Here is a 141,714-nt window from a genome sequence, read left to right as displayed (position 1 = left end):
CGTTTTGAATGGGAACGTCTATAACCTGAATCTTATGCCTGTACAACCTTTGTATTTTGGAAGCAGAGGATTTCTTTTCTAGTTTTACAGATGGAGAGAATTTTGCCCCAGGAGGGATCCTGTCCAGGGTCTCACCCATACCTGAGACTCTGCAGATATGATTAAGGATCTCGAGGTGGGGAGATTATTCCAGATTATCCTTACAAGAGGGACACAGGAGGAGTCAAATTAGAGGAAAAGGTGATGTGATGACAGAAGCAGAAATTGGAGTGATGCACTTTGAAGATGGAGAAAGGGGCCACAAGCCAAGGAATACAGGTGGTCATTAGAACCTGAAAAATGCAAGAATCGGATTCTCCCTCAGAGCCTCCAAAACGGAATGCATTCCTGTTGACACCTTGCCTTTAGCCCAGTGAAACTGATTTCAGACTTCTGACCTCCAGGACTGTAAGAGAAGAAATTTGTGCTGTTTAAGACATTACATTTGTGGTAATTTGTTACATCAGTAATAGGAAACTAATGCACCAACACAATTTTGAAGAATAAAGAAGGACTTGTTTTTTAAGATACCATGACTTATTATAAAGCTATAGTAATTAAAGAAGGAGGATTAAACAATGGAAGAGGAGCCTATAAATACATCCACTTACAAATGGGACTTAGCATATGGCAGAAATCAGCCTTTATGGAGCAAGCTATTTAATAAGGAAATGGTGTTAGGTCAACTAGCTATTCAGATAGAAAAGGTAAAGTGAGATCCCTACCCCATGCCAAACAGAAACATAAATTTCAAATGATTTAAAGCCCTAAATATGAAAGAACAAAATTTGAAATTTTTAGAAGAAAATGTTTATTCATGACATTGGGTAAAGGTTTTCAAAACAACATACAAAAGCTCAAATCGTAAAATGAAAGATTAATAGTTAAGAACACACCTGTGTTGAGCATATACTATGCATTGAGCGCTAGCCCCTTCATATTGCCACCAGAGCCACCCATCTGACCAGATCGCGCTCCTGATTCAAGCCTCTGCTGGTCCTCCGGTGCCTTCTGAGCACAGTGGCACCCAGTTCACCACCTGTCGTGCAGGTCCCCACCCTGCAGCAAAGGTTCCTACCACTCCCCTGAATGCATCACATTGCACACAGCCCTGTTGCTTTTCGGCATTCTCTAAACGTGACATCCTCCTCCGTGCCTCTGAGCCTTTGTGCATCCTCTTCCTTCCGCCTGGAGTGCATTCTCTTTTATCACCCCCTAGGAAACTCCTATGCATCCTTCAACATCCAGCTCAAGTCTCATGCCCCCAGTGAAGCGTTCTCAGCTTGCTGAGGGACGATTACTGGTATGACAACACTGTCACCAGCACTTACCTCCATCTATACTGAGTCCGTGCTCCTCCTACCACTATTAGGGAGGTCCCTGCGTAACACTGGAATTGAGTGTTGGCTCTGGAGACGGACAGTCCTGGGGAGGAATCCCAGATCTGCCATTTATTTGCTTAAACTTTCCGAGCCTTGGTTTCTGTAGAATGGGGCAGTGAGACTGACCTCTCCGTGTACGTGATGTACTCGCGCCTTAGGCTGGGCTGATCCAAAGCGGGCTCTAAAACTAGGACGTGAGGTGCAGGTGGTTCCCGTGAGCCATGACCCAGGGAGCTTTTGCAGGGGAGTCAGGAAGTGAGAGCGAGAGATTGTCACCAAGGAAGGCATCATCCAGAAAGTTAACTGGTGTGGGTGACGGGACCCAGCCTGCTGGGGAGTGTGGGAACAGTGCATGACAAGCCTTAGATTCACCCCACCAGGAGGCAGGAGATGGCTTTGCCAATCATCGATTGAGAACAACTTCCAGGGGAGTGCTAACTGCCAGGCACTCTGGCTTGCCCCACACTTGTGACCCGGGGAAATGTGTCAGGTGGGGACTTCCAGACTATCAGGTTGGCGTGCACAGAGAGTGGGTAAACGGATGAGGCACTGATGGTACCTGCCACAACTTCTACACTGTGTGCTCTGTAACTATGTGTTGCCCACCTGTTTTCTCATGTGATTCCCACAACAGTCCTGGAAAGGGCATTCTGCCCATTTTACAGATGAGGAAATGGAGGTCCAGGGAAGTTCTCGGCAGTTTTTATTTGTTGAATAAGCCAATCAATGAACAAGCAAATAAACAGATCTCTCTGAAGTCACAGACTAAGTCAATCTATAAGAAGAGAACCTGAAGAGCTAACACCTATCCTTCTCAAACCCTTCCAAAATACAGCAGAGGAACACTCCCAAAATCTTTCTATGAGGCCACCATCACCCTGATACCAAAACCAGACAAAGATGTCACAAAGGAAGAAAACTACAGGCCAATATCACTGATGAACATAGATGCAAAAATCCTCAACAAAATACTAGCAAACAGAATCCAACAGCACATTAAAAGGATCATACAGCATGATCAAGTGGGGTTTATTCCAGGAATGCAAGGATTCTTCAATATATGCAAATCAATCAACGTGATACACTATATTAACAAATTGAAGAAGAAAAACCATATGATCATCTCAATAGATGCAGAGAAAGCTTTTGACAAAATTCAACACCCATTTATGATAAAAACCCTGCAGAAAGTAGGCATAGAGGGAACTTTCCTCAACATAATAAAGGCCATATATGACAAACCCACAGCCAACATCATCCTCAATGGTGAAAAACTGAAACCATTCCCACTAAGATCAGGAACAAGACAAGGTTGCCCACTCTCACCACTCTTATTCAACATAATTTTGGAAGTTTCAGCCACAGCAGTCAGAGAAGAAAAAGAAATAAAAGGATACAAATTGAAAAAGAAGAAGTAAAGCTGTCATTGTTTGCAGATGACATGATACTACACATAGAGAATCCTAAAGACGCTACCAGAAAACTACTAGAGCTAATCAATGAATTTGGTAAAGTAGCAGGATACAAAATTAATGCACAGAAATCTCTGGCATTCTTATACACTAGTGATGAAAAATCTGAAAATGAAATTAAGAAAACACTCCCATTTACCATTGCAACAAAAAGAATAAAATATCTAGGAATAAACTTACCTAAGGAGACAAAAGAACTGTATGCAGAAAAGTATAAGATACTGATGAAAGAAATTAAAGATGATACAAATAGATGGAGAGATATACCATGTTCTTGGATTGGAAGAATCAACATTGTGAAAATGACTATACTACCCAAAGCAATCTACAGATTCAATGCAATCCCTGTCAAGCTAGCAATGGCATTTTTCACAGAACTAGAACAAAAAATTTCACAATTTGTATGGAAACACAAAAGACCCCGAATAGCCAAAGCAATCTTGAGAACGAAAAACAGAGCTGGAGGAATCAGACTCCCTGACTTCAGACTATACTACAAAGCTACAGTAATCAAGACAGTATGGCACTGGCACAAAAACAGAAATATAGATCAATGGAACAGGATAGAAAGCCCAGAGATAAACCCATGCACAGATGGTCACCTTATCTTTGATAAAGGAGGCAAGAATATACAGTGGAGAAAAGACAGCCTCTTCAATAAGTGGTGCTGGAAAAACTGGACAGGTACATGTAATAGTATGAAATTAGAACAATCCCTAACACCATACACAAAAATAAACTCAAAATGGATTAAAGACCTAAATGTAAGGACAGACACTATCAAACTCTTAGAGGAAAACAGAGGCAGAACACTCTATGACATAAATCACAGCAAGATCCTTTTTGACCCACCTCCTAGAGAAATGGAAATAAAAACAAAAATTTAAAAATGGGATCTAATGAAACTTAAAAGCTTCTGCACAGCAAAGGAAACCATAAACAAGACGAAAAGACAACCCTCAGAATGGGAGAAAATATTTGCAAATGAAGCAACTGACAAAGGATTAATCTCCAAAATTTACAAGCAGCTCATGCAGCTCAATAACAAAAAAACAAACAACCCAATCCAAAAATGGGCAGAAGATCTAAATAGATATTTCTCCAAAGAAGATATACAGGTTGCCAACAAACACATGAAAGAATGCTCAACATTATTAATCATTAGAGAAATGCAAATCAAAACTACAATGAGATATCATCTCACACCGGTCAGAATGGCCATCATCAAAAAATCTAGAAACAATAAATGCTGGAGAGGGTGTGGAGAAAAGGGAACCCTCTTGCACTGTTGGTGGGAATGTAAATTGATACAGTCACTATGGAGAACAGTATGGAGGTTGCTTAAAAAACTACAAATAGAACTACCATATGACCCAGCAATCCCACTACTGGGCATATACCCTGAGAAAACCATAATTCAAAAAGAGTCATGTACCAAAATGTCAATGCAGCTCTATTTACAATAGCCAGGACATGGAAGCAACCTAAGTGTCCATCAACAGATGAATGGATAAAGAAGATGTGGCACATATATACAATGGAATATTACTCAGCCATAAAAAGAAACAAAATTGAGTTATTTGTAGTTAGGTGGATGGACCTAGAGTCTGTCATACAGAGTGAAGTAAGTCAGAAAGAGTAAAACAAATACTGTATGCTAACACATGTATATGGAATCTAAGAAAAAAAAAAGGTCATGAAGGACCTAGGGGTAAGATGGGAATAAAGACACAGACCTACTAGAGCATGGACTTGAGGATATAGGGTGGGGGAAGGGTAAGCTGTGACAAAGTGAGACAGTGGCCTGGACATACACTACCAAATGTAAAATAGATAGCTAGTGGGAAGTAGCCGCATAGCACAGGGAGATCAGCTCGGTGTTTGTAACCACCTAGAGGGGTGGGATAGGGAGGGTGAGAGGGAGGGAGATGCAAGAGGGAAGAGATATGGGAACATATGTATATGTATAACTGATTCACTGTTATAAAGCAGAAACTAACACACCATTGTAAAGCAATTATACTCCAATAAAGATGTTTTAAAAAAAAAGAAGAGAACCCAAGAGCACCTGATTCCTAGATGTGGCTTTTGCTTTCCCCTTTTCTGCCCAGATGCCTCTCCACAGGGCCTGTGCTGTGACTCAAATCTCCCTCCCCAAGCAGTGACTGAGCAGGTGGTGACCCTATCTCAGGCTCAGATGAGGAAAGCCCAGGGATGTCAGGAATGTCAGGTTCTGGTCCTTTTTGTACCCTCAGCCTCAGAATGACTTTGGACAGATCCCGGCTCTCTCTGGGCTTCATTTCTTCATCTGTTGGATGGTGTGTGTCTGTGTGTGTGTGTGTGTGTGTGTGTGTGTGTGTGTGTGTGTGTAAGATCAGTCAAGTGCCTCAAGTTGTTGGAAAAGGGGGAGGCTTTGGGCTAGACTGCCCAGACTTGCTAAGGCTGACATGGGGGATGGAGGGGACTGATTTGTCCCCTCTGTCCAGCACTCTACTTGGCAGGGCTGGGGTTCAGTGGTTAGAGCACCTGATGATTTGTCCCTGCCTGGCTCTGAGGTCAGACTTTGGCCCAGTGCAGCTCAGTTGGCAGCCTTTCTTCCACAGACCTACACTCCCAGCTCTGGCCATGACCGAACCCTGACCTTGGCCCATCTGGTCTTTGACCTTGGTGATGAATGGAGTCCTGACTTGAACACAGACTGACGCTGTCCCTGTCACAGTCTGACCCCTGAGCCAAACCGTATACTGACTCTTGACCTGGCCACAGACTGACTTTTGATCTCAGCCACAGACTGACCCCAGCTATAGACTGACCCCTGATCCAACCACAAACCTCAGACCCAGGCTGAACTCTGATCCCAACCACAGACTGACCTCGGGTTTCTGGGCAGTGGCTGGTCAGGCTAAGATTAGTCACTGATATTCCTCAGCTACCCTCCCTGCCAAGTGGGTTTGAGGTACAACCGCATTCAAGTAGGAGAGCCTCTCCTTGGGATGGAGAAACAATGGAAAGGGTGGCAGGGAGGCGGGGCCTGTCTGACCCTGAGTCCCACTATGGCTGATCATGGCCACCAACTCCAGCTCTGCATCCATCAGGCTGGGATCCAGCTCCTACCCTTGGTTGATTAGCCCCTCCAGAGCCTGCATCCTGCCCTTGTTCTTTGGGGGCTGTGATCTCTGGGGGTGCTGGATGTGATGTATCCCTTTAGACACTAGAGACACTCTAAAGAGCCTTGGTATGGGAGGCAGAAGACAGGGTTTGGATCCCAGCTCTGGCACTGACTCACTATGCGATGTTGGGCATGACCTCCCTGGCCTCAGTTGCTCCGTCCTGCCTCTTCTCTACCAGACTTGGAAAGTGTTCCCTAACCATGAAACGGGAACAGTGGTGGTTTATAACTCAAGGTTGATTGAGATGAATCAACGAGACAGTTGCCTCAGAGCCTTGGCACTCTGTTCCCTCTGCCTGGACACCCTTCCCTCAGACACCCCCGTGGCTCACTTCCTCCTCTCCTTCAGCTTTCTGCTCGAATGTCATCTTGGGGGATTCCACCTCCCTCCCAAAATGCTCTCTATCCTTATTCCCTACTTAATTTTTCTCCAGAAGTTATCACCACTTGCCACACTATATATTTTAATTATATATATATTGTAATGATTTATAATATATCTTTCTCCCTTGTCTGGAATACAAGTTTCACAAGGGCAGGAATTTCTCTATGCTTTGTTCACTGTTGTGATCCTGGTACCTTAAACATAGAAGCATGGAAGATGTTTGATCAATATTTAAGTAATGAATGAATGAATAACTGGCTCATGGCAAGCACTTAAACCACAGCACCCAGCACTAAATACTTAACTGACGATATTTTCTGTCATGGTGATTTTCATCATTATCGATGGGTGATGTAGCCATAAGGAACTGGGTCTGGCCTTTGGGATGGCGGACCTCGCCTCCTCACAGGAGTCTTCCAAGACCACTCCAGTCCAAGCTGACCGCACTTGCTCAGAGCTGCCGCGGTTATCACGTGGGGGAAGTTGAATAAGCCCTAGACTTGGAAACTGCCAGTTTAGGCTTCACTTCCCAGCTCCTCTATTCCTGGCTGTGTGGCTTCATACACAATTGTGTCCTGTCTCTGAGCCTCAGTTTCCTAACAGTCAATGGGAGACTATGAGTAGCTACCCTATGGGATGACGTGGGCCTCTAAGGGATGGGGCATCCACGGTGCTGGGTGCCCAGGTGGCCATGGCTGTGATCCCTGGGACTCAGGCACACATGCTCTCTGCTCTGTTCCATGGGCCATCCTGCCTCATTTGTTGGACTGTAAGTCCCTGAAGGGACTAGACCCTGATCCTCTTGGTCTCTTGTCTTCCCAACAGCCTGAGGCCAGGCCGAGGGCCAGTAAGGTGGAGATGCATCCTATTGGCTGATGGATTGACAAAATCCTGACTGTGCTTCTGGGTACATGACAGTTACAGCCACCAGGGGGCGGCCTGGCTATGTGCACAAAGAGCTGCCCCTGGTTGGTAACTTTTAACATCTGCTATTCTCCTGACAGACAAGGGGAGGCCTGGTCCATACCCCAACCTGTCAGTTATTTCTATCATTCTAGTGGAGAAAGAGCCAGGAGACCTGGATTTCAAGGTCTGCTGCTCACATGCTGTGTGATCTTGGGCAAGAAGCTCTCCCTCTCTGGACCTCAGTTTCCTCAGCTGTCAAATTAAGAACACCAGCCGTGGCATCCTATCATGTTGTGGGACCCAGGGTTTGTCTCAACTTGTTTTTAAGCAGTAAGTGTGTTCCTGCCGGCCACAAAGTATTTCTTCCTTTTCCTCCTAATTCCTTCTTCCTGACACCTGGAAGAGGGTCTTGCCTTATTGTACATGCTGCCCTCTGTTTGCTGGAAAAAGAACTACAGCTTCAGGGACAGCCCTCAAGCGTGGTTCAGAGGAGGAAGAAGCAGAAGCTGGGGAAGGCTTGGGAGGCAAGTACTGTCAATTGACTCACTTAGCCAACATTTACTGAGCTCCTTCTGTATGCCTGGCCTAGTGTCAGGCCCTGAGAACACAGCAATGAAAACAATATGGCCCATGCCTTCAAAGAGATCACAGTCATTTGCAGGGGTTGCACATCCGGGGTTTTCTTTGGCCTGCTCTGTACTTCTCTGATCTGATACAGTAGTGTAGTGGCTAAGAGCATGAACTCTGGTGTGTGAGGATGCTTGGATTCAAATCTTGGCCTTGCCATTTACTAGGTGTCTGACCTTGGACTTCTTCAGTGCCTTTGTTTCCCCAGCTATAAGATAGGGATAATAATACTACCCACCTCATAGGGTTACTGAAAGGGTTGAAGTAATTCATACATCTAAAGTACTCAGAGCAGTGCCCAGTCAGTTCTGGATAGGTGTCAGCTACAATAATAATGAAAACATATTTGTGGAAAGATGAAAGGAACAACATGGATATATTTCCAATCTTGATTGGATAAGAGCTTGCCTGTACAGCCTGTCTCTAAGGGGGTCTTATATGAGGGTCAGGTCAGTTGAGCTCATTTTGCAATGGGTATCTTCAATTCAGAATGGCCCCACCCTTGTTTTCATCCCACCCTTGGGCTGGCCCCGCATGGCTCTAGATGAGGCCTGAGCTGGGCATCCCAACTGCCATCAACAGAGGCAGGGTGATGGTGGAAACAAGGTGACCGGCCCGGCCTGTAAGGCAGATCCCGTGCTGGTGGTGATGCTGATAGCAGCGCTGTTAATAATACTGATGACGGTGCTGACGGCGGTGGTGCTGATGATGGTCTGATGGTGGTGCTGCTGGTGATATTGGTGGTGCTGCTGCTGGTGGTGGTGCTGGCAGGAGCTCTGGGGCTTGGCACAGGGAACCTGACCTAACTTTCCTCTCTCTCAATCTCCTCAAGCCTCAGCCACCCTCAAAGTCCTGGGACAAGGGGACGGGATACAGATTCCCTCTGAACTTCCTAGGAACTATTTTTGAGTCAGGAAAAGGAGGTCATAATCGAAGCACTAAGTACCCCACCTCATCCTGCTTATAAAGGCTGTGAGACACTTCATGTCTCTCTGCTTCAGTTTCTTCTTCTGTGAAATGGGAAAGGGTAGAAAGCACATTGGTCCTGACCTTTAAAATTTTGCTTTGAAAATTTAATGAAATCTGGACCACCCCCCTCAGGAAATGCAGACACATACACAACCACACACACACGCAACCAAAGCTCCACACACACGTACACACAACCACACACACGCATACACACACAACCGCCCACATAACCACAAGTCTCTGTGTGATCTGGGGGTTTCCAGCTCTTCTCAGGTCCGTGGACCCCAGTTCTGTCCCCTGGATAGGCTAATCTCTAACCCCTCTGCCAGCCCCGTCATCCAGGACTCCCTGGTCTGAGGCCCTCTCTCCTGAAGTCCAAGCCGGGCCTGGGTGGCCTGTGCTAGGTGGCACCAGGGGGCTGCCCGTGTCTGATCCAGGCTGCCCATTCCTCTGGCCCCCACCACAGAATCTGCTTGGGCTCAGGGTCCTAGGAGGGCCCTACAGGAAAGGAGGAGTTGGTGGGTAGAAGCCACAAGCTAAGGGGTGGGTGTTGGTGGTAACAGCATCTCTGGCTACTGATGTGGACAAAGTGAGTTCACACCTGGCCCCTCCCGGAGCATGGCCTCCAGTGACTCAGTGGAATCAGGGAAAGAGATTAGCTACCTATACCCAAGTGAGGGGAGAAAAGCGAAAGGAGTCCTCTCCCCAGGCAGCTTCCTGGGGCCCAGACCGCACTCCCTGTACATGGAGCCTCGAGCAGGGGCCAGCAAAAAGCAGGAAACATGAGATCTGGGTTCCAGTCTGATTCCACCTTAGTTAAAAAGCTGTTCACGGTCACAGGGCATTACATTTTGCAAAGCATCCCCACGTGCATCATTATAGGTAAGCCCCACCAGAACCCTGGGAAGTAAGGCTAGTTCTGTCACTGCAGAAAACGGCTCAGAAAGGCTGATTGACTTGACCAAGGTCCCACCGCAAGGAAGGGGCTGAGTGAAGCCTTGGACCTAGTCCTGGCTCCCAATCCAGTGCTCTTTCCAAAACCTCAGAAACCCCTGCTACTCCCTGGCTGTGGGAAGAGGATCAATCCCCTTCCCTCTCCAGACTCAGCTTCCTCATCCGTGAAAAGATATTGGACCAGAGGAGCCCTGGGGGACTTTCCAGCCCTGACCTTTTAGGACTGTCCATGTTTATTCTCCGAGGCAGCAGGTGGGGGATTATCACCCCATTTCACAGATGGGGAACAGGTCCAGACAGGGAAGCAACTTGGCCAAGGCCTCAGCGCAAGGAAGTGGCAGAGCTGGGACGAGAAGCCAGGTCTGCAGACCCCCAGCCACAGAGTCAGTGGCCCCAGGCTGAGCTGGGTTTCTAAGAATCAAGCCGGCTCCCAGAACAGACCAGAAAACAGGGACTTTTGGGCCCAGCTGTTTCCCAAGTGTGAGCTCAGGGAGGACCGGCTTGGGGTGGAGGGTGGGAAGGGGTGACCACTTCCTGCTTGGGCTGGTGCGGTCCCCGTGGGGTGGTCATCAGAGGCCGACCACTTCCCGGTCTGGGCCGCCTTCCCCTTTCTGAGCCTGGGAGGGGACGGGCGGCCTAGTGAGGTGCCCCTCGCGTGCTGCGGCCTGGACGGCGTCTGGCCTCTTTTCATTTCCCCTGTTCACCGCGTCCCTCTCCACAGCCACCAACGGTCGGAAGTTGCGCAGGGCTGCCCGCCCGGTCCCCTGTCCACAGCTGAGCACCTCCCGGCCCTGCTGTGTGCTGGGCCCTCGGGGGAGCTGCCTACGGAGGGTCTGCCGCGAGGCCTTCTCACTCGCACTGAGGCTCAGAGAGGTTGTCGGTGGCATCCACAGTGGCCCCCAGAGGAAGTCTGAGCCAGAGGAGGCTTGGACATGGGAGGCATTGGAAGGATCCCGCCAGACACTGAGCTCTGAGGGCAGCGATGGCGGCTGCTTCTCCTCCCTGTTATATCCCAGGACGAGCCCCGCGCCTGCCCCAGAGCAGGTCCTCAGGACACACCAAAAGACAAACGCACCCTAACTGCTCCCAGCCAGCTGCACAGGTAGGCCTGAGCCCTGGGCTTGGGGACATGGACCTGAGGGAGACACGGCGCCTTACTCTTTATCCCCTGACTCTTAATACAGGAACGGTGCTCGAGATTTTTAAATACACCTCAAATCCCATGTGGGAGATCACAACACCCTTTAATCCTTCTAGCGGGGAAGCCAGAGGGTCACAGGGTCTCAGAATGTTAAAGAGGCAGCAGACTGTAGGGATGAAGGACATGGAGCCAGAGAGGCCCAGGTTCAAACGCTAGCTCTGCCAAGCCTAGGGTGGCCTCAGGGAAATGACTTCATGTACCTGTTTCCTCACCTGTAAAATAGGAACAAAACAGTTTAGACTGCCTTAACTGGCCTCCATTCAACGAATTCTCTGGATTTATAAACATTCTCCTTTCCTTTGAAAGGCAGACTAATGGGTGTCACAATGTTCCGAATGTTCCCAGGCTGGCCGGCTACTGCCCAGTGCCATCAAGGTCCTCCTGCTGGCTCGGTGAGGCCTGTCCCCGAACCTGTAGCTGCCAGTTGTAATTGCTAAACCAATGCGACATGAGTGAGAGTGGGACAGAGAGTTTGTGTGTCTCTGAAAGCTAAGAAAGGGCCTTGGAAAGATCCAAGAAAGGAGAGCTGTCCTAAAAAGAAAACAATGCTCAGTTAGGTGTGGGCAAGACAACCATAAAAGACTGGGGAAAACAAGAGTTAAAAATCCACTGGAGGGCTTCCCTGGTGGCGCAGTGGTTGAGAGTCTGCCTGCCGATGCAGGGGACACGGGTTCGTGCGCCGGTCCGGGAAGATCCCACGTGCCGCAGAGCGGCTGGGCTCATGAGCCACGGCCGCTGAGCCTGCGCGTCCGGAGCCTGTGCTCCGCAACGGGAGAGGCCACAACAGTGAGAGGCCCGCATACAGCAAAAAAAAAAAAAAAAAAAAAAAAAAAAAAATCCACTGGAAACATGTTGAATTAGGCGTAGGTTAAAACTTGGTGGGGGGTGCTTTTAAAAATCCAGAAGGATTCTGCTTACAGGTTGCTTGACAAGCATCTCTAAGTCTCCCTCCACTTGAAAGAAACCCAAATGGGGACCATCAACTCTGCTGCACAGGTTTGTTTTATGCAAGAAAAATAAGGTAGGACTTTGGCCAGAGGCCCAGGTCTCAGAGAGTCTTGGCCCTTCAGCCAAAGATCATCTAATAAATATAACTTGTACACGAGTTATGTTTGATGTAATGCCTATTTTATGTATCATAAGATGTCCCACTTTAAATATTTTTTTTCTAGTAACAGACCACTTGTTTTGCTCTCATTCGATAAGAGGTTTCTTCTATTAAAAGTACTTACCTCATGGGGCGGATGTAAGAACTGAACGAGGTAACACATGCAAAGAATTTGGTGCAATGCCTGGTACACAGCAAATGTTCTGCAAATACTAGCCATTTTAATTATCTTCAAATCCAGTCCTCCACTTGGCAGATGAGAAAACTGAGGCTCAGGAGACAAGTGACGTGCACACAGTCACAAAGTAAGAGGGCTACAGATCAAGGCCTAAAAATGGATCCTTGAATCCAAATCTGATTTCTGAATTGCGAGGGGCCTCTCCCTGGTCCGGAATTTTATAGGGGTAACGCTTCCCAGAAGAACAGTGGAATGCTGGCGGCAGGAAGGAAGATCACAGGCAGAGGGTGGGACCTTCAGCATCCCTCAGGGTCACACCCTGCCCTGGCCTTCCACCACCCACCCCACTCTGGGGGATACATGAGTTCTCCCTCTAGTTAAATTTACGTAAAACGCTAAGTTTCTCATCTCAGTGGCCCCTCTGTGTTCGCTCACAGACCTCCTGTATTTTTATCTCAAAGAGTTTCATTATGTCTTTAATTACTTGTTTCCATGAATGTGTCCTCTAGCAGCCTGGGAGTCCCCAGGGAGCAGGCACCCGGTCTGATTCATCTCTCACCCCCGAGCCCAGCCCAGTACCTGGCACCAAGTGGGCACTTCGGAGATGTTTTTTGGACAAATGAGCACCTGAACAAATGTCAAATAACGGGGCGCCCTGGATTTCTTGCTGTCTCCACGCTAGACTTAGCAGGTGGGGCTGCAGCAGACAGAGGTCTGGAAGACGCGGCACGGCGCCCTCCCGTTCCTTGTCTCCTCCTCTATCCCTCCAGCCTCCTCTTCCCAGGGAGCCCGAGAGACACAGGCAGGGCAGGGTGGCCGCTGGGAAACCCAGCCCTGGGGCGAAGCTCCTCTCTTCAGGGATGGCTGGGGTGCGGTGTGGGGCTTTGCCTCCGCTGAGTCACCTCCGTGGTGCAGGGGTGCTGACTCAGAAGGAGAGCGAGAAGGAGAACTTGGCCAGTCTTCCTGGCTTCCACCGGTCCTGGGCCAGGCCGGGCGGGAGGAGGGGAGGGGCCCGGCGCAGGGAAGATGTTAGGACGCACAGAATGGATTCAGGTCTCCTGGAGCAGCAGAGCCCCACACTAGCTGCACGGGGAACTGAAGCTTAGAAGAGGCAGCTGGGTGTGGTGGGGGAGGAGTCCATCCTGTCTTTACCTCCTCGCCTCCCTGAACCTCAGATTCTTCACCTTTAGCAAGAGGGTTAGACCCTACTCCCCTGCAGCCAACTCCCAGCTGGGTGCCAGAGCTTTTCCCCAAAGCTGCTCAGGCCTGGAAGGAAAGACACATGACCAAGAGCTGCCAGTGCTTGAGCACCTACTGTGTGCCAGGGACTGGCAGACCGTCTGTTTACAGATCTCATTTAGTCCTTATGCCAGCCCTCCAGAGCTTCATTTTGCAGATGAAGAAACTGAGGCTAACAGAGGCAATGACTTGCCCCAGCTAAAGCCCTGAGCCAAAGGGAAAGCTGCACCCAGGGTCTGCCTGCCCCAACGTCCTCCTCCTTGCCCACTAGCCCCCAGAACTATTATGTGTTCCCCCACCTCCCCACACCCCAAGATGCTCACGCTTGGGAGGCCGGCCGCTGGTCCTTGTCGCCTCTTGGGTGTGAAGCCAAATGGCCACCTCACTGGCGAGCCTGTCTGGCCATCTGCAGCCATCACAGACCACCCCTCCCCGAAATCCCCAAGCCCCAAGTTGGTTGGACAGCTCTGGCGTAGGTATCCGATTTCCCTTTTATCGTTTTTCTTCCAACATCTTGCAGCAAATTTGAAGAATACAGATTTATGCAGAAAAGAAAAAAGAAATTCATTCTTTATCCCCTCCAATACTAACATTCGGGTACATTTTATTCCAGTATCTATTTTATGCACATGTACCCACAGTTTTGTTCTTATAAAAACAGGATCGTTGGTCAACAGACATTTCCTAAACCCTCACTGAGGGCAGGGGATGTGTGGTCTTCCTGGTCCACGGGCTCCTCTTCTGGTCTTGCTACCAGGTCCTGCTGGGCCGGGCAATGCTCCTGAGGCATTGCAGGTGCAGGAGAAGGTGGGCTCTAGGAGCCTGGGGCTCTGTGGCTTAGCAGCTCTGAGCCTGAGCTTTGGAGGGGCAGATCTGGGTCACTGGCTGTGTGGCCATTGCTACGTCACTTGACATCTCTGAGGCTTGGCTTCCCCGCCTAAAAAGTGATAATCACAGCACCTGTCACGGTACAGGTTTGAGAACTAAACAGGCCAACGCATGTTTGGCACAAAGTCAGTGCTTGACGAATGTTCTGTCACATTCTCTGTAGGTGGCAGGGCCTCTGAGCCGGGGTATTTCTCTTCCTGATGTTCTCAGGTTACAAAGCTGGATCCAGGTCGTGGGAGATGCTTAATGACAGTTCAGTGATTAAAATCTTGCCTGTTCAGCTTGAGGTCAGGGCCTGGAAAACCTTTCACCGCCCTGTGGTGTTTCCAAAGAACATAGAATCTGGCCCCAGTCATCTTCCTTCCCGCGGGCTGTGAACGTGGGTGTGATTCTCAACCGAAAACCCAAAGCTGACTTCACAGCTGAAGACCACCAGCCAGCCTCCCTTTTGGTGACAACCACGACCCCTCTGAGTTTCACTCCAGCGCCCCCCACACCCCAGGGCTCAGGTGGGGCATGCTCCCATGGGAGACACGCTTGGATTCAGGTGGGCTCACAGGTGCCAGCAGCACTTGGCAGCCGGCAGGTGCTCAGTAAATGAGCGAACCAGCCAGATGAGGGGGTGGGTACTGGGAACAATCGCGGGAAAAGAAATCTTTATCTTTTCTGCCCAAATTTCAAACCCCAGTGCTCACCCCAGAGCCTAGGGGTGCGTGAAGGACCCGGCAGGCTGGTGAGGTGCAGACCTCAGAGCGCCTTCAATGACCCCTCCCTGGGCTCCGACTGCCTCATTCCTCACAGGACACCCCCCCATTCTCTCCTTTTTTAAAAGATTTTTTTGATGTGGACCATTTTTAAAGTCTTTATTGAATCTATTACGATATTGCTTCTGTTTTATGTTTGGTTCTTTTGGCAGGGAGGCATGTGGGATCCTAGCTCCCCAACCAGGGATCAAACCCACACTCCCTGCATTGGAAGGTGAAGTCAGGGAAGTCCCTTCATTCCCTCTTAAGTATCCCAGCTACCCCTTTCCTGGGAGAATTTACTAGTGCACCCCGGATATATAGGCTTTGACCCCAAAGGATGGCTGGCTAGTGAGGGACTTTTTGGCATCAAGGGAAGGTAGAGAATCTCTTGTAGGCAACCAACTGCTCCACCTACAGATAAAGCCCACCTCAGGGAAGTGTCAAAGCAACGGGTCTGCTCAGCAGTCCCCAGCGCCCCAGCTACCCAGCGTCTGGAGGCGGCTGACATGGAAGGTGCAGTAGGAATGGGGCTGGTGTCTCCGCGTGCTGAGAGCCTCTGTGTGGTCCTGGGCACGTGGCTGAGTCAAATGCCTTCAGGAGGCCCTCCCAGCCCCCCACCCAGTGATGGGCACGGCCATGAGGACTGGGGGACAGAGAGGGCAGAGGGAGTGTCCCAGATCAAGGCAGGTGGGCACCGCACAGAGAAGCAGTGGGAGGTCATCTGGACTTAGGAATGGCATTGGCATTAACCGGTTAGGAATGGCATTGGCATTAACCGGGGAACGTGGAGCCAGATGAGCGGCAATAACGACACGATGATGAGAACTGTCACAGGTCAAGGACAACAAGTGAGGAAATCTGCTCAGATTATCTTGTCTAATCTTCACAATGACCCCTCTTGTGTGGCAGGCATTAAAGACCATGGAATCTGGAGTCAAATAGTTGGAGTTCAGATCCTGGCCCACCAAGCCTCGTTCCCTCATCGCCCACAAGATTTAAAAAGAGCCCCTACCTTCTGGGTGGTTGGGCAGTGTCTGTAAGTGATCACTTGGCACCGTGGCAGAGAGGAAAAGCTCAAATCATGTGATAATTAGTACTATGGATGCAGAGACGGAGGCTCAGAGAGACCAAGTCACTTGCCCAAGACCACCCAGCTAGTAAGTGGCAGAGTCAGAATTTGATCTTAGATCTCTCTGTGACTCAAAGCCCCACTCCTCCCCAATGCCCCCTGCCTCAGTCTCTCTTGTGCCCCTTCTGTTCCTTCAGGAGAGTAAAGTACTCAAAACCACAGGTGCCCTAAAATGACATTCATTTGAGAGGACCAGAAAGGAGTGGAATTTGCTGGAAGTCACAGCGAGTCTGCGGTCTGGCCAGAACTGGACCCTCAGTTGGCAGACTCTCATGCCAGTGCCCCACACATGTCTCTGTACAGCCTGACGGTGGGGTCACCCCCTTTCCGGAACCGTGCCCGACCCCGCCCTCACCTCCCTTGGGGCACAGGAAATGATGGCTACGATCCATTCCAAACCACAGGGGAAATTTTTGTCTGCGCTGGACTAGAATCCGGCCAGAGCCCCAGGTCAGACGTTTCCAGTCATATGCAAAGGGCGGGGGGTATGTAAGCGGGGTAGGAGGGCGCGTTACACTCCCACAACTGTCTGGCCTTGGGATTTCCCTCGCCTGGTGCGGGTGGCTCTGAATCAGGAGAGCTTCCGAGCTGCGGACAGAGGCTCCTGACCTCACCTGCACAGACCATCCTGGGGTCACGCACAAGCTGGGCCTTGGTCAGCTCAGCTCCAGCCTCAGATCAGAGCCAGTGCTGGGTCGGGGACAGCAGACAGACCTCCCCTGCTGGCTCAGCCCAAACTCTCTGTGCGACCCAGGACGGGTGACTTGTCCCCACCGACCTCCAGCTCCTCGCTGTCTCAAAATCTTTCCTAAGCTCCTCTTCAGCGATTCACAGGGAACTTTCTTTCAAGCATTTCTGCCTTTCTTACAAGACCCAGCCTGCTGAACCCAGCACCAAGAGAAGAGCTGGGGGTAACTGTGGCTTTTCAGCCAAGCAGGTGCCTCTGACTTCTCATCTGTTCACTCTCTGGGCTGGCACGAGGCAGTGAGCTCTCAAAGGAGCAATCCTGGCTCTGCAGACGGCAAAGGGCTGGGAAAGAACTGCAGGTGGCTCATCCTTAGGTTGATCCAGAGGGCAGCTCTTGGCCCCGCCAAGGCCTAACAGGGCGCTGGCGCTCAGCTCTGGCCTGGTCTCTCCAGGGCTTTCCTAGGGGCTGCTTGGGTGGTAGCGGGCAGTGCCTGGGGCTGGCAGGGCTAAACCTAAGGCAGGGGTGGAATTGAAGCCAGAATCAGATCTGGCTGGAGACAGACCTGAGCAGCTCCAGACAGACCAGAGCTGACTTCCAGGGCCCTCGATAAATCCTTTTGTTTCTGGTGGTGGGGTGGGACACCAGGGCAGGGGACCACGAGTTAGGACACCTGGATTCTGGACGCTGTTCTGGCCTGACCTCCTCGGGCGGTGGGCACCGGGGATGAGTCCTTTGCCCTTGCTGGGCCTCAGCCTTCTTCTCTGTACAACGGGGAGATACCTATGATCCTGAAGACAGGCTCACAGTAAATGAGTTTTCAGTGAACCTGTGTCTTTCTGCATGAGGTGGGCTGCTGCGGCCTCAGGGAAGACGGCCCCTCCTGTGCACACAGTCTTCCGTCCATTTTCATGGTGCCTGGGCCCCCAGCACACCCCCACCCCAGTCAAGTGAAACTCCCCTCTCCCACCTTCCTGAGCTGCTGTGTGACCTTGCCTCAGTCACTCCACATCTCTGGCCTCCATTTGGGTAATGGAGCTGCAAAGTCCTCAGCAAGGAGCAGCCTGTTCTGGCCACACGCCACCCCTCCTGTGAGACCAACCAGCTAGGAGCGCCCTGGGGGATGGCGGAGGCCGAGTGCCTAGTTTCACAGATGCAGGAAACTGAGGCCCCAAGGGGGAGAGGCCGGCCATACCCACTCCTCATGCCCCATTTTGCTCCCCGTACACCCTTTCTCCCTCCCCTTCCAAGAGCATCCGAGTAATGGGGTAAATCTCACCCAAGTGGAGAGGCCTGCGGCTGGGGCTTTGGGTCCCCTCGCCCCAGCTTTCAAGTTCCCAGATGTCCCTGAGCCCCCATGTTCTCATCTGTGCTCTGGGCAGAGTGAGGGTGACGGCGGGGAGAGGGCTGACACCAATGTCCAAAATGGCCTCACTCTCTCTGGGGCCTGACCAGCGGCCCGGGCCCCTCTCCTGCCATCCTCCAGCTTCCTGGCCACGGTGTCCCTCCTATCAGCTCTGCTGGTGCCTCCACAGTCTCGCGCTGCCCCTCACAAGGCCCCCAAGGCAGCCGGGAAAGCCAGGGAAGGAGGCGGCAGAGATGGCAGGCAGTGGGCACCCAAGCCCCAAGCATCTGCAGAGGTATTCAGAGCATTTGGTGTCAAAGGGAATATTTGCGTCCGTGGTCAGCTGCACTGCTTTTGCTGGCGTGGCCCCTCCGGTCCTCTGAACCATTCCTACCTGGTGGGTGGCGGCGTGACCTCTTCCATGGTCATCTGTCCTTTCTTCCCCTGCTCCCTGCTGGCATGGCTACACCCCCTGATCACTGCGTTGCCCCTGTCGGTGTGCCTGCTATGGCGGTGGCTCCTTCCACGAGCAGAAAGAGGCCCCTTTGCTGGCACAGCTACTCCTGTGGTCAGGTAAGCTGCCCCCACCCCCACTGGCATGGCCGCTGGATCTGGGTGTGAGGCCACGGCTTTCTGCATTCATGGCAGTACTCAAAGCACCTGCCAGACATCTGCAGACAGGAACTGCTGCACCTTCAACCAGGGCAGGACAGCCTTGCCTTCAGATCCATCCCCCAGGGGGCCTCAGCTCCCCAATGCCCTGGAGACCCAAGATTGTGTGCTCCCCTCTGCCCTGGAACCTCTCTCTGTCCCCAGCGCCATCCTGTGATGAGCACCGTCCGCCCTGGCCCTGGCGATCTGTGGGCCCCCAACGACAGAGCTGAATGCCCCTCTCTCTCGGGACCTCAGCCACTGCCAGAATGGCAGGGAGTGGGGGGCACAGCACATGCTCCCCCTCTCCTACTCCCCCAAAGTTCCAGTGCCGTAAGCAAATAGCCAGGGATTCCCACATCCATGGAGGGGTAGCCACCTGCTGTCCTGGGAAAGTTGTCGCACGGCGCCTCTGGGACCCTCCTGTCAACTCTAAACCCTCAGTGAGCAGCAGGTCCCAGGGCCTGCCTTTCCCAGAGGTCACCAAAGGGAAGAAGGGAGGTTCCTGGAAAACCTTCCGGGCAAATGCTGCTCTGTGCTTCTCTCAGCCTCTGGCTGCCTTGGTGGCACTTCTTCAGTCCACAGCCTTGGAAACCTACTGTGTGCCAGGTACTGTGCTCGCCTGGGGATGCAGCCATGAGGGGCCAGACCCGTCCCTATCCCGGGGACAGTCACAGTCTGGGCAGGGACCCAGGCAGAAAACTGCACAAATCATGATTTAAGCAGTTATGATTAGTATGCAGAGAGGGGCTGTGTGCCGTGAGGGCACGTAACAGAGCCAATCCTGGAAGGTTCCAGGAGGAAGTGACCTTCCAGCTGAGGTCTCAAGCTTGAGGAGGATATGGTCAGGCAAGTGGGGGAAAAGTCAGTGCTTAGGCAGAGGAAACAGCATGTGCAAAGGCCCTGAGCAGAAGGGGCGTGCTCTTCATAGCTCCTGTAGTCCAGATCTTCATCAGCCCCCGTCTGCCAAGCTCCTGGGACAGGCTGGCGCAGTAATTAATGGCTCGGGCTCTGGTGCCACATCACATGGGTTTGAATCTCACTTTGCACTTACTGGCTGTGAGATAACGTGGAAGTAACTTGACTCCCTGTGCCTCAGTTTCCTTATCTGTAAAATGGGAATAATACTAGTAAGCACTTCCTGGAGTTGTTAGGAAAATTAAATGCGATCATTCATGTAAAATAAGCACCCAACAAACATTAGCAACTCTCGTTAATTATAAACCCCATCCATGGAGCACCTACTGTGTGTCAGGCACTGTGCTACACGTTCTGCAGTTAATTTCCCCACAGATCTGCAAGCTTGGACTCACTGACCCTTTTCAGAGATGAGAAGACTGAGGGCAGAGGACCAAGTCACTAAGGTGGAGATTGGTCGAGGTTCTGGAGGACTCAGGGGTGGCTTCTTGGAGGAGGTGGTGGCTGTGATGAGTTTTGAGGACGGCACCCTCCCAGCCAGGCAGCCCCCCCCCCCCCCCCCCGCACCCCACCACGGCAGAACGTTTCAGCCCTTGGGCTTCCTGGGTCTGGTGACAGGACAAAGGGGCCCCTCCAGGCACTTCCAAGGCCTTCCAGGAGTCCCAGCAAGGGAAGGCCCCATCGAGCCAGGTTCTCAGACCGTATAGCCTCGAGCGAGCACCAAACAAAAAGGCTTTTCTCACTCTGGATGACTCACCAGACCGAGAGAGCAGACGCCCGGTCTCTGTGTTGGAGAAGACGAAACCACACATCTAAAGAAGTTTCCCACGGCCACCACTTGCTTTAAATAGCTGCAGAGAAGTGGGGGATGGTGGGTTGGGAGGCAGGGTTCTCCCCTCCCAGGTCCTGGCTGGGGTCCCCACACCCCGCCCGCACAGGACCCTGAGCTGAAGCCCCCTTGGAGGCTGGTCATTGCTGGGAACGCAGGCCTCACGGGCACCATGGGAACCCAGCAGAGGTCCAGAGCCAGTGGTGGGCCGGGGAATAGCGGACAGACAGACAGCTGGAGAGACATCCCACCAGGCAGCAGGCGTGGGGTACAGGCCCGGGAAGGGGGAAGTTGACCTCACCCTGCACCCCGGTGCAGCCTCCAGACCCACAGCCAAGCTGCCTCGCGGGTCACCTGACTCCCCCTCGCGCTCTGGCTGCCCCGCCTGCCCGCCCGGTTCGTGACTGAGCCCTGGGCGGCGTTTCCGGAGGCAGGCCAGGAGCCGGGGCTGCTGACGCACTTGCCGCCCCCCGGCAGGGCCGGGTGAGAAGAGCTAGCCCCCCATCCCCCTTTCCCGTAAATGAGCTCCCCCACCCAGGCCTCGCAGGGATTCTAAGAAAGTGGAAGCTTCTGCACCTGCTCCTCGCCCACCATCTCGGCTTCCCCGTGGTGGGGGGAGGGGCCGGGGGTCCTCACTTCTCTCCAGCTGAGCCCTCAGGCGCAGGGGCTCCGGGGCTGGCAAAGTTTTCTCCCCTCAGGTGTGCAAGAACGCTGAGATCAGTTTAGCTCAGGGTGCCCCCATGGCTTGTGCCCATTTTTCAGAGGGTCAATGGGGGAAATCCAAAGATGCCTGGGCAATCAGTCTGGTTCCCTCCCAGGCTGGGAGTAACAGCTCCTCTCAGGGGGTGTTTGAGCAGCCCTTGGGGGCCAGTGGTGGCTCACTAAGTGTCAGCCCTTAGAGACCATCAGAGCCAAGGCCCAGAGAGGGCAGTGACCTGCTCAAGGTCACACAGCAGACCCGCGGAGCCCCAGGTGCACCCCTCCATGGGCCCACAACCCTGGGCAGCCCACCGGTATCACCATCACACGTTTATTGCGTGTCCTTCGGAGGGTCCCAGGATGAAATAAGATGACATCCTGCTAGAGTCCGAAACATAACAACTAGCAGTCACCAGGGCCCTAGGCCAGGGGTTCTCAGTGCTGGCTTCTCGGACAGAGCTCTACGCTTTGCAAAAATACAGATTCTAGGACACCAGCTCTGAGCAGATTCCCAGCAGATTGGGAACAGGCCCAGGAGTCTGCATTTTATAAGATTCCTCAGATTGATCAGATGACTGAGAGGCTCTGGGACAGACTGTGAGTGGCTCCAGGGCAGGTGCCACTCCTCCAGGAGTGTGATTTGCAAGGGCTTCTAATGGGAGGCTCACCCTGTGGCCTTCCCCTCCCACACCAACCTCAGCCTGCACACAAAGCCCAGCCCAAAGGGGCCCCAGAAATGATGCATCACTGAGGGAGGAGCTGAATGAATGATGCCCCCCACACCTCCCTGCTGCAGGGCAAGGTGGGGGCCAGTGCCTCAGCCTCAAATGTCTGCTAACTCTTGATCTGGCGCTCAAGGGGCTTGGTTTTCTCAGGCCTGGTAGCACTTGGTGGCATCTCTCTAGGTAATTTGGGAAGCAACGAGAAGCTCACCGGCTGGGCCGCCTAGTGGTTAGGGGCTGGCCGGACCCCTGGAGTGGGCTGAGGTCTGCCCCTTGTCCCACCCCTGTGCCCGGCACTATGTCCAGCCAGGGTCAGGGAGGACTCCTTGACTGACTGGGGGTCTGGGGCAGCTGGAGCCCTCGGGTGAGCAGGAGTTGCTCCCCTCTCTGATCCTATGGCCTCAAGGGCCCTGGTCCTGCACGCAGTGCCCAGCTCTGCCACCTCCTAAGGTCACCTGTCCTCTCAGAGACTGTGTCCTCTTTGTTCAATGGGCAGAATCACTTCTTCCAGCAGGTGTAGACAGCGTGGGAAGAGTGGCTGGTCCAGGCCCCAGCTGAGCTAACAGCAGCCAGGCCCCTCTGCAAGCCCAGATGCCCCCCAGATGGGGTGTGTCCCCAGAGCCTCTCTGTGTGTGTAGGTCACCGTGAGGAAGCAGAGGGCCCTGTCCCAACCTCCCCAAGGGAGGCTGCTGCTCACAAGCTCCGGGACCTTAGGCAGGCCACGCCCCCTCCAGTCGGGCAGATACCCCAACTCTAGAAGGTCGTTGTGAGGATGAAATGAACAAAATCACCGGTGTAAAGAGCAATCATTACTTCAACAAGCACTACTGATTTTTTTTTCTAAGTGTGAGTTCCAGGAGTGGGGACTATGTCTCTGTGTCCAGGACCTGACACAGTCCCTGCTGCATGGTGGATGCCCTGCCTGTGTTTCTGGAGGGAATAAAGGCTTAGAGAGAGAGCCCCCCTCTCACAGCACATGTGTATGCACACTCGGTATGCAGGTGTGAGCCAGCATGGAAGTGTGTGTCTGTGCCTGGGCCTGTCTGGGTCTAAGTTTTGCATATGGGTCTAGCGTGTGTGTATTTGCATGTATGTCTTAGGCTGTGTGCCTGGACACATGGACCTATGTGTATGAGTGTGCTCACCCCACAGGTGTTCAGGCCTTATGTGGTTAATTCTTTGTGTTCAGGCCTATATGTTAATTCTTTGTGGGGCGTGGGGTGGGAGGGTGCCCCTTGCTCTCCTGACCTCGCCCTTCCCCAGAGACTCCAAGTTATGGGCCCACCTGCGAGAGCCAGACTATGCAAAACAGAGGCCAGGCTTGGGGAAGCCCCTGGAGAGCGGCCCCTGGGGACTGGCTGGCCCTCCTCTCCTACTTAGGTTCCCCCTCCCCCCACACTCTCTCCATCCCCACCACCCTCACTACCCGCAGTAGAGCAGCCTGCCCCTTCCAGAGTCCTGTGACCCTCTGCTCCAGGCCCTTCACCCCGTCAGGAGCCGGGTGCTTAGATTTCCCTGCCCCCCTGGCCCTACCCGTCCTGCTCTCTGCCTCTGTTGACACTATGCCTGGCATCTCCTTCCTTCCTCTGCGAGGAAGGTGGCATCTCCTCTCCTTCCTCCCTTTCACTTCTGCACCTCCCTGAACTGCTTTTGCGAGCTGCACCATGCAGCAGGTACTTGGCGCTTTACCAAGAGAGAGGTCTGGCAAGCGCCCCATTTTACCAATGAGGAAATGGAAGCTCAGAGAAGTTAAGGAACTTGTCCAGGGTCACACAGCAAGTGACTGAGAGTCAGACACGAACCAGAGTCCACATCCAGATGTCTTACCCACTAGGCCACACTGCTGTCACATTTCAATTCACCTGAATGGCCAAGCCTTGCGGGGCTGACCTTGCGGACCTCCCCCCACCTCCAAAAGGGGCCTCAGGGGCCTGGGCACCATCTCATATGCCCACAGCCTAGGAGATGGAGACCCTGGACTCAGGAAAGGGCTCTTGTGCTCTCAATGGTGGAACTGTGGCCCATCCCTAGCTCTCGGTCTGAGCCACGTTTGGGCCTAGAAACTTCTGAGCCCACCCCAGTCAGGCCGACTTGAAGCACCCCAAGTCTTCCCATTGCCTGGTGGTCCCCATGGAGAGATCAGAATCCCCTTCAACAGGGTCGTTATTGTTTCCCCAGAACACGCTTCCATTTGTCGAGGGGGTGTGTATCGGGGGAGCCATGTGGCTTTGATTTAAATTTCACCCTGGAAAGACAATGGTTTGGATCAAGGGAAGAAACAGTTGGTGACAAGTCATGAAAAGAAAGAAGCGGGCGCCTTGTAGCAAAAATGAGCCCCAAACTTTCAAACCGGCGTTCCAGAGGTTTCTCAAGGCCTGCCGTCCAGCCATAACCTCCCACCCCAGCACGCTCCTGTCCCCTTCAGTAGTTGGGCGGGCAAAGCTGAGGGAGTGGAAGGTAGGGGGGTCCCACTGGTCCCCCTCCCTCCTCTTACAGAGGAGGAAACTGAGGCTCAGGGAGGTTGATGATGGATTCTGGTGGCTTCCACGGAGGGCAGAAGAAAGGTGGGGTAGGGGGAACACGAGCCTCTGCTGTTCCCACTCTGTTGGCAAGGAGCTTGCCCTCTCTAGGCCTCCATTACCCCACTGAGAAAGGGAAGAAAAGGGTGTTACAGTATCTTATCACCACTGGAGCTGAGTAAAGCCCGGGAAGCCCAGGCAAGGGTGATCTGCTTGGCTCTGACCTACTGGCCCTTTTCTCATGCCAGACTCTGCACCGAAAGCTTTCCACACATCGCCTGCATGAGTCTTCCCAACACCCGAAATCCCCATTTCACAGACGAACAGACTGAGGCTTCAAGAGGCTAAGAAACTTGCAGAGGTTCCCCAGCTAGGATGTGGTGAGTGGGTCTTGAGGCCAGGTCTGGGTGGCCCCGAGGGCTGTTTCTAACCACTGGGCTGTGAGACTGAGGCCAGGAAGGCAGAGTGGAGGGGAGTCAGCCTAGGGAAGTGAGAGTTGGGAAAAGTCTGGAAACGCCCACAGGAGCATTTCGTGTCTCCTGAATTGCCAACCGTCAGAGCTGGGAAAGCCCTCAAAGATTATCCATTCCTCCCTCGTAGGGAAGAGGGAAAACTGAAGCCAAGGAGGGTGGGACGTGTCCAGGGTCACACGGTGGGTGGTGCCAGGCCCAGTTACACCCACGTCTCCCGAGGACCAGCTGGGGGCTTTGTGGTGCATGTCCACATTGTCCTGGAGCCGCGTGGATGACCTTCACCTTCGGGGATGACAACCCTGGCCCAGCAGGCCAGCCTCAGGAAGTGAGCAGCCTGGGCTGGTCCAGAGCCCACATCTATGTCTCTGACATGGCTGTTTGGGGTCAGGACCCTGTGGCTGTGGCTATGGGTTCATCTGAGGCCAAGGTCAGGGCATGTTGTGTGGCCGGCACTGTGTGTCAGGAGTCAGAGCTTTGTCTGTGGCTGGGGTCAAGGATGAGGAGTCCAAGGCAATGAACTGACTGTGGAAGACCAAAGGACTTCAAGCCCCAAAGACCAGGGCTGCTAATGGTGGAGTTGCAGGGGCTGTGATGGGCTGGGACAGAGGTGGGAAGCTGGGCTCTGGAGTCTCTGGGGGCAGGAGATGGGGGCTCTCCACTCCATGCAGTTCCCCTTCACACCCACCACTGCCTGGCTCCAGGTGTGTGCAGATGGCAGGCACACCTGGCTACCCCACCCCCACCCTCCCCCGGACAATGCCACCCTTTCCTCTGGAGAGAAGTAGCTGGCAGTCAGGCCCCTTCCCTCTCCTGATTTGCTTCCTATCAGACCAGAAGAGCCACTGCCCCTCAGTTCTGTGGTCACCTGTGCTCAGAGCCCAATATTGCCCCCCGTGATGGGAGAAGAACCATCTGGAGGCCAGAAGGGCAGTTCAGCAGGGCTGGGTGTGGGGATGCTGAGCAATGGACTGTGGAGGGCATCGTTCCAATTCAAGACGCTTCTGATCCCTAAACCCACCCCTGCCCCTGAACTATTCCTGTTACTGGGCACTTACCACCAAGCCAAGCCATATGAGGTTGAGACAAAACCCCCCATTTTATGGGTGGGTAAGTGGAGGCTCAGACAGGTGCCTTCACTTGCTCAGGGTCACCAGCCAGCAGGGATGGGGCGGGGTTTGCCAGGCCCGCCAGCTCTGAGACTGGGCCATACCCACTCCTCACACAACCTCCTCCAGCTCCTCTGCCCATCCTGGGCCCAAGGAAAGCACTCCCGGGCTGAACAGGACAGGGCGAGGCGAGCACACCCAGCCATGGAGACGCCAGACCTGCCTTCTCAGAATTTCAGGAGAAAAGGTTTTCCCTGGTGGTGGGGAGCAAACCTCGGCTGATATGATCTGCTTATCTACCTCCCTTGGGTTTCTGTGCCCGGTGTCGCCCCACCAATGCAATGATAATAATAAGGGCCAGCACTTCTTGAGGGCTTTGTACGTACCAGGTACTGTTCAAAGTAATTTCCATGCATTCACTCATTTCATCCTTCCAACTACCCCATGAAGTAGGAACTATTATTAATCCTATTTTTAAAAATAAGCTTTAGTTTTTTAGAACAGTTTCAGATTTACAGAAAAATTGAGAAGCTAATGCAGTGTTCCCGTATACCCTACACATATATCCCGTTTCCCTGTTATTCACATCTGACATTAGTCTGGTGCCTTTGTTACAATGAATGAATTGATATTATTAACTAATGTTCATACTTTATTCAGATTTCCGTATTTTTACCTGATGTCCTTTTTCTGTTGCAGGATCCCACCCGGGAAACCACGTTACATTTAGCTGTCGTGTCTCCTTACTTAGGCTCCTCTTGGTTCTGACAGATTCTCAGGCTTGCCTTTTTTTTTTTTTTTTTTTTTTAAATGATCTTGACAGTTTCAAGAAGTGCTGGTACTGGTCAGGTATTTTGTAGAATGTCCCTCTGCTGGAATCTCTCTGATGTTTTTGTCATGATTAGACTGGAGTTATAGGATTTGGGGAGAAAGGCCATACAGGTAGAGTGCCATATCCATCACATCATATAAAGGGTACATACTATCCATATGACCTATTACTATTGTTGTTGACCTTGACCACTGGCTGAGGTAGCATTTGTCAGGTTTCTCTACTGTAAGGTTACTCTCCCCACTCTCAAACCTCTCCCTTTCCATACTGTTCTCCTTGGAAGTAAGTCATTAACCCATTCTACAGGTGCAAACACTGGGGCCCAGAGAGGTTAAGTAACTTGCCCCAGGTCACACAGCAAAGGACAGAGCCAGGATTTGAACCCTGGCAGTTTGGCTCCTTAGCCCATGCTTCCAATCATATGCCATAAACTTCCAAGAGCCTAGTGAGGCATTTATAAAAGGTCACGTGCATACCCTTTTAGCAAAGCAGGGCAGTGTGGGGCAAAGGACAGAAACTCAGGGCCACATGGGCCTAGAGTGTCAGGCTCCATCCTGCCATCGAGACTTTGAGCAAGTCACCTCACATCATGGGGCCTGACATGTAGTAGGTGGTCAACAAACAGGAGCCTTAGACTCTCAGCTCCAGGCTCCAGGTCAGGGAGATACTGCATAGCAGGGGAAGGAGAAGCCGGCCTGAGCCTCCAACCTGTGTCCCAAGGGAAGGGGCCCCCTCCAGCCTTTCCTGCATGGGGGCAGTCGGCACCGCTGACCTGGGCTTTGCCGAAAGGATCAGGGTCAGATTCCAGGTGTTGCTCTCAACCGTATCTACTCATGACTACCACATCTCTGAAGACGGAGAGAAAACAATCCCCAAGAACTGGGTAGGAAGGGACCCTACATATCACCCTCTCCCCATTTTACAGAGCAGAGAATTGAGGCTTCAGGTTAGGAAGGGACTTGGCCAGGGTTGTACAGTGAGGTGCAAGCACGTGCCTGGCCCAACAGGTGCCTCATGATAACAACGGAGCTCTGCTTGCCTGCGGGCAGCCCTACCCCTCGTCCCCTGCACGCCCAGTCTCATCTAATCCTGTCAGGGCCATACGACCGCCAGCCCCATCTCGTTGGGGGGTGTCCACTAGTGGGGGACAGTTTAAGGCTACGTTCACTCAACCAGCAAGTAAAGGAGGTGAGATTTGAGCCTGGCTGCCAGGCACCAAGCCATGTGTCCCCTCTGTGCCGCCAGCCTCACTCACAGCAGCCCAGGCCAGGGGATGCCCAGGGTGTGGCAGCCTCATGCCCAGCCCTCCTCACCCCTGCATCTTTGCGGAAGTCCGGGCCCTCTGCGTTCCACAAGGAACACTGTTCTCTTTACCCTCCAGCCTGTCTCATGAGAGGTAAGAGGAAGACAAACCCACAGACACAGGCGAAGTGACCCCACACCCGCCATCATTTCCCCTGGTGGATTTTTTCTCTGCCGCTGAATTCAGAGGAACCAGACAACCTGGAGAAGAAATTAGGCTCGGGGCGAGGCAGCTGTGGCCAGGGGTGGGTGTGGGTAGATGGGGGTGGGCAGTACATTGACCAACCAAATGCAATTAGTTCATTTAGCGTTAACCTTGAACAGTGTCAGAGTCCTGCTGGGTTGAGGGATACCAAGGCCCAGTTCTAGTGCCACTGATTTGCTGTGTGACCTTAGACAAGTGACTTGGCCTCTCTGAGGCTTTGTCGTCCCCACCTATAAAGCGAGGGGCTTGAGTTCATCAGCTCAACTCTGGCTGCACTGGGGATCTTTTAGAACATGCACTTCGTTAAGGTTCTGGGGTGGTCACCATTTAAGCCCACCCCAGGTGATTCAACCGAACAGCCAGGGTTGAGGGCCCCTCGCCAGGTCATGTGTGAGGGGCCCTCTGGCTCTGACATTCCACCAGAGCATAGGGTTTGGTGTCCAGCTCTGCCACGTACCGCTGTGTGCGCCTGGGCCTCTTCTCTGCTCTATGCCTCAGTTTCTCCATTGGGGGCTCGTCCTAGCCTTCCCTGCATGAGGTTGTTGGAAGATTAAATAACCTGGTTGTGTAAAGTTCTGCCATGTGCAGAGGAAGGACTGGGTAAACTGGTGTGGAAAGAGTAGGACGACAGTTCTGAGCAGAGGGCCTCAGCTGGCATGTGTCCCTGGGTTGCAGGGGAGGATGCAGTGGGCTTTCCCGGAATGGATGCTTTTCTACCAGTCTGCCTAAGCCCCTGCGGTCGTGTTCTTGTGTGATCCCCTGAGCCAGTGCCTCCCCGGGGTGCAGCGGAGGCCTCAGGAGGCGGTGAGCTCCCTATTGGTAAGGGTGTAAGCAGGGGCTGGAGGACCCATGGTTGACGGGGAGCAAGCTGGTTCGGGCCTATTCAAAGAGGGCTGGACAGAGCTGGGTGTCCGACCATCTCAAGAATGTCTGCTTCTCCTGTTCCAGGATCTGGGGAGTCTAGAAGCCGTTTGGCCCATCTGGGCCTCTCCCTCTTGCAGCTGCAGCCTCTGGCTCCCTACGACCTCTCCACTGCCCCCAGTGTCCCTGTGGGCCAGGTGTTCTAGCCGTGGCAGGAGGTGCCTGGTGTGAAGAGAGGATGGCGGCTGGAGGCGGGACCCGTCCGGGGCGTGCAGAGGAGGCTGCCGCTCCGGGGTCGGGGCTGGCTCTGGGGCCCCCTCAGAGCCAGCAGCCCTGGGCTCCTGCCTGAGCTCGCTGAATGCCAGAAATAGGGCTCTGGACAAATCACTGCCTTTGATAAGCCTCAGTTTCCTCACCTGCAAACTGTAGCCGATAAGTCCTAACCTGTGAAGCTGTGGCGAGGAGAAAATGAGGCCATGCTCACAGCGGACATCTTGGAGATCACAGGCGGGCGTCGGGCCCTGCATGGGGGAGCATCAGCTCAGCTCATCCTGAGTTCCGTCAGTGTGCACAGCGTCCCCGTTCACAGAAGAGAAATGAGACCTGTTTCGTTCACTGAAGGCCTGCTCTATACTTGCCCCGTTCCTGCATGCCTCCGCCCTGAGCCAAGGCTCAGAATGGTAAAGCTACTTGCTCCAAGTCCAGCAACAAGAAGCGCCAAGCCTGGATTTGAGCTCAGGACCAGCAGGCTCCCCAGCTCTGAACCCGTCGACTGAAATGTGCAGAGAGGCCCTAGCAGGGCTCCTTGCTGGAGGTGGGTGCCACACGCTGACAGCTGTCGTATTGTTGCGTGGTACCCCTGGGGTCAGGCCTGGGCTGTCAGGAAAGTGAAGGAGGTGGGGCTTCACTGCCTGTGCTGGACCAAGGCTTGTGGCAGGAGAGCTGGAAGTGTGCATCCTTGTGGCCAGAGAACATCTCAAGTCTGGTGTGGGTGACAGTGATGATATCGACATGGCCTGAGCACGTACTGTGTGCCAAGCCCTGCTCCAAGCACTTTCCACCCACTAACTCACAGCCATCCAAAAAGTAGAACCACCATGGGCCTCATTTCACAGAGAAGAAGCTGAGGCACAGAGAGGTTGAGTAAGGTGCCCAAGGTCACCGAGTTAGAAAGGAGCAGAGTTGAGGCTCAGGTCCAGACTCCATACGTGAACAGCTATGCCTTAAGACCTCAGTGTAGACACCCGTATAAATTCAAGAGGTCTCTGGATCAAGCACCCAGACTCTCCAGCCTGCCGCCTGGAATCAAATCCCAGCTCTGCCACTTACTGGCTGTGTGACCTTGGGCAACTTACTCAACCTCTCTGTGTGTTTCAGTTTCCCATCAATGAAATGTGGATGGAAACCAAGTACCCGCCTTATGGGGCTACTGTGACACTTAATTTATAAATCGGCCTGGTGCAGAGTCAGCCCCACGTAAGCTGTGATCGTTACGATTATTTCACCCATGTAGATGGTATGCACTTAGCTGTTAGCAGGGGTTACTTCTAGGAGTGGGATGGCAGCATTTCCACTTCGTACTCACCACACTTCAGTAGCATTTTACTTTTTTTTCAATGAGCATTTAACCTCTATTTTGATATACACACCTTTTTTAAATAAAGAAAAACCTCGGGCTCAGCTGAGGTGTGAGTAGGCGTCAAGAGGTCTCTTGTGGCTAGTATGTTGCTCTCTTTAGATAAAAAAAGAGGGAGCATTTGATTGTACTTCATAGAACCTGAGTCACGGCTCGTGGGTGTGCAGGAGGCCAAGGCATTCCAATCGAGTTTAACAAGAAACAGTTTCACCCCCCTGCACACTCAGGGCTGCAGAAGGACCACTGGACCGTGAGCCCAGTGACTTAGGGTTAGCCTGGCATTCCGCCACCACGTCTGATGAAACCTTTACTTATTTGCTCAGCAAATTCTCCCTAGTGCCTCCTCAGTGCCAGGTGCAGGGCCCCATGGGCTCTGAGGGTCCACTGCTCACCAGTCCTGGCATCAGTCCTGGGGGACAAAATATAGGACAAGGCGGAGGTGGTCCCCCTCCTTCTGTAACCGGCAGTCAAGCAGCGGAGGCCGGCACTATCAGATCATCCCACAAGCAAATGTCCAATGGCCACCTGATGCATGCTGGGGGAGAGGCGGGGCACAGGTGCTCTGAGAGCCTCTATCGGGGCAGGGAAGGGTCAAGGCAAGGAGAAGATAAAGGATGTATTGCAGGGAGAGAGGACAGCATAAGCGAAGACCAGGTAGTGCAAAGGATCATAGTGAGCCTAAGGGAGTGAAAGTGTGCCTGGAATGAAGGGGACAAAGCGGAGCTTGGTATGAATCTTGGTATGAATAAGAGGGAAGTCGGGGCAGGGCCGGGCCATGCGGGGGGTCATGGTGGGGATTTGGCCTTCACCCCTGAAAGCCACAAGGCCATGAAAAGAAAACCAGGGGAGAGGGGGGAAGGTCTTACCTAGTAAGATCCCTCCAAAGCCTGGGGAGAAGAGATTAGGTAGAGGGTCAGAGTGGACCCCTGCCAATCTCCAGTTCCTCTAGCTGCATAGGTATGGGCACAGAGCAGCATCAGTAAATGGCTCTTCCCCCATATCCTTCTCCATCAACTCACAGTAGCAAAATTTAGATCTCAGTCTTTTTTTATTTAATAACTTCTTTTCCTGATTATAAAATATGCACTCTATAGTGCAGAACAATGGGAAATTAGCAAATATGAAGGGCTGCCATGGGAATTAAGGGCTCAGCTTACTTCTTGAGGTTCTCATCAAATGGAAAACCAGGTCTATAGGATGTAGCTACAAGGATAAGGAAGAGTTCCTAAGCCTGTTCTAGGAACTATTCTAAGATTCCTGGGTTCCTTGATGGGTAGTGAGTTCCCCATTCCTGGTGGTATGTAAGCTGTCAGAGTTTAATCTTAAAAAAGAAGTATGACTCATTCAAATATAGATTGAACATACGTCAAAAATTTGTTTAAATCATGAATGAGAGAACCAGTAAGACGGTAATGCTGATTCCAAGGAGAACAAGAGGAACAGAGTTACAAGATATTAGAGAAAGAACATTGGAATAAAATGGCTCAGTTAAAAACAAAACTGATTAATGTCCTAAAGGGCCAAAAATCCATAACCTTTTGGGGTTTTCTACTAGAGAGAAATCTATCAGCTAACATATAACTTCTAAAGTCAGGTCTTTTGATAGCACATACCAAGTCAAATGTAAAATCCTCCAGATAATTAAATACCCTTGGTGGGCCAGTTAAACAGTGCTCCAATATGAAGTTGAAAAAACATGTTGCCCTCTCTTTGTCTATTTTCAAGTTTTGGGTAATTTTTCTCACAAAGCCGTGCAAATGGCTCCAGTGAAAGGCTGCAGGAGAGTTCTGGTGGCAAGGGGTTGGCTGGTATATTATCTTTTGTGGTATAAAATATTACCCAAAACTTAGTGGCTTAAAACAATTGGCTTTTATTATGTTGCAATTTCTATGGGCCAGGAATGGGAGAGCAGCTTAGCTGGCATTTCTGGCTCAGGGTGTCTCATGAGGTTGCAATCATATGTCAGCTTGGGCTGCACTGACCTGAAGGCTTGACTGGGGCTGCAGGATCCCCTCCCAAGGTGACTCACAACTGGCCAATAGGTGCAGGCTCTTGGCAGGGCTTGTCATGTAGGCCTCTCCATGGTTACCTGAGTACCCTCACAATGTGGCGGCCAACTTCCCTCAGTGATCCCAGAGGGTAAGACAGAAGTAGCAATGTCTTTTATGACCTAGGTTCAGAAATCATACTCCAACATTTCTCCAACAGGCTACTGGCTACACAAGTCAGCCCTGCCTGATGTGGGTGGGGACTTCACAAGGGGGTAAATACCAGAAGGTGAGGATCATTGTGGCCATCTTGGAAACTGGATCCACAGCTGGACACCCTTAGGGTCCTTTCAGCCAGAGGATGTGGTTGGTGCAGGTAGCAAGCAGAAGTTGCCTTCAGCTGTCCGACTGCCCAGGACCCTTCCTATTCAGCTCCTTAAAGCTGCTACGCAGCAAAGGTCATGGGGCAGGTGGCGCTGCATCAAAGTCTGTCATTGTAGCACCTAGTCGTGTCTTGAGAGCAAAAGTTGCTCTTCCCATCCCAGAATCTCAGCCCAGGGCCTCGCTGGGAGCTTCTCTGGGAGAGCTAGGCTGGTCAGTCAGACACACCTTGGTATGAATTAGTAGAAGGAGAAAAAGAAGGAGATTTGGGATGGGAGCTGGTGGGAAGCAGAGTCAAGGTTGTAGGGAAGGTAAGCCAGGGGCACTTGGAGGGACTCCCTGGCAGGGAGCAGCCTTTCTGGGGAGGGCCAGAAGGGACCATCTTGGGGGAAGCCTTAGAACGGGGACACCTCATGCAGCACATGGGTGTGGCCCCTGAAGGGGGTCAGGGAGGGAAGAACTTGGGATGGGAGCTGGTGCCCACTGCTCAGGGTCATCTGGGGATCAACAAGTGCCCAGGTGAGGGCATCAGGAGAGGGCAGAAGGCATGCAGGGGGAAATGGCACAGCAAAGAGAAGCTTCTGGCCCAGATGGGTGGACCCTGGCTGGCCGTTAGGATGTGATTGGCTGGCTGCCTGCCAATGTGTCTGACTGAGGGGTGGGCCACAGCCCACTAGCGACCAGCAGAGGCAGACACTGCAGCTGGGCCACGCCAGGCCCCTTGGAAGGCTCCCTTGAGGTCGTGGAGCAGGAAGGAGAATCCGTACCTTGCCCAATGGACTGGCAAGGACCCGGGCTGGAAGGAGACCTCCTGGTTAGAGGCTGCATTCTCAGGAGTCCTGCCAGGCATCAAGCCCATCAGTAGAGGCCCACCCAAAGCTTCCAGGTGAGGCAGTTGGGACGAAGAGTCCAGGGTCCAGGGTCCAGTCTGGTCTCTGTCCTCCGCAGCACCGTGCCGAGGCCTCCAGCACACTCCTTCCCCCGTCTGGTGCTCAGTTCCCTTCCGTGGGAATAGCCAGGGCACCATGATGGTGGAGCCAGCTCAGGGAGCTGTCACCAAGGCTTTGCCTCTTCCTTGGCCAGGCCTGGGGCACAACAAGACTCCCTTCTCCTTCCTCTCCTCCCAGGCCAGTCCTCACTGAAAGAGGAGATAGGCAACCAGGAGGGAGGGCAATGACCCCTGTGGACCCCATGCCCAGCTGATGCCCAGGATCTGATCTGAGGTGGGCAACTTCTGGGGGAGGTGAGGGGCAGATCCAGCTGGGATCTGAGGTCTGTGAAACTGTCCTAGAGGCCTTTATGCAAGGAGGGAGGGGAGGGAGTCTGCCAGTTTAGGGGGTAATTATTTTGCAAAACTTTACTTCGGAAAATCTTGTTTCCCCCTTCACTGAAACCATTGTTTTTCAAGGGAAATTGAATTAGAAGGTGGTGGCTGCTGGAGGGGGCTGGAGAGGGAAGAGTAAGCCGCATGTTTTTCTAACTAACTGGGCAACTGTCCTGTACCAGCAATTCCAGAAGCTCCTCATACTTTGCCTCTAGGACCACCAGGGCTGTGGCCGGGGCTGGGAGAGAGCTCCCAGCAGCTCTAGGGACAGTGGCAAGACTGGAGGTGCCCCTAAATCAGCCCCCTTCGTCTGGGCTGGGAAGACAGTAGGATGTAGCTGAGAAGGGGTGGGGGTCAAGCCCTTGGTGCTGGGACGGAAGCCTGGGAGAGGCTTTTGCAGAAAGCTGGGTGGCCTTGCGCAAAGCCTCCCTGTCTCTCTGCAGCCAGTAAGAGTAATCAGAAAGCAAGATGGGACTAAAGCTCTTCTGCAAGGTGAAAAGGGCTGCGGTCTTCATTGCAATTAGCATCACCATCATCACCTTGTTGAGAGATAGTCAACCAGTGCATCCTTTAGGCCAATTCCATGTGATCCCAGAGACTGGCTGGGGCGCTACAGAGCTGAAACTGAGCTCAAAGGGAGAAAGTGCAGGGATTGACTATTGATGCCTGCTACGGATGCAGATAGGGAAGTACTGTTGTGTGTGCCAGGTATTTACCATCTCTAAACTAGTCCAGTTCCCTCAATCTACTGATAAAGAAGCTGAGCTCTAAAGAAGAAAAGGGGCATTTCTTCCTGCTTCACAGGCTTATCACCATGTCCTCGCTCAAAACCCTTCACTGGCTCCTGCTGCTTAAAGAATAAAGTCCAAACTCTTTAGCTGGTCATTCAAGACCAACTCCAAGGACACCTTCCAAATGTCGTTTCCCTCCCTAGCAGCGTGTTCCAGCTGAGCAAGGCCACGCACGACCTCATATCCCCACCGCCAGGCCTTTGTCCCTGTGGCGCCTGTACCTGGGATGCTCTTCGCATGTCTCGCCTGCTCAGCTTCCTCTCCCACCCCAAGCCCTACAGCCCCCCACCCTCTGTTTTCCCTCCTGGTCCTGGTCAGACTTTAGATTTTACTGATATTCCCATATGTTCTCTTCCCTGCTGAGCTGTGAGCTCCTGTCACTGAGAAGGCTGGACACAGTTTTTTCCTCTCCCCTTTCCTAGCATGGGGCCAGGCACAGAGATCCTCAGCAGACACTCAGCAAGTAAGAGAAATGAATGTCCAAGTTCACAGTGGAAACAGTGGCCTCCTCGCACTGGACCCTGGGCCCCTGACTCCCTGTCCGGTGCGCCTCTGGAGCCTCAGATGTCTTTCTGGGAGTCTGGCTCTCCAACATCAGCTCTCTAGTGGCTTCCACAGGCCAGATAAGCCTCCCTTTTCTCTCTCCCTCCCTCCCTCCCGCCCACCCAACCTCCTCAGAGGTATCAGGAAGACCGCATTCAAGGCTGGCCTGATCGGGGCCAATGCCTCGTGGTGTGAACCCCCAAATGAGGAAAGCCGGGCAGCCCAGCCGTTATCTCCCCGGCTCCTGGGCTCAGCACACGTCTCTCTCCTCTGATGACCCTTTATCCCTAGGCATGAAGGAACCCCCAGTGCAGAGAAAGAGCCCTGGGTTGGAGGGTCTAAGTCACATGCTCTGACGGTGCGACCTTGGACAAGTCCCTCCCCCTCCTTGGGCCTCACCTGCGCAGGAAATCAGAGGACCCCTTCCAGCTCTAACAGGTGAGGCTCATTGGTGCCTCCCAGCAGAGCGGGGGGTGGGGTGGGGGGACTGGGACTGCGGGGGTGGAGAAGGGACCCCACTGTGCCCTGTCCTGAGCGCCTGGCCTCCTGGCCCCAGTGCTTGAGCCCTCTCCTCTGGGGCCGCATGTCTCATGCTGCCAGGGAGGCTGTCGTTCATAAGGCCAACTGTCGCAAAGGCCTTCCTGGGCCAAAGTGATGATGAACTGGAAACCAAAGACAGCTCCCGCTTCTCTATACCTTTGGCAAACTGAAATACCTCCTTTTCTGGGGGGTGGGAGCGGGTGGGGGGCAACTTTGACTAAAGACATCTAACATTGGTTTAAAAAAGAAGTTTTACATGTATAATATTTATTTATTTATTTACATTGAGAAAATACATTTCTACAAAGAAAGGGAGCCTCCAGGAGAGAGAGAGAGAAAGAGAGAAACGGGAGGGAGGGGAGGGGTATGGGGAGAGGAGCAGACTCTGATGATTCGGGCACTCCGCACACATGACAGCCACATGCAGGCATCCTGACTGGGCATTCAAGCCCTGTTCTACCTCCCACTTCTCCTCTTCGCCTTCCCCAGGCTCCAGGAAGCAGAGTCCAGCCTCCAAGCCTTGCTCCTGCAGTTTCCCCATCTGGAGTGTCCTCTCTGCTGGCTCAGCCTTGCTGTCCCTTGGGCACGCAGGACAGGGCGGTGGATTTGGTCTCTGGGCTCTGAAAAGCCTAGGTCCCAGCGCTTCTTCTGCCACCTTCCTGCAAGTTACCTCACCTCTCTGAGCCTCAATTCCCATTCTGAAAAGAGAGATAATAGTACCAGCATCTGGTGGCTCTGAGGCGATTTCAACACTCTCCAATACTTAGGATGGCATCTGGTATATATTAAGTGCTTAAGTCGTTAGCTATTAAATAACGATAAGGTCCATTAATGCCCCGCTGACAGCCTGCGGCAGGTTCTCAGCGAACGTCTCTCCCTGGTGAGGCTGTGGGTGAAGAGGGCGGTGGAGAAGCTGTGCTGCCTCTCATCAAAGCCCCCGCCTCTGCGCAGGCCTCGTCCACAGCTGATCCCAGACAGTCTTGTACTTTTTGAGTTTGGAGCCACAAGAATGTGTCCCTAATTGTTCCAGTTGCTACTGCTGCGTAACAAATATAACAAATTACCTAAAATGCAAGGGCCTAAAGCAGCAATTTTATTCTGCTCGTGATGCTGTGGTCAGGAAGGGCTGGGCCGGGCCGGGCATCTCTCGCTTGGGGTCTCTGATGCCGCTGCAGTCTGGTGCCAGCTGGGGCGGCATTCATCTGAGGGCTTGACTGGGCTGGACGTCCAAGCGGGCTGCCTCTCACAGCTGGCTGTCGACCGGAGCTCAGCTGTGCCGCGGCCGCTGGAGCACCTACGTGGGGCCTCTCCGACACGGTGGCCGCAGGGTAGTCAGATACCTTCCACGAAAGTTGGCTTCTCAAGCAACGGGGTCCCAAGAGAACCAGGCAGAAGCTGCAAGGCCTTTTACCACCTAACACTGCGGTCACATCACATCACTTTCATCATATTCTATTGATGGAAGCAGACACCGGCCTACCCAGATTCACGGGGAAGGGACATGAAGCCCACTGCTTGATGATACGAGTGTCAAAGAATTTCGGCTACTTTTTGATCTGCCACACTGATTTTTTAAATTGAATTAATTTAATTTAAAATTATATCTCCACACTAAATAAAAACCAACATCAAGTAACTGCAAAAATAAGTGTAAGGAAAGCAAAAATATTGTATTACTTTCCTGTTGCTGTTTAATAAATATATCGGCTTAACTCAACTGCAAGTTATGATCTCACGGTTCCTGTAGGTCAGGAGTCCAGGCACGGGTTAGCTGGATCCTCTGCTCAGGGTGTTGGCAGAACTAAAATCCCACTGGGGCCCAGGCTCCTCTTCCAAACACACTGGTTGTGGCGGAATTCAGTTCATCGTAGCTGTGGGGCTGTCGGCTTTCTTGCTAGCAGACAGCCCTCAGCTCCTAGAGGCTGCCCGCAGTTCCTCACTGTGTGGCCTCCCATGTGCTGTCTCCCAGGCCAGCAGAAGTCACTTCTTGGCACTTCACCTTCTTTGAAAGTTTCCTCTGATTAGGTCAGGCCCACCCAACATAAACTTCCTTTGATTAAGTCACGTTCACAGGTTCTGCTCTCACTCAAGGAGACTGGATTACACAGGGCATGTACAGGACGCTTGGGGGGCCATCTGAGAAAGCTGCCGACCACAAACGTTCGGAAACTCCAGCTGGATACTAGTCGGCTGAAGCCTCTGACTCTGAGACTCCCTGCCTAGACGGGAGTCTGGCAAGAACAAGACTGTTAAAGACGCTCCGGCACCTAACTGATGGGAATCAGAGGTATCAACATGAATAGAAAAGGGCACTCCAGGCTCACTCTGGAGTCCGTGCCCATCAACAGCCACCTAAAACACCTCAGAGACCAGACAGCCCTTGGGCCTTTCCAGCAATAACGTTCTATGACTTTGACCATCAATCTCAGCCCCGTCCTTTTTGGTCACATGGCCTTAGGCTGCTCACAGTGATCCTAGGACTTGAGAATGGGCTCTGCCAACTGTAAAGTGCTGTGCTAATACAGGGGGTTATTATTATTCGTCCTGCTTCCTGAACTAAGCCAAGCTGGGCTTTGTAACTGTTCCGGGTACTCACAGCGGCTGCGCAGAATGGAGTTTGGCTCCCAATAAATTCTCATGACATTAAGTAGCTTTCAGTGTTCCTGGTGCTGGGGGTGGCCCAGAAGGGGCCAGGCTGTGCCATCTCAGGGGTCTGATAAGAGATGGGCTCGGGAATCCTCCATAGGGATAACCATCCTAATTGCTCTCCGAGGACTGTGTTATCGATGGTGCACCAACCAGTACTGGCTATTTTCGTGGTTATTTCATATATTTTAGGGTGGAAAGTCTCTAGTCAATCAAACCTGTGATTCCACAGATAAGATTTCTCAGGATGAAGCTAAATTTAATTAAGTAAAAACAGTGAATACATTTTTTAAAACATACGAAGTAAGGAATATTATGTGCAATATGAATTTTTAGAGCAAGAAATGTCTTGAAGTTGTTACCAGAATGACTGAAGTTTGGAAAAAAAAAGCATGTTTGGGAGGACAGTTCACCACAGAGCGGGGTGTGGTTCTGTTTCTTCCTGAGTCATCAAGCCAAAAGTCAGGGAGTTTAAGTCGGGTCCCTGCCACCAAGCCAAGTTAAGATGCTCTTCTCTAACAATGGCAGAAGCAGAGAAGCAGAGAGCATATCTTTGTGGATTGAGTTGCCTGGCTGGACCTGGCAGGACGGTGGCTCTGCTGTGTTCCGTAAAGCTGACTGATGTGTAGTCTGTGGCCGTCCTAACCGGGACCAAAGTGTGACCTGGGCTGAGCCAGCTGCCCGTGGGTGCCAACTTCCTGCTAAGGAAGAACCTGAGGGGCTCTGGAGGCTCCTGAGTCTGGTTTCCGGTGGCCAGGGAGAGGACCTGGAAGGAGAGCTCACGGCAAGGGTGGAGGGGGTCCAGGGTGGGGCGGCTAGCAGACATGCCAGACAGGGAAAACCCAGGCAGGAAACATGGTCAACAGCAGGACTTCACCTCGGGGACAGAGAAACCAGCATCGGCAAAGAGTAAATAAACCCACCCTGCCCCGTCCGAGCCTGTGCAGAGAGGCTGGCCTTGTCTCCTGGTGGGCCCAGCAGTCAGCGGCCATCGTGGGGTGTAGGGAGGGAGAACCAGGGCAGATGTCCTGGATGTCCTCGGTGGCCTCTTCGAGGTGCCGGAGGACCAGCCTATAGCCCCATCCTGATCCAGGGACCACGATCCAGGAACCATCCTGATCCAGCCCCACCCTGATCCAGGCACAAGCCTATAGCCCCATCCTGAGCCGGGCCTCTGCTGGGATGCGGGAGCCTCCCTCTGTTGTTACGGAGAGCTTGGGGTGATGGGCAGGATGGAGAAGGAAAGGTTGGCAGCCTGTCCTCAGAATTGTAAGAACAGAGTGGTGACACCCACTGGGCACTGACTGCGTGCAGGCCCTTTGCAGCGTTAGCTCATTGGAGCCTCCCGACTCCCCAGGGAGGGAGACACTCTCATAGCCCATTTTACAGATATGGAAACTGAGGCCCAGAGAACTTTAAAAACTTCCCCAAGTTTACACAGCAGAGAAGTGGCCAGGCCCTTCCAATGTCACCTCTGCCCTCAAGAGCCAGAGTACATTTTTTTTTTTTTTTCAGTACGCAGGCCTCTCACTGTTGCGGCCTCTCCCGTTGCGGAGCACAGGTTCCGGACGCGCAGGCTCAGCGGCCATGGCTCACGGGCCCAGCCGCTCCGCGGCATGTGGGATCTTCCTGGACCGGGGCACGAACCCGTGTCCCCCGCATCGGCAGGCGGACTCTCAACCACTGCGCCACCAGGGAAGCCCCAAAGTGCACTTTTACATCAAGAAAACATGTCCTTCATATGAATGTAATTTACCGAGATGAGGTCACACCACATACTGCTCTGTAATCAGCCTTTTCACTCGGTGTACTGAGAACCTCTTACCACACGATGACCTCAATCCTCACATTTCTCAAGGCTGAGAGAACCCAGGTCTGGGCTGGGCCTCTGCTGTGTCCCAGTCCCGTGCTCGGTGTGACGGGGAAAGGGGTGACAGGGAGAGAAGAGTCTCCAGGACTTGCAGACGGTGGAGCCTGGTACCTGGTGAAATATCTCCAGTGGACATTTGTCCCCTCTGTGCCAGGTCCTGAGCTGGATGTGGGGCGCAGACACATACCCGACACAGCCCTGCACGGGCGGGAGCTCTCTCTAGTTGGGGTGTGAGCAGGGAATCCATTAATTCCGGGGCAATGAGTTGAGCTACCTGGAAAGAAGAAAACCCTTGACCCTCAGAACACCTGACAACTAACCTGATGCGCGGTGCTCTGTTGCAAGGGACAGACAGTGAGTTGGCGGGAAGCCCGAGGAGGGAGAGTTCTCTGTGGAGGGACCCATCCGAGAGGCTTCCTGGAGGAGCTGAGCCTGGGCACCTTGGGAGGACGGGCCGGGTACAGAGTGCGTTAATGCCGGAGCAAGTTCCCGCAGGAGGAAGGAGGCTGGTAAGCAAACTGGGACATTGGTCACCATAGGCCGGAGCTGCCTTACAGACATTCTCCGGAGCACGGGACAGCCCCTCACCGAGAGAAGCAGCTGCTCCCAAATGTCATTAGTGTCCCTGGCCTCTGCCTGCTAGTGGTGACCCTCCAGTTGTGACGACCAAAAATGTCTCTAGACATTTCCAAATGTTCCCCTGAGGGGCAAAATCCCCCAGTGCTGAGAACCATCACCCTAGAGGAAAGAGAGGCTGAGAGACAAAGACACTTATCCGAGGCCACACAGTGGTAAACAGCAAGCCTAGGGCTGTTGGAATCGCAAACATGTGGACTTTCCACTGAGCCATGTGGCTGCTCCTGGCGTGGGGAATCAGGACATCTGGACGGGGGCCTTCGTTCTGCCTCTGGTGTGCTGTGTGTCCCAGGCAAGGCTCTCCCTGACTCTGGGCCCCAATTTCCTCATCTCTAGATTTGACAGCCTCTGCGGCCCCTTGGGTTTGGATGCTGTACCTTCGGCTCAGCTGGCATGGGTGGGAAGGTGAGGTGCAGTGCAAGAGCACGGGCAGGGAAGCTGGGGGGCAGGAGTGGTTACCGGGCAGTGAGTGCCAAGCCCTGCTGTCTGGGCTTGGCCACCATCGTGTGTCTGTCTGCCCACAGGCGTATCTCATCGGGGCACAGGAGGGCTCTGAGGTGCTCGCAGTGGGTGCCTTCAAAGGAGAACAGAGCGGGCTGAGCAGAAAAGGTAAGAGAACAGGGGTCGGCGGGGTGACCCAGCCGTTCAGGAAGCCTAAGCCTGTCTTCGTAGCCATCGCCCACACTCCTTCCTTTGACTCCTGCCTGCCAGGTCTTTGTACCTAGTGCTCAGGAAATAGTTTTTTGAATGAATGAATGAATGAATTCCAGCCCAACTCCCACCACGGCTGTGCAGGATCCAGTCCCAGGCACCCCTGAGATCTCCCAGGCCTGTAGTTTAACCATCACCCCATCTTGGCTCCTACCTCCCTGCAGTCCTTCTTGGCCTCAGCCTCCCCTGCCAGGCCTGACACACACTGTGCAGGCCCCCTGTAGGGAGGGGATGCTGCCCACCATGGGGTAAATCTCCATCTCCCTGGCAGAGAGCAGCTGGCACGTGAGCTGGGGGATGCCTGGCAAGGAGGGGCTCGGAGCCCCCATGCTCCCCACCTCTCCCGCCCCCCACACTGTGGTTTGCTCACAGAGGAAGCAGCAGCTGGGCCTGAACACGAAGCCTAGAGGTGTGCTCGTTGGGCCGTGTGGAAAGTTACAGCCGACACCACTGAGGTCTTTGAAGACCAAACTGTTTGTGTTCCCCACAGCTATTTGTGGCCAAGGCGCCCACCCGCCCCCATCCCGCGCTGGCTCAGAACTGGAGACGAAGCAGAACTCACAGCACTGTGGCTGTACCCCAGCCAGATGGAACCCAGGCAAGACCAGGCCAGCCTACAACCCAGCCCACCACGCCAACCTATCCCAAGCCAGGCAAGCCAACCAACCCAATCTGTCTAAGGCAGCCCAGTTCTAGAAACCCAAGTAACCTATCCCATCCCACTAGCTCTACCCAGCTAACCTTGCCCGCACCAACCCAAAGCAATCACCCAACCAACTAACCCAACCCAAGTAATGAGCTCAACCCATGTAAACAAGCCTAATTCAGTCAGCCAGACCAACTCAAGTAGCCCTGCTCCACCCACGTAATCCATCTTACTCAACAGGTTAGCCCAACTCAGCTGACCCACCCCAAGTCAACCAACCCAACTTGCTATGGACTGAATGTTTGTGTCCCACCTGAATTCATATTTTGATGCCTAAATCCCCAATGTGGTGGTATTTGGAGGTGGGGCCTTCCAGGGATAATTAGGTCATGAAGGTGGAGCCCTTATGATGGGATTAGTGCCCTTATAAAGGGATGAGGGGAGCAGAGCTCGCTCTCTACATTGTGAGGCTATAAAGAGAAAATGGCCATCTGTAAACCAGGAAGAGGGCCTTCACCAAGAATCTAACCATGCTGGCACCTTGGTCTTGGGCTTCCAGCTTCAGACCTGTGAGAAATAAATATTTGTTGTTTAAGCCACCCGGATTGTGGCATTCTGTTATAGCAGCCCCAACTGACTAAGATTCAACTCAGCAGCCCAACACAGCTAACCTAGTTGAATCCAACTAACCAGCCAAATCCAACTAAATCAACCCAAATCAACACAACTCACCCAACCCAAATGAACTAACCCAAACAAAGCCAACACAATAGCCCAGCTCAACTAACTTAAACCAATTCAATTTACCCACATCAAGCCACCCCAGCTCTCTCAATCCAAGTAATCCAACACAATTCAACTAAACAGACTATTTTCCCAAACCTGTCCAGTCTAACAAAACTAATCCCACTCTACTAACTGGCCCAATCCAATTAACTCAGTTTAATCCAACTGAGCCAAAATAACCCAGCTTCACCCAGCCTGGGTAGCCCATCTAACTCAACTTAAATCCACCTGGTTTGGGATAAATCCTCCCAATCCAGTTCATTCTGTTTAAGCGGTCCAGGTCCAAACAGACTACCCATGGTCTCCCTCCAAAGGTCACCCCGGCCCAGTTCCATGCAACACGTTGGTATTAAGAAACTACTTTTCTTCGGTATTAAACAAGCCCCTGAGGACGGAGATGAGAAGACGTAGGTCCTGTCTGCAGGGTCCTCACAGTCTCCCAGCATTTGGGAGGTAGCCTCCATGGCATGGAGACAACCCCTGTTGTGGGAGCCACCTCAAATCTGAGCCAGGCCTGCAGGGTGGTAGAGGTTGTAGCCAGGGCATGGGAGCTCTAAACACCAGGAACCACGGCTGACATGGCCTATGTACGGGTCCTGAAGAACGGGTGGGCTTTGACAGAAGGAAAAGGGAGGGAAGGGCGCGAGCAAAAGCTCAGAGGTGGGGAAGCTCTGGTCTTGCTTGACAAGCAGGGGCAGTGTGTTATGGCTGGAGAGCTGGGGGCGCAGTGGGGAGAGGGGGATGAGAACAGAAGGGAGGGCTGGGAGGAGAGCACAGAGCGCCCTGAGTGGACTTCTATGTCTTGGGCAACAAGGAACCAGGGAGGTTGCTGAGCAGGGTCTGATCAGACACGTGCTTTTGAAGGTTCATCTTAAAGGATAGAGTGGAACAGGGGAGAGAAGAGGCCATGAGGGTGCTGCAGGTGGGGTGCAGGAGAAGCGGAGTGGCAGCAGGGAGGGGAGAAAGGGGGGAAGGGAGGAGAGTCAAGAAAATGTGGAGAGAACAGAGAGAGACAGCAGCATGTGAGATCAGACTGGAGGGGCCTCAGAGCTGCCCCAGCTCAGTGCACCCCTTTTGCAGATGTGGGCACCGAGGGCCAGAAACCAGGGTTTATCCAGGGCTTAGACCATCAGCCCAGTGTTCCTTGACCAGCAAATACTGAAGTGCAGCTCTGGAAGCCATCATAAAGACCCTGTCTGCAGGCCCAGCTCCTGAGGTCCCCTTCCTGGGGGCCAGCCCTACCCCCATAGAGAAACAAAAACCCAGGGCCCACTCCCTGACCGCAGGGGAAGCTACGGCCTCCTTGGGAGACAGTGACGGGGTGGGGCAGGAGGTAGGGGTGAGTATTATGAGGGCTTTTGAAGGGAACTTGCCAGGATAGGGTAGGAGTGGGTGGAAAGGGAACAGTGATTGACACTCCGTCCAGTACGGCAGGGGCCAGGGTGTGAAGGGAGCCAGTTATGCATTTACAAGGACCATGCCCACTCCATGAGCCGTCCCTGGGTAATGCAACATTTCCAGACAGCAGGGAATATCGTCACCACCATCAGCGAGATCAGAGCTGGACTGTCCTTACTGATCATTGGTCTGACCTCCTCCTTTGACCCCTGGGAACCTGAGGCCCAGAGAGGGACAGAAACTTGCCCAAGGCTACACAGCAGGTCAGTGTCAGAGCAGGGGCTAGAACCAGATTGATGACTCCAGCCCAGAGCCGTCAAACACGCACCACCAGGTTATTCTTCAGGTTCAAAGTCTAGGGCTAGAGGGAAACAGCAATGAATTGAAGCACCAGAAAGTATCTAGGTTAACCCAGAGCCTGGAAGGAGGTACCCCATGGGCTAGGCCTTTTCCTCCCCACAGGCTGGGGCTTCCCAGCATGCTCTGCAGTCCTGCCCATGCCAACTGACCCTCCAAGCAAAGTGTTTCCGAAACTCAAGGAGAACTATTTCCTGGCTCCAAACCCTCTGCCCCCCATCGATTTCAGATTTGGAGGAAAACAGCTGCTTTCCCCGCGCTGACAACACGGATCAACAGAAACAGCCCTGCACTTGCCAGGCCAGACAGGCTTGCGTGGCTGGTGGGCAGTGGATCTGTACCAACCCGGGACCTTTGAATCCCACCTGCCTCAGCTGTCTGTCTCCCCCTGTTAGGGGAGGGAGGCCAGGAGATATATATTTACAACACACTGTTTCTAAGAGTGAGTTCCCAGAGGACGAACAGGGTTTGGGGATGGGAGGAATGGACCGCATGGGGCAGAGGTGGGAGGCAGAGAGGCGCTAAGAGCCCAGCCGTTCCCAGAAGGCGGAAAGAGTGTGGACATCTTCTTTGAGAACACACCTCATTGACAGAGGAAAAGTGAGGCTCAGAGAGGAGCCAAGACCCCATTGTCACAGGTGAGTGAGGTCAGAGCTGGGAGTCCCAGATCAGGGACATAGCCCATTCTGCCTCCTTGAAACCAGAACCAAACAGGAAACTGGAGAGAGGGTCCAAGAGCCATTACCCTTGTTCCATGAAGAACTGACAACTCCCCCTGGCTCAGCACAAGTGGTACAGTTAGTAGTTTAAGGGCATAGACCGTGAATCAGACTTCTGGGCTCAAATCGCAGCTCTCCCACGAATCGCCTATGTGAGCTGTTGGTGCCTCAGTTTTCCTACCTCTAAAATGGGAATAATAGCATTTCTCGCAGCTGTAAAGCATTTAGACTAGCACTGGGAGCATAACGAGGGTTCAGTAAATGTTAGCAGTTTTATTTCCCAGCACTTGACACTTAACCGTTGAGTAAATAAATGAGAGGACCTCCGCCAAGATCACACAGCGGGTCAGTGGCAGAACTAGGACCAGATGTCAGGCTTTTTGACTCCTGTTTCCATCTGTAAAATGAGTAGAGAAATGCTGAGAAGGGTCAACGAAAGCACGCACAAACTTGCTTGGGACAGTGCTGGGCACGCGACAAAGGCCATCCGGATGGTTGGGATTCCTCTGCCCGGACTGAGGGTTGGGCTCTCATTGGCCCATCTTGGGTCACATGCCCAACCACAAACCAATCAGGGAAACCCTGAGTGGCCAGGCCCTGGAGATGGGGGCGTGGCCAGCAGCACACCAGGAATTGGACCACAGGGTGATGATGCCGCACAGAGAGGCAACGCCCTCACGTCCAGAGCACGTGGAATCCGAGCCACTCACCGCCATCATTTCCCCGCACTACCCGCCCGGTGTGCACACCCGGCCTGTTAGGTGGGGACGGTTATCACCTCATGTAGCACGTGAGGGCGCTGGGGCAGCACAGAGACTTTGAGAGCCTCTGAATGATGTTGCCTAGGAGGAAAATTATGGAGACTGTCCCGATCAGAGACCTCCTTAGATTTAACTGAGAAACGTCACAGTGTTCTCCTGTCAAATGGCTGTTAGGAATGTGTAAATTAACAACAATAATAACAGCTGACTCTAATTAAGCACTTACTATATGCCAGGCATTGCTTTAGGCACTTCCCATGTGTTAACTCATCTAACCCACGTCATACTCCTATGTGGTAGGTCTTATCTGTAAACTCCACTTTACAGATTAGGAAACTGAGGCATGAGTAGGTTAGGTAACCTGCCTAGGGTCCCACAGCCAATTATTGGAAGTTTCAAGAGAATTTCAATTAACCATGGTTTTACCATATGCAGGGTAGAGATTTCAGTTAGCATCTATGTAGAACACCTCCCTTCCGCTTCCTCCCCACTGGACAGATAACTAATGTTACCTCAGCACCACCTACTTGCCAGACATTCTTCTGGGTGTATTACCTACATTTAGTCTCTCACTGCCAAGACCCCAAAGCTGGCCTCATCATCCCCATTTTACAGATGAGGACACTGAGGCTCGGAGAGGCAGAGTGACATTCCCGGGGTCACACCCACATCAGGAAGAGCTGAAGCAGGCTCTGGACTGGCCGGGGCCCCTTCTTGCCCTGTGGTGAGGGCCTGGATGAATGGGGCACAACGGCGGTGTGCAGTGGAATGTTCTGTGTCTGTCCCAGCGCTTGTCCGGAAAATCTGTATCCAGAGAGGGTGGAAGTGGCCTGGGTACCCCCTGGGCTGCTCTGTCTGAGGCTTGATTCCAGGTAACCTTGGCATCAGCTCCTCCAGGACCACAGCCTGACCCTTGTTTTGCTCAGAAACCCCACACATCATTTCACACAGGAAATTCAACCTGGCCTTCTCACGTCCTGTTCTCAAGAACAGGGGAAAAAAACCTGTAAAGTGAGTCGCTGTGTTGTTTTTTAAGCCGACTTTGAAAAGTTTCCTGAGAGGGAGGGAGAGTCAAGAGAAGGAGAGAGAGAGAAACCTGCAGGTAGAAATGGGAGGGAAAATGTGTCAGAAGGACCTAGAATCAGAAAGGAAGAGAGATGGAGCAGAGAGGGCGTCTGGGAGGGACCCCAGTGTGGAAGAGCACCAGGAGGGCCTGCAGGTGATGGAGGAAGGGAGAGGAGAGGGACGGAGAGTTGGCCAAGGGAACCAGCGAGGCACACAGAAGCACAGGGGAAATTTGAGCCTGGGGAGGATCCCTACCCCCACCTCCAGGGCCACCCTCACCCTCCTGTCAGCTCCAGCAGCCTGTCCTCCCACCACCGCCCATCCAGGGCAGTGGGAGGGGAACCTCACCTGGGGGTCAGACAGACCTTCAGTGGTGTGCTGGAGCCGGCTGGTGCTGGCTGCTGTGAGCTTGCAGGAGGCAATGGTGAAACATTTGGGAATTTTGCAGGCCAGTTGTTGGTAACTTGAAATTGGCCTTGGTGGGAGTATTTACACCATAGAAATTGGCCAGCACTACAAATCAGGGCTTTTTGTTTTTTGTTTTTTTTGAGAGCCAGTTTACACCGGAACACCAGTGCCTGGAGTCCAATTCTAGCCATGTCTCTTAACAGCTGTGTAACTGTGGTCTTGTCACTCTAATCCTGTTTCTCTTCCTACGCAATTAGAAGACTAATACCCAGCTCCCAGGGCTGCTGGGGAAATAAACTCAGAGTCTGTGTGAAGCACCTGCATACAGCAGATACCCAGCATATACCCCCTTCTTCCCTTGAAGAACTTGGAACCCTGTTTTCCTTCACCTTCTTCACTTCCCCTTTATGTCTGAGGTTCCCCTGCTAGAGAAAGTTGGATTTAAGGCTTACCCTCTTTCAGTAGAAAAATACTCATCTTCCTGGTAGGGGAGGACCCTTTCTCAGGCCTTTAGTCATTTTAATTCGGTAGCTATTAAGCCCTTTGTATGCCCCACATTCCAGGGAGGGCGTGGGAAGGGGATGGGGAGGCAAGAGGAAAAGATAGAGATTAAGACGTATTTCCTGGAATCACAAGGAGAGATGAGGCGGTATATCCCCAAATGACTGATGCTAAGAAATAAATGATGTGTGGCTTTGAAACATGGAAATCAGGGGAGGCTCCCAAGGAAGGTCACATTTGAACAGCGTTGTCCTCCCTCCCTCCCTCCCCTCCTTCCTTCCTTCCTTCCTACCTTTCTTCCTTCTCTCCTTCCTTCCTCCCTCCATCCCTCACCCCTCCCTTTCATCATTCAATTATAATTTATTTGTTCATCATTCATTATTCAGCCAGCATTTCCTGCCTACCTGCCCAGCTGAGGTGACGAGGACGCTGGAAAATGACACCTTCCTCCCGCCCTCCTGGGGCTTGCAGGCAAGTCAGGTAGGCAGGCCCACATGCAGCCCATTTCAGTGAGTTGTGATCCTCTTTGCAGGCTGGCAGGATTGCAGCATGTGGAGATGGTAAGGAGGACATTCCAGGAAGAGGAAATGGCACAAGCAGAGGCCCAGAGGCTGGACTGGGTAGACATGCTCAGAAGCCGTGAGAAGCCTGAGTGGCTGGAGAGGTGGGCAGGAGAGCTGGAAAGAGAAATCAGTCCCTTGAGTGCCTGAGACAGGACCTTTTTGCATCATCTGGCAGGACTGTTTCCAAGGACTGGCAGCATAAAGAGAGGAGGAGGGTGGAGGAGTGTCCCCAGAGACCATGGTCCCTTCCACCAGCGCTGCCTTCCAGACAGCCCCTGTCCCACGTGCCAGCCCTCCTCTGCAGAGCTGGGCAGCTGCAATGGACACCTTGTTTTGGCCCCACCCCCCACCCCCGCCAGCATCTGTCCTCTCTTCCTTTGAAAACAATATCTGTGTTTCCCTGTGAGGAACCCCCCGTCCTCCATGCTCCCCTCCTTGTGGGTCTGCATCACCTGATCACAAGTCAGATCAGGCCTCTCCTCTGCTCAAGATCCTCCCGTGGCTCCCACCGCCATGGAAAGACAAGGTAAAATCCTCCCAATGGGCTTCAGGCCCTACAGCTCTGGTCTGTGTTACTTTCCGACTCCTCCTCTCACACCCTCCCCCTCACTCACCTGCTCCAGTCACACTGGTCTCTTCACTTTCAAGCCTGCTGCCACCTCAGGGCCTTTGCACTTGCTGTTGCTCTGCCTGGAATACTCTTCCTCCACATAAGGGTGCAGCTTGCTCACTCATTTCATTCAGGCCTCTGCTCAAATATCTCCTCATCAGAGAGGCCTTTCCTGACACCCACGTAGCTTTCAGTCCTCTTACCCTGCATACGGTTTCCTTCTTACTGCTCTTTGCCATCTGATATATTCCATTTTTGATTGTGCTTTGTGGTTTATTATCTCTCTCTGACTCCCCCGCTAGAGTGTTGTCTGTAAGGGCAGGGATCTTTGTCCCTTCTGTTTGGCTGTGTCCCCAGTGCCTAGAACAATGCCTGATGTAGATCATCAGATCAGGGTTAGCCGGAGGGGAGCGGGGTTACTGCTGGGAGAGTCAGTCAGCACTGGGTGGCCGTAAAGAGCCCGGAATCAATCATGGCTTCAAATCCCAGCTGAGCCACTCGCTAGCATGTGACCTTGGGCATATCACTCAACTTCCCTGAGCCTCAGTTTCCTCATCAGTTAAATGGGATGTAATAGCACCCACCCTGCAGAGCTGCTGTAAAGACTGAAATAAGATGACACATGTCAAACCCTTAGTGTGATGCTTGGCACATAATAAGTGTTCAGTATGAGTTTGCCGTGACTCTTACTGGAAGCCATTTGGGATAGAGCTCCAGCCTTGTCTCTCTGTGTGGGTTCAAATCGTAGCTCTGCGTGCTCTGGCTGTGTGACCTTGGGTAAGTTGCACGACCCCTCTGAGCCCCTGTGCTCTGCATCTGACAAATAAGAAATTAGTACCGCCTCATGGGGCTCTTGAGGAGATGGAAGATTACGCAAAATGATGGGTGTGGGGTATGTGGCCTGTTCTCAGCACACGGTAGTTGCTGATATTCAGCTGTGACATGTGATCCAACAGGGAGGGACCAGGCTTACAGATACCGAAGCGGCGGGATTGGGGGCTGGCTAAGGTGTCTCAGCTGGCTGGAGCCACAGCCTGATCTCATTCATTCGTTTCAACAAACACTCATCGAGTGTCTACACGGGCCGGGCCCCGTCCCAGGTGCTGAGAACACAACAGAGAAGAAGACAGGCAAAGGCCCCAGCCTCTGTGGAGCTTTCATTCGAGTGTCACAAGACAGTCAGAGGGATACATGTAAAAGTGCTGGACTTGGATCCAAAATACAGCAGGAAGAAGCTGGCCTGAGCCGCAGTGTGGGGGTGGGGACTTCGCACTTGGAGATGCATCGACTGGGTGACCTGGCTCCTGAAACTGATGCTGGGATTCTCGGCTGCATTAACAAAGGCAGGGCACCCAGAGGAAGGAGATGAGTCACCTTCTCCCCTGTAAGGTTCACACATCCCTCACAAGTCCCCAGCAATACGGAAGGTTTGGTTCATGAGTGGACATCTGTGTCTGTGCCTGCTGCCCTCCCTTCTTACTTCTTCTTTAAGCAGCATCTTTATTCTCCTCCGAGGAACTCCCCTCACCACCTCCCCACCCCCAAACACACACATAATTTCAGTCCATGTGGTTTGGGTGGAAATGATACTATTCCCCAGCACCAGAGATTAGTATGTTGCCGAGGCCTAGCGAGTCAGATCACTGGATCCTGCAGCTAGCCCTCGGTTTGAGGGAGAGCACATGATCCAAGCCAGGCCAATAAGGATCAGTCCTGGAGGGCTTCCCTGGTGGCGCGGTGGTTGGGAGTCCGCCTGCCGATGCAGGGGACGCGGGTTCGTGCCCTGGTCCGGGAAGATCCCACATGCCGCGGAGCGGCTGGGCCCGTGAGCCATGGCCGCTGAGCCTGCGCGTCCGGAGCCTGTGCTCCGCAACGGGAGAGGCCACAACAGTGAGAGGCCCGCGTACAGCCAAAAAAAAGAAAAAAAAAAAAAAAGCAGCCCTCCCTTTCTTTGCTTTGCTAAGCTTAGACAATAAGTTAGAACTTTGGGCAGGTTTCTTTGTACCTTGTGAGGAGAGCCTGCTCAAGAATGAAGCCAACACAGAGGAAAGCAGAACAGAGAGAGAGAGAGACAGATTTTAAGGAATGGGCTCACTCTGTTGAGGAGGCTGGCAGAGAGGCCAGCAGCTGGAGACCTATGGAAGAACTGGTGTGGCAGCTCCAGTCTGCAGGCCCATCTGCTGGCAGAAGTCCTTCTTCCTTGGGGAAGGTCAGTCTTTTTTCTCTGAAGGCCCTCATCCAATTGGACGAGGCCCACCCACATTAGGGAGGACAATGTGCTTTACTCAAAGATTATGGATTTAAGTGTTAATCTCATCTAAAAATACCTTCCCGAAAATGTCCATTAATGAAGAACTTGTCAAAGAAAAGGAAGTGGGCCTGGGTCTTACAGAGGCAGGTAAACAAGAGAGTCATCCACGAGTCTGATGGAAGCCATGAGGAAGGATGGAAAGGGTGGAAGCTGTCTTATGTGGGAACATGCAAGGGCAGAGTGTTCTCTGCCATCAGCCTTAGTCCAGAACACAGGGTAGGAAGATTTTTAATTGTTTCTGCTTTCTGGGACGACAGAGCTTAGATAAAGTTCAGCAATGCCCACAGTGATGACAAAATAATGTTGAAAATGACTGAATCCTCCTTCTGAAATGAGGTACTTACAGCCTACTAGGCACACGGCTTGCACCATGGATTGTAAATATACAAAATGCACACTGTGCTTCAGTTCCTCCTCGTTAGTGAACATCCTGCCTTAATGTCTGTGCCCGTGCATTCTCTGGTGGCTTGTGTTCCACTATGTGCTGCTTCTGAAGTTTGCATCCCGAAATCCAAAGGTACACAGAGCAGAGGCAACCAGCCCTCAGTTTACAGGTATAACAATAACTGTTTGCTGTTGTGAATCACTAAGATGTGCAGGTTATTTATTAAAGCAAATAAAAACTCTTCTCTTTTCCATCAAAAATAAATAAATAAATAAAAATACCTTCCTGGCAACATCTAGACTGGTGTTTGACCAAATATCTGGATACTAGCACTTAGCCAAGTTGACACATAATATTAACCCGTCACAGTTGGGTTTCTGTCACTTGTTATGGTCAAAAGAGTCCCCACCGGAGGCAGGGGAACAGTCCAGGTGACCTTCCTGTCTTTTTCTGGCTCAGGGACTCCACCTGGAACAGAGGCAATAGGGTGTCTTAGAAAGAGCACTGGATTTAAGAGTCAGACCTGAACACAAATACCTTTCGTTATAAGGAAAAACATAATAAAGAAGAAAGAGAAGGTTGAAATAAATGTCAAGGTGAAAACAGCAGATCACTCCTCTCTGCTTCCTCCAAAACCCCATCTGATGGAAAATGTTCCAGATGGAAAGATAAAGCATGGAGTAGAAACACCCAGATTGTGAACTCAGGAAGGCCCCAGTGCAACCCCAACTCTGATACTTCCTGGCTGTGTGACTATGGGGTGTTCCTTAGCCTCTCTGAGCCTCAGTTTCCTAACATGGAAATGGAGGAGGTAGTACCAACATCACCACACCATTAAGTAAATTTAAAGAGGCTGAGTTTGTGAAATTTAAGGCCTGCATGTAGTAGGTGCTTAATATATGTGAGCTAAACCTGAACGGGGTAGAAATCCAGTGAATGCAATCACTGATGCCCATGCCACATACCACACGCTGCCAGGCACCAAGGGGGCAAGCAGAAGCAGAAGCTGACATCTTGGCTACAAAAAACACAGAAGAATAGAAGCATGAGGCTGGCAGCTGGGAACTTCCTGGAGGAGGGGCACGAAAGCCGGGTCGTGAAGTGGGAGCAGGATTTAGACAGTGGCAGAAGGGAGGGACCTCCAGGAGGAAGAATCCCTGCGGACAGTGACCTGGATTTTTTTTTTTTTTTTAAGTGCAAAGTATACCCTATCCTGGCTATGCAAGATGCACGATTAGGAGCAGAAAGGAGTTTACCTGGAAGGCCTCAAACTCCAGGCTGAGGAGTGTGGAGGCGCTGCTGCGGATCCCAGGGAACCATGGGAGGCTGTAGACAGGGACAGGACCAGGCATTTTGCATCCCCTGGGGCTGCCACGGGGCTGAGGAATCTACCCCAGCCCAGGCTCCAGGAGCGAGCGGCCTCTGCCCACGCCCTCCCTAAGCTTCCCGGAGGCCCATCTGAACAGTTAGAACCACCGAGGGAAGCAGACAGCAGCGGGGCCCGTCTGACACCTCGACCACATACAAGACAAGAGGCTTATCTGATGTGCCTTAATGCAGAGCTGACAGAGCAGGCAAGGGAAGTGTCTTGATTTCTCTCTTGCTTCTGGCTGCTCTGCCTTGGAAATACTATTGTAGCTTCAGTAGGAGCTGGGGGTAGAGGGGTTGTGAGTCCTGGGCTGTCCTTACTGGGCCACCAGGAGTGGCAGGGCCCGGGATTACATTGAGGCCAGGCCCCTAGTGCCAGTGTAGTCACTGGCCCAGTGATGCTGGGAAGAGCTTCCTCTCTCCTCTGCATCCCGCTGCCGGAAATCCCACCATCTCAGCTGCCTGCCCGCCAGCCTAATGCCTGCTCTATCCACTTACCAGAATGCAGGGGAGGGGGAGCTAGGAAGGTGGCTCAGTGGTCCAGGCCTCAGAGGGAAGGCATTTTGGTTGTTCTCTGGGACTGGATTCTGATGCGGGGAGGATGGAAAGCACAGGGATTCTCGAGGTTGCTGGGGGCAGGAAGGATCAGGCAGGATAAGGGACAGATGGGGGCCCTGGGACTTCTGAAGCCCATCTCTGCCTTCTTTGGCCCAGAGCTCCTATGCTGGTCACTTGTGCTTTCTGTGCCTCTACATCCTCTCCCTACCACACCAAACCTCACCACGGAGCCCCGGGGTCCCCCAGGCCATGGTTCGCTTTAGGGAGTTTCTTTTCACCTCCCACCTGTCTGGAACCTGGCTCTTTCCAAAGTATGCCGCCTCCCTGCAGCCCTCCCTGAGAGGCTGCCCCTCCTTCTTCTCCCCGCTGTCAAGGGGGATGCACCTCCCCACTGCTTCCAGATGCCACCCCAGAGAGTCCCCCCATCATCTCCCACGGAACCCTCTGGTCCTCTGGACCCTTTTTGTCCCCCCGCCCTCCCCAGTCCCCTGGCCACAGCCCTTCAGCCCTTCCAGCCCTAGGCCCCTGGAAGACCATTTTCCTCTTGGCCCCGAGCCTGAAACAGTGAATGAATTGGTGAATGGATGAGTGAATCAATGAATATGGTCTGACTTCTGCTGCCCCCCAACCCCGACCCCACACGCCTGAAATCGCACCTGATTAATCACCAGCAACATCCTCCTCACCAAACCCGTGGTCACGTCTTAGTTCCTCTCTGCAGCATTCGCTCCCATCAATGACACCTCCCTTCCAAACCCTCACCTGCACCCGCTCAACCTCCCCAGTCACCTTTCTGAGCTCACCTCGCCCTCCCGATCCCACAGACTGGTGTGTCCCAGCTTCCAGCCCTCTGTCTGGACCTCTTCACACCCACCCTTCCATCGCCATGTGTGAGCAGGTGATGCCCAAATTCCTTTTGGGCTCCAGAGCTGTGCCTCTACCTGCCTGCTGGACACCTCCTCCAGGAGACCTCCTCAGATGTGGCAGGACCCACCTGGAGCCTTCCCGACTCTGGACCTCACAAGCTCTGCCCCATGTTCCTAAAGGCTCCACCCCATGGCCCCCACCAAACCGGCTCCGGCCTGGTGTTCCTCACCACCATCCACCCAGCCTCCAGGCCACAAACCCAGAGTGATTCTCAGCTCATTCTAGCCAGCTTCCTAAATGCCTCTTGAATCCATCTCACACCCTTCTGGACATGCCTCCCGAGCTCCTCAAGGCTAATGGCACCTCAGAAACCAGAGGGCACTTTTCAAGCATTTTGAAGCACAGGCAGGTGGAAGTGGAGGGCTCTTTGGAGGGTTGTCGCGTGGGACTGGGTGGAAGCAGCCGCAGGCCTGGGAATCTGTACTTTGACAAACCCCAGAGGCACGTAGGCCATAGACCTCTCCCCACAAACACCTGTGTAATCGAGCTCCTTCCCGCAGAGACAGCTCTGGCACTGCAGAGCCCACGGAGAGGGGCGGTCATCCCCCAGGGCACCCAGATGGCTAGCCTTTCCCAGTCACAGCTCCCGCCTGTGACCTGGGCCAGTGGGCAGAAGAGGGTGTCTTAACCTTTATTTGGGCCCTGGCTTCCTTTGGGAATTTTATGAAAGCTAGGGACCCTCTCACCAGAAACTACATATTGTATGTGACTTTGTGTGTGGTTTTTTTCACACAAAGAGGGGCCCCCAGACTCTCCGAAGCTTGTTGTACTCAGGGGAATAATGCCCACTGTGGAACATTATTTATCCAGGTGGGGAAAGATTCATGAAAATTCAGGTATGGTGATGACATCTTGGGAGGAGAAAGAAAAAGACAGACACTGACTCAAGAGAAAGATAAACACCAAAAAAAATTTTTTTAACATCTGTATTGGAGTATGATTGCTTTACAATGGTGTGTTAGTTTCTGCTGTATAACAAAGTGAATCAGCTATACATGTACATATATCCCCTCCCTCTTGCGTCTCCCTCCCACACTCCTTATCCCACCCCTCTAGGTGGTGACACAGCACAGAGCTGATCTCCCTGTGCTATGCAGCTGCTTCCCACTAGCTGTCTATTTTACATTTGGTAGTATATATTAGTCCACACACCAAAATATTGACCGAGTTTAATTCTAAGTAAGAGGTGTGGGGTAATTATTAAATTTTTTTCTTTGGTCTTTTCAAGTGTTCAGCATTGAACGTGTGTTGCTTTTGTAATTAGAGAGGGAGATGAACGTAACTACAGGCAGGGGAGAAAGGCAGGAGGAGGAGGGGTCCAGCCCCCATCCCGGGCAGGCAGGCAGGCCTGGAGGGACCCCCCGAGGGGCAGAGGCCGGCTCCACTCAGAGCTGTCAGGGACTTGCCTGTCCTGAGCCTCAGTTTCCCATGCTTCAAATGAGGACAGAGGGTCACCTTGGTCAGCAGGTGAGGGTGAAGACAAGGGGTAGCGTGTAAAAGGTGAAGTGCAGGGCACAGCAGAGATGAACCCCCAGTCAGCTCTCCCCTCCTGCCTGCCCCCCATCCTGAGGCAACTTCAGGCTCTTTGATCTGTTTCCTTGAAAGAGGGAACTCAAACATCTACGCAGGAGGGGCAGGGGTGGGGTGGGAGCTGGGGATGGGGGCAGACAACTTCCTCTCGGCCCCTCAAGAAACCTGGAGGGCCCGTTCCCCCCTCCCCAGGGACAGGACCATTTCTGAGGGTCCTTGGCCCTGTGAGGGGCCACAGGCCAAGGAGGGGCCTCCTGGGGTGGGCTGATGGGCAAATCTGAGCCTGTGGGGCTGACCCTGGGGCCAAGGGGACCCGTGGAAACTGACTGCCAATTGGTTGCCCCAATCCAGTTCCCTGATGCCTTCTTGACCCTCAACTGGTAGTAAAAGTTCAGAGAGGTTGAGGCGCTGGCCCTGGGTGCACAGCAGCATGTGGTAGAGCTGCAGGTTTAACCCGGGTCCTTTCCACTCTGCCTTGATGGGTGCTGCCGTCGCCCCCATTTACAGACACGAGAGTTGTGTCTCGTGCCATGAAGCAACTGGCAGAAAGGGGTTTGAACCCAGCTTGGCTTGGTTGGCAAGTCCATGCCTTTCCACGTGCAGACTTCACTTTGGTTCAGTTGAGGACTGTTTTGGGGCAGAATACAACGTGTGGCAAGCCCCAGCCGGGCATTCTGTACACACTGGCCCAGTCACGCCTTACGCGTGGGGCCTGTGCTATTGGACCCTTGGACAGTGCACCAAGCCGCCAGTCCAGGATTCCAGGCAGCGAGGGGGTCTCAGCTGCATGTTCGTTTTCTAGGTCTGCGGAAACACACACTCACACACTGGGCAGCTTGAAACAACAGAAGCGTATTCTCCCACAGTTCTGAGGCCCAGGAGTCCCAGATCAGGGTGTGGGCAGGGCCGAGCTCCCTCCGAAGGCTCTAGAGGACAGTCCCTTCCTGGCCTCTTCCTGCTTCCAGTGGGTCCAACATTCCTTGACTTGTGGCTGCATCACCTTGGTCCCTGCCTCCTCTTTTCCACGTGGCCTCCCTTTGCCTCTAAGACACATGAGACGGCACTTGGGGCCAACCTGGGTAACCCCAGATAGTCTCATCTCAAAATCCTTAATTTAACACACCTGTTACAATATAAGGTAATATTCACTCTTTTGCCATATAAAGTAACATTCACACGTTCCAGGATGTGGACATAATCTTTTGGGGATTCACCACTCAACTCATGACAGCCAGGCAGGCCAAGGATGGGGTGTTGGGAGAGGCTGTCCCTTTCTCCAAAAATGCGGGGTTGCCGGGGAGACCCTCATGAAGGGTATTGGAGGGGGCAGGTTCAGAGCAGGCAGGCTTATCTCAGGGAGGTTGGGACAGGGGCCCCAGGGCTAACCTTAACAGGAAGCTACCGCAGACTGCGTGGGCAGGGAAGGAGGGTGGGGGTCACCCTGCCCTTCTGCCCTTGGTGACAGGGATTGCAGCCTGTGTGTGTGTATAGGACGCCCCTGACAACAGCCCTCAGTCCCCCTTCAACTAGTTCTCTAGAGAAAACTTAGAACATGCAAACCTGATCATGTTACACCCCCAAGACTCACCAACACTATCCTCACCTCTGGTCACCTTTACATCCTTCCAGAGCTGGCCCCTGTGTACCTGTTCAGCCTCCCCTCTCCCCGGGCCCATGGCCTTCTTCTGCAGCTCCCAAACCAGGCCGACCTCCTGTCCTCCTCCGGTCACTGCCCATGCTGTGGCCTCCACCAGGCCCACTCCTCACAGGTCTCACCCCCACCCATGGGTCACAACGGCTCCTGACTCTGTAAAATGTCACTTCATCCATGACTAAAATTCAGTAATTATTTGTGAACTTACTTGTCAAATGTCGATTTCCCCCACCAGACTCTAAGTCCCACAAGAGGAGGGGCCACGCCTGTTGTGTTAACTGCTGTGTCCTCAGCACCAAGCATAGGATGTGACACGCAGTAAGTGCACAAATGCACAGCTGTTGAGTAAATGAAATGAAATTCGAGCCCAACTGCCCAAGCCCCCTCTTTTTCAGTATTTCAGAAAAGGAGGGGCATTCATTCAATTCCTCATTTGGTCATTCGATCATGGATTCATTCAACAAACATTCATGAGTGCTTCTTCCAGTATCTGGAGACACACTTCCTATTTTTGAAAACTCACAGAAGGTGGAGGGGACCAGACATAGGAATGACAGCATCTAGAAATATGGAGAAGCTGAGGAGCCTGTTTCACAGAGGAGTGAGTTGTCCATGGACAGGAAGCAGGGGCAGGGAGCAGGCAGGCCTCTCGGGAGAGATTACAGCAGGGGCAAAGCCACAGACTTGTGAAGACACCACACCTGGCCTGGGAGGCTGGAGCTGGGAGGAACAGGGGGAGGGAAAGACCAGGGTTTTCTTATAGAAAATGGGACATTGTTGAAAGCATAGGCAGAGTACTGACTGATTCTCCGCCTACCTGGCTGATAGGTGGAGGATGAGCTGTCATCCCACCGGGCAAGAAGCAGCATGGGGATTATTTTGCAGGTAAATTCAACGGTAAATGCAGAGAGGAGAGTGATCCAGGATCCAGCTTGGGGACAGGGCGGATGACCGTGCCATTCACGGAAGAAGGAGAAGGGGGTTCTGATGAAGTCCCTTTGGGAGCTGTGGCATTTGCCTTGTCTGTGGGACCTTTGAGTGGACTACCCGGGAGATGTTGGCTACTTCCATTTGTATTGGTTTTTCTCCGTTCCCCACGCTCAGGTCTGCTTGTCACCTTTCTCTGCACTGTTCTGTGTACCCGGAGGCTACCATCTATGGCCTGCCTCACCTGGTCTCCATGCCCTCTGGCACTGTAGGAGGTGCTCCTTCCCTGCCTGGCCGGCCATGGTTTGGGCAGTGTCTGTGTTCCTTCTGTGAGTCACCTGTCCCAGAGCTGTTGACTTCCTGAACCATCTCCCCTCCCTCGTCCCTACAGGCTGCGGTGATGGTTTCCTACTGCTGCTAGAATCTGGGACCATCGACATCCCTTGCTGGCTCCCTTGATCCTGCCCATACCTCCATAAAGAGCTGCTTCCTTAATGCTCCTTAGTCAGGGCTTTGAGGGTAACATCTGTTTCCTCCAGGATCCCGACAGATGCACCCTTATAGGGGCATCGGTTTCTGGGTTCTTTATTCTATTTCACTGGCTTAATCGTGTCATCTCATGCCAGTACCTCTCTGACTTCATGACTGTAACGTATCCTAGATCCTGATATCGGGCAGGGTGACCCTTCTAGCTCCCCTCTTACAGAATTGTCTTGGCTTTTCTTGGCCATTCTTCTTCCACATGAGCTTTAGAAATAGTTTGTCAAGTTTTACTGAAAAATCCTGTTGGAGTGTTTACTGGAATTGCTGATATAATTTATAAGTGAATTTGGAGGAGAACTCACATCTTTTAAAGTTGAGTCTTCCCAAACACAAACAAGATATATCTGGAATTCTTATTTCAATCAAAATCTTCCCCACACTCTAGAAAGCAGAAAGGAGTGGATTGAAGACATGAGTTTACCTCTGCTTCCTATCTGTAGAGTGTTGTTGTCGGCTAGGTGGTTGGCGGTGTGTTTTTTGGTTTGGGGGGTTATTTTAGGTTATTTGACTACCAGGTCAGAGAGAACAGAGAAAAGATAACAGCAGCAAAGCGTAGGAACCTGTAAAGCATCTGTGGGAGAAGCCACTGACTTGGCAGACCTGAGTGACCTGAATCCCCACAGACATGCGGTGGGAAAGCAGAAAGCAGCTCAGCTTCTTACATGGCAAAACTGCCAAAGACTCAGGGATTGGGCACAAGAGATAGAACCAGAAATGCAGGTGGGGAAGCGACTGAGAACAGGAGGAGTGTTTGAAAGTCTGTAGGAAGCAGTTAGATCCCCAGATTCTCTCTCCCACCTCACTAGGATACTTGAGGTTTATTTTTTGGAGAGAAAAAAAAAGCAGAGGGTCTCTGGACAGGAGGGGACCAGCCACATAAAAGATAGAGGTTATGTATGGCATGAAGGATCAGGAGAATGTTACATATGTGCATTTATAACCCTCTTGGCCCAGAATATTGGCAGCCAGTCCAATACCCTCTAAAGACATCAAGAGAGTCTACCCCAAGGAATCTGAGCAGACCAAGGGGAAAGATCTAAAGATACTGACCAAGGAATTGACCTAATCAGACCCCTCTATGAAGTCCAGAGTCAGGCTGGACTCAATTACACAGAGCTTCCAATCAGAGTTTAGTACCCCTCTATTAAATAGGGCAGACAACCAAGGATCATCAGCCATATGAAGAAAGCCTCTACCAGGAAAGACAAGACAAAATAAAATGGAAAAAATAAAGTAACTGAAAAGAAGCACACTAGGCCACGAGATGAAATCTTGTTTTGAAAGTCTATCATTCATATCTTCAGAGGGATAAGGAGAAGGTACTGCATCTATGCAATAAGAAAAGAGATGAAATGTCATAATTAGAAAATCAAAAAGTATGAATTCAAATTATTATAACAAAAATTAGAGACTTAATAGAGACATGGAAAGAAAAAGATGAAGGTATCTCCCCCCAAAAGACTACAAAAACACAACACAAAGAAACAGAAGAGAGGATAAGAATTTTAGAAATTATGAGAATCTTAAATTATTTAGAACTTTAGAAGCCTCAACGGAAAGATAGAACAGTGAAAAGGGAAGGGGAAAAAATAATCAAAGAAATAATTCTTGAAAACTAGCCAGGATCGATCACCATAAAAGTCCAAGTCATAGGATTAATGGAATGTCCAGAACAACGGGTGAAAATAGAACCACACAAAGGCATATAATTGTGGACTTTTAGGACACTTGGGACAAAGCATATCTTCAAAGCTTTCAGAGAGGAAAAAAAATAAGCTATTTTCAGAGATTAAGAATCAGAATGTCTTCAGACTTATCAGTAGCAGCACAAAAAGCAAGAAAACAATGGAGAAATACCTTTGAAGAGGGAAACTTATTTTAACTATGATTTTTATGCCCAGCCAAACTACCTGTGAAGTATGACTAAAGACGTCATCAAATGCTCATCAATAAATCTACCTCGCATGCATCCTTTCTTGGGAAGCTACTGGAAGATGTGCTCCATCAAAACAAGGAAATAAACCAAGAAAGAGAAAGGATCCAGAAAACAGAGCCTCTGGTGTAAGAGGGGGCAAAGAGAACCCCAGGATATCAGGGTAGAAAGATCACAGGTTAATAGCTGAGTAGCAGACCTGGAGAGCAACCAGTCTAACCTGGAGCAGGTTAGGATATTCCAGGAGAGAGGACTCCATAAAGGAATTAATGCCATTGAATTTCATAATAGGAGATTTGGACAACTAGTGGAGAGTTTGGGAATAAATGTGTGGTAAGCACACAGAAAATTATGCAAATGAAAAGCTAAACAAACTATAACTCCAGGGAAAACAAAAGGCTATGCAAGCAAGGAAATGTGATCAGAGCATACTATATGACCCAGCTGGGAAAGCATTTACCCAGTTGAAAAAAGGAAATGCTAACAGCTCATCTAACCAAAATAACTACTATCCTAGGAGGATGGAAATGGTACATGGTTAAGGAGAAGGCCAGGTAAAAGGAGCTAAATCCTCTTTCATATGGAAAGTCAATAGATAATATCTAAAACTGAAAAATCACAACGAATTTGGTAAACATATTATTTAGAGGAGTGGAGGAAATACTAAAAGAAACAGAGGTGTTGAACATGGTTTTCTCTGAGGAGTGGGAAGGAGTGCCTTATAGAAGTATTTGTTTAAATCACAAGCATGCATAACTTTGAGGGAATAATAAAAAAAAATTTTAATTAAAAATTAAAAGACAAAGCAGACTTCTTTGGCCAAAGTGATGGAGGACAGAGTCCCTCTCCCCCCATTCAGCCTACTCCCCGGTACCTTCCTCCTTGAGGGTACGCTGAGACACTGACCCCGAGGGGTTTCAACAAACACTATTTAAAAACCAATGTCCAACACGCTGAAGCGTGGATAGGGGAAGCTCAGGCTCTGGGACAGGCAGTGAGGGTATGACTTTGTACCTCATCTACTGTGCTAACACGTTACTTCCCTAGTGTCATGACAGCTCGGAAGGGTTGATAGGAAGGATACTGAGGAAGATGCCTATGAAATAAGAAATCCTTATCTATCAGAGCCAAGGGATGCCTTAGAAATCATACACCCTCCCCAAATAGACAGTTCCCCTAAAGAACAGGTCGGCCTGAGGACATTTTCTGGTCTTGAGTGAGCTTTGCCCAAGGGGAGCAGCAAGAATTGTTGGAGAGTCATTACTCTTAGAATAACCCTCAACTAATGAGAGATGGGAGTTGGTGGATACACTCCCCAGCTCCCTGGCCCTTGGGGAAGCAGTTCTGTATGGGTTCCACCCGCTTCCTCAGAGGGGTCCCGGGGGGTAGAGCTCCAGGTGCCAGAGCAGCAAGCTGCACCCTGTATGGGCTACCTTCCCTTCCCTGTGCCACTTCCCCCCTCCTTCACCCCTGCTTCCTGGGATCATTTCCCAAACAAACTGCTTACCCTTAGTCCTTAGGTTCAAGGTTTGTCTTTGGAGGAACCCAAACTAAGAAAATGATCTCACCCTGTCCTTTTACATATAAGGAAAAACGACCCAGAGAGGGAGAAAGAACTTGTCTGATTTCACACAGCAAATTATTTGCAGAGCCTGGCAGCATGGAAAGAGCATCAGGCCACAAGTCGGGTGGTGCAGATTTGGGCATTAGCTGTGTGGCCTAGGGCAAGTTCCTGCCCCTCTCTGAGCCTCGGCCTGTAGCCTCACTGGCCAGGACTTTCTCCTTACTCCAGGCAGCCCCTCTTCCTACAATGCTGCCACTTACGTGCAGATGCTCAGAGCATCCTATTTAAAGTCAAGAAAATGCACACACACAGTGAGGAGGAAGCCACAGCCCTGGATGGTAGCTAATTCTTTAATTTCCTTGAGGGCTGCAGAAATTCCTGGGATACTAGATCGGTGGCATATGAAATGCCTCACCATTTCCCAACCACATAATGACACACACCCCCTTCCTTTTGCCTGGGTCAGCAAATTTGCTGGCCAGCACACCCTTGCAAACGGGGTCATTATGATTGAAGGAGGGAGAAAGGGATGGAGATGGGTGGGGGGGACATTAAGACCAAATGATTTTTTAAAAATTACAACCCTATCCAGGCTCCTCCTGGGGCCCAGCCTCCTCAGAGAAAGCAGCAGGGATTGGGGGATGGGTGGGGGTGGGGATTGAGACTGGCAGCTTCTAGCAAAGGCTTCAGGAATTCCAACAGATGAGGTTCAAATCCCGACTCCACCACTTCCTAGCTCTGCAAACTCAGGTGGGTCCCTTTTCTTGTCGGAGCCTCAGTTTCCTCAGGAAAATGGGAGGGGGGGAGAATAATAGTACCCACCACACACACACACACACACACACACACACACACACACACACACAAACACCATTTGTTGGGAGAATGAACCAAGGCCATAGGTGCCATGCCCTGGGAGCCCTGTCATGAATCCTGGCCTCATCATTTGCTGTCCAGGTGATTTTGAGCACATTTATTCCTTTCTCTGAGGCTCTGTTTCCTCAGCTGGAACATGAGACTAACTAATGATAAAATAGACTGTCTGGGTTCAAATCCTGGCTCCATCCGTCCTGAGCCAAACTTGGGTAGGTCAGTTAACCTCTCTGAGACTCAGTCTCCTTGTCTAAGTGATTGGACTCTTGTGAGAATTGAGTTAATTTACCTAAAGCTCTTGGAAGAGTCCTTGGCGTGCGGGGAGTGCTAGTTTATGATCATTGCTATGACTATCAGTATTGCGTTTGCGGGGAGAAAGCACTGAGAGAAAATGGGGGGCGGGGGGGCTCCCTGAGCAGGAAAGGAAGGAGCCCTGAGCCTGCGTCTGCCACGTGTGGCCCTGGGGGGCGGGGCGGGGTGGGCTGGGGACACCCTTCCTTGCTGCCCTCCTTCCCCACCCCGCCCCGCTGAGGAGTGCCCACCTCCGGCAGGGTTTGTGGTCACACCAAGCCTGTCCCTCAGAAGGTCTAAGTCCCTGGCAGCGCTCTTTGATGCTAAAAATAGATTGTTCCACCAAAAAACCCAGAGAGAGCTCGTTTCAGGAGCCCAAAGGGGCTATAGCTTGGAGTTTTCTTGCTTTCTCTGAGGGGCCTGGGACTCTGAGGGAGGAAGCATGTCAGGGACCAGTCTTTCCAGGTCTCAAAGGAGCACAGGAGAGGCCTCTGAGCTGACCGGCGGCTCGGGAGGGATGCACTCTGGCCGGGGTGACCAGTCCTGCAGCCTGGGACTCGGGTTCAGGTGGCCCTCGACTGGGATCGGCCTTCCGAACCCAGGAGAGTCAGCGTTCCTGGAAGCAGGGCCTCGGTGGGACTGGATGGGAGGGCAGGCAGCTGCTGGGGGCACCAAGGACCCTGGGAGAGTTGTGAGTCAGCCACACGCCCCCTCCTACCACCAGCTCTGCCCTCCATACAGGACACCCTCACCCCTTACACGCTGCCGTCCGGGCTCTCAGACCGTCAGCCACAAAACAGCAACAGAAGAGCTTACCCCTGCCGGCTGCCTAACTGTGTCCTTCCCAGGGGCTCCCTCCTCACCTGCCCGCCCTGGGAGAAGACAGGGGCTTTTGATCTTCCCCATCTTACAGGTGAGGGCAGCGAGGTGGGGACAGGACCGCTGACATCGCACGGCCAGGAAGAGCCTGAGGGCGCTCTCCCGACTCCAAGGCCCCAGGATGTCAACCTCCCTAGAGGGGACTTGAGGGAGAAAAGGGAAGTCAAGGGGCACCCTGGGGATGGCTGGGTGTGGCGGCAGCAGACCTGCAGTTGACTCTCTCTTACCACACCTGCGACTGCACGTGAGGCCCTTTGCCTCTGCGAGCCTCAGTTTCCCCAGCTGTAAAAATGGAGAGAAGCATCTCTGCTCTGTCCGCCTGGGTTGTTTGTGTGCAGGTGGCAGTGGGATGGGGGAGCATGTGGATTATTATTTTAAGCAGCTGGGAAACTCTGGCCAGAGAGAGAGGCAACAAGTCCATCTGGGTAGAACCCAGCCTGTGTTCTTCCCCTGCAGGGGGCTCTGTTTACTCCTCCACCCGCTTCTACCTGCCTTTTTGACAGAGGGCTTATGGCTGAAATGTATCCAAATCCAAACGTGTACTGATGGTAGAATTTCAGGCAGGAAGAAAGGCCGTGAGTGGAGCTATCAGGGTCCCTGGTAAAGCAGATGCTGAGAGCAAAGATTGTTGCAAGATTGTCCTCAATGTCACCAAGCCTATGGCAGCTACACAGAGATGGCTGCATGGGGTCCAGCAAAGGGAGGGCCTGGAGAAGGGGGCTGAGGCAGGAAGGGGGAGGAGAGGGAGGGGTTTGGTTCTGAAGGGGGCACCGTGAGCAGTTTTTTGAAACAAACAGCAGGAAAGAGAGAGGCGGGGGGCGGGGAGGGGAGAAGTCCAGAAAGCAGGCGGAGGGCAGGCTGAGTTTGATCCTGCTTCCTCCATCCACAAACAGGGTGCCCTTGGGCAGGTCTCCTCACCTCTCTGACTGCCCCTGGAAATGGCAGGAAGACCAGTATGCATGGTTGGCTGTCCTGAGAACCCACCATTGGAGACCCTGTGCATACAGCTCTTGGCGTGTGCATCCCACCTGGTACCTTCTTAGCTAATGATCCTTGGCTTGGCCTGTGTATCCTGGCCCCTGGGTGGGCTGCGTGCTTGCAGGCCTCATCCTCTGACCTGAGCTCCCGATAGAGCAGGGGGTGGATCTGGCTGGGGGGATAAGGGGAGATGGGGGAAGAGACATCTTATCTTGATGTCTCTGTGCTGAGCTCTGAAGGTAGAGCCCCCCCTCCCCTGCTTCTCTGCCCTGTCCCCCACACCCCCCACACCCCCACCCCCGGGCAGCTTGCAGTAGATATCAAATATCATTCCAGTACCTTCCTTGGACCCAGTGCTGTGATTGGCTGGTTGAAAGCCAGGATTTGAACTCTAAGACCAGTCCTCACCTCAAATCTGCTGCCTGTTTTGTCCAAGCTGGCTGTGCTGACTCCTAGAAGCTAAAACTCGGGATTAATTCCTGTGATTAGTCTTTTCCTCATCAGAAAAGTGAAGAGAGCCACACCTATCCCGCAGGTTGTTGGGAGGGTCCAGTGGGTTCAGGAGTGTGCCATCTTCGTAAACTGTAAGGTTCGTCGACAGGCCCAGCAGCCAGTGCTCATAATTCCCCAATCACAGTCACCCAAGGTTGTAGTGAAAGTATGAGCTCTGCACACAGGTTAAGAAAAAGGATTTCATCACCATCCACAGTAGGTGTTTTCTTAACTGACCCCAATGTAAATGGCCCATGGAGTTCACTGGTTCTTCTGGTGTATTATGCCCTTGGCCAGCAGATGCCTCGCTGGTATCCACACCTTCTGGTCCCACCAGCCCACTGAGCTGTCAACTTGCCAAACATCTGTTGGGTTTGTTCCCAAACCCGTTCATTCCAGCTGGGTTTCCATGGTTACAGAACTCCATTGAATACCATGCCAGTGTTGGGCCACTTTGCCCTCAGACCCATCTACTCCCTCCCCTCTTTGGCTCTATAATGCAGAGGTCTGATTCCACTACGTCAGCCGGCTCCAGCTCCATTCGACTGGTGGAAGGTACTAGAAGGAGATGGAAGGACGGCAGGAAGAGAGGTTGCTTTATTCTTTGTCTCAGGGGCCCTCCATGGCAGCTGGGTCTCCTCTGCGGCTCCGGCAAATGCAAGACTGGCCGTGATGCTCCTGCTTCCACTGGGGACCCTAGCGGCAACACTCCTCCTTGTGTCCCTCTTGCAGAATGGTGGCAGTGGCTTCCTGCTGTGGCTACTCTTGGGGCTCCTCCCCACCTCTGTTTGGTTTCTCAGCTGTTCCATCACCTGGGCTGCCAATAATCCCTGAACTGACTAACTTCCTTCCCTCGGTGTCCATCACTCAAAGTGGCTTCTGTTTTCCTAATTGGACCCTCACTAGTGGCGATGTGATATTGTTCATGGTATGAGGCAAAACGGGGGTGTCTGTCTCTATGAAAACTTTCCAAGGTTGAACACCTTGGAAAGACTCGGTGAAGGCAAGTTGCTAAAAAATAAACTGAATTGGGTGTGGGTGAAACGTAAAAGATTGGGCGAAGGAGTCGGGTCTAGATGCTACGGGGTGCTAATTGCTTTGTAAGCATCTTTACATTTGCATTCCACTTCAAAGAGGACAAATCTGGAAATTGTAGGAGATGCCTTCTGGGCTGGTTTGAGACAGAAGAACAAGAGGGAGGCCATTTATAAATTTAAAGGTAAAATAAAGGGACATTACTATTTTTTTTAATGATTTCCTTCTTCAACCAAAGTTTTGGATTAACCTGATCTAATGATTCAGAGGCTTCTAAGGTATCGGATTTTTTTTTTTTCCAGTGGAGAACGAGAGGACACCTGACTGCCCAGAGCATGCCGAGAGGGTGCACGGTCAGAAGTGGCAGGAAAGGGAATCTCAGGAACTGGGCACCTACCATGTGCCAGGCACACCCGCAATATTTGTTTTCATTTAATCCTCTTTGCAATTTTGAGAAGTGGGTCCTGCTGTTGGCCCCATCTCACAGGCGAGGAAGCAGGCTCAGAAGAAAAAAAGACTTTTGCCCACAATCTCACAGCTCATAGGAACAAAGTCAGGCTTCGGGAAGGTTCTTTCTGCTTCCGCAGGCAGCCTCCAGGAGTTCGAGCAAAGTCTGGCACATGCCTCTGAAGAGGCACATGGAGATTATAAGCCTCTTGAGGGAAAAACCAAACTTGTCACCCAGTAAGCATTTGCCACATGGTCCCAGGAAAGCAGTAAACCACCTGCTGCACAGAAGCGCCCCTGGGCCCCCTTCCTGGGCCTGAACTCAGCTTCCCAGGGAGGGGGAGTCCCTCAGAGTGACCAAATTATAGGTGTTATGGGGGGCCCACTCTTATGTGTGGAAAAAACAGCCAAGTGCGTAGGGTGGTACGTTAGAAACTAGAGGTGGTGTCGGCAAAGTGGAAACAACTCCTGGGCTGGGAAGCAGGGGCCCGGGTTCCACTGACTCACGGGTGAGGTAGGGTGAGGCTCTGCCCCTCTGGGGGCCTCAGTTTCCACTTCTATTAAAGGGGGTCTTTCCAGTTGTGTTCATCTCTGATCTGTTTCACAACGTGGCAGACTCCAAAACGCTCCAAATTTAGTCAGGAGGCCAAGGCCCCTTGGCAGGCTCTACTTGTGCCGCTGACCACCCCTCCTTCCCCCCCCACCCCCCGCCCTGGCCCTACTCGGGCCAGGCCAGCTGATGAGTTTCCAGCAGGGGCAGTCTATCCTCCTATGTGACTGTGATGGTTCTTTTCCTGCACTTACTCATAACAGAGCCCAAATTACATCACCGAGCCTCAGACAAGGAAACCAACCTTCATGGTGCCCCCACCCAGTTGCCTGTCTCTTTGAGAAATGTGTTGTCCCCATTCTACAGGAAAGGAAACTGAGGCCCAGAGAAGGCAAGTGACTTGGCCCATAGTCTTGCAGCTGGGATCCAGCAGAGCTGGACTGGAACTTGAATCTGACTCCAGAGCCCTGGGGCTTTCATTGTAAACCTGCTTCCTCTCCGGACAAATTAGAACCTCCACCCTCATCCCCTGCCTCCACCAACTTGCCAGTCAGGAAGAGGAGACTGAGCCTTCATGAGGATCCAGATGAGGCACAGACAACAAATTTCCTAGGGCATCCCGCTCCCAGGTGACCCAGTGAGGCTGGGGGCAGAAGCAAGTCTCCCTGGGACCTTGGACTAGCCCCTCCTCCCCCGGATGCCCCTTCTGCTCCGTGTTAGCTTACAGAGAAGACCGTGAGTCCGAGGCTGGTGCTGGGGTCTGGCCCCAAGCTTGGGCTTCCTGGGAGAGGCCAGGTGGTGGTGCCCAGTCTGCAGAGGACTCTTGGAAACCTTGGGATTTAGCTTAGAGGTTGCTGCAGAGCACTGTGGCGTCACGGCTGAGGCCCAGGCTGCTGAGCCAGAGGCTGACATTCTGATTCCACTCAGAATACTGTGTGGCCTTGCACAAGCTGACTTCAGTATTCTGGGCCTCAGTGGTCTGGCCCATGAAATGGGAGAGTAGAACTTATGAGGGAAATGGTAAAACCGCCACCCTCCCCCACAACGCCTGACCTGGTTTCTGGGAACACGGAAGTGTGGCGTTGAATCATCCTCCATGTCTTTCCTACTTTGGAGTCTCCCTGGGAATGGAAGCATTCAAAAAGGGGCTGACAAAGGGCCCTGGGAGCCGGGCGTGGGGGGAGCGGGGAGTGGGAGAGCAAGAGGAAAGACCCAGAAGCAGGAAAGCCCAGGCACATTAGGCTGGAACAGAGAACGCTACGGAGATGCACATGTGGGCAAAATGAGCAAAGGGCCTTGAACGACTGGCGCAGGCCTCAGAACCCGAGGTCTGCACAGGACCCCTTGGCAAGGCCACGCCACCAGCTTTCCCTAGGAGGGCCTTTCTGAAGGCAGACAGGCCTCGGCGTGAGCGCCACTGGCATCCCTTCATGTGTTTCCCTTTGTACTTAATCCCAACTCCCCTAAAATCCCCCTGAAGTGCTACCCAGCCACACATGTGGACGCCTCTCCCCAGCTGCAGTGGTGGACGATGACAGCGTGAGAGCCACACGCAGCACAGGGTGGGGGGCCTGGAGGGGATCCGGGCTCCCGGCGCCCAATGCAGGGCCTGCAGGGCTCCCGGCTGCCCGGGCCAACACTGGCCTTAATTAAAAAGGGGTCTCCCACAGGATCCAAACCGCCCCCCCCCCCCCAACGCCACTCCTTCCCCAGCCGCTTCCAGTTCTGCTTCTGGGCCGCGTGCTGAGGCTAGCTCCACAAATAAAAGCCATCCCTTTTTGTTCTCTCTTTCTCTTTCTTTCTTCTTCTTCTTTTTTTTTTTTTTTCTAAAAAGAGAGAGAGGCAGCCACAAGATCTTCTAAGAGGCTGTGACATCATGGCCCAGGTGACCGCCGCCCAGCCAATGGGCCAAGGCCGCGAGCTGACTTCTTGCATCCTGTGAGCTGAGGTCGGGTTGACACGGTGAAGGCCTGGTCCCTCAACCACAGAACCACAAGACCAGGCCCTCAGCCGCCTTCAAGGCCCTGCGCCGGAGCTGGTTGGCTCCCCGTTCTCCCACCCCCGGGCCGCCCTCGCACCCACTGAGCTGAGCTCTGCCGGGGGCGAGCCTCATTCATTCATTCCCGTGGCGCTTGATACTGGGCTGGCTCTGCTCTCACTGCCCTGCGACTCCTGCCCTGGCTACCAAAGGCCCCTTCCCGTCATCTAATGATACACTCTGCATACGCTTCTGTTGAAAATTTGTGGCGAGACATTCCTGTGGGACCTGGAATCCAAATTCTTGGGTACAAACAGAAACTTACTTTCCTTGGGGATATTTTTTCTCTCTTGCTCACATACACACTCTCGCGTTCTTTGCTTTTTTCTTTTTCATAGCAGTAGGGGGAATAAAGGGACAAAACAAACAAAAAGCAGCAGCCCCCCCCCCTTTATTTTCAAAAGTAGCTAGGAAAAAATAAAACGACAGCCAACCAAGTCAATCCCAACCCAACCCCCTGAAGGGCTGAAACCTCGCCTTCCTCAGAGCGGGGCATGGCATCGAACAGCATCTTCGATTCCTTCCCGACCTACTCGCCGACCTTCATCCGCGGTGAGTAATGATCCCCCTTTTGGGTGGGGAGCTGTGGCCAGGCCCCGGACCGCGACCCTCCACCGCCAGCCCTGGCTGCTTTCAAGTGCCCGGGCTGACTACCTAAATCCGCTGGCTTCTGAAAGCCTGAGGTGGGAAGATGGCTTGGTGGCCTCCGTGGTCTCCTGCAGTGGAGCACCCTTGTGGACTTTCATCCTCAGCTGGTGGGGACTGTTCGTGGTGGGCGCCATGGATACCACAAGACCTCAAGACCTCAAAGGCCAGACCTCGGAGGGTCGTGGGGTGGAGAGGACACGGGGGTGTCCCTTTGACCCGAGGCTTCCCGCCTCACCATCAGGGCTCCTGAGCCCAGCTGCCCCAGCCCCTGGCCCATCCAGAGAGCTCAGACCCTCTACCTGTGCTCAGACAGACACTCAGATACTCCGATCCCCCAGAGCCCAGCCAGCTTCTGAGCAGAGCTGTGGAGCAGGCAGGGGGCAAGTCTACGCCTTAGGATCTAGAGACCTTCCTGAGGACTTCTCCTGCATTGGATTTTCCGAGTAATCCCTGGGGTGGGGGAAGCAGAGGGAGGAAGGGGCTACAGGCTTTTGTTGGAACTCGTGCAGCTCTGCGTGACCTTGAAACTGGATTGGAGTTGAGGGAGCAGGCCTCGGGAAGGCTTATGGACTTGGTCCCGGGTAGAAATAAGTGTTTCTGGGTGGCTTCCGCCTCTATTCGTGGCCTAGATGAACCTGGAGGTCGGAGTTACGTGCCTCAAAAAGGATGGGGTCCCGGGATCCCCCGCTTGAAACCTCTGATTGAGGCTAGAACTCGGGGGGAGACTGTTCCTGCCTCTGTCTGGCCCCCCTGCTGCCTTCCTCCCCGCTAGCAGGAGCCCAGAGGGGGCTGTGGCACCCGAGACTGGAGGTCAAGAGGCCCTGAGTCTGAGTCCCAGCTCAGTGGCGACCTTGCTGAGCGGCCTTAGACAAGTTACTTAACCTCTCTGTGCCCCAAATGGAGGCCCCTCTGGCTGTGACATTCTGATTGCCTGAGGCCGGGAACGGACTGTGTATGAGGGCACTGCCTCTGGGTTATACACGGGGATGAGTCCTCCTCCAGGATAGAAGGACTGAGTGGCATCCGGAACTCCAGGGTCTGGGGGCCTGGCGTTGCCTTTTCTCAGCTGAGGTGATCGGCTGAGACACAGAAGTCGGTCTGGCTGTCCATCTGCCCTTCTGCCCATCTGCCTGTCCTGCTGTGGGCTAACACGTGACTCTGCGCCAGTCCTTGGGCAGCCAGCTCTGGGCAGGGACTGAGGCACATGTGGGTGCCTATTGTCCAGAGGTTTCTGCGAGGGCTTGTCTGAGGGCTGGACCCATTCCTCCTCCCTGGAGAGAAGCTGAGGCAGGCTGTGTGGCCGCAGGTGGGGGCTGAGTGGGGAGAGGCGGGGGCGCTCCCGTCAGACCTGCCTGTGGCTGGTGACCAGAAACAGCCCGAGGTCTGGGAGCCGAGCGCCATGGGCTCCTTCCTTCAAGCGGCTCCTGTTATAACGCTGTTCCCTTTGTAGTCCTCGGAGCTAATTAAAGGCAGTTCTGTGGCAAGAAAATAAGAGTTGATAAAAACCATTTGCTGGGTCTTTGTAATCTGTATTTCTCCCTCCGTGAGCAAGATGGAGAAATGTCGAGTTTAAAACAAAGGAAACTTGGGAGACAGGACTAAAGGGCCACCCACCTAGGATGGGTTCCTGATGCCATGGGGCCCGAGAGATGGTAAACAGTGACACAGAGGGCGAGGAAAAGGAGAGCTGGTGGCTTTGGGCCGGCTGTGTGCACAGAGCGGGCTGATGCCTGGTGGGCAGGGATGCAGATGTGTCTTGTAAGACAGGGTCCGGGCGAGGCCTCAGGGTCTGGGGTCTGAGGCTTTCCCTGCAGCTCCGTGTTCTGTCCCCATTGTCTGGTCCCCTCTCTCCTGCCCAGTTCTGCCCCCCACATTCTGCTCACTTTGGGGGATCTGTCTACCAAATTCTGTCTCTGGAGGCTCAAAGGGCTGCAGCTGCCAATTCTGTCCCCAAAGCGATCCAGCCTCTGGGTCCTGCAGTGCTCGGCTACATGCTGTCCCATGTAGGGTCCTTAACCTGCCCTGAACCACAGACCTTTCTGGAGTCTCGGGAAGCCTACAGACTCCTCAGAATCGAATTTTTAAAGGCATAAAACAAAATACAAAGAACTATGAAAAAACCCCAAATCTATGGAAATACAGTTATCCAACTATAAAAAAGCGAGTCTGTGACTCCGTGACCATGGGCCTCTCAGTGGAGATAGTAACGGCCGTAATACAGCAGGAATGGGCATACGTGGTATATCAAGAGAATCCGTGACAGCCCTGATGAGACTGGAGGATATCTGTGATTTCCATGGGTGACAAAAATCACTGTGGCAAAAGATGCTACATTTTAGTTAGAGGTCAGTGAAAGGAGAGCTGTCACGTGTTTCCCGCCTCAGTTCCCGGACCCCCCTGAATGCAGGCCTGCGGTCCCAGCTCCTCAGCCGGAGGCAGTGGAGCCAGCGGGTCTCACGACATCACTGCCCCTCGAGAGCTTTTCAGGCTGGGTTCCTGATTCCAGAACTGCTCTCAGTTCCCTGTGACAGAGAGGTCTGGGGAGAGCGTGAAGAGGCATTTGATTTCCACACGAAGTAGAGGGTGAGGAGGAGACATGAAGAGGGCGGTGCTTACCCCACAGAGCTGCAGGCTGATGGCAGAATTCCAGGCACTGAGAGGCCAAAGGGGGCTCCTGGGGTGCCCTGTGCCGTGAGCAGTTCACCACCTTCTCCCACCTCTTCTCTGGGACTCTCCCAGGTAGGAGAAGGGGTATGAATATTCTCTTTGACAAATGCGGAAGCTGAGGCCTAATGGTACACTGTGTGACTATAGGCGAGTCCCTTCCGGTCTCTGGGCCTCAGTTTCCCCACCTGACAAATGTGGGCAACAGCCTTGATGCTGCCCAAGGGCCCGTCCACAACCCATGGAGGGCCAGCTCCTTTATTCTGGATCTGCCCCATGAGGCCCTTCTCTGAACCCCCTGGGGGCATCCCCCTTGCAGCAGGTCCCTCTCACAGCACCCTCAAACTGCACCCCCAATGGCAAAAGCACTCTCCCCAGGACACTGAGGGAGGGCACCCCTCCAGGGAGGGAACTGGAGGAAATGGGTCTAAGCTGCCACATGCAGGAATTGGGAGACTCAGGGAGATAAAGGTTTTCCTTTATTCAGTAATTCCACAAAAGCTTATCAAGGAGTAGATACCGAGATTCAAGCTGGGCTCTGGAATCAGACTCTCCAGGCTCAAGTCCTGGCTCTGCCCTTCACTAACTTTGTAGCCCGGGGCGAGCCACTTCACCTCTCTGTGCGTCTGTTTCCCCATCTGTAAAATGGGAATGATGATTACACCAAGTTCATGGGCTCTGGAGAGAATTAAATGAGCAGGGTGCCTGGCATAGAGTAAGAGCTCAATAAGTGCCTTCATTTTTTAAATTATCAGGAGCCTGGCCTTGTGCTGGAAGCTCAGGTACAAGGATGACTAGGTCAGGCTCTCCACCCTTGAAGTCACAGTGTGGTGTGGAAAGAGACGGGGAAACTGAAAATTGCACTGTGGTGTGATAAATCTATAAGGCACAAAGAACAGGGGGCTGGGGGATCAGAGAGGGGGCACTGGCCAGCCTGGGGGAGGACAGTCCTCCTGGAGCGGGGCCTTGCAGGGTGGGGGGGTGACAGGTGGGGAAAGGATGTCCCAGGCAGAAGCAATGGCCTGGGTGGGCAAAGATGCAGAGGCAGGAAAGGATGAGATGACTGTGGGCACCTCCTGGGATGGCTGGGAGTACTATGCGCGGTGAGGTGCTGGAAGGGGACCGGGACGGGCCTGTCTGGCCAGAGTCCTCTGAGCAGCGGTGGGCAGCTGCAAAGCTGAAGACACCTGGAAGGAATGGGAAGTGGCCTCTCAGGTGTGAGGCAGGCCTCACAGAACGGCCCTGGGCAGGTCTAGCTGGGAGGGTCTGACTCAGAGGTCACTGGATGGTGGGAGAGCTGCCGCGACCAGAGAGGTCACTCACCGTGTCCTGTGCTCAGCTCTGGGCAGTGGCTAAGCAACAGGGGACTCTCCTGAGTCCCGGGCACCCCAGGATGGTTGGTCACCCTGGGTAGAGCGCCCTTGGCCGCCTCCCCTCCCCCGTGACCCTGGGAGATGAAGGTGCTGACCGCCAGCCACCCACAGCCACTCTGGCGTTTGCCTGGCGCCACCTCTGCCAGGGCCCTTTGACGGCGGCTCCTGAGGCCGCCCTGCACACGCCCATCTCCCCAGACCACCCTGCCAGTCCACAGTGCCCCCCAGGCAGGAAGGGCATTCCTGGGAGTCCCCCACTGGCCACAGGGTCTGGGCGGGCATAAGCCGGCCCCACACAGTGGGACTGTGTGTCCAGGCCTCACCCGCGCCCACGACGGCGGCCGGCGGCCCCCAGCGGCCCCACTGGTCACATAGAGAGCCCATTGACGCCTCAGTCTTGAGGTGGCTGCATCAAAGCTGAGGCCCGCTCGGCTACCGGAGAGCAGCCAGGAGTTAGATGCCCCTGAGCAACAGGGCCTGCAAACCTGACCTTCGAGAAGCCTCCTAGGGAAGGGAGGCAGAAGCACCCCCTGACCCCAGCCTCGCCTCTGAGCCAGTCCAGACTCCTCCAAAGGCGGGGAACCTGGACTCTGGGCTCAGGCTTCGGTGGGGCGGCCGCAACACCAGCTCCTACTTCCGTCTCCTGGGGATGCGTCATCTGCAGAGCCTTCCTCAAATCCACCAAGCCGGGGGGTACCCAGCTGGCAGCGGAGGAGTCTCACCCAATCTTCAAGACTGAGCTCAAACACCCCTCTCCCAGGGGTCTTCCCTGGGACTACCTGTGGCCGCCAGGGAGCCCTGGCCTCCTGGGAGCTTCCGGGCCCGAGCCGGCCTGGGGCATCAGCCAGTTATTCCCGCCTTGGTGCCCAGTAGCCTCCCTTACGTGCTGGAAGGGGATGGAGGGAGGGAGGAAGGGAGGGCTTTATCCCTCAGTGGATTTGGAACATGAGTCCTCCATCACCCGCCTTGAAACAGCACTTCCTGGAGGGACACAGCTGGGCGGGGAATTGTGACACTGAGGCTAGGAGCGAGACTTGTCACGCCTGGAGACTCCACAAGAAGCAGGAACAGTGCGTGAATCCAGGAGAATGCTGGAGCTGGCAGGCAGAGGGCCTCCGCCTCGGTTTATAGATGGGGAAACTGAGGTCCAAAGAGATGTGTGGTCTTGTGTGAAGTCGAATTCCGTAGCAGGAACACCAACTTTTCTCAGCTACTCGGGGACCAGGCTGGCATACAGTTTAAGAGTCAAGCCAGGTTTAAACTGTTAGATAGCTGGATGACCCAACATGTTAATTCACCTCTTTGAGTCTCTTTCCTCCTCTGTAAGATGGGACTAGGATGGTTGCGAGGGAGAACGTGACCCTGCCCTGAAGCCCTGCGCACGGCACTGGTCTATAGCAAGTGCTCACTCAGCACGGCCACTTCTTTGAGCCCCTCGGCCCCGCCGCCTCCCCACGTTCGTTCACTTGCCACCCGGCAGATGTTCCCACGTATCACCCCATTGCTCCGTCTCCAGCACGAACCACCTGGTGTTCTCAGTGCTGGAGAGAGGTAAGCACGGGGGAGACTGTAGCGGGACTGTCAGGCCCCTTGTCAATGGCTCCCAGAGATGGGGATGGAGAAGAGGGTGTCCTCTGGGGAAGAGGCCACATGAAATGCAGTTAGTTACAAGCCCAGGCTGCAGCCAGGCCCCGTCACTTCCTCACTCTGTGGCCTCGGACAAAGTGCCTCGCCTCTCTGAACTCACTTTTCTCATCTGTACAATCGGGAGAACGAACAGTAGCCATCTCAAGATGTGTTGGGTGGGTTAATGAGATCATGTATATTACGTACTTAATATAGGGCTTGATGCAGAGGCAAGACCTCCATAATTATGGAAATTATGACTCTTTCATGGTCCCGCTCGTCCTGGGCAAGAGTCTGACTCTGAACAGGATGGGGAAGGTGAGAAACCTGCCTCTCTCCTCTCAAGACCCAGCCGAACATACATACAATGGAATATCACTCAGCCATAAAAAGAAACGAAATTGAGTTATTTGTGGTGAGGTGGATGGACCTAGAGACTGTCATACAGAGTGAAGTAAGTCAGAAAGAGAAAAATACCGTATGCTAACACATATATATATGGAATCTAAAAAGCAAACCGAAAAATGGTCACGAAGAACCTAGGGGCAAGACAGGAATAAAGACGCAGACCTACTAGGGAATGGACTTGAGGATACGGGGAGGGGGAAGGGTAAGCTGGGACAAAGTGAGAGAGTGGCATGGACATACATAAACTACCAAATGCAAAATGGCTAGTGGGAAGCAGCCGCATAGCACAGGGAGATCAGCTCGGTGCTTTGTGACCACCCAGAGGGGTGGGATAGGGAGGGTGGGAGGGAGGGAGACGCAAGAGGGAAGAGATATGGGAACATATGTATATGTATAACTGATTCACTTTGTTATAAAGCAGAAGCTAACACACCATTGTAAAGCAATTATACTCCAATAAAGATGTTTAAAAAAAAAAAAAGACCCAGCCTAAAGGCCGCCCCCTCTGGGGAGCCTTCCCGGGCTCCCCCCTTCTCCCCTCCAGGCCTCTGGAGAGCCCTGCCCCTGCCCTCACTCCCCGCACCCCCTCCTGTCGGGTGGGGTGCTCCTGGGAGCAGGTCAGGCTCAGCTCTTCTTGCTAAGAGGAGGGAGGAGACAGAGGGTGAAAGGACCAATGAATAGATGGACCAACACTGACCTCCAGGGAGGGTTCCAGCTTCTCCCCTCACTTCCCCTTTGCCGTCTGGCTCGTTCTTTGAAACGCTTGCTGGTGGGTGCCTGAGCTCTCACATCCAATTGGTGCAGCCGTGTGAAGGGTTAGGTTCCTCTTTGGGGTTTTCTTTCGCGTCTGGGAAAAGTGTTTTTGGCAAAAGGTTCAGACTTACGTGTGGGCGGAAAGGGCGGATGCCATAACTTATGATTCGCAGGGGTGACCGAAGTCAGCCCCCCAGAACATCCTTCATCGTGTGACACTGAAAGTGGACACTGGTGGACTTAAATGCCACCACGGCACTCGGCCCCTCTGGGGTGAAGCATTGCCGGCTGGGCTTTTTTTAGAACGCAGGGTCCAGTGCCCGTGAGTTCACTGATCTGCTCACCTTTGTCAAGAGAACAGCAGCTGGGTATACAGCAAGTAGGTGTTAAGGGAAGGAAAGCTTGGGGTGCTCAAATGAAAGGGGCTGAAAAGAAAGGGCATGGGGAGGAGAAGGGGGGTCCGTTTTGGTCATGCTCCTGCCCCAGACTCAACTCGCCCGGGTGCCCAGTGGCTAAAGGCCAACACTGCATGGCCCCAAGAAGTGCCCCCACCTTGAGGACTTCCATTCCGTCCTCCCTCACTGAACCCTAGTTCTGCCCCCCCGTTACCCCCCATGGAGGAAGCCCTGCTGAGGTCTCACCCACAGCTCTGGGCTCCCTCATATCTTAGGAAGATGCATCAGGGCCAGCATGGTTGGAGCCCCATGTTAGGGGTGGGAGGGGCTCATGGCACTGAGCCTGGCTCTCCCCTGTACTGCAGGCATATCCCTTTCGGGGCAGGCAGAGGAAGCCGCCTCTGGGAACAAGGCCACCTTAGGAAAAAGACTGGAAGGACAACACGAAAATGTTGTCGTTAGTGCTACATGATGCAGTGATGGCGGGGAGCCTTTATTTCTAATTCTCTGGGTGATTTTTGTAGGTTTTCCAAACTGCTAAACACTGAACATGTATTACTTGTAAATTTAGGGGAAACTTTTTTTTCAAAACAAGGAAGAGGAAGAGGCAGCCCCACACTCCCAGGAGCAGGTGAGCTGGGCCTCCCATCAGCCGGGGCTGCAGCTCCTGCCCAGCCAAGGCCCCACCGGCCGCCCCTCGTCTCTCTTCCTCTTCCCAAATCGCTGTGTCAGTCATCTTCCTCCCCGGTGCTCCCTATCTCTCCCTATCTGGCTGTGGAGCAAGGGTCTGCCCTGGGCTGGGCAGAGCCATGCATATAGCAGGTGCTTGGGAAATGCTTGTGGCCTGTGTTGTAGTCCCAATCTGAAGACAGTTTTCCCTGGAAAGGGCTGGTTTTCCTGGATTCTCCCATTCCCAGTGCCCAGGACTTGGGGTGTGATGTGGGCCAATTGGTGCTGCTGATCATTCAATGGACGTTTATTGAGCATCACATACATGCCAAACACTGTCCTGGGCACTGAGGATTCAGGAGCAGACAAAACAGACACAGGTGCCTGACCTCCTGGAGCTGACTTCCTCGTGATGTGCGGAAAGTTTGCCTCAGGAAAATGCCCCAGTGAGAAAGGCCAGCACCCCTTCGGCTTATGCCCTTCCTATCGACGTAGAATCTCAGGCTCCTGGGACTTCTGTAACTTCCCATCACCCCATAGAACCCTCATCACAGCTCCGTGTGCTGGGCACCACTACCTCCATTGCAGAGATGAATAAACAGACAGATCCAGAGCGATGGGTGATGGACACTAACATTTCACAGAAGGAAGACACTGAGGAAGGGAGAGGGGAATCATGTCTGTTGATGACTTGCTGTGTGCCAGGCACTGTGGTGGTTCTAATTTCAGTTAATCAGTTAATCTCTAATCCATGTAGTAGGTGTTATCGATATTATCCCCATTTTACAGATGAGGAAACTGAGGCTCAGCAAAGGGAAGTAACTCACCCAATGTCATGTAGCTAGTAACCGGTGAAGCCCAAATTCATGTCAGAATCTGTCTGATATCAAAGCCAGCATGACAAAACTCTCCTTTTTCTACCTGGCAGACATCTCTTCTTAAAGGCCCAGGCTCACCACCTCCTTGGAGCCCTCCCTGATTCCTCCAGGCAAGGTGATTCATATTTTCTTCTATGCAATTAGAGTACCTTCAGGCCCTTCTCAAATAATTCCAGAAGGCTTCCCAGAAAGGGTAGAATCTGAGACAGGTAGATCTGGGAAGGAAGGAACACTGGGGAGTCCAAGCAGAATTAATAGCATGGACAAAGGTATGGAAGAAGGACCACGTAGAGAGGATTGCTTAGAAATGGGAGGGCCTGTGGGTCCTGTGGCGACGTTGAGGGAGAAGAGACTGGAAGGAAGTTGAGCCAGGCCTAGAGGTTCAGCATGGCCTTCAAGGCAGTGGGGGTCCAGGCAGGATCCAAGCTGGGCAGTGACGTGGGGCAGAGCGTCCTGTGGTGCACCAGGCCGCTCTCTGAAACAGGCCAGTGTAGACGTGCGCCTTGAGTGCACGTAAGTATGTGAACACAGACCACAGGGGCCTTCCCGCACCTGCTTGCGAGCCCTATTTTTATCACTCTCTAGACACACACCTCAGCAACGAAAGCAAACTTTTTCTCAGGCACATAGAGTGCGCCATGGATGGGATCGTCTGTGGTCTGACGAGGACAAGTCAGAGCAGCCAAAACGAGACCCATCCCCGGGAGAACCCGGGACTAGTGCCGGCGACACAATTTGCAGGGCACAGTGCAAAAGGAAAATGCAGAGCCGCTTGGTCAAAAATCATTAGGAATTTCAAGACGGCAACTGCAGAGCATGAAACCAAGCGTGGGACTCTTCTAAGCAAGGGAGCCTGTGTGACTGCTTGGCCTGCAGGCCCGTGAAGCCAGCCCTGCCTAAAGCAGCCCTAGGCTGGAGGGGCCCCTGGCCTGAAAATGAACCTCTGTCTGCCTCTCCTTCTTGTGTGCTTCGTTCCTTTGACTTGTGCAGGCCTCCATTCTTCATGAGTCCACAATTTTAAAAACAATGATAATAAATTAAGCCTTGGGCTTTTAGAACCAGCAAGAACATTAGGGAGAACATAAATCCACCCGACATCCCCACCCCACCGGCATTTTAGGTTGTAGATCACCTGAAGGACCTAGGAAATTTTAAAATAAACTCTGTAATCTCAACACCCAGAGAAAACCACTAACATTCAGTGTATTTCTGTCTAGACTGTTTTTCCCTGTGTCTGTTTTTTGCCTCTAGAGGGTCTCTTCCCTTTATGGGTGAGGCCATACGGAGACTTATGACATATCCAGGAACTTCACCAAAAATACTAACAATCATTATGCATATATGTCGGGATATGTCTTGGAAGAGTCTGGAGCAATGCTGTCCAATAGAACTTTCTGTGAGGATGAAAATGTTCTGTCTCTACTGCCCGATACTGTAGCCATTCACTGCATGTGAATACTGAGTACTTGAAATGTGCCCACCCAGGTCCACAACGAGTGTGACTGAGAGACTGAATTTTTAACATTATTTTATTTTAATTATTTTAATTTAAATAACACATGTTGGACCATGCAGATCTAGAAGAATGTATGCCCAACTGTTTAACCCAGGTTATCTCTTGAGGTGAGGTTACGGAGCTTTTCATTTTCCAACTCAAAATGTTTGAAAAGTTTTATACCCAACCATCACGGATTGCTTTTGTAAGCAAAAAAAAAGCTGTTGAAGATTTAAGTTTGTAATATATTCCATGCTATAGGGGAAAAAAAGGCTTTAGATTTTTTAAAGCATATCACCAGGGAAGATTGATCCTGGCAGAATGAGATCTGTTTTTATTTTTCTTACCAACGTACAGAAGAAAGAATGTGGGGTTTAGAATCAGAAGTTGTGAGTTTGCCTCCCGCATCTGCCACTTACTGGCTGTGCGGCCACTTAACCTCGTGACCTCAGTTTCCTCACGTGTGAGATGGGGATATCGACGCTACTGACCTCGCCAGGATGCTGTGGGGACTGAATCAGACAGTGACGATGAGAACGCAGGGAACCAGCTGAGTAATGGAAGCAAGTTACTGGAGATGATTTCTGTAGAGGTGGAACCACTCGTCTCTGTGAGGGGCGCCGCTCACAGCTCTGCCATTTCCTAGAAACCAGGAAATGAGTGGGGCATCTCCCAACGTGTGTGCAGCAGATGTTATCAGGTGTTGAGCAGAAATAAAGGGGGCTCATAAAAAGGAATGAAATAATGCCATTTGCAGCGACACGGATAGACCTAGAGATTGTCGTACAGAGTGAAGTAGCCAGAAAGGGAGAGACAAATATCGTATAATATTGCTTATATGTGGAATCTAGAAAAATGGAACAGATGAACTTATTTACAAAGCAGAAATAGAGTCACAGATGTAGAAAACAAGCTTAAGGTTACCAAGGGGGGAAGGGAGGGTGGAATGAATTGGGAGATTGGGATTGACATATGCACACTACTATATATAAAATGGATAACTAGGGCTTCCCTGGTGGCGCAGTGGTTGAGAGTCTGCCTGCCGATGCAGGGGACATGGGTTCGTGCCCCGGTCCGGGAAGATCACACATGCTGCAGAGTGGCTGGGCCCGTGAGCCATGGCCGCTGAGCCTGCACGTCCGGAGCCTGTGCTCCACAACGGGAGAGGCCACAACAGTGAGAGGCCCATGTACCCCCCCAAAACAAACAAACAAACAAACAAAAAATGGATAACTAATGAGAACCTACTGTATAGCACAGAGAACTCTACTCAGTGCTCTGTAGTGTGACCTAAAGGGGAAGGGAATCTAAAAAAGAGTGGACATATGTATATGTACAACTGATTCACTTTGCTGCATAGCAGAAACTAACACAACATTGTAAAGTAGCTATACTCCGATAAAAATTAATTTAAAAAAGAGAAATAAAGGGGGCTCTGTGACCAGATAGGTCAGGAATGACGGTATCAAGCAGTGTTCCACAGAGGGTTTTACTGCAGGACTTTTCAGAGCCTTTGATATGCTAACGAACACTGGCTTCTTGAAGGAGCTGGTGTGTTGAGAGCCCACTTTGGGAAAAGCTGCTCTAGGGAAAGCTATTAAATCCACCATAGCTGCAGGCCTGTGGGAGCAGAAACTGTATGAAACTTGAAAGGGAAATTTGCTGGATCCTAAATGCAAAAGGAAAAGTACAAAATTGGAATTAATAAGTGCATAATTATCTAGAAAATATAAATTATGACAATTCAACTCTTAAATAGTCACATTGGCAGTCAACACTTACATGGCTCTTACTGTATGCCAGAAACTAAGTTCCTTACAAATCTTTGCTCACTCGATCCTCACAACCCTACAAAATGAGTGTTATTATTAAGCCTGTTGTATCCATGAGAAAACTGAAGCCCAGAGAGTTTAAACCACCTGCCCGGGATAACCCACCTGAGGTTCAAACCTGCATCTGGAGCCTGGGCACCTCACCGCAGCACATCAGCTCTGAGTTAACTGAGGTTTTCCCAGATAAAGGAACATCCCTTGGCTTCCACTGGCCTCCTTCCTGGGAAGGGCTGGCGGCACTTCCACGAGCCTGGCCAGTCAGGATCAGCTCTGCTGCTTTCTTGCTGGGTGAGTCATTGCCATTTCTTGGCTTCAGTTTCCTCCTCTGAGAAATGGGCCAGTAATCATTTGAAGACCAAGAGACGGAGGTTTGTAAAACACAGTGCACAGTCTACTTAGAAAGCACTTGATGTATGGTGGTCCTCTCCTTCCTCAGTGCACAGTTGGGGAAACTGAGGCATGGAGCAGTGGGAGCGGGGAGGGGTGGGGTGGGGGGCGTAAGTTGAGCTCATACAGCACTCCAAGGAGCCAAGCCCAAATCCCACAGCTGGCCCAGTCCACGCATGGCACAAGCAAAGGGCTCCTTTCTCATTTGGCAGGGAGGGTCCCCTGCTATCCCTCTCATAACAGCACTTTGAGCACTTTGGTGGGGGCCTCTCCCTCTGGGCTCCTCTCCCTGGGACGCCCAGCTTTCCCAGGGGTCCCTCCCACCTAGTGTAGGTTCTGTGTGATCCAGCACCACGCCCCAAGCCTACTGCCTGGGCATCCTGCAGCAGTCCTCTGGAATTCCCCTCTTGGATCCTCCATGTGGAGTGAGGGGCACACACAGACATGCCTCTGGCCCTATTCATAGATCCCCCTGCTTACTGGGGGGTATATTCCTCTGCCCTGGGTCACCTCTGAAATTGACTCGTGCCAGTACTGGGCTCAGCCCTTGATATAATCACTACTAACTCGGACTAACCCAACCAGTTGGTACTTTTGTCCCCATTTTGCAGAGGAGGAAAGTGAGGCCCGGAGAAGTGAAGTCACTTGCCTAAGTTCCCAGAGTTTGTAGGTGGTGGAGCTGGGGTTCAATCCCAGGCTCTGCTCACCACTGCCACGGTGTCCCCCATGTGCACAGCCTAGTGCACAAAAGGCAGCTCCTAAGTATACGTGTTGGGCACACACACAACCACACTCCCCCTGCACCCCTGCATGTCAGGGGCTTTGTTGCTGGGGTGGAAGTTGGGTGACTGACCCTCCCATCTGAGCTGGGTCCCTCCCTCAGGCAGGCCAGCTTCGTGAGCTGTAACCCATGGGGTGCTGCAGGGCTCCAAGCTCAGAAGGTCCCCACGCTCGCGTTTAATGCTCTGCGGTTGCCTCTCGACATTCTTAATACCTTTATCTTTGGCTAAAAAGGGACTGCAGGGGGGTGCACACCAGCTCAGACTCCGGGGTGGCCCCATGCTCTGAGTGGAGGCTTGCCCTTCGGCCAAGGCAAGAGGGGAGCTGGACTTCTCTGCCCCCTGCCCGGGCAGGCCCCAGGCCAGCACGCAGCCCCCTGCCCCAAGGAGGCTTGGCCCAGAGTGGTGGGCCTGGGGCGGTAAGTGGGCTCCTGGGGGCCTCCCTGCCCGAGCAGACAGTGGACTGGTGAGGCAGGCACCCGGTCTTGGCTTTTGAACACATTGTGGCCCATGAAAAGCTCATAAAGGCCCCTGCTGACTGGGGGAGGCAGGACTACAGCTCGTAGGGGGTCAAGCTGTGGTCAGGGTCGGGGCTCAGTCTGTGACCATGTGGGGGCTCCGATTAGGGCCTGTCTGTCTTGTTCAAGGCTAAGTCCCCAGTGCTGAGCTAGATCTGACTCCTCGGAGCGCTCAGTAAATACCGCTGGAGGAATGAATGAGTGAACGCAGTTTTCCCAGGGGAGCCGAGTCCTGGACCCCGGGAGGATCTGCACTTGCAAATTAGCCAGACCTGGGTTCGAATCTTAGCTCCACCACTTACTCCCCGAGGGTCATATTTAAGCTCCCTTTCCCTCAGTTTCCTCATCTGTACAAGGGAGAGAACAGCAGTTCAGACAATTAACCAAGACAGTATTTCAAGTGCTTAGCTCCGCCCCCGGCCCCAGTGAAATGCTCAGGGTATGAGAATTAAGATGATTTATATCAAGAGGCTCTAGAGACACCTTCCTCCTCAGAGATGCATGGTACTCACTCTGGCTCTAAGATTTCCGGCGTCAACATTTTTTAGGTGTTTTTCTGTATTTGTACAAGTTTTTTCATTGTGCTCATTCTACTTGTATCACGGGGCCAGGGGTGTGTTATGTGAGACCCTCAATGAATGTTATTTATTAACAGTGTTGTTTTAAACAGACAATAAAAAGGAGGCAAGTCAGAGTCAGCTCCCCTCAGACCTTCACTGGGGTCCCAGCTCCTGGAGGCCCCGACAGCACCGGGGCGCTGGGCCCAGAGTGCCCCGCTCCCCCACGTGATCCCCTCCCCCACGTGCAAACCTCCCCCACATATACCCCCTCGTCACATGTGCCCCTCCCCCCCATACGCCTGCCCTGCATGCACCCCTCCCCCACGTGCATTCCACCTTCAGGTTAGACCAGCCCCAGCCAAGGGGTTCTGGGTGGGACCTGTGGTTGTGGTAGGGCCTAACACAAGCTGCCCCTGTTCAGCAACCAAAGTCTGGTCCCCCCAGGCCCGTGTGCCCACCGGCCCCCATGTTCCTCCCACCCCCACCACGTACGTGTGAACACTCACAGAGGCAAACACACATCAGCGGCCACACCCACTGTGAAAGACACCCGACTTTTCAGGAACCCCTGTCTGTGGGGACCAGGTACACCTGGTGGTGTGGTCTGAGGGAGGCCGCAAGGGAAGCGGTTTTGCCCCTACCCAGGCTGGTCCCCGCTTCTCCGGCCAGGAATTTCTTCCTCTCCTGGGGGGCCCCCAGACACCTGCCACTGGCCCCTGTCCACAGGGCTGACGCTTCTCGAGCCTCCCGAGAAACCCGGGACTGATGGGACAGAGTGGAGGCCCCAGCTCAGAAGGAGGTTCTCCAGCTGGGAGACGCTTCAGAGATGCCCAGAGGGGACTCATGATCTGACAAGTGGGAAAACTGAGGCCCAGACAGGAGGGTCTTGCTTGCCCTGGGTCACCCCAGGAAGGTGGAGGCAGAGGAGGTGGAAGCACACAGCAGAGGGGGCGGTGAGGAGAGCAGGCCTAGCCCAACCTCTCTGGGCTTCGGTTTCCCTGCCTATCACACGGGGACCACACGGGGACCTTCCAGCTCCAGCAGTCTGATCTGCTGGGAGCTCTGGAGGGCTCCAGGGAGCTCCAGGTGAAGTCCACTCAGCTCCCTGGCTGGTGGGGGAAAGAGGATGCAAATAGGAGGGGTCCCCAGGGACCTGGGTTAACCCCCTGAACTCATTTCTGGCCTCTTCTTCCTGTGGGGTTGGTTAAAAAATAGCCTCCCATCTGCCGGGGCTGGGGGGGTGTGGTGAGTAAGGCTCCATCTGGGGCTGTCAGGTCTAGGACTGAGACTTGCCCGCTCCAACCCCACAAGCACCAGGCTTGGCTGCCTCTGATGACGTGGCCCGTCTGACAAGAGTTCTCTCTTCCTTTGACTCAGCGGTGAGTAGCACCACGGCTGTGCTCAGAGAAGCCGCATGCCCAGGAGGCTGTCATCTGAGTCCCTGCTCTCCCATTTTACAGATGGAGAGGGTGAGGGCACACACAGCATCAGGACAGCGGACAGAATCTGGCCCACCCAGCTTGTAGGCCAAAGCTCTCTCCTTACTCCCCAGTGATGCTGGGACTCTGCCCCATCAGGTAGCAGGCAGCAGGGGCAGGGGGGCTAGGTCTTTGCACCCCCAGATTACAAGGCTCACAGCTCTTCAGGGTAGAATCAGTGGTCTACACAGGTGCAGCCCCTGGAGGACAGAAGAGTCCGCTTTACACTGAGTCAGGCCAACCTAGGGTGAATCCCAGATGCCCTGTTTCCCTGCTCTGTGAGCTCGGCCAAGCCACTTCATTCTCAGACCCTCAGTGTTCTCATCTGTAAGATGGGAGATAGTCATCTCTACTTCCAAGGGTGATTGTGGGGACACACAGAGATGCACAGGGCCTGGTATGAGGTAAGTTCAGTCATTGAATTATTAACACATGATGTCTATGCAGGCCTGAGGTCGTGAGCACGCTCAGAGATGTCTGAGGCTGTTTCGGTTAGAACCGAGTGTCTGAGATGGAAATCATGAGCCTTAGACTATAAAGCGGACAAATGGCTAAATAAATGGGTATCTTCAGCCTGGGTGGAACCAGTGAGGCCTTGGATGTAGAGGGGGGTTTCCTTCCGAGGAGGTCAAATAACTCCCACAGTTCCCTGCCAAGCCCAGAAAGCCAAGGCGAATGGTAGGAGCGGGACTGGGGAGAAGCAGGCAGGTGGGGTCGAGAGCCCAAGAGTGTCCACACGGGGGTCCCCATCCTGGAACACGTTCCAAGGGAGGAACCAGGGACGAGGCTAAGACGTCCACACTGGGGTGTTCTAGCAGTGTCTTCATAACTGAGATCCAGAAACACCTCAAAGGACTCACCATGAGGGAATACCACGGTGGTCCAGCTGGAACTGGGGGGTCTCTCCACACACTTACCCCCACCATGCCCAATCAGTGTAGTTTTGCTGCCTGCCGTCAGGGAGAGGATTAAGATCAAGGGGAAATGCACACTGTATGTTGGTGAGTTTCAAAAGCAGGTTCAAAACATGGACTACAGGTTCCCCCTGTTAGAAAAGAAAAGAAGGAAAGACAGAGGGAGGGGGGAGGGAGAGAAGAAAAGAAATCTATACATATAGTAAGAATACCAGAAGGCTGGAAACCAAAATATTAACAATTGTTCTGGGTGGCAGGATTATGGGTGGTTTTAATTTTCTTCTGCATAATTTTATTATTTTCCAATTTTTCTTTAATGAATGTGTATTATTCTTATTATCAGCAAAAAATGTGTTTTGTTTCAAGAGATGAGGGGGTAGGGATTAGAGACTGCTCTTCCCCTTTCATAGACTCTAAAACTGAGGCCCAGAGTGGGAAAGATGTTCGTTCATTCCCTCGTTCATTCATTCACCACTCATTCATTCACTGGTCCTTAAATGCTTCCGGAAAGCCCCTTAGAGCCATGCTCAGTTCTAAGTTCCTTGGCCAGAGAGCTGAAAATGACTCAGTTCTGTCCTCAGGGAGGTCATAGTCTGGGGGAGTAAAGGACAAAACAGCAAGTCCTTACATACAGTGCATTCAGACAAGGGACCAAGTCCTCCTGGGAGCATCAGAGACAGTCTCACAATGAAGGGGAATTAGGACATGGCTTTGGTGTATGAGCAGGAGTTCTGCAGTCAGAGCAAAGGGGGAAGCCACCCCTCAGAGAGGCACCATGGTCTATTAGAGAGAAAGAATCCACTATGTGTAGGGAAGTGAATTAGGAGATAAAGCTAGAATGTTCTGTAAGCCAGGGTCTTCGAGGGCCCTGCACTGCCTGGCTCTGCCACTCGTGGGCCTCAGTTTCCTCATCTGTAAAGTGGGCTAATGACCCCATTCGGTTACTGCAAGAACTGAGTACGTTAGTAATTGTAATGCACTCAGAACGGTACCTGGTATATAGGAAGGGCCATGAAACTGTTTGCTTTCATTATTTGCTGTTATTTATCCTGTAGGAATTCTGGAAGCCAAAAGGATTTTTAAGCTAGAATTTAATGTTTATTCATTCATTTATTTATTTCACTCATTCAACAGATATTTATTGAGATCCTAGTATGATCTCAAGCACTTTTTTAGGCACTGGGAGTAGAGTTGCCAGACAAAATACAGGACACCAAAATTAGTTGAATTTCAGATAAACAATGAATGACTGCAATCATTGGGACAACTTTACACTAAAACAGTATTTGTTGTTTATCTGAAATTCAATTTAACTTGGTGTTCTGTATTTTTATTTGCTAAATATGGCAACTCTAACCGGGACTGCGAAACCAAATGAAAAAAAAAAAATACCCTGCCCTCCTGGAGTTGGCATTCTGGTGCTGGGGGAGGGAAAAGACAATTGGTAAGTGAAAGTGTAATTTATCAGGCAATGATAACTGTGCTAAATGAGTATAAATAGGGGAAGAAGGATGTGTGAGTTTCCTATTGCTGCTGTAACAAGTCATCACAAATGCAGTAGCTTAAAGCAACATACATTTATTATCTTACAGATCTGGGGGGTCAGAAGGCCTATGTGAGTCTCACTAAGAGCAAGGTGCTGGCAGGGCTGTGTTTCTTTCTGGAGGCTACTGGAGAATCCATTTCCTCGTCTTGTCCGGCTTCTAAAGGCCATCTGCTTTCCTTGGTTACGGGCCCCTTCCTCTGTCTTCACAACCAGCAACACTGGGCCAAGTCCTTCTCATGCTGCCATCTCTCTGGTTCCCCAATCAGTTTTCCGTCTCAACTCTCCCTCTGACTGTCCTCTTCTGCCTCCCTCTTCCACTTGTAAGGACCCTTGTGATGTATTAGGCCCACCCAGGTAATCCAGAGTAAGCTCCCCACCTCAAAGTCCTTAACCTTCATCATATCTGCAAAGTCCCTTTTGCCATGTGAGGTGACATATTCAGTTTCAGTGGTTGGGATGTGGGCATTTTTGGAGCCATTACTCTGCCTATTGCTGGGGCTCCAAGAGGGCCTCTCACTGGGGTGTCAGGGACCTGACTGAGGTGGGGAGTTGAGCCATGCAGACTGAATGTAAAGGCTTTCCAGGCAGAGGGAACAGCATGTGCAAGGGCACTGTGGTGGGGGTATAACTGTGTGTTTGAGGACCAGCGAGGAGGCCAGTGTGGCTGGAGTGGGATGAGGGAAGGAAAGAGTGGAAAGAGATGAGGACAGACAGATGGAAGAGTGGGGGGCAGTCGTGCAGAACCCCATAGGGCTGATTGGAAGGGGAGAATCAGTGATGGCCCTTCCCACTCCTGGCCCTCAACTGCCCTCAACCCCTGCCCCCAGTACCACCCTGTTCTGCTAAGCTGACACCCACTCACATCAAAGGCCAAACTCCCCTCAGAAGTATCGCAAGATGAGAAGGAAAAGGGATTCAAGGGAGTTGGACTCAAGGATCTTCAAGGTCTTCCCAATATCAACCAGCTGTGATTTCCACACTCCAAGACCCTCTGATTCTAGGGATCTTATATTCTAGGACAAAAGCCTCATAACTGTGTGACCTTGGGTAGGTTACTTAACTCTGATGAGATTCAGTCTCCCCACCTGTAAGTGGGGGGGATCATAGAACCCAGGATGCACGGGGTTAAACCGTATAAAGTGCTCAGCACTGTGGGCACACAGTGAACACTCAGTAAATGTGAGTTCCGATGACAAAGATTCCACCATTCTTGCAGTGTCTCAGAGTCTGGAGTCCGTGACCCTGTCTCCGGGAGCCTGACATTGGCCGGCTGTGGGGTTCCAAGTCTCCGGAAGGCCCCTACACTGCCAGCGTGCCCCCGACGCCCTGGCCTCCCCCACGTGCTGGGTGGCATGCCTACCCCACAGCCACATGAAAGGCCATTCCCCCAGGGTGTTCCCACACCTGGGAAAACCGGCAGCCTGCCCGGTGCCGGCCCCACCCGGTGGCTAGAACACCAGGCAAGATCAGTGAAGCCCGGCTGGGCTCCCAGGGCCGCCACCTTGTTCCAATCAGGGCCGGGCGCGCAGCCCCCAGCGCCATCCCTCCCAGGCCCTGCCCAGCAGCCCACGTTTCTAGCCCCGTGACCCCTGAGGAGCGGTGCCCATGGCCTGACTCCACTCTGGCTGTCGCCTGCCTGGACTTGGAGGTTGAAGAACACGCTGGACAGTGGGGCCGGCCTGAGGAGCACCAGGCCGGATATGGGGGCTGGTGGGGTCCTGGCACTGGGGCACAAAGGAATGCAGTACAAGCCCCTCTCATCTCCAGCCTCAGTTTCCTCAGCTCTAGGTCAGGCTACTTCAATTCGCCCCATCTGGTTCTCAGGGCTATTGTGGGAGAAGCAAAAAGGGAGAAAAGGGGAAACAAGTTTTAGAATCATGGACGTGCCTGGTGCAGAGGAGGTGGGAGAAGGGAGGTGGGAGAAGCTGCTTCCTGCCGTGCTGTGGGCCCTCCCACCAGCTCCCCTCTCCTTTCCTCCACCTGAGTCTCCTCAACCTTCAGGTCTCAGCGCAGATGTCACCTCCTCCGAGAGACCTTCACTGACCTGCCTGTCTAAGGAATTAGTGACCACCCACTGTCTATCTTCGTGTTTATGTATTTGCCTCCTTGTTTATCTTGTGCCTTCCCTGCTGGAGTCTAAGCTGTCGTGTCCATTGCTGTATCCTCAGCACCTAAAATAACCCCTGGCACATAGTACATGCTCAAAAAATGTTTGTTGACTGAATGAATCTAGCTAGAGCCTCCTCCTTCCTTTGCTTATTTCCCCTTTTCCTTTCCATCCCAGCTCTTCCCCCATCAAGTGCAGGGCTCCCCGAGGATAGGACTGGGAACATTTCCCCCTGCGCTCCTAGGATAGGACCAGGCCTCTGTGAGCTAAGGACTTTCAGAGCATCAAGCCCACCCCTGATTTGACTGAGGTTCAGAGATGGGGCAGTAAGAGGGTGCAGCCCCCACCCAGGGTCTGAGCACATTTTATGATCCCATTCCAGAAGTCACTCAGGGGCACCCAGAGATGCACAGGTGATGAACGTCACCTTCTTGCCAGGGACAAACTCATGCCAACAGCAAATGACAAAGAGTGCCCAGTGTCTGAGCCTGTGGCCCAGCTTGCTCTAGCCTCTGTTTGGTTCTGCCCACATCCTCAACACCTCCCCAAGGGCCACAGGCCCGCTAGGCGAAGAGGGACGGACACAGCTCATTGCACAGGGCTGGTGTCACTCTGGGAGCAGATCTCCCTGCTGCATGCCCCAACCCCAGCCATCCATTCCTGCTGGCCTTTGGTTCCTGGGGGTCATCTGTGGACCCCAGGCCACAGCTCTGTCTTGTGTCCATGGCGTCTGTGCTCCCCATGGGCCTGGCAGGGTAGCACAGGCTGCCTAGGTTCAAAGCTCACCTGAGGTGTGAACCGGGGCAACTTATTAACCTTTCTGTGCCTCAGTTTTCCTAGTGCTATAATGGAAGTAATAATAAGGGTACTTAACACATAAGGTGGCTGGGAGGATAAATGAAATAATACATGTGAAGTGTGGATATCATTAGTTATTATATTGAAGGGCCTGGCCCCTGGGGTGAGGCTCCTGCATGCAGCAGGGCACAACTTCAGCATCAAAAGATCTTGATTCAAATCCCAGCTCTGCCCCTTCCTAGCTGGGTCCAGGAGACTTACTCAATGAACTTCAGTCCCTCGTCTGTAAAGCAGGCCCGATGACATGTACCTAGAAAGCTGTTGGTGAGATTTAAGGAGCTCAGTAGGGGGCATGCTCAGCAGGGGCTGGGTACCCCAAAATGCTCCACATGGGGGGCTGCCATGATGAGGATGGCTTCAAGGCCACCAGATGATTCAGCTGAGTGAGCTGGTGGACAGGACAATCTGGTTGAAACAGTGATCTGGCCAAGAATACACACTCTCCAACTTTGATGCACCGTGGGCAGTCTTGCAACTCTATGCAAATTTCAGCATTTTTGTCAATCATTTTTTCAGAGGTTTCGGGAGGGAGGGCTTTTTTACCTTTTGCTTTTCTCCTAAAATATTTTATTGTAAAATATAGTAACAGGGAGTGTATATAAATATTGTTTAAATGATAATAATAAAACAGACATCCATAAACCCACCACCTAGCTTTTAAAAAACCCCACTAAGTGAGGTGGATGGACCTAGAGTCTGTCATACAGAGTGAAGTAAGTCAGATAGAGAAAAACAAATACCGTATGCTAACACATATATAGGGAATCTAAAAAAAAAAAAGGTTCTCATGAACCTAGGGGCAGGGCAGGACAGGAATAAAGACACAGGTGTAGAGAATGGACTTGAGGACGTGAGAAGGGGCAAGGGTAAGCTGGATGAAGTGAGAGAACAGCACTGACATATATACACTACCAAATGTAAAACAGATAGCTAGTGGGAAGCAGCTGCATGCCACAAGGAGATCAGCTCGGTGCTTTGCGACCACCTAGAGGGGTGGGAGGGAGACACAAGAGGGAGGGGATATGGGGATATATGTATGCAAGTGGCTGATTCACTTCGTTGTACAGCAGAAACTAACACACCACAGTGAAGCAATTATACTCCAATAAAGATGTTTAAAAAAAAAAACCCACTAAGTGGACCTTAGGGCTCCCACCAGTGTCCCCTTCCCAATCACATCCCTCCTTCTCCCTCTCCCTGCCACGGCGGGGCAGGGGAACCACTCTCCTGGTCTTTGTGTTAACCATCATCTTGCTTGTCTGTATGCTTTCTGCTTTCAGTGTCATTTTCTATTTATAAGAGCAGTCATTTTGGAATGAACTGAAAGGCAGCAATAAAAGATGTGAGCTATTGAACTACTAAAATTTATTTGGAGGGAAGATCATGGAAGGTGGTCAATTCTCCCCATTTTACAGATGAGGAGACTGAGGCTTGAGGAGGCCCAAGGTCACACACTAGCAGGTAAAGATGCCAGGGTGAGAACTCAGAGCTGGTAGACCCTGCATCACAGACTGTCAGGTCACAAATGGAACTTTGGTTTCACTCTATCATTTGTTCAATAAATGTTTACTATGAGCCAAACCTAGGCTAGACACTGGTACCTGGTCCATCCTCCAGCCCCATCCAACATTTAAATTCCCTCTACAATATCCTGGCCTCAACTTGAATACCTCCCATGACGGGGAGCTCTCTACCTCTAGAGGAATGTCTCATTCTGTCTCTGCTTCTTTTCCTCATACGGAGCCCAACAGCCACTGGCCATAGTTCCATCCCCAGCATTCGTATGGTCCCCTGCCACGCATGGGCTCTTCAGAGATCTGAAAGCAGAGCTCTCAGCCCCAGGCTTGCTCTTCCCCAGGACAAAGTTCCCAGTTGCTTTAACAGTTCACCAAATGACATGGCTTCAATACTCTTCCCCATGCTGAGGTCCCTGGGGGTGTCACCTAGGCCCTAAAAGAGGGGGGTCAGGGTGACTCACCCTGCAGGGGTGGTCAGGCTGTGGCAGCTGCTGTTTCTGAGCTCCCACGGGAGCCAGAAGCCCCTTCACGACACCCTTTGAGAAGCAGTAATTGCCCCGTTTTACAGGTGAGGCGGCTGAAGCTCAGGAAGGTGATGTGTCATGTCCAGGGCCTCTCAGCCTGAACCTGACCCCAGGGCTTTGGGGCCCCAGGCTCATGCTCTGCCCTCCAGCCCAGGCTGCCTCAGGAACCCTCCCTGCAACCCTCATATAACAGCCACCTTTTTCTGGACCAAGAGGGCAGGCTCCCCTCACCTCCATGGAGCATTTGGGAGGGAAGGAGGTTAACAGTCAGACACTGGGCAAGTGTCTGAAAGCACTGGGTTCACAAACCACCTAGAGAGTCAATGCCCTTGAACTAAGAAGAAGCAGAAACTTCCACAGCCGGGGTTCAACTCCTCCCAGAGCTGAGCTAGAGAACAAATTCAAGCTCTGAGCCCTTACTCCACACCTGCCTCAAAGTTTGCATGTAGCTCTGTCCACAGGATGGTCTGTGTCTACATGCACTTGACGTGTGCCTATGGAGGCCTATCTGCGTCTACACTAATGGGTCTGTGAGTGTTGACACAGACAGATGTGTCTCCTTGTGAGCGTCTTTGCACACACATACACTTAACTGTTTACATGTGTGGCTGTGACCTAGCAGTGTTGGCCTCCATGAGGACTTGTCCACATAGATGTGTGAGTGTGAGCTGTGAGTTTGTGTGAGAGTGTGTCCATGAGAAGAGGTGTGTGTGTGTGTGTGTGTGTGCACGTACCCTGTGTGCCTTGGGTCCAGTAAGATCTTTCTGCTCCTGGCTTTCCAGCGCTCTATCCCTCACCTGCCCCTTGGGTCCTAGAGTCTGACCCTTCCTCCCCATTTTCTAGCCAAATTATAACACCTGGAATAGAGGCTTTTATTATGGAAACAATGACACAACCTAAACGTGAGTGGGAAAAAAAGGACATTACCATCACCAGGCACATTTTTTCCTAAAGAGGACCCTTAGCTGAGGCTTCCAGACCTGGGCACTTAAGGTGCCTGACAGGCCATGGTGACCTGTGGAGGACAAGACCAGAGTTGGTCCCTCCAAAGGTTTGTGCAGAGAAAAGCTAGGTTATCAGGCAGGAGCCTCAGAGTTGGGTCCGGCTGCCAGTGAGCATCCTGTGTGACCTTGAGCAAGTCTATGACCTTGCCTGGGCCTCAGTTTCCCCAGTCATAGATTAACATGGAATGCTAGAACATTGAAGATGGACAGTCCTCCTGGGGATCAAGTGTGGGCTAATACATTTCTCTCCCTGATGGGGTGTCTGAGGCCCAGAGAGGGAAGGGGCTTGCCTGAGGTTACCCAGCAAGGAATAAGGGGACGGCTCCCCTGGGGCCAGCAGCCAGGTCATAAGTCATGACCATCTTTAGGCTCCATTCAGCCCCAACTTTCTATGATTCATAGAGGATTGGAAGCCCTTTGAGTTTATCAAGGTATAAGGCACAACTGCTTCCCCAGCCAATGAGGGTAGCAGAGGAAAACTGGAGCATGAAAGAGTGAAGTCACAAAGAAGGACTTCTAGATGTTTAGGACGGAGAGTGGGGGAGGGGGGCCAGGACTCCCACTACATCCAAGGCCAGACTCAAGGCAATGACCCACACAGAAGAGCTAAAAATGTACAAGTGCAACAAACAACTCTAAAACTGGGACACCCCTCCCCCTCAGCCCTATGGGTCCGGGCCCAGGTCCACTGTTGCCCAGTCCAGGACCGAGGGACCCCTTCCCCACTGACTGGGTATGACCACGAGTACCTTCACCAGGCCTCAATTATCCCTTCTGTTATTTGGGAATAAAAAAGCCTGACCATGTGCATCACCATCCCCACTGGGCATGATGAACATGAAAGACTGCAGAATGGGGAGTGGTTCAGACACTTGCTTTGGAGTCAGAAGGACCTGACTCCAAATCTAGGCTTCCTTGCCGCATGGAAGCCTCTTTGAGCCTCAGTTTCCACGTCTGCCCAATTCACGAGGTTGCTTTAAAGTTCACCTCAGACAATATAGGTGCTCAAAAAAACACTCTCCCCAGGCCTGGGCCCATGGAAGGGGCCAGGAGACATGAGGCAATGGGCTGATGGGGTGACCTGTGGGCAGGACCAGTCATATCATTTGAGGGGCCTAGTGTAAAATGAAAATGCATGCCCCTTCTTCAAAAAGTATTAAGAATGTCAAGGCAGTGACGGCAGAGCATGAATCCAATTGCAAGGCCCTTTTGTGCGACTGCATGGGTCACGGGCCCAGGAAGCTGGCCCTGCCTGTGGGACATCTGGGGCGGCTCAAACTCAGCTCAGGTTGAGAGACTGAGGCCCTGCCACTGTGGCTTCTACCACCGCGCGGAGGGCTACCCCTTTCCCCCGGGGTTGCAGCTGGGATCACGACCGCTGGGCCCTGCCACTCTCGGTGGCCATCGGAGGCCACATAAAAGACCAACTCTTCTCCACCTCGTTCTGCCCCGTTTTTATCTCATGCCATGCATACAGCACATAGTTGATTTCTTTCCGCAAAGGGCTGCGCTTTTTTTCTTTTCCAAGGGCGACGCTGGAAAGCCATGTGGCTTTTATTGCTGTCAGGAATGTCTGAGGCGTTCCTCTACTACCACATGAAATGGAGCCGTAATCTTCCTCTGCGTAAGGCCAAAGCCCCCAGTCTCCTCAGAGCCATCGGCCTCTGAGATTAATTAAGGCTTCACAAGGACTGATAGTCATTAGGACCTTTTTGGGGCGATGGAAAATCCCTAATGGGACTGGCTGGGCCCGGGAGGCACTGGGTGGGCAGGCATGGGGGGAGGTGGCATGGAGAGAAAGGCACCCTGGAGCACAGTCAGTGGGAGGCGGTGAGAGGGGGTTCCAGACTCTGCCCCTGGCCAAAGCTGCGACCTTGAGTGAGACCCTTCCCCTCCCTCGGCCTTGGTTCCACCATTTGATAAATAGGAGATTTGGATATGATACCTCAGAGCCCTGTGGAGTCTGACATTATAAAATTCTGAATCCTGCCCACAGTTCTCATGCCAGGATTCTAGTTCTATTCCATGACTGTGACTTCAAGCAACTGATTCTGGTCCATGAGAACAAGAGCGTGGTGGTCAGGAACGTGGGCTCTGGGGCCACGCTGCCTGGTTGGAATCCTAGCTCCACAGTTTCCCAGCTGTGTGTCCTTGGGCAAATTACTTAACCTCTCTGTCTTCGGTTTTCTCACCTGTAAAATGGGGGTGATAACTGTACCTCCCCCATAAAAATATTGTGAGGTTAGATGAACTTTCACTGTTGTCAGTAACGATTAATAAAGCTCAGCATTGTAACCCTGTGGTTCCAATCCTATTCGAAAATTGGTTTTCGGACTCCTATTCTCGCCACCTGATTAAGCTTTGGAGGCATTCTGAACCTGAAAGGCCTCCTGTCTTTCCTCTACTATAGGGGATGCAAGAGGCAACAGCCACTCAGAAGAGCCCTTTCCTTAACTGCCAGAGCGGAAAGCTCCATCCAGGGCCTGGGGAAAGGCCACACCCTTCCCTGAAGCTCCCTTGGCCTCCAAGATACCCAGGCCCCTCTCACCATTCTCCTGCTCTTCCCTGCCCCCCAACAGAGGAGTCCTCTGATTTGATGGCTCTGCCAGCAAGGAGCTTGGCACCCACCCAGTGTTGTGGATGGAGGCGCTGTGACCAGCCAGCAGAGCAGAGACAGAGCCCTGCTCTGTGTCAAGGAGTCATGTTAAAAGAAGGGCCCTCAAGGGACTTCCCTGGTGGTCCAGTGGCTAGGACTCAGCTGTGGCCCCAGGTTCAATCCCTGGTGGGGGAACTACGATCCTGCCAAAAAAAAAAAGAAGAGCCCTCGAGACTTTCTTGTTTGAACCTCTCAGGTTCTGAGCCCCAAAGGGAAGAAGCTCTTTACTCTCTGAGCCTCAATTTTCCCACCTGTAAAGTGGAGAACACAAAATCTCTACCCTGCGGAAGCCTCATAAGGGTTAGTGATAATTGGGGTAGCACTCCCAGCACACAGCAGGAGTCCGACCAATTAGGGCAATTGTTAGTCATAGACCACAGAGTTCTGCCAGAATTATTTCCATTTTATAGATGACCAAAGTGAGGAACAGGGAGGGTGGTAGGAAGACCAGACCCAGTGGTGGGAGCCAAAGCCAGAATCCACTTCCCTGGCTACTGCTGGGGCCACCTCCCCTCCCCTGGCCACACTTGTGCTGAGACCACCCCTCTGCCCTCCATCCTCCCTCTCGCATTCCCAAAGCTGGGCACCCTCTCCCAGGAGAGCTACCCTCTCCCACCCTCTCTCAGGGTGGGAGTGGGAGTGGGGGGCTCCGCGCCTGCAGGGACAAGAGGGGAGCCGGCACCTCCTGAGTCTCCAACCCGGGGTCACAGTGAAAATCATCTGGGGTACTGCGGGGAGCCGGCCCAAAGCCTAGAAGGTTGGTGAAAGTGAGGCCTGCAGCGAGACGGGGCACTTCCCCTGGAGCGATGGGTCGCACCTGGCCGGGAGGGGGCACTGGAGGGACGCCCTGCAGCCCTGGCTCGCGGCTCTGTCTGTGGGCTCCAGCAGGGTGGGCGGAGGTCAGGCCGCCCGGCCGTGGTGCTGCCCCTTGGCCTTGCAGGAGCTCCGTCCAAGTCTCCCTTCTTCCTTGGTGACTCAGGTCAAGTCTCTCCCCGTTCTGGACCTCAGTGTTCCTATCTGTATACTGGGGACTACAGCTGAGTCAGCCTCCTCCCAGGAGAGTCGGTTCGGAGGTAAAAAGAGAGCAGGCTGTGGGAGCGAACAACCCCTGCACCCGCTTCCCGGAGTCTGAAGGGTCTGCTGATTTCCAAGTCCACCGTTGTTTAACAAATTGTATTGCCTCTAGCTCCCCTACCATCATCACAGCTAACTGTACTGAGCTCTTTCAATATCTGTACACTGGGCTCTTCCCATTTCTTCATTTAACCACTGGTGGGGGGAGGGAGGAGGAACGTATATAACCATTTGAGGTGCCTCCTCCCCGAATTTTGAGTCAGATTGAGCTTTTAATCTGGTGCTTGTCCTCCTTAGCCCAGAAAACCTTGAGCAATGTTTCTTTTCATTTAAATGGGCGTAACACCTACCATGTACACATGAGGATCGAAAGACGCACTTAAAGCCCAAACACAGTGCCTGGACGTGATAACACCTCAGCCAACATGGCTGTTACTTCTCTTCCTACTTTATTGTCCAGGGGACCAAGGCTCAGAGAGGTGCAGACCCTGGGCAAAAGTTACAGCCAGTTAACGGCAGAGGCTGTAGCTGTGTCCTACTCACCATGCTCTCCCCAGCTCCCTCTCCTGCCCCTCAGAGTCTGTCTGGCCCTTTCCAAAAGAGAAAAAAAAAAAAAAAACCCTGCAATTTGCGAAGCCACTTGTCCTCCTCCTCCAGCCCCACCAGCAGGAGCCTTCCTGAGAGGCTGCCCAGGAGGGACGGCCTCAGAGATGGATTCTCGGAGGTGAAGGCTCCCAATTCCGGAGGCAGCAACCCCTCAACCGTATTACTGTTTTTCATGACCCTTTCTCACTAATTATATATGTATGTTTTAATATATGATATATAGGTAGCATATATAATAAAACTTACATATGTATAAATACATATCTGAAATAAGGATACAGACAAGTCCTAGTTTAAATAGCAGCATTCTCTTTCTTTTTCTTTCACATGGAACAATTGACGGTATTTTTCATATGGTGAAACACAATACCCCTCCCCGCCAGATTGTGAAATGGAGCGATTAGAATGACCTCCATTCACAGAAGAGGAAACTGAGGCTCAGTGAGGGACAGGAATGTTCCACCTTGGGTTCCAGGGCACTAGGAAAGAAACAGCTTTCACCATGGGTCTCTCTGGAGTGGGTGTGGAGGTCGGGCTGGGAGAAACCATCAGCTTCTGCATGACTGTCCTCTGTCTATTCACTGGACTGGGGCTCCCATGAGACTCAGGATAAAGGGAACAGCCGCCTCCTGGGGAGGGCGTGAGGGCTGACAGTGCTGGCTGAGGTCAGTTTCTACTTGGGAAAGTGTCTGTGGGGAGGTAGGGGATGAGGTGAGTGGGTTTCCAGAGTGAGGGTCTGAGAGCCCAGGGGAAGGTGAGTCCTCAAGGTCCAGGCACCGGCAGCCCTGTGATGGTTGCTGGAAAACCCTCCTGCAAGCTGTCTCTGCCTGGACATTCCTTAGCTCCCCCAGGCCGCCCCCAGGAGAACCAAGGGGGACAGGATTGCCAAGGACTAGATTCCGAGTCTGGGGAAGCTTTGAATTTGGGAACTGGGTATTTCACAAATGGGAAATGTGAGGCCCAGAGAGGGGAAGGGACTTGCCAAAGGCCCCAGACAAGGAGTGATCAGGACTTATTTTTTTAGTATAAACAACAGTGCCAGCTAGAATGGATGGAGCACCACCTATGTGCCAGGCCTGTGCTAAGCACTTTACACACAATTCTATGAGGAGGCCACTGTTATTACCCCCACTATACAGACGAAACAGATGAGGCTCAGAGAGGTTTTAAGCAATTTTCCCTAGATCACAGTAGGTGGTGGAAGAACTCAGGCAGTGGAACCTCAGACCAAAGCTCCTTCCACAGCCAATGGACCTCTTAGGTTTTCCAGAGCATATACGTCCACTATCTGGCACGGCTGGGGGGTCCTCACCCCTCCCCAAGCACTGGGACTCCCTAGGAATCAGACCTGCCCTCAGAAGCACTCTCTCTGCTGGGAGGGGAGAGACGTGCAGGCACCTCACTACCGGGAGTGTGCTAGAAGCGCACTCCTAGACATTCTCCTGCAGCAGGAGGATGGTGCCCGACACAGGGTCATTCTGACCCCATGGATCCCCTTCCAGGGGTGGAGGATACTGGCGGGAGGAGTGGCTCCCAGAACCCAGACTCTGCAGGCTCCAGGTTGTGTCCCTGTTTACCCAGCTCTGGGCCAAGGTAGCTCTAGACCTCTTGGCTTCCTCCCCCTGCTGTGGACAACTTGGCGTTCCCTTAGGTGGGCTGTTTGTCCATCGGTCCCAGAGAAGAAGGAGAGGAGATGACTGTCCACATAAGATGGGGAAGGGACAGGGTAACTGGGTGTCCCAGCTTGGGGACAGGGAGCTTTCCAACTGTAACTGTCCTTCGAAAAACGGGGAGAGAGGGGGTAGGAAGAGAAGGAGAGAGAGAGGTGTGACCCTAGGTCTGTCAGTCTGGGGTGGGGACAAAGCAGGTTTGCCTTAGGTTGAAATTGGGAAAGAGCTGGTCTGTTCCTCTGTGAGTGCTCCTCAACCCCGGTGCTCCGGAACAGGACAGGAAAGTACTGTGCATTTCTGCCAGAGGGAACGTTCTGCAGCAGGTCGGAGGGCGCAGGAGCCCTCCGGTGTCCGAGATGCGAAGGCAGAGAGCGTCCTTGTCCATTGGGGCGGAGAGGGCAGCCTCTGGTCTACCACAAGGCCACTGGTTTGTCCGATACGTAGCGCACAGATGGTGAGGAATAGGGCGGGAGGTCTGTCCAGAAGGGGCAGCTTGCAGGAGGCGGCCGGCGGCGCCTGAACGCGGGACCGCAGCTGGCGCACATCTGTGCGCAGAGCCTGTCGGGGCATCTCCGCGGCTGGCAGAGTGCAGGCGTCAACTAGCGGTGGATCTCGGAACTGCTCCTCCCCCGGCGGCCCCGGCGACCTCCTACGTCTACAACCCAGGTTCCCTGGTTCTGGCGCCCACTGGCAGCGAGCGCCTTCCTTAGGGCTGGAGCCATGACGGGTCCTATGCCAGGTGCCAAGATCCACAGGAGTCCTATTCTCAGGAAACCCATTTGTAAACCAGCCGTAGGATGAGAGGGAGAAATCAGGCGGAGAGACAAGTAAGGGCATGGCTGCAAACCAAAACCATTTGACAAATCGGATTTACGAACCTCAGAGGCAGCGGGTCCTGGCCGCTCCAGGGCAGTGCGGCGTCGCCCGTCCGCCCTGGCCCCGGGCCCTACCTGGCAGGAAGCTCCCAGAGGTTGGATGCGCCAAGGTCCTGGTTCCTCACTTTCTTCTAGTTCTGCGGCTAGTGTCAGTGCTCACGTGAGCGAGCGGGCCTGAGCCCCGGCGATCTGCAACTCCGACGTGTAGGCTCTATAAAAAGGTCCAGTGATGGACATTCGTCGTCCCTGTTCTCTAAATGGCCCGAGGGACTGACGTGAGGCTCCGACAGGGGTGGGGATCAGCTTTCCAGGTGGTCGAGGTTGGGCCAGAGCCGGTCCTCCCTGGAGCGGACGCAGGGCTTGATTTCGTTTGGCAACGACGAAATGGCTCGCGATGGGCCGGGGTCAGATCCAGGGCGAGATCTCGCAGCCACCTTCAGATCCTATGCTTCTTTGCTCCCGAGGCTTGGAATCGGTCGTTTTGCACCTGTCGAGTGCCGGAAACAACGAATATCCAACCCGATCTGCAAAACGGCGGGGAGGCTCTGCACCGTTCGTTCCCCAGACTCCAGGGAGCGCATCTGTGGCGATAATTCAGTGCGAATGGCGGCTTGATCTTTCCAGTTACCCTCCTCGATGTAGCCTGTCCCTACGCCCGCTCGCCCGGCCTAGGAGGCGGGAAAGGGATTGTTTGCCTGCTTGCCGCCGGGGAATGGTTGGGCCACGCGGCCGGGAGTGGGAGCGAGGACCCAGGGCCGGCGAGCAGTGCCTCGGCAGAGCTGTCTTTGGTCCCTGCCCGCGTGGCCCAAGCGCACCGCCCGGGCAGAGGTGGGCGTGGACCCGCGGGAGCCAGTTTGCATCCACATGGTGGATGAAAATTCCCTCCTTTGGAAGAAGGGGCCCTTAGCTTTGCAGCCATTCCTGCGTTCTCTGCACAGTTTTCCTCTCACCAGGGACTCGCGTCCTCTTCCACGATGCAGGACAGTGTTTACATGCGCGCGGGGTCGGCGGGGGTCGGGGGTAAACACTCGCGTTTTTCAGGCCCCACGGCGTTTTTCGAAGACCCTCAGGCCGCCACAACGAAGAACGACGCAGCGAGGCCTGCGCGATGCTGAAAGTTATTTTGAGGGGAGAGCGGAGAGAAATGGGGTTACTCGCCCCCAAGCCGATGAGGGCGCATAAGGGACACCCTTCCCTCTGTCCCCAGGTTGGCACCGGGGCCACCGGGGCCGGGAGGAAAGTCGCGCAGAGCTGGGAGCTGCAGAGGCCTCTGGCTCGCGCGTAATCTCGTATGCGGTGGAGGCTTTTGGGTCAAAATAATTTGCGGGACAGGTAGGGGCAGTGAGAAGCCACTTTGGGGCAGCTCCCCGCTAGATGTCACCGGCCTGAGGCCCCCGCGGCCCCCAGCTGAGAGTGCAAGCTTCACAGGCCGAAAGCAGCTGGAGTGGGGAGGCCTGGCTGCGGGCGGCCGGGAAGGGCGACAGAAGAGCAGCTGCAGCCCCCGAGTCAGGAGGCGGCGGCAAATGAGCCTCTGTAGGGACTAGACGTTTTAAACAAATTCTTGGCCTCGGCTCCGGCTCCCCAGAACTCTCAAGGAGCCCCGGGGCGTCGCGCTGGGTGCCCCCCAACCCCGGGCGTCCTCGGCGGGGCGGAGCCTTCCGCCCCTCCCCGTTGGGCGGCCTTCTGCGGTCCCCGTTCCTCCCCCGCGAGCGCTGCCGAGGTGCCCGCGATGGGGGCTCCGATTGGCTGCACGACGCGTCGCTCGGGCCGGCCCCGCCCCCGCGGGCCCCGGGGTACTAACCCCTCGCGGGCGGTTTCGGCACCGCCACTTGATTCTCGAGGATTTGCTCTGGGGCTGCGGCTGCGGAGTCGGTGGGGAGGCCGCTAGCGGGCTGCGGGGGCGGGAGGCGGCGGCGGTGGCTGCACAGCCCGCGCGGGCTCCGCCGCGGCCAAGGCAACCGGGATCGCCGCGAGGGCGGCCACACGCGGGCCGCTCGCCCAGGATGCGGGACTAGCGGACAGGCTGCGCGGCCGTCGGGGCAGCGAGGCCTCGCGGCTGGCTGGCCCAGGGGAGGCGTCCCCGGGCGCCGCCCCCTGCGCCCTGAGGCCTTGGCCCGGCTGCTTCTGCTTTCCCGATTCTCGCGGCAGCGGCTGCCGAAGAGGCGCCAGCGCCAGCCACCCCCGGGGGAGCCGCGCCGCCGCCGCCCGCCCAGTGCCCTGACGGCCGCTGTTATGCGTATTCCTGTAGACCCGAGCACCAGCCGCCGCTTCACACCTCCCTCCACGGCCTTCCCCTGCGGCGGCGGCGGCGGCGGCGGCGGCAAGATGGGCGAGAACAGCGGCGCGCTGGGCGCGCAGGCGGCCGTGGGGCCCGGCGGGCGCGCCCGATCCGAGGTGCGCTCGATGGTGGACGTGCTGGCGGACCACGCGGGCGAACTCGTGCGCACCGATAGCCCCAACTTCCTCTGCTCCGTGCTGCCCTCGCACTGGCGCTGTAACAAGACGCTGCCCGTCGCCTTCAAGGTGAGTGCGGGGCCCTGGGCGGGAGGACACCGGCCCTGCGCCTTCGGGCGTCTCAGCTGCTGGAACCAGGGCCCCAGAAAGGGAGGGGCGGGGACGTGCCCGCGACCCCGCGGCTAGAGCCCAGCAGCCGAGCCACGGGCGCTTTCGGTCTCTGCGCGCTCCGGCCGGGGACTTCGGCGTTCCTTCTTGGATGCACCCGACACGGACGACTTTTAGAGGATTTGGCCCCTCCACCCTTGGGGAGCCCTGCGGAGAGATGTTGATGCGGAAACGGGCGGATGGGGCTTCGCTCTTCCCCAGGCCGGATCCCTCGGACACAGCCCTGCGAGCAGCGGGGCAGAGGAGCCCCGGGACCAGGGCGAGGACACCGGAGGCGGGGTGCGGAGGGTGGAGAGGGCCTACCCTCCTCTCAGAGGAGCAGCACCCCTCCTTCTGCACTGCTTCAGAAACACTTCCTGCTCACACCGTCAACTCCCGGCTTCTGAAATTTTACACCGGGAGGCTCTAGGCCGGGATCGGGGGCCTAAACGAACCCTAAACGGTTGCGGCCGGGATCCCGAATGTCAGGCAGAGACTGGGGGCGCTCCCACCCCTGGCAACCCCCAGTCATTCAGAGGAGCTTTTTCTCTTTGCTGGGGAGTAGGCGACTGTTTCATTTTCATTTTTTTAAGGGGGCAGCGAGATGAAACGAAAACGCCTTGGTTTTCCCCTAAACCTCTCACAGCTGCCGTGAGAAAGGGCAAGGCAGGAAGGGCCAGCGGCTGGGGGTGGCGGGTGCCTGAGGTGGCTGGAAACAGCGGCTCCTGGCAGCTGAGGCCGTCCTTGGTCCCATTAAGACGACTCCAAATTGGAAAAAGGGATGAGTGGCTCTTTGAGGTCTCCCGGGTGACATCTTAAAATACCAGTGGGGAAAATCTCCCGGGGAGAAGGGGGAGGGGGAAGCCTGTGTGACTTTAATCCTCAGATCGGAGGTTTTACTGTCACTTGGAGCTTAAAAGGAATCTTTGAAATTAAAAGAAGACAGGATGTTGACAGGAAATCTGGCCTTTTTAATCAGACCCCAAACATTTTCTCCTTGAAATTTTTACCATCTGGATCCCTAGTCCCTGCACGCGGTGGCCACGTTTAAATGGCTGTGACTGCCTTTGCAGTCTGATTCCTTTTCAAAAGGCATCTGCCTCCCCACGCTCCTTGGGATGGGGGCGTGGGAGAGACTGTATTAGGGGGGCATCTCCATCCCCATCCTGCAATTCCCAGCAGGTGCATCCTCCTTGCTATCAAAAGCCCCTCTCTCACTTTAAAGGGGTTTTCTGGACAAAACCCTCTGAAAACACCAGTTTGTTTTGCATTTTGCATTTTCCCTGCATAATGAGTTCAGGCTCTGCAGAGGCAGATAAACTGGGCCTGGGCTGCCTTTCAGGGCCACATTTTGCACCCCAAAGGGCTCTGGCGTTAATTGAATGTGGGGAGCAGTCCCGCTATTATTGATGATATTATTTTCATTTAGAGACTCGGTTGCTAGGAGCGTGTTGATTCCTCTTTTGCTCAAGCCGAAGAGAAGAGAGGAACTGCACCCCACAACCTACTGCCCGCGCTCATTCACTGCTTTCGCTTAGATTAAACCTCATTGAAAGGATAAATTGTTCAGGACGTGACTTAGCCAGCTGATCTAGGATTTGGGTGTGGAAGGTAGAGATTTTGTCCTTTGATTTTTATTGTATTGGGGGGCAGGTCGCTATTGTTCTTAAACCTCTTCTCCAACCCGCATTTGAAAAATCTGCAGTGCGCCTGGGACCTAGGGGAGCTGCCCGCCCAGCTCCTCCCCTTCTTTCCTCGGCCTCCCCTACCTTCCTAAGCTGTCCCCCTGCCCCCATGCCCTCAGGTGGTGGCTCTGGGGGACGTGCCGGATGGAACGGTGGTGACAGTGATGGCCGGCAACGATGAGAACTACTCCGCTGAGCTGCGTAACGCCTCGGCCGTCATGAAGAACCAGGTGGCCAGGTTCAACGACCTTCGCTTCGTGGGCCGCAGTGGGCGAGGTGAGCGGGAGGGAGACCGCGCCAGCCCACCTTTGGCAATGGCAAAGGCGGGGAGAAGGAAGCTGAGAGCGAGGTCTTGGGGTCCCTGTGGCAGCCCCAGAAACAGGTCTTCAGGGCCAGCTCTGTCGAAAACAGCGGTTTGGAACCCCTTAGGGTGTTACAGACCCTTTTGAGGATGTGAAGAACGTTAGGGTCTTTTGCCGGAAAAGACACAACTTTCTTCCCATTTCTGGGGTTTACTAACTTGTGAAGTCTTCCACACCTCCCCTCTTTCCCGGTTAAGCACCCCTGTCTCACAAAAGACGCTGGGAGAAGATAGTAGACTATCACTGTCTTCAAAATGGGGCCTCGTCGGTCTTTTTTGGCAGGATGCTTCGAGGCTGATTTAGACAAATCCTTGGTCTTTAGGTCCCCAGCGCCCCAACCACTCTCCCCACTGGGGTAGAATCTCCCCCACACTTTGAGGCTGCCTCTCCCCAGCTGCGGTCTCCTGAAGCCCCAGTTTCACCAGTTCTTCGAGCCTTAAGGTGGTTTAGAAAAGAAACAAATGCAGTGCAGCATGCTGAATGTTGGAAAGCATAGCTTGAAGGCTGCCGTCTCCCACCCTAGAATCATGGCTGGTGTGCCACCTTGCCTGTCTGATCTTCCTCAGGCAATATGAAGGAAGGCAGGACCAGACGCCGCTGTGGCTGCTGCCAGGGGCTGTTGAGTGGGAGGCTGCTGGGACCTGAAACCCATCATCACTTCTGGGTGGAGAAGTTCTAGAACCCCTGCTGGGGTGAAATGGAGACTTGAGGGCTCGCTGGCCCTTTAAGACCAGCCTGCTGAAAAGCGGGGAGTGTCCTTCCCAAGCACCAGCCGGCCCCTCCCGCTTAAGAAAGTAAGCTAGGTTCCCTCTGCTTCCAGTTGCGACAGAGACTGAGGCAGAATGGTACTTTTCATCACCAATAAACAAGACCTGCTTAAGGTTTTAGTTCCCTCTGAGCCGCCAGTCCTGCTCGGAAAAGGGCATCTGGGCACCATTTTTTCCTCTCCAGCCGCTCAGTGTATACATACAAATGTCAAACATATTTTGACTTTTCAGCATTAATTAAAACCAGGGCATTATTTGCATGTAATAACTGTTTACTTGTTACTTTTTATGAAACTGAAATAGTTTACATTCTTTCAAACATTTCCTGTTCCTGTTGGCTCCCTTCCCCACGCCCAGATTTCTTTCAGACGTTGCCCTTAACTGGTTGCAGGTTGATGGATGGAAAATGTTTGCTTTTATGAATTAAGCTTTCATTGCTGCTCCTAATTAGTCTTCAAGCCCCTTTTGTCATCCCCAATCTCTCAAGCCTTTTGCAACTTAATCCCAGCCCCAGCCCTGAGTGGAGAGTCGCTCGCCACTGGTTGGTGGTAGCTTGCTTGGATGCAGTTGGACGGCGGGGTGGTGGCCAGGTCCGCAGGCCCAGATGGCAGCGGCGAGGGAGGCCCCCTACAGCTGCAGCAGAAGGGGAGGTCGGTCTTGGGAGCCCAGTAAAGCACCTACACCCTCTTCTGGGAGGTGAACTCCAGAAAGCGAAGAGACGGTGATTCTCTGTGTTACTGAGACCCTGCCTGGCCCTTCTGCTGCTGAAAACGATTTCTTTGTGGTATTTATACCCACAGACCCGCACCCACCCTGCAAGGCCCACCGGGAGGGAGATAGGTTTCCAAAGCATTGTGTAGCAGCGTGTTCCTGGAGCAGGCAAGGCTGAGGCTGGGGTCATGACTCTGGGAGATGCAGGAGTCTGGGTTTATGAGACATCCTCACAGCCATTCTCTTGCCAGTCTCAGTGGTCCTGGGAGGCAGAAGAGGCCTGAGTGGGCGCTCCAATACCCGTGGAACTCGACGGGGCTTTCAGACCTTGGAGGCTCATGGTCTTCAACAGCCTGGGCTCTACGACCAGCCGACCTGGATTTCAGTCCCAGCTCTGCCAGTGACTTGCTGGATGATATTGGGCAAATGGCTTAACCTCTCTGTGTCTCCGTTTCATCGTCTGTAACATGGGGATAATAATGTTACCTCCCTCGTGGGATCTTTGTGAGCGTTAAGGAGACGGGTGCTAGCATATCAGCTGGCACATGCTGAGGGCTGGATGTGGCTCAGAGATTTTGTTACTCCAAATGCCTGGGACTGGAGGAGATCTTTGCAGTCCCTTTGAATGGTGACAGTCACTGATTTTCTGATTACGGTGTGGTTTGGGCGGGGGTGGGGGAAACCCAGAAAGTGTGAGGTGTCGAGTGGGAGAAGTGGAGGCGGCTGGCAGTGAGATAGGAGGACACAGGGGTCCTGTGGCCTGCAGCTCCGCATCTGCTGTGCCCCTCCTGCCCACTGGGAAATTCCCTCTGAGGAACAGATCGGTGGTTGACACAGACAGTTTGGGCCACTTTAGGAGGCAGGACAGGCTGGGGTTTTGGACTCAGAGCCTTTCCCTGGCTCTCTGACTTCTGCCAGAGCTAAGAAACCAGATGGAAACTTCTGCTTGTTTCCTTGCATTTTACTCCTTGAATCTGTCTTAATTCCAAGAAGATAGCTTTCCGTACAAGGTATACGCACACCACCACCCCAGAGCCCTCACGATAAGCCTGAAGGTGTAAACCAAGAGAGGGAAGGGAAGGAAACCAAGTCGTTCTCCTGCAGCGATTAGGGCCAAGGTCCCCGCCCTGCCGGACGCAGTGCCCCTTCTTACAACAAGTTTTTGCAGCACGCCCTCTACCATCCTACAATTGAAACACGCACGATAACTTAATCTATCCACCTGTGTGCATGTTCAAAATCCATATAATTCCATCGCTATAATGGAGAGAAAAAGGAAAAGTAACTTATAATGATGTATCTATTTGAATATGTAAATGTTGGGGCGAGATGACAGACACTGTGAGGTGGATGGGTGTTTGCACCTCTAGCTGAAGCCCCGTGACCCCTGCGGCCGGCCTGACAGGCCAGGTGTACATGACTCAAAGTCTGAACGTGGCACTGCCGTCAATGACATGATTCGCTGAAGCTGTGAGCAATTCTTGGCAAAATTCTGAGCAAAATTTTTTAAAAAAAAGAATTGTCTTCCCTCCCAGAAAATTCAGTACATATCAAAAGAATGTGAAAACTTTTTCCTTGTTTTATCTAAAACTGAGTTAGGCTCATGGCTCAGAGAATCTACATAAGCAAGTTTTTCCCACACGGGAAGAGTGAATAGTTGATTGCCCTGTGCAGTGCTAGACATTTGCATCCCCCCCCTGCCTTCCACATCCTACCTCTTGAGGACCACGCAGCACACATCCCCCAAAATGCTGTCTAGGAGGGGGCCACTGGCCTAGGTAAAGATGAAAACAACATGACTTCCTGAACTGCCATGACCTGGTGAAAAAGAAACCGTAGTGTGTGGAGACAGATTTGGGAGCCAACGTGTAGGTGCAGGCTTAGGGGGACCACTGGTGGGGGAGGAGTGGATGGCTTCCTGGTCGACATTGAACAAATCCAGAGGCCCCCAGAGATGTCCCCTCCCGCTGTCCCTGAGGCCCCAGTGAGTGGGGCTTGTCCCACAGGAACCCAGGCAAAGAGAGACAGGGACTTGCCCAAGGGCACACTGCCAGACCCCGCTGTATCTGCTGCTCCATCCAGGGACCCAGGTCCTGCGGGGACGCCTACGGCCACTCTCAGCCCCAAGGAGCAACTATTTCCAGACAGGACTTCTCCGCCTCCTACCAGGGCCGGTGGGAGCACCTTGATTTGCAATTCCTGGGCTCCCAGCTGATTGAGAGTTTGCCCGGGGTTCCTGCACAGTTGTCCACCTCCTTTGTCCTCTCAGCTTCCTGCTCTAAGAGAGTGGAGAGGTGGGAGGATGGGTTTGCCGCCAGGTGGAGAGAGAGGTGATGGGCGCTCAGGGAGACAGCTTTCCCCACCTGTGGTTCGTGGGGCCCCTGCCTCTTGTGGCACCTGACACTTGCCCCTCCCTCCCACTCCTGCTCCCAAGTGCCAGCCCCTCCCTTCCTCCCTCCCTGGTCTCTGTGGGTACCTGGGAGGGGTGGTGTCAGGCCTGGAACCTGGGAGGAAGCTGTTAAGGTGGGCTGGTGACCTCAGGGCAAGCCTGTGGTTTGCTGCCTGGTGGGGTGGAGGCTCCTCCCTCCCCAGGAGTAGGTGCTTAGGGTCGGTGCGAAGGGGCAGGCTCCAGTACATTCTAACCTTCCTGGGCGCTCTGCCTGGATACTGTGTGACCTGGTCAACTCATTGCCCCTCTGTGAGTCTCAGTTTTCTCATCTGTAAAATGGGAGCCGTAACCTGTGCCCTTAATTCATTTAACAAACATTTATTGAGCACCTACTATATGCCAGATGCTGTCCTAGGGGACACAGCAGTGAACAAGACAAAAGTTCTGGCCCCCAGGGAGCTTATAATCTAGTAAAGGGAGACAAAATAAAATAAATAAGTAGGTAGATTATTAGAAGTAATAAGCATTAGGAGGAAACTCAAGCAGATAGAGTGGGAGTAGGAAGGTCTATGATGCCTCAGAGTGAGCTTCTTAACCTTTCATTACCCCATGGACCCCTTTGACAGTCTCAGAATTGTGCTTTTTAAAGAATGAAATAAAATACAAAGGATGGCAATGAAAACCAATTATATTAAAACATAGCAAAACGTTTTTAAAAATTGTGATAAATGCGCTGCCTTGTTAGCTTGTTAAATAACAAGATCTAGCAACGGGTTTGATGACGACCGTGACTTTGAAGTTGTGACGAGCATGAAAGATATTTAAAGAAATCTGCAACGTCTGTAATGTGATATGTAAATATTTGTGACGTCTGTTGGTGACAAGGTCACAGGGACTGCTGTAATGCCTCTGTGGTTTGTTGTCTATGTTCATACTTAAGAGAGATGCTAAATTTCAGCTAGAGGCTAGGGACGATACAGTTGTCATGTTTTTCTCTTCCTGTCCCAGTTTCTGAGCCCGCTCAATTCTAAGAGGGATGCCAAGTTAAAAATGCCTCCTTAAAAAAAAAAAAAAAAAGCCTCCTTTAGATAAAGTGACCAGGGAGGGCCTCACTGGAAAGGTGACTTTTCAGTGATGACCTGAAGGAAGGAAGGTGAGAAACAGAGCACTCCAGGGAGCTGGCAAGTGTGGGGCACAGGGGCCCATCCAGCCCTGGGCTGTCAACCTCAACTACGCATCGGCTTGGCACCCTGCGGTACCAAGGAGGTGACGGAAGGGTCAGAGGCCCAGGGACCCCTGGAGAGGGCCTGACTGGTTGGGGGAAGGATCCAGGAGGGAAAAGACCTCAGAGTGAGGGGAAGCAGTAGGAGGGAAGGAGGGTCCCAGGAGGGGTGGGGCCTGGAGCAGGAGGCCTCTGCACTTCCTGTTTCCAGAAAGCATGGAAAGCACCCCTGTGGTCTGAGTGAGGGCCAGGTGGGTGTCTGGCCCAGAGCTCCAGGTCGGGAGTGGGTTGCATTTCCACCCCTGCCTCCAGCTGGCAGCTCTGGCAAATCCCTCCAGAGAGGCCCCACTCTTCCGCAGTTTGAGTCACACCTCAATTTAAACCCCTTCTGTCCCCCTACCCCCTTACATTCCCCCAGTCTCAGAAGCCCTTGGGTTCCTGGGTGTGGCCCCGGGAGCCTGGCTGGTTTTCTTTTGTGCTGGGTTGTCCTCTTTCTGAGGCTGGAGTTTTCCCTCCATCACCGATCAACAAATACCAGCCATGCTAAGCTACTGTTTCTCACACCCCGCCGCCCCCGCAAGCTTTCGTCTCCTACTTGTGAAGTGGGAATATGGAATCAGGCCTGCCTGCCCTGGAGAGGTGTTGGGAGGATGAGGACAGCCCTGGGGGGACACAGGTGCACAGCGCCATCAGCCCCTGCCCTCGGGGAGTCCCCAGGCCTGTAACTGGGGACCAGAGATAGGGGTGCTCAGAGGCAGGGCAAGAGGAGGCCAATTTGACTTGAGGATCAGCGAAGCTCCCCCCCCACCCCTCCCCAGCCTCACACGCATGGAGGCTTTGATGCTGGTAGAGAACAGGGCGGGAGAGGGGGCTCTCACTTCAGTAAAGATGCTGGGAAAATTGGGGTGCCCTTTGAAGAAAAACCCAACCAGTAAACCCCCAGAAGAATCAAAGAATTCAATGTGGAAAGGTAGAGGGGATGGTGTTTATTGAAGGTAACCTTTCTAAACACAAAATGACAGGAGAAATCACGAGCAAGAGGTAGAACTGAAAATGCAAATCAGCTTGTGTCAGAAAGCGAAATGTAAAGGCCAGTGAAGTGGGAAACCGACTGCCACAAACAGGACAGGAAAGTGTTAACAAGCTTGATAGAGTGACTTTTCCTTAAGGCATTGAAACCTTAATAGAAAAGTATGAAAGACCATGAAGCAATGATTTGTGTTGGATTAGGACAGATGGTAAATATATAAAAAATTTCAGTCTCACTAGTAATAGAACAAAGGCGACAAAGTCAAGAGTGTTTAAGAGATCTTTCCACCTTGATAGATGAGGTCACGAGGATGCTGACAGCATCACGGTAGACTCGGGCCCACACCAATCACGACAATCCTCTCCAGAGAGCCATCTCACCGGAGAGATTAATGCTCCTCAATCCATCCCAACCCTCTGACGTGATGAAATCACTCACCGCTTCTTGGAATCTATTCTAAGGAAGTAAGCAGAGATGTAGACAAAGATTTTTATAAACAGAAGGCCATTTTCGTTTTATTTTAAATGGTAAAACAAAAATGATGATTTTAAAAGTTTTCTCCCCTCTCAGGAATTTTGAATGGAGACTTTGGAGCCAAATGTCTATCTAAAAATAGAACAGAGCTCTGGAAATAACAGTTGTGTCTACAAATGAAATGTCTGCAGTTCCCAAATCAGTCCTTTTTCAGCCCCAGCTGCACACGCCAATAAGAAATTAGCAGCAAGGTAACACCCAAGAGTAAGGAGGTGGATAAGTAAAAGGTGAGGCTTCCATGAGTTGAAATGTTTTGCAGCCATTAAAAATGAAGTTTATGAAGAATTTTTAATGACATAAGTGCTTATGATGTGATGTTAAGTGAACAAAAAAGAGGGTACGGAAATACGTATTTTAGTGTCATTGCAACTATGTAAAAACACACACTCGCCCAAAAAGGGTTGCAGGAAAGAACACCCAAACAAATGTTAATAGTGCTTATCTCTGGCTAGTGGAACTGTGGGTGATTCTGTTTTCTTCTTTTTTATATGTTCTGTGTTCTCAAAGTCTTCTATAAAGATCACTAATTATTTTCATGAAAAAAAAATATGTACTCATCTGAGCTCCCCACCCCCAAATCTCAAGGGTCTCTAGGTAGAAGGAACAGCACAAACGAAGGCCAAGAAGCAGGGAGGAAGCAAGCCAGGGTGGCCAGAGCGTGGGGCAGGGGAACGTGGTAAAGTTGGTGCCAGACCTCCCGGGGCCTTGAATGCCAACCCCAGCAGCTTGAATTTTACCCAGAACCCTATCTTCTGCCCAGGTTCAAAGTAGAGAGACCTGCTCCTTCTGGAAGATGAGGGCTTCAGGGTGTCGTGAATAGCTCCAGGTGCCAACCTCTTCTTTATTCCCCACTCCCCCCCAGGGAAGAGTTTCACACTGACCATCACCGTGTTCACCAACCCCACACAAGTGGCCACCTACCACCGAGCCATCAAGGTGACCGTGGATGGACCCCGGGAGCCCAGAAGTAAGTGCCAGAGCCACTCAGTCCCCTGGGTCGGGGAGGAGGGCCCAGTGGGGGAAGGGCAGTCGCCGAGGTCAGACAGATGGCACTGGATCCTGGGAGCTGTGGCGGATTGCAGTCCTCCGCTCCACACCCCCGCCCCGACTGTGTGCCTGTGCTTAGCCCCGGGCTGTAGGAAGCCATTCTGGGAAGAGGAGATGACTGAATCAACTTGACCTGCCCTTGGCTCCCCGTACCCCAAGGGATGACTGCCCACTGGGGGCCGGCTGGGGGAGTATGGATTTGCAACCTTTAAGGAAAGGAAAAGGATGGGTGTGTGTTGTGTGTGTTGTGTGTGTGTGTGTGTGTGTGGTGTGTGTGATTGTGTGTGGAGTGTGAGTGTGTATGTGTGTGGTGTATGTGATGTGTGTGTGTGGTGTGTGTGTGATGTGTGTGTGTATGTGTGGTATGTGTGGTGTGTATGGTGTGGTGTGTGTGTGTGTGTGTGTGTGTGTGTGTGTGTGTGGTGTGTGTGTGTTTGGGGGTGGAGGTTGGGCCAGGTTTGCTCTACTCCACCCCAGCTTCCTCTGCCAGTGGCGGAGGGAGGGAGCCATCAGAAGTAGGGGCTGCTCGGACTGCAAGGCCAGATCCCCTCCTTGGAAACGTTCTTTGAGTCTTAGCATGTGACTTAAGTCACATAGAGCCCAGACACTCTGACCCCAGGACCCACATCTTGAGATCAGGAATGCAAATTTGATTCTGCAAATATTTATTGAGCACATATTCTGTGCAGGGAGCCCTGATCCGTGCACTTTAGCATCAAAGAAAGTTTGTGTTTCATCGCTTCTGCCTGCTAAATGACCTAGAGTTTGCAGATTCAGACTGGGGAAACTGGAGGGGCAGCTGCCACAGTGGGCCTGAGGCCTGTGTTCCCTGAATGAATGAGTGAAACAAAGAAGCAGCTGGTCATCGCCGGACTGGCTGCTCCCTGAGCTCTGAGCAGAGCTCTTGTGTGGACTGGCCCCCACTCACGGTATGCTCATGCCTGGTGTATTGAGAGCTGCCGTGTCCTTCTCTTTGTAACTGTGGCCCTTTACAGTTGAGAAAACCCTCTCACATTTATTGTCTCATGGGATCCTGAACCAAAGGGTCACTAGTTCCAGGGAGGAGAGAATCCAGCCCTAGGGATGTTGAGAACCTGACCAGGGCGTCACACTGTCTCAGGTTCAGGGAGGCGCCAGTCTTCCCAGAGGCAGCCTTCAATTCCAGTTCCAGGGCTAAGTGGGCCTGAGGCAGGAGGCTGAGAATGGGGTGTTGCTGTACCAGGGCAGCACCAGTGAGGGCCACCCAGGCCTAGCTCCCCATCTGTCCAGTTCCTGGGCCCACTCCAGTACCTGGCCACTTGGGAAAGGCTCTGAGCTGGGCCTGGTGGCCCTGGAAGAGTTTCCCTGTAGGCCTCTCAGGGCCACACCTCCTCCATCCTGCCTCGGGTTCCTGAACCTGGTGATCAGGCCCAAGTTACTCACCTCCCAGCTGGCACCTGCCCTGGCCAGATTCCTGCTGAGTCCTTCCTGCTGGAATTGGACGTGGATGAGTCCATGCCTCTGGCCTTGGACTTTGTGGCTCTGAACGATCATGGCTCCCTTTTGGCCTCAGTTTTGTCATCTGTGAACCGGGTCAGTGACCCCAAGAGTCTCAAGGCGGTGATGGCTGGGAAGCCCTTGTGAGCCATTAAGCGCTCGGTACAGAGAGCAGATTCTGAGCCAGCTTGCCTGGCTGGGAGACCTTGGGCAAGGTCTGATCTCTGTGGGCCTCAGCTGCCTCCTCCAGGAAGTGGGATGATACCACCCAGCCTGCAGGCCTGGAGATCAGTGATGGCTTGTGGATAGCATCTGACTGTAGCAGAGGGTCCTTGTGAGTCTCTGTATCTGTGGTATTCCCTTATCCCTGGTACCTGGCATCCCCTCTGTACTCCCACCACTAGCACCGTTAGCCGATGGTGAACCTTTCTTGGTCGGCAGCAGGGTGGCTGCTGAGAAACCCAGGCCATAGTAATAGAGGTACCCAGTCTCCGTTGAGGGAGGGGGTATCGTACTCTACGTCTTCAGGGGCAGGATCAGGGTGAATGGGAGCCACGGTCGGGCTCCACGTGGTGGTGAGCTGTTAGGAGCCACTCCACAAAAGAGTGAGCGCCCGCTGTGTAGAGGCATGTGAGCAGAGGGCGCTGGGAGCTTGGGGGGAAGGCACCCAGGGACCGGCCAATGCCTAGAATCCCTCAGAACCCTCCACGTTCAGCCCTGCCCAGCCGAGGCCACTGGATGAGGGTGGAGGCTCAGCCCTACCCTTGGAAGCCCCCAGTCAAGTCCTTGCCTGCTCGTCTCTCCTGAGGTCCCCCAGACATGAGACAGCCCCTTCTCGGGGTGAGGTGGTAGGGGAAGGGGTGGCATAGGTCGAGGCAGCAAGAGGAAGGGAAAGAAATCAGGAGCGGAGAGAAGCTGGAGTCAGAAGCAAGGTGGTACAGGCCAGATCAGTGACTTGAAACAAAATCTTAGCAGAGGCTCATTCATAGAAAAGAGCAGATGTGGGAGGTGGCACATCTCCCAGTCTCCCATCTGAGCACCTGCTTGCTCTTCCCCCTGCCCGGCCCTCAGGGCAGGTCTCACCTGCACCCTGGATTCCAGCCCCAACCTGCCCTTCACTCTGCGACCTTGGACAAATCTTCCTCCTTCCCCACCTATAAGTGGTCAGGGGGCAGCTCAGCTGCTGCTGGTCAACAAGCACTCCCTGTGTGCCAGGCCCTGTGCAGGGTCTCTTTTTTTTTTGGCCATGCTGCGCGGCACGTGGGATCTTAGTTCCCCAACCAGGGATAGAACCTGCGTCCCCTGCATTGGAAGCGCAGAGTCTTAACCACTGGACCACCAGGGAAGCCCCCCAGAGTCTCTTAATTGATGCTCGACAACCCCAGGAGGAGACAGGCCAGGAGGCCAAGCCACTCGCCCAAGGGTGAGCTTCGGTGCACCCCAGGGGCTCCAGCCTGGGGCTCAGGGAAACAAGGGCCACTGAGAAGGGCCTTCCTAGCTCAGTGTACTCATCTATAAGATGGGGATGATTTTAGCTTCTGCTCCGGGGAGTCGTGAGCTTTACATGAATTACAGCTGCCTGGCCTGCAGGAGGTACCCAACAACCCTGATGGATTATCACAGGGTTTCCCTTCGGGGCTTTTCTTCTGCTTTGTGACCCCCGACTCCGTGTGAGGGCTGAGCCTTCCGTGGGGAGGGGTGGGAGTAGAGGCTGGTCCCGGGAGCCAGGGAGAGGCGCCTGCAGATCCCCGAGGCCCGGCTGTGGGTTCTGTGGCCAGGTCGTTCCCCTCCGCTGCCCTGCAGAGCGTGCCCAGTCTGCAGCCAGGTGGCCGGCTGGGTTTGAAGGCTGGCTTGGTGGCTTCCTGCCTGTGTGGCCTTGGTTTCTGAGGTTCTCGGTGCTGGTGTCCCTCAGAGTCACCGGGGGCTGGTAAAGAAGCAGTGGAGCAGGATCCAATATACGGGGCAGCAGGCAGTATAGCGCCTGGCGAGCCTGGGGTAGACTGCAGTGTGGGAACTGCTCACCCTGTCTCCCAGGCTTAGCAGGTGCCGTAGCTGAGAGGGCAGGACACAGGTTCTCCATGCTGCCTGAGGCCATGGGCCGGGGGCTGTTCTGACATCTTGCCTGAGGGCCCTTTCTTCCCCAAAGTGTACATGGGACGGTTTCAACAAATATTTTTCTGGGTACCGACCACGTGTCAGGCACTATTCTAGAAGCTAGGGACACTGCAGTGAACCAACAGATGGGCTCTGGCCCTCTTGGGTCTCACACACTAGGGGTGGGGAGAAATGGTAAACCATGCTGTTGTCACCATGGCCCACGAGGCCCAACCTGATCTGTGCCCTTTACCCCTTGCCTTCCTCTCTGACACCCTTCTCCTCACTTACCCAACTCTGGCCACCTTGGCCTCTTGACCAGTCTTCAAACTGGGCAGCTTCACACTTCTGCCTCAGGGCCTTTGCACTGCCGTTCCCTCTACCCGGGACACGCCTCCCCCAACAACCCCAGACGTGTGGCTCGCTGCTTCCCACCTTGAAGTCTTTACTCACACTTCTCAGTGAGCCCTCCCCTGACCACGCAGTTTTAATCAAACACACAGGCATCCCCCTCTCGCCCTTACACTTCCCGGCTTTCATTTTACTTATCACCTCCTAAGATGCTATATAGTTCACTCATTTATTTCACGTATTTTCCATCTCCCCTGACTACTATATATGCTCCATGGGGTGGGGGTTCTTTGCTTTGCCAGACATTGATGTAGACCCTGGAACACAGACGTGAGCACTTATTAGGTGCTCAGTAAATATTTGTTGAATAAATAAACAAGGTAAACAGATGATTAGCTAGTTTAATTTCAGGTAGTGAGAAGTCCTGCAAAGAAAATCTAAGCTGGGGGGCGGGGGGGAGTGGTGGAGAGTGCAGGGCTGGGACCCACAGTGGGAGGGGGACAGGGGAGGCCTCCTGAAGAGGTGACATTTGAGCAGAGGCCTGAAGGAGGTGAGCAGACAGCCACTGGGGCTGCTGGGGGCGGGAGACGACGTGGGCAGGAAAAGTGACCCTGAGCCTGCAACTTTAGGACTGTGGCCGTCCTAAAGTTGCCACAGTTCTGTCCTCAGCTCCAGGTGGGATTGGAGGGATGCCCAGCTTGAGGAAAGGCAACTGCTCCTGGCCCCTGGCTCCCAGGACCCCACGGCCCTAGGGGGAGTGCACCCAGCAGGAGGGAAGGGGTTAACCTTGGACCTCCCCGGTTCCCCTAATCAACCCCAGGCCACTGGAAGCCCCAGTTGTGCCCCTGGGAGAGCCGCTGGCCCCCCACCCGCCCGGTTCCTTGCCTAGCCACCGACTGGCTTTCATCTGCTCACGGGGGGCCAATTCATGGCAGACCACCTGGGGCTCAGCCCCCACCTACGACTCTGCTCGGCTGTTAGGAACCAGGGGTAAATCTCCTGACAGGCCGCAGAGCGGGCCTTGGGCCCGGGTGCCCCACCCCACGGCTGGACAGACAGTGGCTGCTGTGTATGGGATGTGGCCGGGCAGCCAAGGAGGTGGCCAAGTGGCTTCAGATGGGAGAAGGGCCCCATGGCTGGGGCCCACATTGTTGCCTGCAGACCACGCTGCTCCTGGGGCCCCGCCCAGCTCTGCTTCTCCCCGCTCCCTGCTCCCGTTGGCCTCCTGCCCCCCTCACCCCACCGCGGCAGGACACTGAGCTGGCCTCCTGCCAGTCGGGCCTCACTGCCAAGGAACCCAGCTCTGCTCTCTTGGAGGTCTTGGGAAGTCAAGACCTTAGCAGCTGAGCTCCATGCAACACGCTGAGCAGTCCAGGTTTGACCTTGACCATGTGCCTCCACTTTCCCATCTGTAAAATGGTTGTGATGATAGCGGCCTCTCAGAGGATCGTGGCCCTCGTAGACGACACGCGTGGCCCGCCTGGCACAGTGCTTGGCACGTCGTAGATGCCTGCTCAAGCGGTTGCCACTCTTGTCACGGGGGCTTGTGTCAGGCCAGTGTGAAGGCAAGGGCGTGGCCCTGATGGCCCCTGGGTTTCCCCCTGAAGCACCAGGTACCTGGCAGGTGTGGGGACCCGGTGCTGAGAGATGCCGGGTGAGTCACCCACCTGGCTGGGCCCCAGTGTTCCTCCCCCAACTTTTATCCTTCTCACACACCTGCGAGGCTGGGCCCTCCCACTGTCCAGATCCATTGAGGAGGGGTTGTAAACCCAGAGTGCCTTCCTTGAGTGCCAAGGCCAGGTGGGCTGTTTAATTCTCCCGGCCTGTCCCCAGACTCAGGAGTTAGAGTGTGAGCTCCACTTCACAGGTGACACAGCTGTGGCCCAGCGGGTAAGAGCTGCCTGGGACAGGCCTGGGCCGCTGGGTCCTGGAGGGTCATAAGTGAGGATCGGAGCAGGTGCCGTCCCACGGGCTGTCAGTGAGTTGAGCCCAGGCGCCGCAGGCGGACAGGCAGCCCAAGCGAGGTCCAGAGGGCCAAGGTGGGGCCGTCCCCAGGCAGTCCCCCTCCTCTGCACAAAGTGCTCTACCTTGAAACACTTGGGGCCTGTTCTCCAGCTCATCCTCAACTCAGGGGTTAGACACTATGATAACCACTTGACAGCTGTGGAAACTGAGGCCCAGAGGAGCAGAGGGACTTGGTGGGTTAGAGCAGGGTGTGATTAGAGGGTTGGACGCTCAGCGCTGAGCTTCCGAGCAGGGCAGGGCTCCTGGTGGAGTCCACTGAGACCCTCTCATCTTCTACTTTCCAGGCCTGCAATCCTGCACCTGCTCTGGGCCCTGGGCCTGGGCTGGGTCCTAACACCCATTGTTTGGAGCCCCTGAGTTTCCAAACCCAGGCTCCTTTCCTACAAGATGGGCTCCGGGAAGACAAGGTGGCCAGGTGCCTCTATGTGACCTCGAGCGTGTCCCTGACCTTCACTGAGCCTCAGTTTTCTCACCTGTGAACTAGGGACAGTGGTAGACCCCCTCATGGGGATAATGCAGGTGAAACAAGGCAGAACGTGTCAACTGCTTAGACAGTGGAGTGGAGGAAGCACTGAGTAAGTGTCGGCCACTGTTTTTCTTTCCGTTCCTGCTAGCTACTGCTCTTAGCCTGCAGAGGTGCTGGGAGAAGGGGGCTTCCTGGAAGAGGCAGAGAATAAATACTAGAGAAACCCTGGGAGCAGCAGCTGCAGGAGGCAGTGATGGGGGTGCCCGTGGGGGGCCTCATCCTGGCCAGTGGCTGAGTCTTGCAGTCTTAAGTCAGGGACTTTCAAAGCTAGAGGGGCCTCAGTGAGCAGTGTGTGCAGATGGGAAACTGAGTCCCAGCATGAAAGAGCTGGGCCCCTCGTGACCTAGTGAGCTGGGCCAGGGCTCCCCACCCAGCTCTCACTGTGGGCAGCCGAATGAAAGAGGTCTATTCTGAAGGCACATCTTCTTTCCTCGGGCACAGGGAGTTCCGTTCTTCTCCCAGTGTGAAGGCCCAGGCCCCGTGGCTCTGAGACTCTGTGGCGCCCTGGCCACGTGGAGCCACCTCAGCTCCTCTTTGCCCCTCCTGGGCCGTGGCTCCAGCATTCCACAGCAACAAGGAAGCAGTTCCCCAAGTGCTGTTAAAACTCCTCCCTGTCCAGGAAGTCTGCCCTGCGTGAAGGCAGAGCAGCATGTAGCAGGAGCGTGGGCTCTGGGACCACATTACCTGATTTATATCCCAGACCAACCGCTTAGTGTAGGGCTCATCTTGAAGCCTCAGTGGCCCCATCTGTACAATGGGACCGAAAGGGAAGTGTCAGGAGAAAGAGCACTGGACTTGGAGTCGGGGTCTGGGTGCTGTCCTGGCTTTGTGTCCCGGATAGGACTTACCATCCTGGCCTCCGTGTCCTGGTCTCGATGTGGGGGGTGATAATCCTGCGTCCCTTGGCACAGGCTGGGGTAGAAGTGACCGTGCAGATGGTGGGGCCCCAGGTGGGTGGAGGGCGTCCGGTCACCTGATTTGGCCAGCAACACGACCTGTGAGGGCACCACGATGCAGACACCGTGGCTTGGGGTGGGTGGGGGAAAGGGGTGAGGCCACCAGGCGGCAGAGCCCATCCTCGGACCCAGGCTGGCTGCGAACCCCTCCCTCCTTCCACTGGCCCCCGGGAGTGTCTCTAGACACACAGTGCACAGTGTGACTCAGAAACGGGACTTTATTAGCCAGTGGCCATAACAACAACCAGCTTTCGTGTAACCCCGCTGGCTCACTTCAAGCTTGTGGTTGACTAAGACACCCAGATCCCCTGCACCTGAGCTGCTGTCAGGTCAGTCTGCGGTCTCCAGATCTATCCAGCCGGCTTCCTGCCTGTTGAGATGGTTCTGACTTCATTCATGCCCCAGCTCATCCACACTGCCTTGCCATTTTCAGTGGCCTCCACAGCAAGGGCAACAGCGTTTCCTCCAAGGCCGATCAGGACTGAGGCCAGGCCGTCCGGCACTTCCCTAGAGACCACGTCCTGAGGGGTATCCGTGAGCCAGTCCTCGATGGCTAAGGTTAGACAACCAACCAGCAAATGAAATCCCAAACTTGGAGGATGTAAACTGGCAGCCCCTGAACAGGACATGTTCTACAAAGCGGTCGAGTTATTTTGTTGTTGTTTTCAGTATTTGAATTGCCAACACATGGAATACGGGAGGTTTCACATAAAAGCAGGTTTATGGCTTCCGGTAAACTGGAAGCTCTGGCAACACTGGGTCCACCCCCACCGGGGCACCAGTCAGCTGGACTGGATGGCAACTGCCCCTTCTACGAGGCCCACCCCCTCCAGTCTGCCCCAGGCCCTACCCATCCCATGTGCCTCATTTATGTGACTTGCCCAGCCCCCATAGCCATCTAGCCTGGTGGCCCCAGCTCCAACCAAACTACCCCCAGCCCACGTTTTTCCTGTTGCCAAGGGTCCTGGGAGGCAGCAGTGGGGGGCCCGGCTGGGAGCCAGGTGGTCTCATCTTGGCTGTTGAGTGTCCCATGGGCTCGGGCCTGGGGCCTCGGAGGAGGAGAAAGTGGGTCCCTGGTTCTTGGTGGCTTGCTGAGCCCATTGAGGCTCCCGGGACAACCTGTTCCATTTCTAAGGGCTCTCACATGCCTGTTTGAGCTTGTGACAGGGGTGTGTAGCGAGACTCGGGGCCTGTGGGTACCAGATGCATTGCATCCCCCTTTTGAAAATCAGAAGTCAGGCCCATTCTGAAGTCCCCACCTCTGTCCCCTCACTCCCAATGGCAGTTAAGAGTCATCTCACACCTTCCAGGCCCCTAGGACACCATTTTCCAAGCCTCAGCAAGCATGGTGAGGAGTTTTGTTTTACCTCCCGCTACCCCTCTCTCCTTCTTTTTTCTCTGTCAATCTAGAAGATTCCTCGTGTCACTGAAGACCCCAGGACTCAGGCAAGCCTTCCCCTCTCCCTTAGCCCCTCCCCACACTTCTTTACCAAGGATCCCAAGTCTAAGACATCCTCCCTCTTTCCTTGCTGTGTGACCTCGGGCAAGCCTCTTCACCTCTCTGAACTGCAGTTCCCTTGTCTGTAAAAAGAGGACCAGGCCCACCTGTCTGCCTGGCCTCCTCCCTCAGGGTCAGGTGGAGCCGAATGGGCCAACCTCGGCTGACAGGCTGATCAGGAGAGCCCAGGAATGTCCGGTCCTCTCAGTGAGGAGTCTGTTATAACAGAGTGTCTGCCCTGGAGAAATCCCCCGACACAAGGAGGTGTGTGAACAGAGATATTCCTGGGAGTCCTGCATGCAGGGGGATCATTTGGAAGCGAGCTAAGTGTCCATCTGAGAGGAATGGCTGAGGGGACTGCGGCCTCCAGGGGATGTGACGAGCAGGAACGAGGGACACCCACAGGCTTAGTGAGGCCGTCCCGCCCCCACCTGTTGCCCCTCACTGTGCCCTGGGGTGGGCTCCCGAGGTTTTGCGGAAACTCTGTTGTTTCTCTGGGGCTGGGTTACTCTCTCCATCTATCAGGTAAGGAAACTGAGGTGGCCCCCCAGGTGTGCTACTGAAAGAGCAGGTTAGAGAATGATACAGCCAGGCTGAGACCATTCAAGAAAGTTCTGTGAGAAACTTGCTCTGCGTTTTGCATGCACGTGAAACCAAAAAACGGCTGGAAAGAAAGACCTCCGAATTGATCATGTGGGGACTTCTGGGCAGGGATTTAGGGTGGGTCAGAGGGGCCATTAGCCTTACCTGTAATGCTTTTATTTTTGTAGCTATTCATATTTTGCTTGTGAAATGTAAAATGAGTAATTGAAAAAGTGGTGTGTTTGTGTGTGTGTGTGTGTGTGTGTGTGTGTGTGTGTGTGTGTGTGTGAGAGAGAGAGAGAGAGAGAGAGAGAGAGAGAGAGAGAGAGGTGGTGGTCCCTGCAAGCCTGATGTCATTCGAGAAGCCTTGAGGGTGGCCTCGGCTGGCTGCTTGAAGGCAGGGGCATGGCCATCTTGACGAGGCTGGGGGCCGTGGCAGAGGGATACTGGGAAATGCTGGCGGCTTCTCCAAGTGTGATGCCCAAGGCAGGTGCACTGGTCCCCTGTTCCCAGCTTCGGGACAGAGATGGGAGTCCAGCCCCTCACACAGCGCCCCACTCCACTTCCCAGCATCGTGGTGAATTTCCTCTCCTGTCTGAGACCCAGAGGGGAGAAGGCATGTGCTGGGGGTCCCAGGGTAGCTCTGGGCTGGAGGAGCCAGCATTCCCATTCTGGGGCCATCTCCCATTCCTCTTGCAGATGTGAACGGCAGGCAGGATGGATGCTGGGGGGCAGACAGTGGCAGCATCCCTGGGTTCTCTCCCTGCCTCCCAGGGAAGCCTGCTTAAGCCCCTTTCCCGTGCCTGTTGCCTCAGATTCCCCTTCTGCCCAAAAGCGTAGCGTAGAGGTGTAGGTCGCAGGCTTTGATTTGAACCCTGAGTTCAAATCTTGACTCCACAACTTACTGGCTCTGTGGCCTGGAACCTCTTTGAGCCTCACCTGTGGCATAAGAAGGTAGGAGTGAGATGATGGCAGCCCCAGGGCAGCACGTACTGACCATTCTCTGTTCAGAAGAGACATCGGTAGTGGCCTTTGGGTTCTCCCTACAGAGGCCTAAGGGTAGACCTCAGGGAGAACTTCCCAGCAGAGCAAGGCATTTCTGCCCCCCGAGACTCACGGGGACCAGCTTCTCACGGGCTCCCATGCTCTGCAGGGCATCGACAGAAGCTGGAGGACCAGACCAAGGCGTTCCCCGACCGCTTCGGGGACCTGGAGCGCCTGCGCATGCGGGTCACGCCGAGCACGCCCAGCCCCCGAGGCTCACTCAGCACCGCCAGCCACTTCAGCAGCCAGGCCCAGACCCCCATCCAAGGTACGGCGCAGGGAGGTGGGGGCTGCGGTGGGAGAAGGGGACGGCGGCCTGGAAGTGGTCTCTCTGCTCCAGACCAAAAGCTCATCCCAGGGTCGCTGGCTGCACCACCCTGGTGTTTGTTATAAAGGAACGCGGCCTGCTCTGAGGGCCTGCTCTGCCCGGTCCTGGGCTCAGCCCTTCCTTCCTTCATTCCGCAAACATTTATTGCCGCTCACCCTGTGCCGTCGTGGTGCCTGGCCCCAGGGATGGATAGACAGGCACAGTCCCTGCCCTCCCGGGGCTCCCTGTGCCCGGCGGGAAATGGGTATTAGTCCCCCAGTGCACCCGTTAAAGCTGAGCAGGCCTCGCCCCAGGAGCCTGAGACAGACACGTCTGCCAAGGACACCACATTCCCCCAGGCCTCGGCTTTCTCATCTGAAAGCGGGGTGGTGGTGGATGCCTCTGCCTGGGCCTCGGGTGACATTCAAATGACGTTACTGCACTCAGACTTCGTAAACTGTGAAGTGAATTTGTCCCTGGAGAGAGAGAGAGCATCTCCTGAGAAAGGTCCCCACCTGGCCCAGAGACTCTTCCCAAACAGGAAGGAGGAGGGAGGCCTCTGGGCGGAGGCCCAGGATGGAGTCTTTACCCCTTGGCCAGATGGACACGGCAGGCACGTGTGAGCCTAAGTCTCGGGCAGGCCGTCCAGGTGTACAGGGCCTGGCACGTAGCAGGTGCTCAGTAGGTGGTCAAATCGTGAATATCTACCCTGCTGTCTAGGTTCTCTTGGCCAGTGGGTTGGGGTGCAGGAGGCTGAGTGCACAGCTGACCCGCAGGCCAGGCAGGGATGGAGAGTGCTCGGCAGCAGTGCTGGACGCGGCCGGGAGGGCTGGCTGCTGCCGTCATGCGCCGTGGGTGTCTGTTCTTTCTTGGTCCTCCAGGCCCTGGTTAGAACCCATTTGACAGACGAGTGAATTGAGGCTTAAGAGGTTAAGGGCCACTCTTGGGTCACACAGCGCATCAGTGACCAGGTTCAAAGTGTCCACAGCACCTGCCCCCAGGAACTTCCTGTACTTCTGAGGGCACAAGCAAGGGAGTCCCTACTGGGTCTCTCCATTAAGGGAGGCCCTGCCCCCAGCCCTGGCCACGTGTGCCAGGCACAATGCCATGGCAGGGGGACTTGATGCAGCCCCGTGGTGTGAAGAGACGGTACCTCCCTTCTGGCCTGGGAAGCTGGGCCTTGGCCCTGCTGAGCCCCCAAGGTGGGGAGAGGCCCCAGGTCCAGGCTCTTAGCCACGGGCTGTCGAGTTTGAAACACTCAGCAACTCTTGAGCCAGGGGGGCTGCAGGGTGGAGGGGTCTGAGCTCAAGAGGCAGTAAGATGTCCTCTGGGCTCATGCCCACCCCTGCCCAGAAGCTGTCCGCGCTCCCCTTCCCGGCAGGCCAGCCTTTGCGCAGGTACAGTGATCTAACACTCCAGGCCTTTCCCTGACATGGGCAGAGCTGGGGCCCAGCCAGGGGGCCCTGGAACCCAGCAGGTGGGGGCTAACAGTGGCGTCCTGTCCAGCAGCTCCCATGGAAGGAGAACCCACCTCTCTTTCCACTTGTGTGGACGTGGCTTGGGAACCAGCACCTGCTGGAGCCTGAGGCAGGCCTACCCGCCCTCTGTCCAGCCCCAGAGGGCCAGGCCTAGCCCAGCCACAGGCAGAGCCCCTGCCTCCCCCGAGGCTGGGAGGAGAGGAGGTCGGGCCTGTGTGGGATAGTGGCTGACCCAGTCCTTCCCCTTCTGCTGTATCCTGAGGCAGGGTGCTTGCTAGCCACCCACAGCATTGGACGTCAGGCAGCCTCTGTGGCCCTTCACACCAGCCAGGCCTCCCCGTCCTCAGGCCTGTCCCCTTTGGAGTGAGAGGAAGGGCTTTTGACAACCAAGACCAAGGAAGGAACGTGAACTTTGCAGTCAGGTGGACGTGGCTAGGAATTCGGGCTCTGCCAGGCACTGGCCTCAGTTTTCTCATCTGTAAAGTGGGAAGAAGGAGGTATCTGTCACAGGGGCGTTGGCAGGGCCAGGCTTGGGGAGTCCCTCTCACTGGCCCTCCCCTCCTGGTGGGACAAGCCTCTACTTTCAGACTCCATCCTGGGGGTCCCCCTCAGGATACCCCACCACCACTTCTCTTGGTTCCGGTTAATAGCTTTGACCCCCCAGCTTTGGTGACTGGCAAGCAGTGCCGAGGCCCCAACCCCTCCGTACCCCAGCCCCCAGCCCCCTGGCTGTGACCGCCCACAATGGGGGCTTCTCACAGCTCAAAGGCCTCATTCAGCCACCACACAGCAGCTGGGGCAATTTGGAGAAGAAAATAAACATTTCCTCCCAGTGTTGGGATTGGCTGCTCGACAGAGGTCTGGCCAGCTCGGGTTTCTTGGGGCTACTGGGCTGGAGGGGGTGGGGCTGGGGGCAGGAGCTGAGGGGGTGCTGAGGGCAGACGCTCCCCCCACCCGGGGAGGGAGGCAGGAGAGGACGGTGAGAGGGCCGGGCAGGCCTGCCCGCAGCCCACATGACCCCCGAGGGCCACACGCACCCAGGCCCACCTGGCACGGAGGCCCGGCTATAGCCCTGCCATTGCATCCTGGGCTCCCCGTTTGGGCTCCCTTTGTTTTGCAAAAGGGGTTCCTGTCAGGCGGCAGCGCTCGCTCCCCTGGGCTCAGGGCAAGGTGTTAGCCTCATGCTTGGCTGTGCTTGGGGTGCCAGGCACTGCCAACAAGGCTCCTCCCCTGGGGTTCAGAGATGAGGGCAGGAGCCAGGCTCCTCCGACCCCCTAGGCCTCAGGGCAGCACTGACCAGCCAAGAAATCTGTTAGGGAGGGTCCAGATGTGCCAGAAGGCCCCCGTCTCCCGGCCCCTAGCCCCCACATCTCCCCACCTGGAGCCCGGAGCCTCATCCCGTATCATCCACATCCGGGACCAGAGCCTGCTGCTGAGGAAACACCACCCCAGCTGAGCTGGGAAGACCCCAAAGTCCAGAGAAGTTACAAGTCTTATCTGAGGTCGCACAGCACCTCAAGCAGATCTGGGGAAGTGAGGCCTGAGGGCACCTGCAGCTCTAGCCTCAGCCACGCCTCAGGCACGGCAGGCAGTGCACACCTGGAGCTGGCCAGGGGCAGAGGCTGGCCTCTTCCTGAGCCCTCTCTGGCCCCTAGTCTTTGGTGGACAGAGGGCTTGGGAACAGACAGACTTTAGACTGCTGCTGGGGGCTCATCTACCTCCCCACTGCTGCCCAGAGTCACCCCTTTGGCCAGGGTACAAGGAAGGCCCAGGGTCAGGGGCTCATCTTTGCAGGGCCCTGAATGAGCCGGTTCTCCTGAGCGCCCAGAACAGGAGGTGTCACAGCTGCAGTGGCAGCACAAACCCTCATCAGGCCCCTGCTGTGTGCCCAGTGTTGGCACTTTACATGTATTAACTAATTTAATCCCTAGGAACTGTTATTGTCTCCATTTTTCATGTGGGACAACTTGATGCACAGAGAGGTTTAGTGACTTGCCCAAGGACACACAGCTAGTAAGTGTCGGAACTAAGATAAGTATCCAACCTCAGAGACCACACAGTTAACCTTCAGTCTGTGCTGCCTCAGAGATGGGACAGTTACCCTTCAGGCACGTGTCGGAACTCGCAACGGAGAGTCCTAGGATTCTGTGTAGGTCCAATGTGCTGTGTGACACTTAGGCAAGTGCCTCACCCTCTCTGAGTTTCAGTCTTCCTACCAAGGGGTTTAGACTCAATCCAGAAGCCCCTTTGAGTATTGAGGTTTGAGGGGGTCTGTGATTACAAAAGTATGGGGCAGAGGCTGGGATACTTTTGTCTTGGAGCCAACTCCTGGGGGAGCCAGGGTGGGGCCTGGGCTGGACACTGGGTCTCTCTGTGACAAGGGCAGGGTCCAGGCCACCAAGCCCCTCTGGCTGCCGTCTGTCTCGCTTTGCTGTGGAGGTGGGTGAGGGGGGCATCTGATCCTTGTCTGGCCACCAGTCAGCTCCAGCCTGCAGGGCAGCCCTGGAGACACAGGCCCAGGCTGAGGCCGCGGTGGGGGGCGGTGGGGGATGGACAGAGCTGCCGTGGACCCAGCTGCCACAGCACAGGCGGAAGCTCCCATAACCTAACTGAGCCCCACCTGGGCAGGAGAGGTGCAGGCGCAGGCGCACGTACCCCCAGCGGGAGCAGAAAGCAGAGGCCTCGTGATGAGTTCCAGTCCTTTCTGTGCAGCATGAGGAGAAGCCATCTTTCTCTCTCTGCCTGGTTCCTCGTCTGCGAGAGCAGGGCCTGACTCCCAATCTCACGGGACCGTTGGAGACCCTCTTTACCGAGAGCGAGAGAGAGAGGGCGAACCTGCCGGGCCAGGCTGTTGGGCGGCCTGTGCTGGCCCCGCCCTTGGCTCCCCACGCGCCCACAGCCCAGCGGGGAGCCCACCTGCCCCTCTGACAGGCCTCTGCACGGCTAGGCTGGGAAGAGGATGCCGGGAGGAGAGAAAAGCCCTCCCCCTCCTCTGCCTGCCCCGGCAGCGCCCGGGGCCACCCACAGCCCAGACCCCTGCTCGCACCTGCTTCCCAGGTGGGGCCGGATCGGGAATCAGCAGGCTCCAGCCCCCCGAGCAGCTCAGGGCGGTGGGAGCAGAGCCACATGTAGCACCAGGGATCCCCCTGGATGGGCCTGTAAACCAGAGCCCGAGGTCATTCTTGAAGAAAGGCCGCCGGGGTGGTGTCGGGCAGTGACTGACCATCCTCCTTGCTGTCCCCCAGGCACCTCCGACCTGAACCCTTTCTCCGACCCCCGCCAGTTTGACCGCTCCTTCGCAGCGCTGCCGACCCTCCCGGAGAGCCGCTTCCCCGACCCCCGGATGCATTACCCAGGGGCCATGTCGGCCGCCTTCCCCTACAGCGCCACACCCTCGGGCACGAGCATCGGCAGCCTCGGCGTGGCCAGCATGCCGGCCACCGGCCGCTTCCACCACACCTACCTCCCGCCGCCCTACCCGGGGGCCCCGCAGAACCAGAGCGGGCCCTTCCAGGCCAGCCCTTCCCCCTACCACCTCTACTACGGCGCATCCTCCGGCTCCTACCAGTTCTCCATGGTGGCCGGCAGCAGCAGCGCTGGCGACCGCTCGCCCACCCGCATGCTGGCCTCCTGCCCCAGCAGCGCCGCCTCTGTCGCCACCGGCAACCTCATGAACCCCAGCCTGGGTAGCCAGAGCGACGGCGTGGAGGCCGATGGCAGCCACAGCAACTCGCCTACCGCGCTGAGCACGCCCGGCCGCATGGACGAGGCCGTGTGGCGGCCCTACTGACCGCCCGGGTCCAAGTGGACTGCTCCCGCTGGTGGCGGGGACCCCAAGAACCTTCCAGACAAGTGGCGGGCCCAGCTCCAAGGCTCAGGGCACTCATGGGACTTAACGCTTCACGGCAGCTGTGGGCCCAGGGTCCATGGTCCTGGGGCCCAGAGCTGGTAGCTGGCTCTGAGAGCATCTGGTCCAGCCACGTCTTTGTACAGAGGGGTCGGGACCTCCCCCAGGACCCCACCCCCAGCCCAGATCCTACTCATCTCATCCCACGTCCCCGTGGGAGAAGTAGCCTCCTCCCGCCACCTCCCCTGGAATGACCTGGCTGTCCCCAGCTATGCCCACTGCTGTCACGGGGCCCAGGCCTCCTGGGACAGAGACCATCTCTGTTCTAGAGCGAGACGGCATTTTGCCCACATGGTTTGGCCTCTTATCCTCGGGACCCTAGAAAGATCTCCCCACCCTTGCCTTCCTCAGAGACCCCGCACCCTGTGGGCCAGCCCTCCCTCTGCATTTATACAAGTTGAGTCACAACTGGAAGGTCCCCCAGCCTGAGAGGGGCTCACTTATGGTTTGGATGGGGAAGGAACCCCTCCAGAGGCCCCAGGGAATCGCTAGCAGAGATGGAATGAGGATACCCCCAGGCCCGCCCCCCGGCTCTGTTTCCCTACAACTCCTGGCAGCTAAGGGCCCCGACCCCAATCCCAGCCGTCCGTGGGTCCCAGGCCCCAGAGCAGACTGGCCTGCGGCAACAGGCCCCTAAAACCAGGAAAGACACCTGCGGACAGGTCTTCCATGCACTTTACCAGTCTAAGGCATTCGCCCTCTGTTCTCTCAGTGGGGGCTGGGAAGGGTCCCTTTCCCCCTAGGCTGGTCTCAAAATTGCCATTTTTGGAGAGAGCACCAGGACCAGACAGGTCCTACCAGAAAGCCTTGGGGTAAGGGTCATGGGGTGAGATGTCAGCATCCCTGGCCCACCTAGGTCCAGCCAAGCTGTGCACAGCCAAGCTGTGCAGCCTCGTGGGAAGACCCAGCCAAACCTTCCAATCTCTGACACACAACTCCCCGTCTTTAACCAGTCTGCTTCCAAAGCAGTCTTGAACAAAAAACCAGTTTTTAAAGCTGATTTTAGAGAAAGAAGCTTGTCAAACATTTTCAGACACACGATCTCTTACGGAAAAAGCCCCCATGATAGTGAACGATACCCCTCCCCCTCTGAGAGTGTGGAATTGTTAGGATCCCAAAACCTCCTCAAGAGGTCACAGTCCTTCAGCAGCATCCCACCAGCTTGCACCAAAGGCCAACCTGGTGCAGAACAAAGGGAGCACTGGTGAGATGCTGGAATCTCAAGTCTGTGGCTCTCGGGCATTTGTCCGAGAGGACGTGTGGGTGTCCCGGTAGAGGTGGGAGGGATGTGGGGGAGTACGGTGGCTGCATGATGGCAGAACACAAGAGCTGGGAAGGGCTTGGCGGCCCCAGCTCAGCCCCTGCTCTGCTCACAGGGGAAGTATTACAGTTTACAAATGGGAAAGCAGGCCTTGCCCAAGGGTTTTAAGCATGTCCAAGTATTTTTTCGTTCTAGAAAGGCATAAAAAACCCATGTCTGATTTTTTAGTTCTCGAAAGGCTTAAGTGGAAAAGGACAAAACTCATAAGCACTGGGCAGCGTGTGGCTTTTAGCCGTCGTTTCAGCCCCATCCTCTGTGGGTGTGGAAATCTCCCCTACAAAATGCTCCTTAGCGGTTGTCTCTGTAATAGCACGTGACCTGCCTGCCACCGCACCTGTGACAACCGCCAGATAGGCACATGGGATGCACACTCAGGTTAGGAGCTACAGCTCTCTTGTCCTGCCCTCACTGGAAAAAGTAGTCCCCCTGCTTTATCTCTTCAAAATAGCTGCTGGGGGTATCCTGCTGACTCCCTTCAGCCGGGGGGGGGGGGGGGGGGGGATATCTCCACCCCTTCTCAGGAAGCAGCTACAAATCCATTGCCCTCGTGTCTCCTCCTCTCCTATTCTCTTTGGTTGTAGACTGGCCCCAGGCCCCAGTGGGAGGCACCCTTGGGTTCCCAGTGCCCAGCACTTTGTAGCCCCTCCCCAGATACTACCCCTTCCTGACATCCAAGCCTCGGTGGGGGCAGGGACAGGAAATAAATCGACCCGCTCCCCAAAACTCCCTGACTCAAAGTGATGGCAGCCGTGCTGAGTCTTTTAAGGCCCATAGTGGGTACAGACAGCTTGGGGCTGGTAAAAATGGGTCCTTATTTACAAGGCTGCTTTGAAGTTGTACTAGGCAAACACACTGATTTAGAAAGCACAAGGAAACAAAGGGTTTGGGCACCATATTACTGTAAGCCTCTTGGTGGTGGGTGCGGATACGTTGTGACATACTGTCATGCTGAGGAGTTAATACCTGCTATACTCATATCTTCCGTAAAACCGACCAGGGCTGGAAGAAGGTGGGGAGGAATGGAAACTGCTTTGCACTATAATTTGCTTGGTGTGTTTGTTTTTAATGCACAACTTCCATGTACAGTAAACTGTCTTCTATACTATTAACAGGTAAAATGGAATTTGACTGATTTGTTACAATAATATAACTCTGAGATGTGTTGAAGGATCTCAATGCCAGACTTCTTAGAGCTGTATGCATGGGGGTGGGAGAGGATGGGAGTCCTCCCGCCACGGCCAGGGAGGAATGGGGCCGGGCCTGGGGACAGCAGCAGGACTGACCGCACTGCTGTGGAGATTCCCCAGCGCCTTGGCCTCCCTGCATCCGGCTCCATCCGGAAGGGCCACAGAGACCACCCTGGGTAAATACAGCTGGCGAGGGCTCTCCCATGTGTGGCTGGAACCCCAGAGGAATAGCAGGTCTTCAAGGTGCCACCATCCCTTCTCCCTTCGCAGGCGGCCCATGACTTTTCACAAGTCAACAGAACAGGCGAAGCACCTGTTCCAGCTCATCCCCCAGGCTCTGAGTTGGGAAGGGGGCATAGGCAGGGGACGTGAAGCAGCCTTGGTGAGAGCCCATCTCTGGGAGCTGTTCGCGGCCATACTGATAAATTAGCAGCGATCAGCTCCCCCATTTTGCAGATGAGGCGACTAAGGTGCAAAGAGGGGGTGTCACCTGGCCCCACAGCTCCGCGGAGGAGTTTGTGGCTGACGGTGAGGGCGGCGGGTGTGAGGGTGTGGGCCCCTGGCTTGATAGCCTCCCCAAGCCTGCCAGCAAGGAGGCCTGGCCCACCGTGCCTGTCCAGCTGAGGCTTGGGGACGGGAAATTTCATAAAACACCTTAGTTTTGAGTGTGAAAATACTTCAAAAGCTAATCCCGAGACTTTTGCCCTGTTCAGTTAGGTTGGTCTGCCCTGAAACCCAACACCCGACAGGAAGTTTCCCCTCTTCCCCGGCCTAAACCCTGATCCCCGCCCCTCTGCGCTGAAGCACGGCTTCTGCCCCAGGGCCAGCAGAGTCTTCTCTAGGCAGGATTCCGGCCAGAGCTGCAGAACTGCTCTGTGTGTGTGCTCTGAGTGCCGTCACCCGGCTATGAGCAGGAATGGTCCTGAAGCAGCATCTATAAGGTCAACACTCTGCTTCCGTAATATGTGTTTATTTGGGGGCCCTTTGTAGAGAATGATGGAGGTTATGAGGGAGCCACAGTTCAAGCTCCTCCCCGCTAGCCACACTTTGGTGCCACAGCTGATACAAGAGGAGGTGTGGCCTCCAGAGCCCCTGACTCAAAGCTCCATCACCTTAACCCTAGCAAGCACAGACCAGCACACCCAGGTTCCCAAAGGGAACCTTGAGGCCCAGAGAAGTCCAGGACTTGCCTGAGGTCACACAGGCTGCTGGGGGAAGAGCTGCAGTAACCATATCAGCCTGCAGGTGGCAAGCAGGTGGGGAGAGTGAACATGCCCCTCCAGAGAAGGGGGAAAAGGGATTTGCCTCAGTTATGGCCAGAATTCAGGTAGGTGTTGGAAAGAACTTCCTAACCTCAGGGGGTTCATCCCAGAAGCGCCTGGAAAATATCTCGACATGCAGGAAGGGTTTTTCTTTCCTTCTTTAGCTATGTGCCTGTGGGAGGTCCCTGTCCCTCTCTGAGCCTCCCTTTTTATTCAGATATTACACGAGCACCTACCGTATGCCAGGTATGTGGTATCAAGTCCCATGATCCCCAAAGGCCCTGCTTTGGGACAGGGGTATTTACTCGGCTTGAAGGAAAGGTTGACATCCCTGGCCCAGCATCCCCAGCCTGCTGGAGCCCAGGCCCGAGCCCCGACCTCCTGCACCTCCCATCAAGGGTAAAGGGGCCCATTTTGTTCCAGAGTCTGGGAGCCCCTGGACCCTTGAATTCCATTTTGAGGCTCGAGGAGCTGGTCCAGTTTGGGCAGTGCCTACGGGTTCACCAGCCGTGTCAGGCCACAGCCTGTGTCTGGCCTGGCCAGAGGCTGAGAGAGGTGGTCCAGGCCTTGGGACTCCAAGGGGTGGTCTCCCTGGGCACTGGACCGATCTTGGCACCTCCTGAGGGGTGAAGTGGTCCCAGACAGACTTGAAAGTGCTGGGCTTCTGGCCATGGGGATGGCTTTGGTTTTTGTAGTGAGAGGTGGGTGTCCCGGCAGGGGTCTACGGGCCACAGGCGATGTTGATGTGTGACCAAGGGAAGAGCTGTGAGGGCCGAAGGAGGCTGCGGTGAGGGGCTGCCCGGTGCGGGGCCAGCACCGGTGCCCTGGGGAAGGGCTTCAGGTCTGCCTTACTCCCCCCTTTCCCCAGACTGCACCCCACAAACACAGCCAGGCAGGCCCCCCCAGCATGGCCCAGGGGGCAGCTCTCAGCTGCCCCAGACACGCAGCTTGGCCACTGGGGAATGCACCTCAGTGGGTCGGTTCATTCTGGGGTCGTAAATGAAATGAGCTGTCCAAAGGACGGGGGCGGGAGGGCACCGGAGTGAAAGAATGAACTGTTCCTTGCGGAAACTCAGGGTGCCTCCCATTCCTCCCCATGAGGGCTGGGGAGCTGGGAGGGGGTGAGGCGCCGCATCCCCCCAACACCCACATCCACACCGATGTGGTCCAGCAGCTAGAGGAGCCCGGGGAGCCGGATTCCAGGCTTCCTATTTTTAGTTTTGCAGTTAACGGCACGCTGTTTGTTTTATACATTTATACTCACCCGCAGAGGGAGCCTGCCCTGAGCCAGCCCGGAGGAAGCCCTTGAGCAAAGGGGAGAGGAGCAGCCCCCGAGCTGGCTTTCTGGAGCCACCTTCCTTTGTGCCCATGCCAGCTGCTGGAAACCGTTGTGACCTCGTTGTCGTCCTAATGGGTGGCAGCTGTTTGGGCCACATACCCCACTCTGCTCTTTGGGCCCGGTGTCTGCGAGGCCTTGGCCAGAGTTCATTCACTCATTCACCAAACAGACCCCAGGCCTCGATCCACCCTCAGAAGACAGACAGGAAGACAGGAGGGCTAACCCGTGGGATACACGGTGCGGATGAGACAAGATGGAAAGATGAGTAGAAGTTCACCAGCAGAACTTCTACTCAGAGAAGCAGCAGGAGAGCCTCTAGGTGGAGGGAACCACACGTGCAGAGGCCTGGAGGACAGGAGTGTGTCTAAGCTGGGAGGACAGTGGGGAAGGTGGAAGAATGGCGGGGGGATATGGGAGACGAGCAGGCCAGGGGGTCACAGGGGCTGAAGGTCAAGCTTGGATTTGGTCCTGCAGGCACTGCGGAGTGGGGCAGGCTCAGAGGGTTGTGTGTCTGTTGGGGGGCGTCGCCATGGCAGTCTGGAATATGAACTGCATGGGGGTGCAGAGAAGACACCTGTTCACAGGCTACTGCAATGGTCCAGGCAAAGGAGGGTGAAGCCTGTGCAGAATGGTCAGAGGGGAGCTAAGTCCTCCCTACAGGCATCTTTAGCACAAAAGTCATAGGATGGATCCAGTGCCCCAACCTCAGCTTCAAGTGTCTCTCAATTTCTTGGGTTCATGGCATTTGATGGAGCCACTGGGGACAAGGTCTTGATAATAGTTTTTGTTATGCCAAGTGTGTAATAACAGCAACCCTGCCCTCTCCCTGATCCCTACCCCCTACACATGTTTTAGTAAAGCTTTATGTCCTAGCTCGTGACAACCCCCTCACCACCCCCCGAGGCCACATGGAGCCCCCCAGACTAAAGGGTCCAGGGCTCAGAGTCTGGTCCTGCCACCCCACTCTCCTCCATGGCCCAAAGATGTAATGGTTGTAAGATCCTGACTCTGAGGTTCCCAAATTCTATGTATTAAATTTTAAAATCAAATTTTTTAAATTGAAGTATAGTTGATCTACAATATTGTATTAGTTTCAGGTGTACAGCAGAGCACTTCATTCCTTTTCTGATGATACTCATTAAAAGTTATTACAGATAAAGGCTATGTTTCCCTGTGCTACATAATATATCCTTGTTGCTTACTTATTTTTTACACAGTAGTTTAGATCTGTCAATTCCATACCCCTGATTTGTCCATCCCCCCTTCCCTCTCCCCTTTGGTAACCACTAGTTTGTTAGAGAATATTATGCTTAGTGAAATAATCAGACAGAGAATTATAAATACTGTATGATATCACTTATATGTGGAATCTTAAAAAATAATACAAATGAATGCATGTGCAAAACAGAAACAGACTCACAGATGTAAAATCACATTTTAAAATTACACCAAATAATACTAGTGTAATTAGTAGTAATTACAGAGAAAAAATAGATTATACAGATTACCAAAAGAGGACAAGAAAATTACCCATAACCCCATCTTTCCAAAGATAACCATTGTAATACTTTCAGGGATTTTCCCCCATCCAGATCTTTATTTTCTATAAATATTTTTCCTGGAATAAATTTTTTTCTAGCCAGGTACACACTGTATATACAGTATATCAATTAATGTAATTTAAAAATAGAAATAAAAGGAATCTAGAGTGAACTCACTGGAAGGTTGTGGGTTATAGCTGTTTTCTGTTTTCTTCTTCATATTTTTCAGTGTTTTTTCAAGTTTTTCTAAAGTGAGCACATTTGTTAGGGGTATAGTGTATTAAACTTCTAGACCTTGATGAATATCCAAGCAGAGGAGTTCAAAATCATGCTTGGACCAACTCCTTTGACATTAGCTGAGGTGTCACCTCTTCCAGGTAGTTCTTCCCTGATAACCTCATGCTGGGTTTGGTGCCTTCTCTGTGAGTTTATCTTTGGAATGATAAAATAGCTAACACTGCATGCCAGGCACTATTATAAATATTTTGCCGTGTTAAATCAGCTCTTTGAGGTCTATATTATCGTTATCCCCATTTTACAGATAAGAAAACTGAAGAAACAAGGAAAGAATTCCCTTCCATTTCTAACAAGGACAGAGCAATACCTGAAAAAGTGAGCTTAAGTTTCCCATTAGCTAAATGTCTTGGGGGCTCAAAGTAAGAATTAAGCTCACTTAGGAAAAAGGTGTAATTTCTTGCACACCTGAGTTTGTGCCCCATGACTCATCTTGCCATAAAGATTGCCCACTCATAGGGAAAAAGAAAGGAAAAGCCATGAGAAAATTGTCTTAAAAAAAAAAAAAAAAGCAGAAGCAGGGAGGAACAGGCGTTACAGCCCTTTCTTCTCATCTGAGAGCGATGTGTCCGCCTTTCTGAGTTGTGAACCTAAGATTTCACAGACGTGTGAATCGAAAGAGAGAAATCACCGTCTCTGGACCCTCTGGCGACCCCCAGCCTGTCCGCATACTCAAGGGGACAGACGCCCTGCGAATGAGGCCTCCCTGGGGGACCCGGGCCCTTGGTGGCAGGGCTCCTCGCCCTGGACAGGCACACCCCAGTGGGACCACCAGCGACGGGGGCAGTGTTCCCTGCCTCAAACAAGTACTATTTCTTTTTCCATGGAAAACAACCAGTTCTAAACCACCGACGCCCAAAATTAGAAAAATACGCGACCAGTATTATCATAAAACTATTTTAACACGGTGGGGCCCTCTGGGTGGCAGGAGGGGTGGCCAAGAGCCCACAGCAGCCCCTTCCAGTTGCAGCCCCTGGAAACGCTCAGGGGGACAAGAAATTTGGTTTTCATTAACGGCGAATGTGAGCGGTTCTGTCACTCTGAATGGACCTTTGATTCTGGCTGGCGGTGGAATCTTTCCAGGACAAGTGAGTTTTGTTTTGTTTTGTTTTTTTCATACAAAATGGGCCAGGCCCTTCTAGCTTACGTCTCCCCGAACTACACGGGAAATGGGCGACTCCCCAACCTCTTGACTTCTAACATCAACAGCTGGGGCCGGCAGGAGGGGCACCCGAGACCATTTGGCTTTATTGACCCTGAGGTTTTATTAAAAATGTTATGTTTCCTTGAGGTCTGCCCCAGACCCAACAAGAAGCCCAGCCAAGGAGGGGCTCACCAGGCCAAGGGGATTTTCACCACCTGGAAGACAGCCCACCTAGACCTGCTTTCTCCCACCCCGGTGACCCCCAGAAGTGGCCTCCACTTTAAAACCTCTGTAGAAAACCCTATCGTTTGACTTCTGTCGACTTCAAGTGAAAGAACACAGGTCCGCTCTTTTACTCATTTGACACATTGGTTCAGCACCTACTACCGTGATGGGGGCTTGGGATGCAGCTGTGAATAAGCCAGACTCCTCAGCCCCATGGAGCTTACGCCCTTAGTAGGAGAGAAAGACTGTAAACAAACAAATAAATACATGCCACGATTTCGGAAAGGAATAAGGGCTACAAAAAATAAAATGGGAGAATATGATGGAGGAAGACGGAGTGTTTGTTAGAAGACAACGTAGTCAGGGAAGGGCCCTCTGAGGAGGGGACGCAGCCTGCCAGGAGCTCGGCCAGGTGTGGCTGAACCTCCGCTACAGGTGGCATCTTCACTGGGGCAGGTCAGCGTGTCTGGAGTCCGGCAGACAGCTATTGATCTGGCAAACACTCTTCATGATGTCCCACGGCAGAGAAGAGACAAAGCAGCTTGCCTTTACACGGCAGGGACCGCAGAACCCCCTTCCCGGCCCTGCCCGAGCCCCATCATAATAAGACTGCCAGGGACTGTCTTAGCTCAGGTACCCTAGAAGCAGATCCAGAGGTAGGGATTTTTGTGGGGTGGGCTTTCAGAAGTGGAATGAAGGAAGTAGGACAGAGCAGGGGAAGAAAGCTAATCCATGATGTCTTTGGGCTGGAGACTGGCCTGCTTCTGATCTCACGGGGGCCTCTGAAGTGTGAATTGCCCCTGAGTTGCCTCCCAGGCAGCCGGTGTGGCTGACCTGCCCCCGCCAGAGGGGAGTAACCCCCCTGGTAAGATCCCTACTATTGGGAGGAGAGCAATTCTCCAGGGAAGGAGGCATCTATAAGCTGCTAGAGCCAACCTGGCGGCCCAGGGTGGTGTCTGGAATGTTTAGAGGATCAGACACACCATAGTCGATGCTGCCAGGACATTACCCCTACACCCCTCCCTGGGCCAGTGCCCCATTCCCCTGCCGCTGTGAACCTGAGGAGCTGGAAGTGGCAAGAACATGGGTGCCAGAGGGTGGAAGATAAACCCCGTGAAGATTCAGAGGTCCGACATGTTAATGAAGACAGTAAGGAAAAGGGAGTTGAGGCATGCCACGCCTTCACCTCTAAGAGAAGTCGCTACATTCTGCACCTTCTACCACGCAGCAGGCAAAAAAGTCCCCCCACCAAAAGATGCGTCCATGTCTTTATCCCTGAAACCTGCGATT

At 53.7% G+C, this 141,714-nt stretch overlaps 1 protein-coding gene across 1 annotated transcript; it reads left to right on the top strand.

Moving 5' to 3' along the window:
- Nucleotides 1–72,115: 72,115 nt before the first annotated feature.
- RUNX3 (RUNX family transcription factor 3) lies at nucleotides 72,116–134,564 on the top strand. Its single transcript, XM_032639675.1, has 6 exons — nucleotides 72,116–72,257; nucleotides 105,768–106,042; nucleotides 107,925–108,081; nucleotides 115,683–115,787; nucleotides 126,529–126,687; nucleotides 131,450–134,564. The coding sequence occupies exons 1-6, from the start codon at nucleotides 72,200–72,202 to the stop codon at nucleotides 131,992–131,994; spliced, it is 1,299 nt and encodes a 432-aa protein (XP_032495566.1). The 5' UTR covers nucleotides 72,116–72,199; the 3' UTR covers nucleotides 131,995–134,564.
- Nucleotides 134,565–141,714: the final 7,150 nt, after the last annotated feature.

Source organism: Phocoena sinus, chromosome 1 (genome assembly GCF_008692025.1).
Source record: "Phocoena sinus isolate mPhoSin1 chromosome 1, mPhoSin1.pri, whole genome shotgun sequence".
NCBI classification, from domain to species: Eukaryota; Metazoa; Chordata; class Mammalia; order Artiodactyla; family Phocoenidae; genus Phocoena; species Phocoena sinus.
This window is presented reverse-complemented; position numbering and strand designations above follow the sequence as displayed.

Excerpts from the sequence above, each read along its gene's own strand:
- RUNX3 (XM_032639675.1), top strand. The coding sequence starts at position 72,200 with ATGGCATCGAACAGCATCTTCGATTCCTTCCCGACCTACTCGCCGACC. Across the intron at positions 115,788-126,528 it reads TGGACCCCGGGAGCCCAGAA|GGCATCGACAGAAGCTGGAG; the intron begins GTAAGTGCCAGA and ends CATGCTCTGCAG. Across the intron at positions 126,688-131,449 it reads GGCCCAGACCCCCATCCAAG|GCACCTCCGACCTGAACCCT; the intron begins GTACGGCGCAGG and ends GCTGTCCCCCAG.